The sequence below is a fragment of the Stegostoma tigrinum genome, chromosome 22 (assembly GCF_030684315.1).
Source record: "Stegostoma tigrinum isolate sSteTig4 chromosome 22, sSteTig4.hap1, whole genome shotgun sequence".
NCBI lineage: Eukaryota > Metazoa > Chordata > Chondrichthyes > Orectolobiformes > Stegostomatidae > Stegostoma > Stegostoma tigrinum.
The window spans coordinates 54,117,305-54,227,533 of NC_081375.1; the positions used below are offsets into that span (position 1 = coordinate 54,117,305).

The window sequence follows — 110,229 nt, forward strand, 5'->3', positions numbered from 1 at the left end:
TAATGGGATGTTGACCTTTATTTCAAAAGGACTGAATAGGGAAGTCTTATTGCAACTGTACAAACTGCTGGTGAGACCACATCTGGAGTACTGAGCGCAGTTTTGGTCCCCTTAAGGAAATATTTCAATGGAGGCAGTTTAGAAAAGGTTCAGGAAGATGATCCTTAATATGGAGGGGTTTTCTTAGGAGTAAGGGTTAAACAGGTTATGAGTTATTACAACATGAAGACAACCAAACCATTCAACCTTTCTAGCTCTATTCACAACACTAAAGTTGTCATTGAGAACAATTCCCAATGGTTCCTAATGAGACTTTTTAAATGACCAATTCCAGATTTAATGAATAATTAATTTCTCAACACCAGTTTTGTATCTGAAAAGACATGATTTATTGAACAGATGCTTCTGGGGAAAACAAATTAAAGGAGAAGATAGTCTGATTAATGAAATGAAGAATGTCGTCTTGAGGATCACGAGTCTTTGAAACTCCTTGCCACAGAGTGCTGGGGGTGGCGGAAGACCTTGTGCCTCATTAAGGCTGAGAAATCCTTGATCAGTAGGGGAATCGAGGGTTCTGGGAAAAGGGCAGCAAAGTAGGCAAGAATATCAGATCAGCTATTATCCATTTGAATGGTGGATCAAACTTGAGTGGCTGAATGGCCTAATGTTCCTATATCTTATGGTTTTAATAACATCTTTCAACCTTTACTGCACAAACCATACCCACAGCTGCTGCTGCACTGTTTTTAAGAGTTGTACCCTTTATATGGTGTCTCCATGTTCTTCCTAGTAAAATGTATCACCTCGTTACCTGCTATCCAACCAGTTAATCAACATGTCTATCCTTTTAATTTCTACACTGTGCTCAGTAAACAGTACTTCCAAGTACCATCTACATTTTTTAAAATTGTACCCTGTACACCAAGATCTTTAGATTTAATTTATAGCATGGAAAAAAAACACTTTCTTGCCACAGCCAATTTTGCATCCATGTTACTGCTGACCCTTTTATTCCATGAGCTTTACCTTTATATGTCTGTTGTGTAGTATCAATTGCCTTTTGGAGGTCCATGTACATGTTACACATTATTGCCATGACCAACCCCCATTACCTTCTCAAAAATCTCCCAAGTTACTCAAACATGATTTTCTTATGAGTCACTTGGAAAATTCTAATCTTGAGGTTGATCATGCTAACTTCTTGCCTAGCTCCCTGAATTCTGTCTGCTGGACTTGCCTGTCTTTTGTACCAAAATGACTGCTTCATCCTCTTCATCTTGAGGGTGGTCTGCAGCTGTGACATCCTTGACCTTGTTTCTAGGGAGGCAACACATCATCTTTGATTCAAGTCTGCAGCAGCAAAATCATCCATGTGTTCCCCCAACTCAAATCTTATCTTTATGGATTTTCTAGCTGCCTTTGTGAGGTCGTATAAAGTTATGCCTTGTTCTATAGGTTTGGCTCTGGCTGTGCTCCCGAGACAAACAATCAGTTTTCAGAACTGAATGCTGACTGGAAAGTCGGATACCTTCAGGGGATTACTGTAATACTTCTCTGACTGATGTACACCCTCGGGCAACTGAACATGTAGAGTTTGTACATTCTTCCATGTGTCTGTTTGGGATTCCTCTGGGTGCTTCAGTATCCTCCATGTTTGAAAGGTGTGCTGGTTCAGGGGATGAGGTAGGTGAGGTCGGGCTGCTCTTCAGTGGGTTGGTGTGGACTTGGACTGAATGGCCTGCTTCCATGCTGTTGGGATTCTATGATGGGTATGCATTCCCCCTCTCCTGGCATACATTTAAGCTGCCACATCTACAAAAGTGGTATGTTCTAAACCTCACAGATCCACTACTGTGACACCAGCTGCTACTTAGGTTTTGATACTGGAGCTCAAGCTGCTGCAAATGACAACTCTTTCAGCACAAACAGACATCTCAGGCACTCATGTAGAACATATTAGCAAGGATAGAGCAAGCTGGCTGTTCTATTTAAAATTAATAATCTCTTCATACTGCTAATTAAACTTACTGTTCCTAATGTTACCTATGCCAAAAAGTAGTCTGTACTACTATCAAGAAACCTTACTAATACTGATGGTTACCTTTTTGCAAATCACAAGACAAAGCAACTACTCTCTTTTCACAATTTATTACAGTTAATTTTTGCTTTTCAAACTCCCAGGAGTTTCACATCAATCCCTAAGCAGTGATATTCACTAAACGGTTTGAGTTAATTAACAATGTTCCTAAATTCATTAAGCATCTATTGTTAATTATTGCTTTACTTATAACTGCTGACTAATCTCCTTTCTCCATTCTATCTGGCACTACTTCCACATCATCCTTTTGTCCACTTTCCCAGTTGATGCTGACTGCATCCTTTTCACATGTTCTTCTGGCTTTGTTTAATTTAACATCTTGTAGCCTGGAATATGTTGCTTTTATACTTAAATTGTATTAAGGTTGCCTTTCCCCGATGATCCTTTACGATTACTAATTTATCCTGTAACATTGTGCAATTCTAGATCTAAATTAGCTTTATGCCTAGTTATTTGCACAATGTTCCAGGAAGATCTCTCAAACATTCTTCAAAATCATATTTGCTAATTGAATTGATCTAGTCAATAAAAAGATTTTAAAACTGCACAATTATTACATTTCATTTGCTGCAAGCTGCAAATCTTTTCTTGGCTAATGAAATGGTTAATAATGACTGGTAGGTGACTAAAGAATTATTCCCACAAACAAGTTCAGACTTATTCCGCAAGATTTCATGACTTTTCCTTCAAATCATTACTGATCTGAAACAGGTCATTGAAGAGAAAGGCTCTTGGCTGGATGACAGTCTGCCTGGGTTTCCTCCCACAATCGAAAGATGTGCTGGGTAGGTGGACTGGCTATGCTAAATTGCCCATATTGTCCAGGGATGTTTAGGTTGGGTGAGGTTCACAAGGAAGAGGTATTAGAAATCCTACAGAGTGTGAAGATAGACAAGTCCCCTGGGCCGGATGGGATTTATCCTAGGATCCTCTGGGAAGCCAGGGAGGAGATTGCCGAGCCTTTGGCATTGATCTTTAACTCGTCATTGTCTACAGGAATAGTGCCAGACCAGAGCATAGCAAATGTGGTTCCCCTGTTCAAGAAGGGGAGTAGAGACAACCCTGGTAACTATAGACCAGTGAGCCCTACCTCAGTTGTTGGAAAAGGTTGTAAGAGATAGGATTTATAATCATCTAGAAAAGAATAAATTGATTAGGGATAGTCAGCCTGGTTTTGTGAAGGGTAGGTCGTGCCTCACAAACCTTATTGAGTTCTTTGAGAAGGTGACCAAGCAGGTAGATGAGAGTAAACCAGTTGATGTGGTATATGTGGATTTCAGCAAGGCGTTCGATAAGGTTCCCCACAGTAGGTTATTGTACAAAATACCGAGGAATGGGACTGTGGGAGATATAGCAGTTTGGATCGGAAATTGGCTTTGCTGAAAGAAGAGGGTGGCAGTTGATGGGAAATGTTCATCCTGGAGACCAGTTACTAGTGGTGTACCGCAAGGGCCGGTGTTGGGTCCACTGCTGTTTGTCATTTTTATAAATGACCTGGCTGAGGGCGTAGAAGGATGGGTTAGTAAATTTGCAGACGACACTAAGGTCGGTGGAGCTGTGGATAGTGACGAAGGATGCTGGTAGTTGCAGAGCTGGGCTGAGAGGTGGCAAATGGAGTTTAATATGGACAAGTGTGAGGTGATGCACTTTGGTAAGAGTAACTGGAAGGCAAAGTACTGGGCTAATGGTAAGATTCTTGGTAGTGTAGATGAGCAGAGAGATCTCGGTGTCCATGTACACAGATCCTTGAGAGTTGCCACCCAGGTTGACAGGGCTGTTAAGAAGGCATACAGTGTTTTAGCTTCTATTAATAGACGGATCGAGTTCCAGAACCATGAGGTTATGCTGCAGCTGTACTAAACTCTGGTGCGGCCACACTTACTTGGAGTATTGCGTACAGTTCTGGTCACCGCATTGTAAGAAGGATGTGGAAGCTTTGGAAAGGGTGCAGAGGAGATTCACTAGGATGTTGCCTGGTATGGAGGGAAGGTCTTACGAGGAAAGGCTGAGGGACTTGAGGCTGTTTTCGTTAGAGAGAAGGTTGAGAGGTGACTTAATTGAGACATATAAAATAATCAGAGGGTTAGACAGGGTGGATAGGGAGAGGTTTTTTCCTAGGATGGTGACGGCGAGCACGAGGGGGCACAGCTTTAAATTGAGGGGTGAAAGATATAGGACAGATGTCAGAGGTAGTTTCTTTACTCAGTAGTAAGGGAATGGAACGCTTTGCCTGCAACGGTAGTAGATTCGCCAACTTTAAGTACATTTAAGTCATCATTGGACAAGCATATGGACGTGTATGGAATAGTGTAGGTTAGATGGGCTTCAGATCGGTATGACAGGTCGGCACAGCATCGAGGGCTGAAGGGCCTGTACTGTGCTGTAATGTTCTATGTTCTATAATCTTTATGTACCATCAGTTAAAGTTTTAAGAAATATAGAATATTTACTTTCTGGTTTTGCCCTGTGAAAATCCTTGTTTGGGTGCCTACCACGCTTAATCACATCACAATTCTTTCTAATCACAATGACAACTCTCATCACAAATGGACATCTAGGGCACTCACAGAACGTACTCCCAAGGATGGTGCAAGCTGGCTGTTTTATTTAAAATTAATAACCTTGATACTGCTAATCAAACTTACTGTTACTAATGTTACCTATGCTAACAAAGCTTTTCCAAAAACCACCGGTCTTACCACTATCAACAAACCTTACTAATACTGATGGTTACCTTTTTGCAAATCACAAGACAAAGCAACTACTCACTTTTCACAATTTATTAGTTAATTTTTGTTTTTCAAATTCCTAGCAGTTTCACATCAATCTCTGAGCAGTGATATTCACTAACAAATCACAGTTGCAGGATGCCTATGCCTGGAGATCTCCTTACTTGGCTCCAGACTCAAATTAATATCAGAGAAGATGAAATTCATGACATAGAGATTGCTTGACAGCTTTCTTCCAGGACAGCAGCAATTATCCCCTTCTCTCAGTGGAGTAATCCCAGGAAAATACAAGTCTCAATTATCATTGGTCTTGGTACTGCAGAGATGACTGGTTAATAACATGATCCACCATATCCTGTCATCCAGTACTTGTCAAACCTGCTTGAGCTTTCCTGTAATAATGCTGATTGCCATTTCAAATTCTCAAAAATCTGTTTGAACAACTTAAGTATCATGGCAGTTGTTTTGGCACATTTTTTAAAAATTGGGGTTATTTTTGTCATAATGGAAACATTTGATATTTCATTTAAAAAAATTCTGGAGTCAGAGATCTTGCATCAGTCATTAAAATATTTATCCATCACTAAAGCACATTATCTCCCTGTTTGTGGGAGAATTACTGTGGCACACTTTCTTGTGTTGAATGCAGTACGATTATAATGACTTTTTAAAAAGTATGTTAATGGCTGCAGTGTGAATTGCTGCTGAAGTTCTAAATGGTATCATAAGTTCAAGATATTATTAAATGCAAACACATTTTCCTTTTTCCATCCTTTATTGAAGATCATTTCGGCTAGCTGCCTACAATTACAACACAAAACTGTACATTGGGTGTTGCACAAAGTCTTCATACTTAGAATCACAGAATTGTTACAACAAAGAACCTCATTCAGCTTGTCTTGTGTGTTCAAACTCTTCCTAGCAGCATCTCATTTAGTCCCACCTTTCCCTCTAAACTTTCAAAGTTTTTTCTCTTCTGTTAATTACTTCATTCTTTTTTGAATTCTCTTTTACTTTCCCTTACCCAGAGACTTTTACTAACAGAAGCACACAAATAAACATATTTATTGCACAAAATGATCTTCGCCTCACCTCCCCTTCAGCCCTTAGAGACAAGTGAAATTTGTTCAGTGACATTCAGAAGAACTGCATTGCAAGTTATCATGGGTGAGTAACATGGCTCATTGTGTCAATTTTCTCCCCTTCATACCCAAATGTGCAAAAACTTAGCAGAAGATAGTCTGACAGACAACGGCTGCTGACTGCAATGACACCCAAACCCGTGTACTCTCACGAATAGAAACACACAGACTGAAAAGCACAGAAAACAGGAACATACTATTTGACCAAATAGCCTGATCATAAGACCATAGACCTACAGTGTGGAAGCAGGTCATTTGACCCATTGAGTCCACACAGACCCTCCAAACAGCTTCCTGCCCAGATCTACCCCCTACCTTAGGCACTATGGGCAATTTAGTACAGCCAATCCACCTAACCTGCACACTTTGGACTATGGGAGGGAACTGAAGAACCTTGAGAAAACTCCACATGGACAGTCACCCAAGGCTGGAATCTAGCATCATGAGGCAGCAGTGCTAGCCACTGAACTGCTGTGCCACCCCATGATCCTGTTACGATCATGCACAAACCCTAACCAGGAATAGAATATGCAGCCCTTTGTCCCTATTCCATCACATCAGCTCACAACAAATCTGTCCTGTAGTCTTAGAATCACAGAATAAAATTACAGAAACCCTACAGTGAGGAAGCATGCCATTCAGCCCACCAGCCCTCCAAAGGGCATCCCACACAGACCCACCCCGTAACCTATCCCTGTAACCCTGCATTTCCCATGGCTGATTTACCTTTCCTGCACATCTTTAGACTGTGAGAGGAAACCACAGCACCCAGACGAAACCCACAAAGACAACGGGGAGAATGTGTTTGTGTTGCTTCAAATTGGACTGTGTTTTCCAAACATGGACTGCCACTTCATGAGCATGCACAAACAACCTCGGTGATGGATCGAATCCTGCTTCTTTCAGACAAATACTGACATACAAAATACAACAATCACTGGTGGCCTTTTGTGATATTGTACAGTACTTTTTACAGCTGACACTTCAGACTGTTATTGTAACATACTGATGCCATAGGATTTGGTTACATTTGACATTTGTTATGTCTTACTCAAACTGTTTTATAATAAAAATCAAGTATTTTTTGTAATATTCCCAGTGTGTCAAATTTTCAATTTAGACACTCCATTAAGGCAAGTGAGATCGCTGGGAATATTCCAAATGAGGCCCTGCCAGCAGGAGCCTATTATACCAGCCACAGAAATACTGGAAGGTGACGTTGTGCTTGTAGTGTTCCATCTAGTGGTGACATTGGTCACAAACACAGTCTTTTGAAATAGCAATTGCTTGTTTTCACAAGACAGGAACCTCAAATGCATCCAAACTCCAGTTATTTGCCTTTGGTGTCAAAGCCCCTTGCCCAACAAAATCTATCAATCTCAGTTCTGACAATTTAAATCAATCCTCAGCCTCAGTAGCTTTTATGGAGGAGAGTTCCAGATTTCCATTTGCTTCCTGATATCAGCTCTGAACGACCTGGCTCTAATTTTAGATCATGTCCCCTTATTTTGAATTCCTTCACCACAGGGAGTAGTTTCTATCTACTTCATAAAATTCTTTAATCATGCTGAACATTTATTAAATTAAATCACCCTGGGATCTCCTGTACTCAAGCAAACTGTCCTGGTAAATTAACTCTAATGTCCCATGTCCTTCTGCTGAATCTGCACTGTAACCTCTCGAAGGTTAGTATATCTTTTCTGAACTATAGTGTCCACAACTGTCTGTAGTGGCATCTACCAGAGCTCTGTACAGATGACGCATAACCTCCATTCCTTCATATTCTGACCCCTTTAAGATAATGACCAATATCCCATTAGTTATTTTTTGTACTGGTTTTAAGAAAGACAAATGCTATACCTTAGTGAAAATCTGGAATTCAAAAAAATAGTTTCTCACACAGTGACCACTTAGCCACTGTTGTAAAAAATCCATCTGGTTCACTAATGTTTTTTAAGGAAATCTACCATCCTGACCTGGTGTGGCTTGCATGTGACCCCAGACCCACAACAATGCCCTCTGATATGGTCTGGATCCCCAAACAGTTCAAGGGCATTTAGGAATGGATAACAAGTGTTGATCTTGCCAGTGACACCTGCATCTAATGTGAGATTAAGGAAAAACATATAGAGATCATATAACTCATTACAAATGAGTGGCTGAGTCCGAGAAACCAGCAATTCCTTTATTCACTGTGCCCTCAGTCTGAGCTCAAATTGATTATTTATCTTGTTTAACCTATTTTTTCTAATCAACCTGTACAGAGATGTTATTACACACCCTGGAGCAGGCAGGACTTGAACCTGGGCTTCTAAGTCCAGGGGCAGGAACTCTACCTCAGTACACAAGAGGGCCCCCGATTACCTTTTTAAAAAAATTAACCTATTTTCCTAATCAGCCTGTTCAGAGATGTTGTAACACACCTCTGGAGGAGACGGGACTAGAACTCAGACCTCATAGTCCAGGGGTAGGGTGCTACCGCTGCACCCCAAGACCTTGATTACTTTCTATGTAATTTTTTGCCATGGGTTCAGCTGTTGCCACTTGGCCCCTCTGCACTGAAGAAAAGTGCAAGGGATGCAGGCTCCCTTTTCGCATTATCACCACATCCTCTTCACTTTGGAGAGGAGCCCACTCAGGTTTCAGTACAGGGGTGTGAAATACTGCTTTTCTCACAGCTCCCAGGGTGCCCCTGAGCATTGTTTTTCTATAACACTCCCACCCACTCAAACAGTGAAACATTATAATTACCCTCAAAAAAGTCCACCCAAACCAATGAAACATTACAACTAACTCCCACACCAAACATCAGAACTAGGCCCCACACCCTACCTGAAAATGAAACATTTTACAGTAGGTATGTGAAGTTTTCATACTGTGGCCAACTGAGATGTGACTAAAAACCAAACACCACAGACTTTGCCACAAGGGCGTCAAACGGTAGACTATATTATGTTACAATCAGAGACAATATTGACAGCTATTGAAACAGTCTTACTTGGTCAATGGACTGCAAGCTGAGGAGACAGGTTAAGGACATCATGTGAAGTTCTAATAGAGTAAGTAATCTTTACCGTAAGAGTGGACGTGGGAATACTGCAAATTGGTTTCCTAGCCACTGTCCTGAGGTAGAGCAAGAGAATGATGTTCTAGTAATTTCAATGCACATACTCCACTGGCTACAAGAAACAGTTTCGATAACCTTCTGCTTTGTATTTAAAACCTGCAGTTATTTCGCCTTACTCAGAGGATCCTGTCACATCAGCAGTGACGGCCCCATTGTATGTATGAAATATGTTGAGACACTAATGAGTCCTGCCCTTCTCTCTCTCATATTCACACTTGGTGTATGGCAATGGTTCTTCCGAGTCAGATGCAGCCTTTTTTGTTGGTGATGTTCGATGTTGATTTCGAGGAGTCCCTCTCTTACCACAGCATGTCCAGGCAGTCTTTGCAGCATAAATCAAATCAGATGAAGTAACCATACAACAAGGTGACAAACCCAGCTGGCCACTTCCATTAGTGTGTCACACAAACCACTCAGTGTGTCGGAATCCTGCAGCTGAAAGATCAGAAGGACATGGTTTCAGTCAAGAAAAGATCAATCGTTTTGACGTGCAGGGAACACGGCGAATTCACCTCTTTCCAGAAACCTCTTCAGGTGTAATTTCAAAAAGAGGAGCCATTGGATGCGGTTTTTATTCAAAAGGAGTGGAAACAGGCATGGAAAGAAACAAAGAAGCAAAAGATGTGCCTGCTGAACTGCTGACCATTTTAAAAATTCAAGGGAGAAAAAGCAACAATTTTGGGGTCAAAGTTTGTGATCTGGAATCGTTGAACTCAGTGTTGAGTGTGGAAGACTATAAAAGTACCCCATTGAAAGATGAGCTGCTACTGCTCCTCATGTATATATTGATTAACGACTGGAACAGTGCAGGAGGCCAAAGACAGAGATGTCAACGTCAGAACAAGACAAGAATTAAATGACAGGCCAATGGGATCTTTGGTTTGTGCTTGTAGTCTGAATGGAGGTGTTACCCAGTCTGTGTCTGGTCTCCTCAACGTAGAGGAGATTGCATTGCAAACAGTGTGCGAACAATGTGGTCTCCACACTTAGGAGACCAACCACAGATTAAGTGCGAAAACAAAGTTGCTGGAAAAGCTCAGCAGGTCTGGCAGCATCTGTGAAGGAAAAAACAAGAGTTAACGTTTCAGGTCTGGTGACCCTTCCTCAGAACCGATTAGGTGACTGTTTCAAGTGACTTACTTTCTAGATTTTGGTCCGAAGTGATTTTTTGCCTTTCATTGATTTCCATTTTTGCCTATTCAATTAATTTATTAATAGCTTTATAATTTTATGCTGCCATCACAAATTTGATCATGTGATTTCCTATTCCATCATCTAAACTGTTAGTAAATGCAGTGAATAATTGAGGCTGAAACACAGATCCTTGTAGGACACCATATCATATCCTGACTATTAGAAAACATGCCTCTTACCTCTATTCTCCAGTTTCTGTAACTCAGCCAATGTCTAAACCAGATCAGTCATTTAATTCCATGAGATTTAACTTTAACAATCTCTTATGAGACACACTATCAAATGCCTTCAGCAAGCTGAAAAAACCCCTGACTGGTACTTTAATCACCTCTTCAAAAGAATTCAATCAGATTCATCAGGCATGACCTCTTTTTTAACAAATTCATTCTGGCTTTCTCTGATCAGCTGTAAGTTAAGGTGATCAGCCAGTCTATCCTTAATGAAAGAATGACAGTGATTTCCAGGCACACATTCAGCTGACTGTTCCATTAGCCTCTTGTTTCACACTGCCAGAATTTAGAGAGTCACTTTCAATCAGGATATGGAGGTGCTGGCATTGTACTGGGTTGAACAAAGCCAGAAACCACACAATACCAGGTTATAGTTCAACAGGTTTATTTGAAAACACAAGCTTTTGGAGCCTCAGTCCTTCTTCAGGCATCAGTGAGAGAGGTAGTAGCAGACACAGAATTTATAAGTAAGGGATCAAAAGTTCACACCATTGATAAGGATATACTACTCCCTCATGGTATTTGCCTACATTGTGAATCTTCCGTTGTAGGTAGATATGATTATCCCCATGACTAGGTATGTGTAGCACTGCTCCTATGTAGTATCCCCCTTTATCATCATCCTGGGTACCCAGTACTCTACTAGCAAGAGTTAAACTCCTAAGGTGGTTTGGGGTGTCTTCTCCCCTACCCACTTCCTCAAGTGTTCACCCAATACCCAGGCTAGCACCTGGCGCATCTCTAGTTGTAACAAGCTTGTACTGATCATTGTCAATAACAAGCTTGTATAAGTTGTACCATCTCTGCCTTGTGCTGTTCCTGGGAATTGTTCAATAATCAAACCAGGTGTATCTTGAAGCGGTTTCAAAATCTCATTGGCATCTAGAATAGCCTGAGAGGAGTCACATCCCAACTGACTCGTTTTCATTTGCTCCTGATAACTGCTGCTTAAGACCTTGTGCATCTTCTGTTGTTAACTGGCACTTCCTCAAATGTCTGTGCCGTTTCAGTAAACATTTTAACTGCCTCGTCAGCATACTTGTTATCCCATTGTTGCGAGGTTTCTGCCTTCCGTGTGCTTTAATATTATTTACTGCTGCCTCACTTTAGCTGCTTCTACCAAATCTTTAACCTGCTCTTTGTGTTAATGTGGCTCCCCGACAAGGTGAATATCCTCACCAAGCCCAGGCTATTGTATTATTATGCGCTACCTCAAAAACATATCTACTATCTGTGTATATGCTGACTCTCTGACCCCTGGCTAACTTCAGTGCTGCTGACAGGGCTTTTAATTCTGCTATTTGGGCTGCTCTCTAGTCATCAAGTTTTCCTCTACATTTACCATTGACTTTGGCCAGAAAATGAAACACCAAACATGATAATTTAAACAGAAAGATACTGAAATTAAACTCTTACTCAAGTCTGTTTCCTCAAGCTAAGATACGACATTATTTTGAGGAAGGAGAAAATAAATTATGTCTTTTGACTTAATTTTTTCTTCATTAATTAACTTTAATCAACTGCAACCAATTCCAAGGGGCAAATTTTTACCATGCTTTAAGAAGCAAATTTTAAATCAAGATTTCATAGGTTTTTCTTTACATGACCACTACCAGTTCCTTAAAGTGACATCACCTTAACCAGATGGCAAGGTGTGGAGCTGGATGGGCACGGCGGGCCAAGCAGCATCTCAGGAGCACTGATGAAGAGTCTAGGCCCGAAATGTCAGCTCTTGTGCTCCTGGGATGCTGCTTGTCCTGCTGTGTTCGTCCAGCTCCACACTTTGTTATCTTAGATAAAAGCTTACCAGTTGTGGCTTTGACACTTATGAGAATTACACACTATCTATTTTACGAGTGAATAACCAGCTTTTTTTCCTGCAGTAAGTACTATCAGGACCAATTTACTTAGCCACACTGGCCAGTTATTATCACAAAGGGTGAAAACAACATCATCTACTGGGACATAACATTGCCATAAGCAACATAACTGTGACATTATTGATAATGAACAAACCTTACCCACGCCAGAGAAAGACTTCAGGATGATATTGAGGTCCACCATGCAGACACAGCCCAAGAGATATTACTGTATAATGTTGAGAGTTGCTAAGATCTAGAGTGCACTCTTGAGTGTGGTGAAGGCAGATTCAATCAAGACTTTTAAGAAAGAATTTAAAAAGGAAGAACATGCAGGGTTACGGGAATGTAGGGTAAGGCGGACAAGAGGCACGGGGTAAATTGCTCCCGTGGAGAACCAGTGCAGACATGACAGGCCAAATGGCTTCCTTCTGTATTGGACAATTCTGTGATTCTATCTAAATGGTTTCTGTCTGTGATGACCTCTACAAGGGTCATGGGGAATCGCTAATTAATTTCCTCGTGAAGCTTGTTGATTATGAGCTCCCTTGGTAACAGACAGTCCGGCAAGAACTCATCACCTGAGCCAGTGGTAGCTAATAATTGAAAACAAAAGTCACAGTGAGATAGTAAGAACAGCAGATGCTGGAGTCAGAAATTAAACAGAATGGAGCTGAAAGAACACAGCAGGTCAGGCCTGGGCTTGCATTAGCTGACGTAAACCACGAGTAATGGCTCTATTTTGGTTTTCAACAACAAGCGATATTCCTTTTCAGTGATAATGGGAACTGCAGATGCTGGAGAATCCAAGATAACGGGGTGTGGAGCTGGATGAACACAGCAGCCAAGCAGCATCTCAGGAGCACAAAAGCTGATGTTTCGGGCCTAGACCTTCATCCAGCTCCACACTTTGTTATCCTGGATATTCCTTTCCACTCAGGTTTCCTCAATTGTTACACTCTCTATTTTCTCCATGGCTGCTCTTCATGATGGTGAACACTCCAATGTGACCTCAGCAATGTTTTTGATATTATGTGCTGCACACTGGCTACATCAGCTGTGGCTAGACTGGTTCCTGTTAAAACCTTGGTCATCTTTGAACTCATCCCTCAAGCTGGTCAGCATAACTCAGGTGAGTGAATACTTCTCAAATACTTTTTTGAGAGACTGTTAATGATTGTCAATTCATTAATGTATTTTTTGACCATCAAACAAAATATTGCAAGAAATTATTTCTATACATCACAGTCCATCAGATAGTCTTTGGTGATTTCTTACCAATGTTAGTGTAAAATTGGCAAAGAATTGAATGTATGCATACAGCGTATATAATGCACAACCTCTGCTACACCAGGTTCACTTCCCTCAGGCGGGATCGAAGCAGATATTCACCTCAAGATATACGGTGATTATTCCATAATTTAAATTTATCTTTAAGGCTCCATCGGTAGGAGTAAGTTGACTGAAATAATACTTCATCATTACACTTTTTAAAAGTGCCCTAAAAATACACCAGAAATATGTTCCAATCAATTAAAAGGCTTCATTTGGAAATTTACTTCCTCTGTTGGGGAAAGAGGAACATCCAGAGATGTGCAGATTAGGTGGATTGGCCTTGCTAAATTGTGCCAGGGATGTGTAGGTTAGGGCGGATTAGACAGGGGAAAAGCAGGATGACAGGAATGGAGGGGCGGGGTGAGTCTGGGTGGGATGTTCTTCGGATTGTCGATGTGGATTTGTTAGATTGAATGGTCTGTTTCCACACTGTAGGGATTCTGTGAAAAACCTAAGATGCTGTTAAATTTTTAATCAGTTGGAAGGTTTTAATTGATTAATATGTACATGTATCTCCCCAAATTCCTTTCAAGTCAGGGTCCTGAGAGAACTAAAGATTTTATCACTGTGAAGAAGAGGTGACATTTTAGGTCAGACAATGTATGTTAAGGGTCAGGCCTTGCTTAGAATCTGTTCGGGTTTTAGTTTGGTTTGGAGTGTAAAGTAGGAATTTATAAAACACCACACTGATTAATTATCTATAAATTGTGTGCTTTTTGAACAAAATAAAATATGTCTGAAAATACAAATTCACCCCATAGATTTGTGTTTTGTTCCCCACTGAGAGGGAACACTCCTGTCTGGTGAATATTGCATGGTCTCTATTCATCCGTTGTCGTAGCGGCTGCATGGTTTCACCAATATACCATGCCTCGGGGCATCCTTGCTGGCAGCGTACGAGATAGACAACATTGGCCGAGTCACATGAGTATCTGTCGTGCCCCACGTGTGATGTAGTGTCCACATCGATGATCGGACATGTCTTGCAGAGGTTGCCAATGGCAGGATTGTATCGTGTTGTGGTTGATGTTGTCCTGAAGACAGGGTAGTTTGCTGTGAACAATATTCTGTTTATGGTTTGAGATCGTTTGAAGGTGAGAAGTGGAGGCATGGGGAAGATCACAGGACAGGGCACAGGACAGGGATTTGAAAGGAATTTGGGGATTTATATATACACATATTAATCAATTAAAACCTTCTAACTGATTAAAGATTTAACAGCATCTTAGGTTTGTTTACTACATCCTCATCATTGGTGTCACGCTTTGATCTTTTACTTTTAAATTCTGTGTCTGATACGACCTCTCTCACTAACACTTGAAGGAGGACTGACTCTCAGAAAGTTTGTGTTTTCAAGTAAACCTGTTGGACCATAACCTGGTGTTGTGTGCTTTCAATCAGGCAAGATGAAGCACTGGTTGAAAGGGCAATTAGGTAAGGACAATAAATGCTGGACAACATTCCATAAACAGAATAAATTGAAAGCAATACAATATTTACCTTTACTCATGCAAAATCTTCAAATTATTCTGTACATTTGAATAAAATTGAAATGATACATATTGCAAAGTCAAATTTAACAAGGGAACCACCAACATCAACAAAATGCTTGCAATGAACAACACACTGCTTTTACTGATACGCTGTAGTCCAGCTCCCACATAATGTTGGTGAATGATGTTGAATTGTGGAAGCTCCCACCACAAGTTACACGTGAAACATTAAATGATGTTTACCTTGACCCTAATAAATTTTTTTCAGATGTAGTTATGTTTATTTCTATTAATGAAAAGCAGATAACTGACTTATTCATAAATAACCAAAATCCCCTGCTTGACCCCATCAAACTCAGGCTAACATTTGCTGCTCATGCTCAATTTATTAATGAAATTCAAACCCTACACATTGCTTCGCAGCTGTCCAAAACCCCAGCCAACTGATGTCCTAGCTTTTTTCCTCGGGGCTAAGGAGATTTAATTTGATTTGGCACGCTTCCCTGGATGTAGTGACAGTGGCTCATTTTGGTGGGAGCTTCTTCCCTCTTGGATGTGTTGATGATGATTTATGGAATGATTTGTTTAAAATGCAGGGTTTCAGTACAAACTTTCTCAAAAAGGCTTCATTTTTTTGTCCCCTCCTCCACATCTTACTGCTCTAGACAGCAGCATAGTGGTCAGTCATGGATAGAAACCATCTGGGGATGTGTTGCTCTTTAGTGCCAGTAATTCCTCCAGTACCATAATCAAGCTTCTGTTCATCTTGTTTCATGAGATCATTAAAATCAGCAGCAGGAACTGGCCATTCAGCCCCTCAAGCCTGCTCAGTATTCCAAAAGATCATGGCCAATCCAATTGTCGCTTTGACCAAGACTTTCCTTCCTGTCCCCATGTTTCTCAACTCTCTCGTAGACCAATAAGCTGTGTAACTCACGATTGAATATATTTGTTGAGTCAGCCTCCACTCCTCTCTGAAGAAGCAAATCCCAAAGATTAACAAATCTCTGAGCGAGAAACAAAATCCTACTCATCTCAATCTTATATGGGAGACAGTTTGTTTTAAACTATGTCCTCACCAAGGGGGGAAACATCCTCTCAGCATTCACCCTGTCACATTCCCTCAGGATTTGATACATTTCAATGACATTCAACCCATTGCTCTAAGCTCCAATATCTATAGACCCAAAAATACAAGGTGTAGAGCAGGATGAACACAGCAGGAGGAGCAGGAAAGCTGATGTTTCGGGCCTAGACCCTTCTTCAGACCTGCTTAAACTTTCCTCACAAGATTACACCTTTGACACAGGCGTCAGTCGAGTGAACCTTCTTCAAACTGTTTACAATGCCGTTATATTCTTCTATAAATATGGAAAACAGAACTGTACACAGTACACCAGGTATAATCTCATTAAGTCTCTGTGGACTTGGAGCCACAATTCCTTACTTTAATACTTCATTATCCTTACAGTAAAGATCAACACATCATTTACTTTCCTAATTACTTGCTGTACCAGCACATTAACTTGATGTTACCCATGCATAGGATATCCAGATCCCTCAGTACTGCAAATGTCTGCAGTCTCCCTTAATAAAAATATATTATGTTTTTATATTCTTCCTCCCTAAGAGGACAAGCTCATATTTCCAATATTATACTCCTTCTGCCAAGTATTTGCTCACTCACTTCACCTAACTATATCCCTTTACAGGCTCTTAGAGCGCCTACAAAACTTGCTTTCCTGCCTAACTTTGTGAATTTGATTCAACATTCATTTCCTTGGTATAACTGACACATTGACTGTTAACTACCCTGTAAATATGGACACAAAGTAATCGTTCATCATGACTGCCATTATTTTATCATTTACAATCTCGCCGTATCAATTTTCAAGGGCTCACTTCTTCTCATCACCATTTTTTCTGATTTAATTGTAATAATTTTGTTGATTCTGATATTTTTGTAAGTTTCTTTGATACTCCCTTTCCTGTTTTTGCATTTTCACATGTTATTTTAGTCTTATCTTGTCACTTACTACTTAATTGTCCATGGCCATACTTCTGGCCAGTAGAATGCTCATCTTTTCAGAGTATCCATGGTTCTGTTATGACAAATACATTTCTGAACACACCTCTGATTGCCCATTAAGAGTTCCCCAGTTTACTGTGGACAATTTTTGTCTTGTTCCAATGAAGATGGCCTTATTAAAATTTAGCATCTTAATAACGGTTCTGTATTTCTGTCTTTCATACACAACATTGAACTCAATCATATTATGACTGTTATTAAACAGATATTTATGTCCCATTAGGCTGTTAGCAAAAGCTGGCTCATTACTAAATCTAAAGGGTTCAAAGGATATGGAGGAAAGACAGGAACAGGCTACTGAACTGGATGATCAGTCATGATCATAATGATGGCGAAACAGGCTCAAATGGACTAAATGGCCTCCTCCTGCTCCCATTTTCCATGTCTTTGTGTTTTCTGAAACAATCATCTAAACCATCTTTTCCCCCATTCGGTCATCATCGCCACCCACTAGTTCAAACTCCTTGTCAACACCCTATTCTGCAATAGGTCAGAAACCTGTTCCAGGAAAGAACCACCATAATGATTCATTCTGCTAGGACCCAGATCCCTGATGGAGGCCATCACAGTGAGAAACTCCCTCGCAGATCAATAAGCTGCTCCAGTACTGGTTCCAGTGTCCTTGAAATGGAACCTCTCTTCCACTTCAACCCTCTCCCTACTCTGATTATCCCTGTGCTGATTTGCACAAGGCTTGGGTAACGATCTAGAGTTAGAATTCCTGAGGTCCTGTTCTGTCATTTAGCTCAGTGTTACTGTACTATCCAAACAAGACCCCCTTGTTTACTGTTGCCTACTTGCTGATCTCACAATAGCTCACAACGAGTGGATTTCCCTCTCCTCTCTCCAATAACTTTTCAAACCATTTGACAAGTGTCTTAAACTGGCATTAGGTAGCATACAAACTGTTTGGGATTCACAACCTTGCCAAGAAAACATACTAACCACACACCTAATTATTTAATTTCTTATATACACACCATATTGTGCTTCTGGTGTCTTCCTCCTTTTCCCCCTCTCCATTTCGAACAGCTTCCTGCATCCTGTTCCAAGGAGCCACAGATGAATTTCTGGCTGTCTTTCTGATGGTTTTACATTTTATCCCAACTGCTCCCAAGTACATTATGTTTACTGGAATGGGATTAGTTTCAACATTCCTCATTTCATCTGAGTTCCACTTACTCTGTACACTGTAGTCACACCAATTCCACTCAGAACCACAAGATGGACTGAAGTCTACAGCAAACTGTCTGGGCATTTCTCTCCATCTCTCATGTGTCTGACTGTCTTCATCTCATACTCTAATCAAAGACTTCTGAGCCAGAGAAATTCAAGATGGGAAACATCGACTGCAGTTGTGTTTACTCAAGACAGTCTCACTGTCCAAAAACTCTCATGAACTGCTCTCAGTCTAATTAATATTTATAGGTTTTACTTTGTTTTCTTCTCTTTCAACTCAACTTGCAGCAGGAAACAAACATGTTAAGTACTGTCAACCATCTGCTACAAGTATTCAAGGTAAAAACCCACTTAGACCATATTCGTAACTTTAGCATTCTGTAAGCATGCACTCTTTAGCAATGTTCTGGGTAACTGACTCTACTAAGACCAAATGCTGTTTTCTGCATCTGTGAAGAATGAAGACGATTTGTTTTTGCTGTATGTGCACGAATTCCCAAAACACTTACCTATCCTCAGGATAATTTCATTGGCCTCCTCAACAATGTTAGACTCATACACCAAGCAATCGAAAGATGTTGTCTGAGGTGTTTCTGGGGAGTTCCTGAAATGAAGGAATCCTCTCTTAACAACAAGAAGCTCACACAAGGATTTCCAATACTGTAGTGAGTTAAAAACATTAAATCAGGTTTCCCATTATTTGGTATTAAGAAATGTTCCTGGGTTCCACATGTATTTTTTTTAAATTTACACTGGTGTAGCTGGATGGACTGCTCAAAATAGCAGCATTGGATAATAAAGCATGCTGGGAGATTGAGCCAAGCATTAGCTAAAATATCCAGACAAAAGGTAGTGAAATAAACAAGCTGCAGACCCAGACAGAAAAGCTGCAGTTGCAGACAGCACAATGTACAATTGACTAAGCCTATTTACCAGGACAATAGGAAACATCGAGCTGTTTCTGGAACAAAGGGACACCTCACACTCTTACCGAGGAAATGCCATCTCCAGCACATCCCTCACCTTCCTGGACCTCTCAGTCTCCATCTCAGGCAACCAGCTTGTAACTGATGTCCATTTCAAGCCCACTGACTCCCACAGCTACCTAGAATACACCTCCTCCCACCCACCCTCCTGCAAAAATTCCATCCCCTATTTCCAATTCCTCCGCCTCCGCTGCATCTGCTCCCACGATAAGACATTCCACTCCCGCACATCCCAGATGTCCAAGTTCTTTAAGGACCGCAACTTTCCCCCCACAGTGATCGAGAACGCCCTTGACCGCGTCTCCCGTATTTCCCGCAACACATCCCTCACACCCCGCCCCCGCCACAACCGCCCCAAGAGGATCCCCCTCGTTCTCACACACCACCCTACCAACCTCCGGATACAACGCATTATCCTCCGACACTTCCGCCATTTACAATCCGACCCCACCACCCAAGACATTTTTCCATCCCCTCCCCTGTCAGCTTTCCGGAGAGACCATTCTCTCCGTGACTCCCTTGTTCGCTCCACACTGCCCTCCAACCCCACCACACCCGGCACCTTCCCCTGCAACCGCAGGAAATGCTACACCTGTCCCCACACCTCCTCCCTCACCCCCATCCCAGGCCCCAAGATGACATTCCACATTAAGCAGAGGTTCACCTGCACATCTGCCAATGTGGTATACTGCATCCACTGTACCCGGTGCGGCTTCCTCTACATTGGGGAAACCAAGCAGAGGCTTGGGGACCGCTTTGCAGAACACCTCCGCTCAGTTCGCAACAAACAACTGCACCTCCCAGTCGCAAACCATTTCCACTCCCCCTCCCATTCTCTAGATGACATGTCCATCATGGGCCTCCTGCAGTGCCACAATGATGCCACCCGAAGGTTGCAGGAACAGCAACTCATATTCCGCCTGGGAACCCTGCAGCCATATGGTATCAATGTGGACTTCACCAGTTTCAAAATCTCCCCTTCTCCTACCGCATCCCTAAACAAGCCCAGTTCGTCCCCTCCCCCCACTGCACCACACAACCAGCCCAGCTTTTCCCCCCCACCCACTGCATCCCAAAACCAGTCCAACCTGTCTCTGCCTCCCTAACCGGTTCTTCCTCTCACCCATCCCTTCCTCCCACCCCAAGCCGCACCCCCAGCTACCTACTAACCTCATCCCACCTCCTTGACCTGTCCGTCTTCCCTGGACTGACCTATCCCCTCCCTACCTCCCCACCTACACTCTCTCCACCTATCTTCTTTACTCTCCATCTTCGGTCCGCCTTCCCCTCTCTCCCTATTTATTCCAGTTCCCTCTCCCCATCCCCCTCTCTGATGAAGGGTCTAGGCCCGAAACGTCAGCTTTTGTGCTCCTGAGATGCTGCTTGGCCTGCTGTGTTCATCCAGCCTCACATTTTATTATCTTGGAATTCTCCAGCATCTGCAGTTCCCATTATCTCTTACCGAGGAAGCCTGGCTAATGTGCATTTTCAGAAATGGAGGACCAAAGGCCAGCCCACCATCCATATGGCACTGCCTGATTGGGTTCAGTCAACTGGAGGGGGGGTGGTTCGATTCCTGATTGATCCATTAGTGGGAATTGAAGATCCTCCTAAAGGTGTGTTGAGGCTTCCAAGGATAGGAATCGTTGCAACAGCACCCACTGTAAGAAGAGGCGCCACTGGGAGAGGAAGACCAGACGATCATCACCACATGGATCAAGGCCAAGGTGTCATGTGGTGAGGGTTGATCATTGCACGTTAAGTTAATGTACAAGATACTGACTGAGATTTACAGTATTGATTATCAGAGTTGTAGTATTAATTGTTAGTTTGTAGCATAATCGTTATTATAGTATTAATGGTGTTATAATCAATAAAGAACATTTCCCACTACCATTAAGAGTCGACTCTCAGTCTTTTGCGGGATATATGAGCTAAACACACTGTGTGGTTATGTGCAACAAATCAGTGACTCTTATGGGACTCGATGAGAAGTGACTTTGTCATTCCAAGATTGAATGCCACAGAACCTGATATTCCCAGAAATTTTGCCTGAGCCTGATTTAGGAGAACAAAGTCCCATGTGACAGCCAGGAATTCAATTAGATCAAGGGAATAGAAAGGTCTACATTAGACTGTTCTTTAAAGAATAAAGCCAACATGTGTTTAACTACTAATCAAGCAAATGTGTGCACGCGCACATCCATGGGCTCCTTACTAGGATAGATAGGGTAAAACACTGAACGTTGGTACTGAGCCACTGGGATTAGGACCGGAACATAGCGAAAGCCATGCCCTAGTCTGATCCACCCTATATACCCCTTAGTTTAATCAGAACTGGCAGGAAAAGGCGCCAGACTTGGAGGTTGTTCAGTATGGGAAAAGAACCTAAGACAATACATCAGTAAGAAAAAGTGGTCAACATGGACAGAATTTTGCTGTAATGATAAAACTGGGCCAGGATCCCTAGGACAATAATACTGGAAGGATTTGAGGAAAATTCAAGGGTGGCTCAGTGGTTAGCAGGGGCCTAGGTTCAATTCCTCCTGAGGCAATGTCTGTGTGGAGTTTGCACATTCTCCCTGTGTCTGTGTGGCTTTCCTCCGGATTCTCCAGTTCCCTCCCATAATCCAAAAATGTGCAGGCTAGGTGGGTTGGCCAGCCTAAACTACCCATAATGTTCAGGGATGTGTAGATTAGGTGGGTTTGGGGAATGGGTCTGGGTGAGACCCTCTGAGGGAGGGTGTGGACTTGTGGGGCTGAGGGGCCTGTTTCTACACTAGGGATTCTATGAAATAATCACTGGAATCGGGCTTTCAGCTTGACAAACCCACAGCAATAATATGCTGAGTGGGATAATTGTTAGGAATTGAATGGGAATTGAAAAAGGTTCGTAAAGAATTAGAGGACGTGAAGAAAGAAAGAGAGTTACAACGGAAAAGTGCAGCGCAGGACCAAAGAAATCAGGCCAATCTGTTACAGATGGGGCAATTCCTAAACCCAATGTGAGAAAGGATACCAAGATGACCAGCGCGCAGTATCAATTAAAGAGGCTGCTGACTGTAAAGTATGCCAGCTAAAAACTAAATGTGTAGATCTACAAGCAGCAGTAAGGGGAATGTGCCATCTGATAAGGAAAAGAAACAGGCAGCCACAGACCACACTAAGTGCCTGCAGGAGATCGAGAAGTTAAAATCCTAACTGAAAATCCACAACACAATAACATGTGCATATGGGGATGTTATAAGGAAAGAAGAACAGGAAGTAGACTGGGATGAGCTCAGGGAATAAGCACAGGGGTACGACATGTGCACGGAGGATTGGGATCTGCCACCACCCTTCCCAGAGGGATCAGCCCCTTCAGCACCTCCCGCAAACACCCTATGCTGTGATGAACCCGATTACCATTGACAGACGGGTGGCGGGGATGGCGCTGATGCCCCAGCAGTAACATACACTACACCGTTTACAGGAGCTCAATTAGTAGAAATTGCCAAAAAGAGCCCAGATTTTCAGCCAGCAACAGACCCATATGTATTCTTCTATAGGATCAGACAACTAAAGGTTTTGCATGGGTTCGATGAGAGACAGGAGGTAAAGCTCACTGTGACAGGCTCAAACATACAGTACAGTCTGCAATCCCAGCCCCTCTAAATATAGGGGAAGACGCCTTAGCCGATAGGCAATCCCAACACCAGTTGGGTACAATGAGGAGAGCTCATAGGCGGGCTTAACGAATGTAGGCAAAAGAAGGGATAACTGCCAACTGTAGGTTTGTGGGTACATTGACAGGAGTCTATGGGGATTTAGACAGAGGTCAGTTATCTGAGGCTGACACAGCTAAGTGGGCTAGGAATTTAGTTTCATATACCACTGAAGAGAGTAGGAAGACATGTGAGAACTTCAATCCTGCAGAGCTAACTCGCAATGAGGCACGAGTTCTGTGGAAAATGTCCTGGGCATGGGAAGAAGAAGACCGTGAACTAAACATACATAAAACAGAGAAAGGAGGGAAAATGCTTCCTTTCCAAGCCTCCAACCAGGGTTCAGGATGCAGGAATGAAGGAACAGAAGGTAATCCTTATCAAAGGAACCAAACTCCACCTCACACAGCTACAGAGAGAGATAGAGGGGTACAGCAGAGGAACACATGGCAGCCAGCATGGTGCCACCACTGTGGGTGCCCAGGACACTATGTGTGACAATGTAGAGCCCCTGCACAGTCGCACCTGCAACCACAGAGACCACCGAACATGATAGGAACAAGGAATCGTAGAGGGAGGCACCAACTCCCATCTGAAGATTCAATTCTGCAAGCTCTGCTCCATGCCAGGGACACTAGCCAATCCCCATGCCCAAATTACAAGGCATCTGCATGACGATGTCAGACCCCTGCCTCCCCAACATGGGTCTGCGACACAAAGTGGGACACAGTGGGTAGACCACTAGTCAATGACAAGGTAGGAGGCTGTCCTGTAGTATTTCTTTGAGATACCGGAAGTTCCCGCACAACCATAAACACCTCAAAATTTAATGAACTGCCCTGGCAGACAACAGGAACTACCATTTTAAGTCGACTTACTGGTCATACACGGGAGGGGTACAGTACTGAACCTATGAAAATTAAACTAGGCGCCATTACATGCCACCATCCTGTTAGCTGGCGTTTCAGGCCTAGACCCTTCATCAGAGGCATGCTGATGAAGGGTCTGAGCTCAACAGGAAATTATGTTATTTGGATCAGTACAATAGGAGAGTTTTGGTTCAATCCCCCAACAATGACCAAGGATCTGGCTATGCAAGAAGTGATTATGAAACACAAAGAGGTATTTGCTCAGCATAAACATGACTGTGGGCATATATAGGAAGAGGTGATAATTGAGGGACCAGACTCGAAACTGCAAAGACAACACGGTTTCCCCAGACAGGCAGAGGGGGAGGTAGCCAAGGTGATTGACAGTCTTTTACAACAAGGAGTGCTGCAACCTGTAGCCTCCACTAATAATGCTCTAAATTGGCCTGTCAGGATGCCAGATGGTTCGTGGGAACTGATTCTACGTGGAATGTTTAGAAGGTACAGTCGAAGGAGTCTTGGTGAATTTCTGAAGCGTAGCTTGCAGATAGTACATTCTTATGCTACTGAGTGTTGGTGATGGAGGTGGAGGGAATGGACGCTTGTGGATGTGGGACCAATCAAGTGGGCTGCTTTGTCGTAGAGTCACACAGCACAGAAACATGCCCTTTGGCACAACTCATCCATCATGATCAGCTTTCCTAAACTGCTCTAGCTCCAATTGTTCATTTGCTCACTGAGCCAGTTGTTCCATGGTGTGCAGACATTTTGTAACCATTTCAGGCAACATCATCAGTGCAACCTCTAATTGAAGTGTTGGCGTTCTGCTCTGTTCTGAATTTATATGATCCTCTGCTGCGTTGGATCTTGTCACTCTGGTTCTGTTATTTCAGCAACGGCCTGTATACGGGGTCTATTTCTATGTGTTTGTTAATGGAGTCCCCTTTTGAGAAGCAGGCTTCCAGGAATTCCCTGACATATCTGGCGTTCACTTGTCCCAGTCAAACTGATGGCACTCATTGTCTGTGTGTACTGAGACAAGTGAATATTGGTCATGTCTCTGTACTGCCAGCTGGTGTTTGTGTATCCTGGTCATTAGTTTCCTCCCTGTTTGTCCAATGTAATGTTTATTACACTCGCTGCATGGGATCCCATTGGACAAACGGGGAGGAAACTGAAAACCAGGATACATGCACACACCAGCAGGCGATAAAAAGACAAGACCAATATTCATTTGTCTCAATACACAGTGGCCATCAGTTTGACTGGGACAAAGTGAGCATACTGGGACAAGCGAACAACAAACATGCAAGGGAATTTCTGGAGGCCTAGTTCTCAAAACAGGACTCCATTAATAAACACATAGAAATAGACTGCTGCTATAAAAGTCAGAACCTGAAGTGACAGGGCCCACTACAACAGAGGATCATACAAATTCAGAATGGAGCGCAACAGCAATGCTTCAATTCGAGGTTGCTGATGTTGCCTAGAATGGTAACAAAACTTCTGCAGACCACAGAACAATCAGCTTTGTGAGCAAACGACCAACCACATCCACAACCAAAGTGATAAATTTTTCCTAAGAACATATGACCTAGTTTTGCTTGTCCTGGATGATGTCAAGCTTCTTGAGTGTTATTGAAGCTGCATTCATCCATACAAGTGGGGAATATTCCATCACACTCCTGACTTGTGCCTTGCAGAGGGTGGGCAGGCTTTGAGGAGTCAAGATGTGACTTCTCACTGGAGTACTCCTGGCCTCTGACCTGCTGTTACAGCCGCTGTATTTATATGACTAGTTCAGTTCAATTTCTGGATACTGGTAACCCTCAGGACATTGGCAATGGGGGGAATTCAGTGATGGTAATGGCGTCAAATGTCAGGGATGATGGCTAGATTGTCTCTCATTGCACATGGTTATTACCTGGCATTTATGGGACATGCATGTTACTTGGCACTTTTCAGTCAAAGCCTGGATATTGTGCAAGTCTTGCTGCATTTGGATATGACTGCTTCAGTATCTGAGGAGTTGCAAATAATGCTGAATATTATGCAATCTTCAGCAAACATCCCCACTTCTGATCTTATGATGGAACGTCATTGATGAAGTAGGTGAAGGTGTTTGGGCCTAGCACACTACGCTGAAGAATTCTTTCAAAGACGTCCTTGAGCTGAGGTGACTAACCACCAACAATCACAACCAACATCTTCTTGTCGAGTATCACTCCAACTAGCAGAGAGTTGTTCTCCATACCCCCAACCCATTCCCATGCACTTCAGTCTTACTACATCTCCTTGTTGATAGACTTAGTCAAATATGGCCTTGATGCCAAGGACCGTCTCTCTCACCTCACCTCTGGAATTCAGCTCTTTTTAGCATGTTTGAACCAAGACTGCAATGAGGTCAAGAGCTGCTTGATAGCACTGTTGATAACATATTCCATCACTTTACTGATAATCAAGAGTGGACTGATGGAGTATTATGTAGCTGTGTTAGATTTGACCTGCATTTTGTACACAGGACATACCTGGGCAATTTTCCATAGTCGGATAGATGCCAGTGTGGAGGTTGGACTGGAACAGCTTGGCTGGGCGAGTGGCAAGTTCTGAAACACAAGTCCTTAGTACTATTGCCAGAATGTTATCATGGCCCATAGCCTTCAAAGCATCCAGTGCCTCCAATCGTTTCTTGATATCACGTGAAATGAATTGAATTGGCTGAAGACTGGTGTTTGTGACACAGGAAACCACTGGAGGAGGTCTAATACTTAATACTTTGCTAATACTTCTTGAAATAATTGAATTATATATAAATTATTTGATATTTTCTACCAGAGTCTGAGCATGGATTATGTGCTTAAGACTTTGGCATGAGGTTTCAATCCACATGTAAAAGTGATACATCCACTGAGCCACAACTACCAGCAGCTTATTCTGTATTAGGCACTCAATGAAGGGGCAGGGACAGTGGAATAATATCAGATAATGGCACTCTTCATCTTTAAAGAGCTTTCCCTGATACGTTCTGTTCCAAAGTGAACCGCATTGTACACAGTCATGACAGCTACTTTACAGAGCAGTGACTAACTGGAGATCGTGATGAAAGATCCTGACCCAAAATGTCGACTCTCCTACTTCTCTGATGCTGCCTGACCTGCTGTGTTCCTCCAACTCCATGCTGTATTGATTGAAGATCGTAATGATCCACTAACTGGAGACCGTAATGATCTGAATGAATGCTTGTGCCCAGGCTCCACCCCTCAAACTCTCCATTTGGATTCTTCAGATGAGGTGCAGACCTCACACTTCATAATTTAGGAAGCAGCTGCCTGCTTCAGAGCATTTGTCTCAATGCCCAGGCCAAGGATCAAATCTACTTGTAGCCATATATTTGTGCGATTTGTTCCACTTACGCCACACAATAAGCAAAGAGGGTCCGCCTGTTTAATCGGTGTCCCACTGAAGAGATCTCAGGGAAGTGATGATGAAAGAGGACCTGAAAAAGAAACAATAAAACCATCAGGGTTCCTGGAATTGCTGTAATAGTCTGACTGGAATAAAACAAAGCAATAGTCAAATATTGCTTGCATTTGTACTGCTGCTTTAAAGTGCAACTTGACATGAAATTGGAATAGGTGGTATACAGCTTTTGGCAGCAGTGGCCTAATTAGTAGCCTGAGATTCTGCATGAACTCTGTGCATAAATGAGAGAGGGTATGTGTTTACAAGAGAGGAGAGTGTGTGTGAGAGATAGTGTGTGTATATTTGAGAGAGACCGTGTGCAAGAGTATGTGCAAATGTGACAGTGTGCAAGAGGAGGAAGTGAGACAAGAGTGAGAGTTTGAGAGAAAGCAAGTGTGAGAGAACAGTGTGTCTGTGTTTGTGTGAAAGAAAGAGTGCATGAGACAAATGTGTATGTGACAATAACAGGAAGAGACAAAGTGGGTGTGTGTGTGTGTTTTAACGGGTATTGTATATTCAATGTGATATTGCAGAGGAACTTACTCTGTATTTAACGTTTGTTGTACCCATCCTAGGAGTATGGGATGCTCAGTGCAATACCATCCCTCAATCTACTGTGTACCTAACTGATATTTTATCTTAAACAACCACAATTTTTGACTTAGGTAGACAAAGAAAGAGCAGCAATTACCTGTGTTGAGTTGTTCTTTAAGCAGACAACTTCGGTTTCTTTCACATCGAACAACACCTCCTAACAAAGATAAACAGGGAGGACAAAGTTAAACTTATTCAGTATTAATAAAACATGGTACAGAAGATTCTATTCATTCAGAAATTTCTAACAATTTCCAGATTTCTTTGAATAGAAAGGAAAGCTGCTGGTTCTTGTTCAAAGGATTCTTCCACTGTCTTCTGTAAGATTGGTTTGAATTGCTGCGAGTGCAGTTATCTGTGTAGAGAAGTGTAACTCATTATGTTTTTGATATCTAAAGGCAGCTGAAACCCTGCCAGTTTGACCTCTGAAGCTGTTGTTAGATTAAATAATAAACAGAATGCTGTTCATTTAATCTGTTAGAAGACGGTTGTCTTTACAGAACAGTTTAGGCTAGATTGGGTTGTTTTGAGTTGGCATGGGTTCAGTTGGATTGTTGGGCCAAGTTGAATGAGTTGGGCTGAGCTGAGTTGCAGACCACGAGGTCAGGTTGGTTTGGGAAAGGTAGATTTGGCTGGGTCAGAATATGTTTGTTATGTGGAATAAGGTTCCAACCGAGTCATTGCGTTTGGCTGGCACGGCTCCAAGAGGCTGGTTTGCACACAAGGTTCCTAGCATGGTAATGCGTAAACTTTTTAATCAACCTATTGAACATGCTATGGCACAATTCCCTGGCCATCATATCCTGACGTGGAACTTGAACCCGTGCCTTCTGGCCCAGAACAAAGGACATGACGACTGCAACACCAGACCCCATCAATTAAACAATCTTACACACACTGAACACGTCTGATTTGAGAAGTTTATTGAATTCGCCTGGTGCTTTAAATGAAGTAATTTTTAAAATTAATGGCCAACTTTGTCAAGACATCCTTTACTGTCCATCACCAATTGCCATGAAAAAGCAATGGGAGGCCATCTTTTTGAATCATTGCAATCTTGTGTTGGGTGTGCTCCCATTGTGGCTTTAGGGAAAGGATTCCGCGATATTGGTCTAGCAGTGATGAAAGGACATTGAGATAAATCCAGATGAATGCGATGTCTGATTTGGAGCAGATTGTATTCCAATGGCTGATAATTGAAAATGGAACGGGTATCCTCAAAATATTTGTTCACCAGATGTAGGTATCGCTGGCTAAGCCAGAACTTAGTGCCTATTGCTAATTATCAAGAAGGTGGTGGTGACGTGCTACCTTTTCAAACTACTGCAGTTCATGTGTCAGGACACCAACAGATCAGGTAGGGAGGGGCTTCCAGGATTTTGACCCAGCAACAGAGTTAAAAATGATAATTTAGTACCAGGTCAGGATGGTTTGTAGCTCGAAGGGGAGTTTTGTCAGTTTCTGTAATTCCCAGGAGGGGATTCAATGAATCTGAATGTCAAGGGGATATTGTTTTTTTTAATTTGATCATGAAATGTGAACATTGCTGACTAGGCCAATATTTCTCCTGAGTTGTCCTTGAGAAGGTGGTGGAGAGCTGCCTTCTTGAACTACTGCAGTCGACTTAGTGTAGGCACACCCATATATGATTAGATTCTCTCTTGTACTGAACATCAACAAAAATTCCCACTCTGACCTCGTGATGGAGGGAAGGTCATTGATGAAGCAGCTGAAAATGGTTGGGTCTAGAACACTACCCTGAGAAACTCCTGCAGAGATGTCCTGGAGCTGAGCTAACTGCTCTTCAAATTACACAACCATTTTCTTATATGCCAGAAATGACTCCAATCAATGGAGAGCTTTCCCTGATTCCCATTCACTCCAGTTTTGCAACAGTTCCTAAATGCATAGTTAAATGCAACCTGATGTCAAGTGCAATCATTCTCATCCAAGCTCTAGAATTCAGCTCTTTTTTTCCATGTTTGAACTAAGGCTGTAATGATACCTGGAGCTGCATGGCCCTGGCTGAACCCAAGCTGAATGTCAGGGAGTTGGTTATTGCTAATGGCAATTGAGATTAGAATAACAGGGTACAATTTGTTGGATTGGATTTGTACCACATTCTGAATATCCCTGAGCAACATTCCACATTGCTGTGTCAATGCCTCTGCCCTTAATGTTTAGTCATGGTAGTGTTTTATTTGGTGATACCCAGCAATGTGATCGTGAGAAACCTGGAGGTGGTAAGCTTACTTTTTCCCTTGTTCAAGATGGTCGTTGTCTGACACTGATGTGACATTAATGTTGTGCCTCTGCAGAGAACCTACCAAGCTTCACAACACAAACCCCTACCAGTCCAAAAATCCAGCTGTCCCATCTTTCTGTTGTTCTCCATAAATTTCTCCTCTTGTCTGCCTTACTTAAAACTCTCTATATGAACTGCTCTACCTAATTCCACAGCTATCACTCAAACAGCTGCACAATTCTGACCATCCAATCCATTAATCAGCAGCAGAACCATTTCAGCTCTCTGCTGACATCTTTCCCGGCTTTCAAAAACCTCTTCCACATCCACTTTCCTCCCAGCTTCAGTTACCTCCTCTAAAGCTGCTCACAGTCCACTGATAACTTACATTTTATCCCCCTTGCTGTGAAGCATCTTGGCCATTTAAAGAATTGCACCTTGCACATAATGTGGGTATCAACATTCTTGGTCACCCTCAAGAAAGTGCTGGTGATTGTTCTGGAACCACTGCAAGCCACACAATGTAGATGTGTTCACAGGGCTCAGCAGAGAGCTCCAGGATTTTAATGCAGCAACATGGATGGAGTGGTGATACATTTCCAGGCCAGGATCGTGTGCATTGGTAGTAAATTAGGTAGTGAAAATGTTTCCATGCATTTGCTACCCTTGTCCTTCCAATCCACTAAGATAGTATACAAATGATGCTATTACTGTTGCATCTAGCAGAATATGGGTATGATACCAATCCCACACCTTGTAATGATAAAAGCATGCATCCCTGTGTAATCTCACCTGTGGGGGAAGATTTTGCTGCAGGACTTTCTCAATGCCCACATCCAACACCTCCTTTCCACCATACTGTAAGATCAAATTAGTCAGTTATTTCTGCACTCTGTCCCTCACCCCCAGTCTCTTCTATACAGACAGAAAAAAACATTTAGAGTCATCGTACCCCAATCCACACAGCATTGGCATTTCTTTTAAAACAGAGAACTATTAAGCTGTAGGTAGACTAAGATTGTTAAAATTCAGAGACAACCAGAAATTGCTGGAAAAATTCGACAGGTCTGACAGCATCTGTGGAAAGAAAATAAAGTTAATGTTTTGAATCCAGTGACTTTTCTTCAGAGCTGAGTCTCTCCAGCAATTTCTGTCTTTGTTTGTTTCAGATGACCAGCATCAAGCTCCTTTGTTTAAAGTTTTGTTTTAATTTGTTAAACTTCAGACAACCAGCTACGCTACTATTGTGCAACACTTAACATGCTTTAAAGTGGGCTACACAGATAACCTAAACAATACTTAGCGTACAGTCATATGCTTAGCCCTCACAGTACGTTATACTTTACAGTAATACTGAGTCCATGTGGGTCTAAATTCCTGCGTGCCCAATTTGACCAAACTGCTTCATGCTTTGTGTTAAATTGCTGCCTGTGATATTGTACCTCAATCAGTGCAAGAAATGAGATAATGGGAACTGCAGATGCTGGAGATTCCAAGATAATAAAATGTGAGGCTGGATGAACACAGCAGGCCAAGCAGCATCTCAGGAGCACAAAAGCTGACGTTTCGGGCCTAGACCCTTCATCTGATGAAGGGTCTAGGCCCGAAACGTCAGCTTTTGTGCTCCTGAGATGCTGCTTGGCCTGCTGTGTTCATCCAGCCTCACATTTTATTAACAGTGCAAGAAATGAGTCTTTTTATTTTGGTACCTTTGAAAACTGTGGACTGCAAGGAGAAAAAAATGTTCTGTAAAAAACTGGGATTAACCAGGATGTTTGTATAACTTCACAGCAAGGAATTCAACTGTGAACCTATTTGTGAACTCGTTTTTCAAGACCATGGTTCCTGCAATATGCAAATGGTCAGGAGCATAGGCATTGTTCACAAGTGAAGCTAATTAGTTCTCAGCTAACTGAGCAGATTGGAACTGGAAACATGTTACAGAGACACAGTCACACACAGAGAGAGAGAGAGACAGAAAGACACCAAAACGTGTGCTATTGTCATCCCCAGCAAAAGCTGCCTGTTCTCTGCAGAACACTTGAAAAGAAAAGTTACCTTTCCTGCAGCAATTGCCATGAGCTGACTTTTGAATCGATAAATCAGAGACAGTTTCCAAATGAATCAGTCACTTTGTACCTTTAACAAACCAGAAGCTTCTACAGAAAGTTAACTGAACACCAAGGACCTGGCTAGCTAAATTTGGATCATCTCAATATCAAAATTGGGAACCAAAGATCTTTGATAACAAAGTGTGTGGCTGGATGAACACAACAGGCCAAGCAGCATCTCAGGAGCACAATAATTTTTTTTTTACCCTTCACCAGTATTTTTTTTTGTGCGAGTGTGTGTGTGTGCGTGCGTGTATGCAAATGCATGTGTGCGTGTGTAAGAGGGGGTGGAGGCTTTTAAAACAGGGTTAGAGCTTTTAGCAAATAGCATTATATGCCAAAGCTTTATATCTGTTTAGCAATAGCTGCTGTCTGATTATGTACAAGATATGATAATTTTTGTTTAGTGCAGAAACCGGATCCATGCTTTCTAGGAACCTTGGTCTGAACGCAAGGTAAATTGGGGCACGTATCATACCTTAAAACAAAAACAATTTAACTCCTTGCAATTAGGATGAACTTATACAGGACACTAGTTAGACCTCAGCTAGAGTACTGTGTACAGTTCTGAGTGACACGTTACAGAAAGAATTTGAATACATTGGATAGAGTGCAAAAGAGGTTTGCGAGAATTTTTGCGGAGATGAAGCACTCAAGTTATGAGGAAAGTTTGGAAAAGCTCTCTCTACTATCCTGCCATACATTGATGCAGCTGAAATAATAGGAACTGCAGATGCTGGAGAATCCAAGATAATAAAATGTGAGGCTGGATGAACACAGCAGGCCAAGCAGCATCTCAGGAGCACAAAAGCTGACGTTTCGGGCCTAGACCCTTCATCAGATACCTCTCTGATGAAGGGTCTAGACCCGAAACGTCAGCTTTTGTGCTCCTGAGATGCTGCTTGGCCTGCTGTGTTCATCCAGCCTCACATTTTATTACATTGATGCAGCTGAGATTTGTTGAGACAATCTTCATTCATTTGGTTCACAAAGCCAAGGTAAAAACTCTGTCTTTCTAAACTTGTGGATCATAGAAAGTTTGAATATGCATTCACTCTTCTTTGTTCAGCATCATGACCACAACATTACCAGGGTGGAGTCTGGAAAACTGTGTTTACCATTCCAATGTTCACCTTGCCCAAGAATCGGAGTGAATACAGCAGCCTGTTGGAGAAGAGAGATCCTTAGCATTGTATCATCAAACCTAAAAGCATTTAACTATCAATAAAATGTGGAGCTGGATGAGCACAGCAGGTCAGACAGCAACCAAGGAGCAGGAAAGTCAACATTTCAAATTGGGACTTTTCATCATTTAACTGTGTTTACTCATGTTAATGTTGAAAGTCTTGTTTCTGTATTAGGTAATTGCTGATCACTCTCTCATCATTCAGCAACTAAAACTAATAAACACATTCAAACTAGCAAACACAAGGCTGTGCTTCTTCCTGATTAAACAGATTTGTTTTGTAATTAACTTCAGGCCAGTGCTTATCCAAATTATTTACAGGGACCCTGTACAGGAGGTGGGGGGGCTAGTTTGGATAGTCAGGAAGTGAATGGAAGATTTCAATATCATAGAACATAGAACAATACAGCGCAGAACAGGCCCTTCGGCCCTTGATGTTGTGCCAACCTGTGAACTAATCTAAGCCCATCCCCCTACACTATCCCATCATTATCCATATGCTTATCCAAGGACTGTTTAAATGCCCCTAATGTGGCTGAGTTAACTACATTGGCAGGCAGGGCGTTCCACGCCCTTACCACTCTCGGAGTGAAGAACCTGCCTCTGACATCTGTCTTAAATCTATCACCCCTCAACGTGCAGCTATGCCTCCTTGTACAAGCTGCAGTCATCATCCTCGGAAAAAGACTCTCACTGTCCACCCTATCTAATCCCCTGATCATCTTGTATGTCTCTATTAAATCCCCGCTTAGCCTCCTTCTCTCCAATGAGAACAGACCCAAGTCCCTCAGCCTTTATTAATAGGGCCTTCGCTCCAGACCAGACAACATTCTGGTAAATCTCCTCTGCACCTTTTCCAATGCTTCCACATCCTTCCTGTAATGGGGTGACCAGAATTGCACGCAATATTCCAAAGGAGGCTGCACTAGCGTTTTGTACAGTTGCAGCATGACATCACGGCTCTGGAACGCAATCCCTCTACCAATAAAACTGAACACACCGTAAGCCTTTTGAACAGCACTATCAACCTGGTTGGCAGCTTTCAGGGAACTATGTACATGGACACCAAGATCCCTCTGCACATCCACACTACCAAGAATCTTTCCATTGACCCAGTGTTCTACCTTCCTACTACTCTTCCCAAAGTGAATCACCTCACATTTATCCGTATTAAATTCCATTTGCCACCGTTCAGCCTAATTCTGCAGTTTATCCAAGTCTCTCTCAACCTGCAACATTCGTCCACACTGTCCACCACTCCACCGACTTTAGTGTCATCTGCAAACTTACACTCCACCTATGCCTGCGTCCAAGTCATTTATAAAAATGACAAATAGCAATGGTCCCAAAACAGATCCTTGAGGCACACCACTAGTAACCGGACTCCAGGCTGAATAGTTTCCATCAACCACCACTCGTTGCCTTCTTACAGAAAGCCAGTTTCTCATCCAAACTGCGAAATCTCCCTCAATCCCTGTGCCTCTGTATTTTCTCCAATAGCCTACCATGTGGAACGTTATCAAAGGCTTTACTGAAGTCCATGTACACCACGTCAACTGCCCTTCCCTCATCCACATGCTTGGTCACCTTCTCAAAAAACTCAATGAGATTTGTGAGACACACCTGCCCTTGATGAATCCATGCTGACTATCTCCAATTAAATTGTTGCTTGCTAGATGATTATAAATCCTATCTCTTATAATCCTTTCCAAAACTTTTCCTACAACAGACGTAAGGCTCACAGGTCTATAATTACCTGGGTCATCCCTACTGCCCTTCTTGAACAAGGGCACAACATTTGCAATTCTCCAGTCCTCTGGTACTAAACCTGTAGACAACGAGGACTCAAAGATCAAGGCCAAAGGCTCTGCCACCTCCTCCCTAGCTTCCCAGAGAATCCTCGGATAAAACCCATCCAGCCCAGAGGATTTATCTACCTTCACACCTTCTAGAATTGATAACACCTCCTCCTTACTAACCTTAATCCTTTCAGTTCTAGTAGCCCACAACTCGGTCATCTCCTCTACAATATTCTCCTGTTCCTCAGTGAAAGCAGATGAGAAATAATCGTGTAGCACCTCTTTGATCTCCACAGGGTCCACACACAACTTCCCACTTCTGTCTTTGACTGGCCTTATTCCTACCCCTAGTCATCCTCTTATTCCTCACATACCTATAGATTTTCAAGGGGTAAAATGTAAACTGCTCACAGTTGGTGAAGATGGGGACAGCAATCTGCTGTTAAATGAAGCAGCTGGCCTTTTCCTTGCTCTCCGAGATGATTCTAGAATAGGAAGAGGTACTGGATGGGACAAGGGGATCAGTTTTTCTTATCAAATAAGTATCCTCTTGCAAAATATTTAAAAGTACATTTCAACTTGGACATTATGTAAAATGCAATAAAAGAAAACTTTTCTCTATTGAGCATGTTATACATGTGCCTCAATTCAAGTACAATAAATGTGACATTTACAATATACATTCAATGACAAGCATGTAGTCTAAGGGGTCTATTAGGTACCAGCTCACTGGTATACCATGACCCACAAGGTCTTAGACAGTGACCTTTCTCCAATGCACTTTTGTGGTGGCTGCCCCAAATTTCAGCACAACTCTCAGCCAATTGCTCTCAACGTTGAAGTGTGCCAGTCTGCAACAGTCTGTCTGTCATGGACAACATCTTTCACCAAAGAGTGTTTCTTCACCGAGGTGATGGTCCTCCAGGCACAGTTGATGTTTGCCTTGCTGTGCATCCCTGGGAAAAGCCTGTAGAGCACAGTCACAGAGTTGCTCAGAATGATCCCCTCCCACTGCCTCTACTTCAGATCTTCTCTATAAAGACACATTCCAGAAGGAGGTATGTGATAGTCTCTTCATCACCACAGCCAAATTGAGGGCAGCGTGTGGTGACACAGAAAGTCCAGGTGAGCATAAATGTTCCGACAGGGAGTGTCCTTCTCGCCATCAGTCCAGCTACGCCTCGGAGCTTGTTTGAAAGTGTTGGTCATGAGGGATTCTGCCAAATGATTTTGATATTTTACCCAGTGAACCACCTGGCAGGATCCACCATCTATGATAACAAAGTGTGAAGCTGGATGAACACAGCAGGCCAAGCAGCATCTCAGGAGCACAAAAGTTGATATTTCGGGCCTAGATCCTTCGTCAGAGAGGGGGACGGGGAGAGGGTTCTGGAATAAATAGGGAGAGAGCGGGAGGCGGACCAAAGATGGATAGAGGAGAAGATAGGTAGAGAGGAGAGTATAGGTGGGGAGGGGATAGGTCAGTCCGGGGAGGACGGACAGGTCAAGGAGGCGGGATGAGGTTGGTAGGTGGGAAATGGAGGTGCAGCTTGAGGTCGGAGGAGGGGATAGGTGCGAGGAAGCACAGGTTAGGGAGGCAGTGACAGGCTAGGCTGGTTTTGTGATGCAGTGGGGGGAGAGGACGAGCTGGGCTGGTTTTGGGATACAGTGGGGGAGGGGGGAGGGATTTTGAAGCTTGTGAAGTCCACATTGATACCATTGGGCTGCAGGGTTCCCAAGTGGAATATGAGTTGCTGTTCCTGCAACCTTCGGGTGGCATCATTGTGGCACTGCAGGAGGCCCATGATGGACACGTCGTCTAAGGAATGGGAGGGGGAGTTAAAATGGTTCGCGACTGGGAGGTGCAGTTGTTTATTGGTGGTGGGGTCGGATTGTAAATGGCGGAAGTGTCTGAGGATGATGCATTGTATCCGGAGTACCAGCCCAGCTCGTCCCCGCCTCCCTTTCCTGTTCTTCCTCTCACCTATCCCCTCCTCCCACCTCAAGCCGGACCTCCATTTCCCACCTACCAACCTCATCTCACCTCCTTGACCTGTCCGTCCTCCCTGGAATGACCTATCCCCTCTCCACCTCCCCACCTATACTCTCCTCTCTACCTATCTTCTCCGCTATCCATCTTTGGTCCGCCTCCCCCCTCTCCTTATTTATTTCAGAACCCTCTCCCCATCCCCCTCTCTGACAAAGGGTCTAGGCCCGAAATGTCAGCTTTTGTACTCCTGAGATGCTGCTTGGCCTGCTGTGTTCATCCAGCTTCACAATTTGTTATCTTGGATTCTCCAGCATCTGCAGTTCCCATTATCTCAGGATCCACCATCTTCTCTTCCCACACAGCTTCGAGAAAATTGCATGCAGACCACTGTCTGAGGGACTTGTGGTCAAAGACGTTTTTCTGTACAGGCCTTTCCCCAAAGGATAGATAATATGGTACAGTTCAACTACTTGAAGTATCCCATGGGAATATAACCACACCCATCCTTCATAATACCCGTACTGGTATTGAGGGTTCAACAAAACCTGATGCAGCTGCACACAAAGGTGGCCATCAGGATGAGGGTGATAAGAGGATATCAATTATATGTTAATAATGCATATTAATTCAGTTGATCAAACCAGATCAAGGTGGGATTAGAGAGTAATTAATCAGGCTGGGTGCACACCCAGGTATGACACAGCTTGCAACCAGGGATGCACATCATGGCTGGTAAGAAGGGCATGGGGTGTGATATTGTAACTTTCCACGCTTCTCACCTGTCTTCCCGCAAACCATCTTCTTTCATCTCTTCATTTGATTTGTTATCGTATCGGAGCTGAAAGTTAGGGATCTCTTTTTGCATCAGTTGCAGATGAGGCAGCATGGGTCCATACACTGTACCATCGTGCCACTTCCAGCGAATCATCTGAAAACTTAAAGGTTTTCCTCGAAGTTTCTGCAAAACTGTTTGTGCCTGGAGCCAAACACAAAAAGGAGGTGCAAAAGATGTGGTGAGAAAATGAGGATAATTTTCACTCACGTTTCATGTTTTCATTAAACAATCTACTAAACTGAAGAACGGTCACAGATTTTAAACATTAACTCTTTTCTTTCCACAGATGCTGCCAGACCTGTTGAATTTCTCCAATAATTTCTTTTTTGGGTCTTTTTTGAGTAAGAAGCAAGCTGTAACTAGTGAAGTGACATACAGATCACTGTTGAAACAAGCTATATCAATGACATGAATGGACAGGCTATATGTATAATAGGTCAATTTACTGATGACGACAGGTCAGGAAGTAAATTGGCAAGAGGAGCTAGAAAGTTTGCAAAGAGATATCAATAGATTGAGTGTAATATGGGAAAATCTGAACTTGTTCACTTTGGCAGCAGGAGTAGAAAAGCAGTATTGTATTTAAAAGGAGAGAGATTACACAAATGACATGCAAAGGATCACAGCGTGTTGGTACATGAATCAGCAGAAAGGTACATGCAGGTGAAGCACATTATGAGGAAGGCAAATAGTTTGTTGGCATATTTACAAAGGGAATGGAATATCAAAATAGAGAAGTTTTACTGAAACTCTGGTGAGGCCACATCTGGAGTATTATATACATTTTTGGTCTCCTGTTTTGAGAAAAGGATATAGCTGTACTCAAAGCTGTTCAGCAAAGATTCACATGACTTTATTCCAAGTTTGAGAGGATTATCATATGAAGAAATGTTAAACAGGTTGGTCACATAAGGCAGCACAGTGGCTCAGTGGTTAGTACAGCTGCCTCACAGCACCAGGTATCTGGGTTTGATTCCAGCCTCAGGTAACCATGTGTGTGGAGTGTGCACATTCTCCAAGAGTCTACATAGGTTTTTCTCTGGGTAGTCAGGTTTCCTCAGGTTAAGTGCACTGGCCATGCTAAATTGCCCATAGTGTCCAGCAATATTGCTGGTTGGGTGGATTAACCATGGGCCTGGGAAACAGTTTCCTCTTGCAGGGAAGACTGGAATTAGGGGCATAGTTTAAGATGGAGATGAGGATCAATTTCTTTTGTCAGAAGGTTGTTAGTTTGTGGATTGCACTTCTCTCGAAAGTAGTGGAGGCTATTTATTCAATAGAGGGTTAAATAAAAATACATGAGAGAGTCAAAGGTCATGAAGACAGTGGGGTTGAGGTCACAATCAAACCAATGATGACCCTACTGGCTGGCACAGCAGGTTGGAAAGGCCAAACGGCCTACTCCTGGTATGTTCAATGGCCATATCATCCACAAGTAAAGGCTGTGTTGAGTGCAAGATCTGACTATTTGTTGCCAGTGAGTACACTGGTACTTTACCTCTCCTCTTTGGGCATTTCGCAATGAAATCCCATTGATTCCATCAATAATGTCCCCAGCATGGACACATTCATCTGCTTCAGCTTGACTTCCTGCAATCACCTCTGTTACAAAAATACGCCTGTCAGTGTATCTGAAAGAAAACGGCCAACTGTCAGAAAGTCTAATTTTACAGCCTAGCATCTCATTACAGATCCCTTTCAAAATATCCAGATCACTATAGCGTTGATTGCTTGGAGGAACAGACATTTCCTCCAGCTATATATTAGTACTACTAAATGCAGAGCCATACTACTATTCTGACAGCTTGTTTGTAGTGCAGAACTGTCAGGCGAAGGCAACCATTGATTTATTTGCACAGCAGTCAGCTGCTAGATTCTAAAATTTAGCAATCTTGACAGCCATGTTGACAACTGCTGTTAAACCAGTAGTACATAAGGCAACTGTGTTGTTAGGGTACTGGGGAGGTGGGGGGCGAAAGTTGGTTTTGTTTCCAGCTGAGTAGAGGGGATAGGGTGCCAGATAAGTAGGATGCCAAATGGGTGAGATGTCAGCAGGGAAGAATGCCACGTGAATACTGATGTGATTGACGACTTGCACCGATGGACCCAAGGGTCTTTTTCACAACTGTAGAAAACTCTTATGAATTGGGAGTAGGGTGCCAGGTTAGTAGGGATCAGCTAGGGAGACAGTAGTGCAAGAGGGTAAGATACCAGAGCAGTAGGAGGTTTAGTACCAGACAAGTAGGGGGGGCAGATAGGTTGAACGATAAGTGGGAAAGGGATAAGATGCCAGGGTGTGAGGTAAACGATGCAGTTTTAAGAGTAGGTTGGGACGTGTGGGAGAATTTGGGTCTGGGGACACAGAATGTTAGGGGTTCTGGTATGGCAGTGAGTTGGGTTGGATCTAGCAGCAGGGATTGGGTGGGGTGGGGTTGCATCCACCGGGTCAGGGGGTGTGGGAAGAGGCTGGCTGAGTAGGGTTTGATGGTGTCAGGTTGGGCCTGGCAGAAGAAGGGGTGTTCAGTTCCAATCTAGTATGGTGGGATGTGAGAGCACGTGATTGGTCTCAGGGTGGGGGAAGGTATATCGAATCAAGGTCTGACGGGTGCAAGGGGATTGGGGTATCTGTAGTTAAGGGCGTGTGAGGCAAGTACGGGGTCTGATAAATAGCTACCGCTTAATTATGTGGATCTCTTATTCTGAGAGATTTCTTGTATCTTCCTATTGAAAACAGATGAAAAGTAATCACAGCTTTTGTCATTTCTCTATTTCTCATTATTTATTCTCTACATTCTGCTTAATAGACCCACATACACCCAAACCAAATGTTTCCTTTTTAAGTATCTGTAGAAGCTTTTACAAAATAACTTTATGTTTTGTTTTCTCTAGATCGCATTTGTATTCTGTTCTTCCCTGCCATTTTCAATTTCTTGGTCCTTCTTTGTTATATTCTAAAATCTTCCCATCCTCCGATTCATTACTATTTCTGGCTACTTTTTAAGCCTTTCCTTTTAATCTGATAGAATGCTTAACTTCCTCTATCATACATGGTTGACTGACCTTTTGTGAGTTTTGCACCTTGAAAGAATATATATTTGTTATGAGTCATGTAACAGTTCATCATAGAATCTCTACGGTTATGGAAGCAGGTTGTTCGGCCCATTAAGTCCACACTGACCCTCCAAAGAACATCCCATCCAGACTCATCCCCGACCCGATCTCTGTAACCTAGCATTTCCCATGGCAAATCCATCAAGCCTGCACATCTCTGGACTCTATGGGCAATTTAGCATGGCCAATCCACTGAACCTGCACATCTCTGGAGTGTCGGAGGAAACCAGAGCACCCATTCAGACAATTGCCCAAGGGTGGAATCAAACCTGGGTCCCTGGTGCTGTGAGGCATCAGTTCTAACTATTGAGCCATCGTGTTCTTTAAAGGCTGTCCATTGCCTATGTACAGTCATATCTTTTAATGTATTTTGCTAAACCACCTCAGCCAACTTGCACGTCATGTTTTCATAATTTCCTTTATTCAAATTTAACATATTTACTTCAGATTGAATCACCTCACTTTCAAACATAACGTAAAATTTTTATCATATTGTGGTTACTTATCCCTAAAGGTTCTTTTACAATGAAGATTATTAAATAGCCCTTTTTATTTCATATTATTTGATCTAAAACTGCCTATCCTCCAATTGGTTCTTTACCACACTGCCCGAGAAAACCATTTCCAAAACATTTCAGAAACCCGCCCTCCACAGCTTTAGAGCTCAATTGGATTACCAGTCTGTACGTAGGTAACATCACCAATGATTATCACTGTGTTGCCCATATTCCTTTATCTCTTGATTCTCTGATCTCCATGTCCAACGGTACCACTAGTATTTGGGCTATGAATAATTCCAGCCAATGTCTGCTGCCCCCTGCTCTTTCCTGTTTCCAACCAAAAAGATTTGACACAGTGTTCTTCTCATCTGAGAACCACCTTTACTAATGTAATCCTATCTCGTCTTACTTGTTTTACTTCTTGTCTGTCTTCTCAAATATTGAATATCCTTGCAATTTGAGTTGCAATATCCTTGCAACTCCCAGTCCTGGTCATCATGCAGCCATGTTTCTGCAAGGTAATTACATCATAACCATTTGCACCTTTTGACAATCGATCTTGGTGCGAATGCTGCATGTGTTCACACTTCACATAGCCTCCATAGAAAATATCCAAGCCAAGTACTGTACATCGGCAGCAGTTGTTTCTAACATGAGGCAGCTGGATCTTACCTGAGCACCATTCCCAGCTCCCGGCAGGGGACTGTGTCATATGTCTCACAGACCTGGTTTAAAAGAAGCAATTATTAGCTGTCTCACCATGGGAAGAGGATCTTCACTATGCCCAGCTACAGGTCAGGACGAGCTACCACAAAGTGAAAAAGAAACTGATCAGAAAGTGCATTCAGAACCATTTTAATGAACTAATATGAAAGACATGGAGTTATCCCAGGGCTGCCAGAGAAGAATTTCCCTTTCAGGGCACAACTAATATAAAAAGAAGTATATAGTGCAATCAAACCATACAAAACTGAACAAAGTTATAGAAAAGACAACAACATAAACATTTGAAGTAACAAGAAATGAAGGAGTACATGCAACAAACTTCCTTTCAGCTCATCTGCTTTTGAATTCCTTTATCAAATTGCCCTATATACTGTCTAGTCAGTAACACTAAAGCAAAGTATAGTTAAACATACACAAAACTGGGAAATGAAGGAGAAATGCACAGCAGGTACAGAAGAATGTAAACATTTTAGATGCTAGATTTTAAATTAAAATTCTATTCCAATTATCTAGCTGAGCTGTAGGAGGTGGAATTAATTTTCCCATGGCAAAGTTGTTTTTAAACTTTTTTTTACACCTCCCTAACATAGTCAGACTCTGCCTCAGTCTCAGTCTCTGTTCATCTGCTGCTGAAAACCTGTGCAAAGTTCTGAAGAAGTTATACCAATCTCAAAATGTTAACTCAGTTTCTCTCTCCACAGATGCTGCTAGAGCTGCTGAGTTTCTCCAACATTCTCTCTTTTTTTTTTGCTAAAAACCTTATTCTTGATTGTCTTACCTTTAGACTTGATAAGTCTGAAGCATGCTTCCTACATTTCCCAAGAATAATATGAGGTCATCCAAAATTCTACTGCCAATTTCTTAACTCACATCAAGTTTCATTCACCTATCATCCTGATTTTGCCAATCTATATCAACTCCTGTTTGAAAGATGTCTTGATTTTAAAATGATCTTTCCTTTTATTCTAATGGCTTTGTCACCCACCATATCAGTCAACATCTCCAGCTCTACAACCCTCACAGATATCTGCACTCTTCCAATTCTAGACACTTGCTCATTTACTGGTGTGCCACTACCAGTGGCTGTATGTTTATCTTTTGAATCAAGACCTCCAGCATCTGCAGTTCTTTATTTTGATATAGGCCCTAAACTTGTCTCATCTTTTTTAAAGATATTTCTTAAAGACAACATTATTGACCAATCATCTGCCGTCATGGATTCAACGTCAAAGCTGAAATGCAACATAGGTGTTAGAGGCCTTTAAAAATCAAAGTTCTTAATCAGTGCATAAGCACAGAGCGTAGAAAAATGATCAGCCCAGAGAATCATGGATTATGCTCAACCTCCTAGCATTCCAGCTAATGTACAACTGAACAATTGAGCTTGGTCTGTCTGTAAAGTAATAGTCACTACACATCTGTAATATTAAAGTATCAGGTTCAAGTCCTGCTCTGTACAATTAGTTAATCTTTGTAGTGATGTCACAACTGGCCTCGGACTCCAGGTCAATCAGCCAGCGATCTCAATTCTATCAATTGCTGCTAGAAACTGCATGCGTTTGAATATTGCTTTTGGACAGATCAGGCTTGGATTGGTTAAACTCCGTGGTTAAGTAGACTGCTGCTTTCACCGACGCAGCCTCCAGAAGTAAAGTAGCAACTTAGGCTGCACTAGTGATTGTGTTGTTGAAAACCCAGCAGGAGGCAGCAACTTCAGCAAAGAAGGGACGATTCGGAACTGCAAAACTACTACATAGGTACAATAAACAGCTCTGGTAACCACTGTTTTAAAAAGAAATTTACAAAGACGAAACCAGAGCTCAGATTTTATCAAGAGCAGGAGAGCAAGAAGACTGAAGTCATTGCCCCAGAAGAGTGACTTGATAGAATTTTTTAAATTTATGAAGAGGTTTGATACGGTAAATATAAAATACATGTTTCCACTGCAGTTAAACCAGAGGACATAAATACAAGATAGTCACCAGTGGTGAATTTAGGAGAAAAAACATTTGTAGTGTGCAAGTTTAATGTGAAAAGCACAGCTTAATTTACACTCAAGCTAGATAAACATGATGAAAAAGAAATAAAATGTGTTTGTTAATTAAGATGGGAAGAAGCATATACACAGCTTAAATGCTATTGTAAGCCTGTTAGGCTGAATGGCCTGTTTCTGTTCTGAACATTCTATATACTGTATATTCTATGTAAATAATCTCCTTCTGCCATGAAAGTATCAAATTACAGCCACACCCTCCAATTACATTTCAAAGACAAAAAATACTTACCGGAAGCAGCCAGCTCTCATCCAAGAAACTACTGTTCTGCGAAAGAACCCAAACAGAAATAAAATAGCGTGATGAATACATCTATGTGCACTGAAGCAAATATGCGTTAGGCCTTTAAATTGAAACAAGTTTGTCAGGCTTAGTTGGCAACAAGTAATACCAAGCCTGAGAACTCACTCAGAAAAAAATACCATTGTGGAGTTGGAGACAGCAGTGGGCAATTTGGAGACTGACAAATAGCAGTGAGGTAGAACAAATTGACTTACATCTAGAAAAGCTCAGCAGGTCTGGCAGCATCTGTGAAGAAAAAATTAATGGTTCGGGTTCAGTGACCCTTCTTCAGAACTGGATGCTGCCAGACGTGCTGAGCTTATCGAGCAACCTCTGCTCTTGTTCCTGATTTACAGCAGTTCTTACAGTTTTGACTTAAACTTATCCCGAGTCATATCAGACCCAAGATAATAAAATGTGAGGCTGGAAGAACACAGCAGGCCCAGCAGCATCGCAGGAGCACAAAAGCTGACGTTTCGGGCCTAGAAACTTCATCAGAGAGGGGGATGGGGTGAGGGTTCTGGAATAAATAGGAAGAGAGGGGGAGGCGGACCGAAGATGGAGAGAAAAGAAGATAGATGGAGAGGAGAGTATAGGTGGGGAGGTAGGGAGGGGATAGGTCAGTCCAGGGAAGACGGACAGGTCAAGGAGGTGGGATGAGGTTAGTAGGTAGGAGATGGAGGTGCGGCTTGGGGTGGGAGGAAGGGACGGGTGAGAGGAAGAACAGGTTAGGGAGGCAGAGGCAGGTTGGACTGGTTTTGGGATGCAGTGGGTGGAGAGGAAGAGCTGGGCTGGTTGTGTGGCGCAGTGGGGGGAGGGGACGAACTGGGCTGGTTTTGGGATGCGTTGGGGGAAGGGGAGATTTTGAAGCTGGTGAAGTCCACATTGATACCATTGGGCTGCAGGATTCCCAAGCGGAGTATGAGTTGCTGTTCCTGTAACCTTCGGGTGGCATCATTGTGGCACTGCAGGAGGCCCATGATGGACATGTCATCTAAAGAATGGGAGGGGGAGTGGAAATGGTTTGCGACTGGGAGGTGCAGTTGTTTATTGCGAACCGAGTGGAGGTGTTCTGCAAAGCGGTCCCCAAGCCTCCGCTTGGTTTCCCCAATGTAGAGGAAGCAACACCGGGTACAGTGGATGCAGCCCAATGGTATCAATGTGGACTTCACCAGCTTCAAAATCTCCCCTTCCCCCACCGCATCCCTAAACCAGCCCAGTTCGTCCCCTCCCCCTACTGCACCACACAACCAGCCCAGCTCTTCCCCCTCCACCCACTGCATCCCAAAACCAGTCCAACCTGTCTCTGCCTCCCTAACCTGTTCTTCCTCTCACCCATCCCTTCCTCCCACCCCAAGCCGCACCTCCATCTCCTACCTACTAACCTCATCCCACCTCCTTGACCTGTCCGTCTTCCCTGGACTGACCTATCCCCTCCCTACCTCCCCACCTATACTCTCCTCTCCACCTATCTTCTTTTCTCTCCATCTTCAGTCCGCCTCTCCCTCTCTCCCTATTTATTCCAGAACCCTCACCCCATCCCCCTCTCTGATGAAGGGTCTAGGCCCGAAACGTCAGCTTTTGTGCTCCTGAGATGCCGCTGGGCCTGCTGTGTTCATCCAGCCTCACATTTTATTATCTTGGATTCTCCAGCATCTGCAGTTCCCAATATCACTCATATCAGACCCAGGATTGTTTAATATTGATTATGAACGAGCACATTTTCACCATCAATGCAGGAAGCTTCTGTAGGAAAATATCCTGAACTGAATGCTGCATGCAAGATTTTTGCTCTAAGTAGCTTCAGCCTATTTGCACAAAAAGACTGCTAGGCTTTCATGCCTTCAGTTCCCCAGCCACGCTCCCCATATAATTTCTTTGCTGTTGCATTGATGCATATCCTCCCTATTCCACAGGGAACCTCGACAGTCACTCACCCAGTCTCCATTATGGGAACATCTCAGGAACCACGCAAAGATTTTTAAAAAATCAACTTCTAAAAATCTAAGAGAGTTCTTCCTCAGATACACCTAAAACTGAAAAATCTCTTTCATGAAATCCATTCAAAGCTTTTAAAAACCGTCAAGTGTATGAATTAGGACCTATCTGATCCCTCAAGCCTGCACCGCCATTCAATAAGATCATGGCTGATCTGTTTCTGTTCCTAATTCCACATTTCTATCTACCCCCAATAAACTTTGACTTCTTTGCCTTAAAAGTATCTATTTACTTCTGTCTTCAAAATGCTTAAAGAGGCGATGGCCTTGTGGTATTATCGCTGGTCTATTAATTAGCTACAGCTCAGAGTTCAAATCCTGCCAAGGCAGATGCTGGAATGTGAATTCAATAAAACGAATCTGGATTAAGAATCTATTGATGATCATGAAACCATTATCAATTGTTAGTGAACCAGATGGGTTTTTCCTAATGTACTTCAGGGAAGAAAATCTGCCATCCTCACCTCGTCTGGCCTACATATGACTTCAGACCAACAGCAATCTAGTTAACTCTCAACTGCTCTTTGAAATGGCCTAGTAAGCCACTCAATTGTATTAATCGCTATGAAGTCTCAGCAAAGAAATGAAACTAAGAACATCTGGCATTAATCTAGGCACTGGAAAAGACAACAGTAGAAATAGCCCTATTGACCATTCTAAGTCCTCCTTACTAACATCTGGGGTCTACTGCCAAAATTGGGAGAGCTGTCTTGCAGACTTGTCATGCAACAGACTAACGGTCATACTCACGGAATCATATCTGACAATGCCCCAACACCTCTATCAACATCTCTGCATATGTTCTATCCCACCAGCAGAACAGACCCAGCAGAGGTGGCAGCACAGTGATATACAGTCAAGATAGAGTTGCCTTGGGAGACCTCAGCTTTGACTCAGGACCTCAAGAGGTCTCATAGCTTTAGGTTAAACACGGGCAAGAAAATCTCCTGTTGATTACCATGTACTGTCCTCCTTTGGCTGATGAACAGGTGCTCTTCAATGTTGAGCAATACTTGGAAAAAGCACGGAGGGTGGCAAGAGTGCAAAATATACTCTGGATGGGGAATTTCAACGTCCTCAGTAGCAGCATTACTGATCAAGCTGGTTTAGTCCTTAATGTGGTAAGGGAACCAACAAGAGGAAGAAACATATTTTGCTTCAACTTTACCAAACTGCTTGCTGCAGATGCATCTGTCCATGATAGTATCAGTAAGATTGACCACCTCATATTCTGCCTGGAGACAAAGTCCCACCTTCACATTGCGAATACCGTCCATCAAGTTGTTTGACACTATCCATGTGCTAAATGGGACAGACTTCAAACAGATCTAACAATTCAAGACTCATTTATTAGGCACTCTGAGCCATCAACAACAGCAGAATTACACTCCAGCACAATCTGTAACCTCATCCCTCACTCAACCATTACCATCAAGCCAGGGAATCAACCCTGGTTCAACAGAGAGTGCAGGAGGACATGCTAGGAGCAGCACCAGGTATACCTAAAAATGAGGTGTCAACCTGGTGAAGCCACTAAGCAGGACTGCTTACATGCCATACAGAATAAGCAGTAAGTAACAGACAGGGGTAAGCGATCCCACAATGAAGAGATCAGATCTAAGCTCTGCAGTCCTGCCACGTCTAGTCGTGAATGGCTGTGCACAATTAAAGAACTCACCAGAGGAGAAGGCTCCACAAATATCCCCATCTTCCATAATGGAACAGCCCAGCATATCAGTGCAAGAGATAAGGCTAAAGCATTCACAGCAATCTTCAGTCATTAGTGCTGAGTGGATGGTCCATCTCAGCCTCTTCCAATGGCCACCAGCATCACTGATGTAGTCACAAGTCTTCAGCCGATTCAATTTACTCCATGAGATGTGAAGAAATGGTTGGAGATACTGGATACTGCAAAGGCTATGGGATATGATGACATTCTGGCAATAGCACTGAAGACTTGTGCTCCAGAACTTGCTGTTGCCCTAGCCAAGCCTTTCCAGTCCAGATACCACACTGGCATCTATCCGACAATATGGAAAATTGCTCAGTTATGTCCTGTGTACAAAATGCAGGACAAATCTAACCAGTCAATTAACACCACATCAGTCTACTCTTGATTATCAGTAAGGTGATGGAATGTGTCATCAACAGTACTATCGAGCAGCAACTGCTCAGCAATAACCTGCTCAGTGATGCCCAGGTTGGGTTCCACCAGGGCCAGTCAGCTACCTACGTCATTACAACCTTGGTTCAAACATGAACAAAAAGAGATGAATTCCAGAGGTGAGGTGACATCAAGGCTGCATTTGACCAAGTATGGCATCAAGGAGCCCTAACAAAACTGGAATAAATGGGTATCAGAGGCCAAGCTCTGTGCAGGTTGGAAGATGACTGTGGTTGTTGGAAATCAGTCATCTCAGCTCCAGGGCATCTCTGCAGGAGTTCCTCAGGGTACTGTCCTAGGCCCAACCACCTCCAGCTTCTTCATCAATGACCTCCCATCAATCAGAAATAGGGATGTTTGCCAATGACTGCACAATGTTCAGCATCATTCGTGACTCCTCAGATACTAAAAGTGTCCATGATCAAATGCAACAAGATCTGGATAATATCCAGGTCTGGGATGACAAATGGCAAGTAACAAATGTGCCACAGAAATGCCAGGCAATGACCATCTCCAACAAGAGACAATCCAACCATCGCCCTCTGATGTTATCCCTTTTATATTTAATTACTTTCAGAACAAAGGATAGCAATCCTGAAGCCTTCTTAATTACTTGCTGCACTCAGAGTCATTTGCACACTTATTTTTGTGATTCATGCAAGTGAACACGCAGATTCCTCCGCATTTCAGATTTATGCAATAGTTCTCTGTTTTGGCTAAACACGATTTTCCTTTGACGAAACCATGCTTCCTGATTAACTTAAATTTTTCGAAGTCCTCAGTTGTGACCAATCAATTGATCAATTCCACAACATTCCCCATGACAGATGTCAAGCTAACTGGCCTATAGTTTCTCGTTTTCTACTTCTCTCCCTTCTTGAATAGATGGATTATATTTCTAATCTGATGGTACCTTCCGGAGTTTAATGCATTTTGGGAAATTAATACCAACTCATCTACTACATCATGGGCAACCTCTTCCAAGACCCAATGACAAATGTGAGGTGATGTTCTCGGGAAGGAGAAACAAGTCAAGGGAATAAATGATGAACTGTGGGACCCTGGGCAGCACCAAGGGATCAAAGGGACCTTTGGTATGCATGTACACTGTTCTTTTAAAATGTCAGAACATGACGATAAAGTGATTAAGAAGGTATATGGCAGGCTTGCCTTTATTAGCCAAGGCGTAGCGTTTAAGAGCAGGGATGTTTTTGTGGAACTGTATAAAACATTAGTTAGGCCACAGCTAGAGTACTCTGTGCAGTTCTGGAATCCAAATTATAGAATGGATGTGACAGCACTGGAGAGGGCACAGAGGAGATTTACCAGAACGTTGTGTGGGCAGGAGACTTTCTGTTATGAAAACAGCTTGGATACACTCAGGTTGTTTTCCTTACAGCAGAGGAAATTGAGAGGGGCCATGATTCATATGTATAAAATTATGAGGGGCTTAGATAAGGAAGGCAGGAAGAAATATTTCCCCTTGATGGGGGGGGAATCAGTGGCATAGGTTTCAGGTAAAGAATGTTTAGAGGAGAAATGAGAGAAAATGTTTTCACCCAGAGGGTGCTGCCAATCTGGAACTCACTGCCTGTAGGGGTGGTAGAGGCAGAAACTCTCACAACATTTAAGAAATATTTGATGCACATGTGCAATGCCATGTCATACAAGGCTATAGGCCTAATGCTGAAAAATGAGATTAGAATTCTTAGGTGGTAGTTTTTGACCATCAGGAATGCGGAGGGCTAAAAGGCCTATTTCCATGCTGTAGATCTCTGAAACTCCAAGTCTACCAGTATCTGGGTCCTGGGCCATAAGTTTCCTTTCTACCATTTCTCTGATGATTGTAACTTCACGTTCCTCTTTTCATTCCACATTCTGATTTAGAATCATAGAGTTATAGCTGGGATGTTTTCTGTATCCTCTGGGTAAATTCAGGAGAAGCAAAAAGGTAGTGGTGGTTTGGTAACACTTTTAATGAAAGATTGAATCAATGCAGTAGTGAGAAAGGATACTGATGCTGGAACCAGTTTGGGTGGAGCCAAGAAGCAACAAGGACCAGAAACATTAGAAAGGGCTGATTATATACTGTCACCAATTTACAAATACTTGTACTTACAAAGGAGATCCCATATTAATAACAATTTTAAGCATCTGACATGCGAACAGTTGCTTGCATTTACAAACAACTATTTTATATTGTCCTGTGTTGCGTTCAGAATTGTATATATATTGACATATATATACTCAGAAATGAAACCCACTTATAAATCAGAACTGCTTGTATAAGACTCTAGACAGGAGTAGAGAGGTGAGAGATGGATTAAACAGGAAATTAGAGGTGAATGCAACAAGGGTGCTACAGTAATCATGGGGTGAGTTTAGTCTACATATAGATTGGGCAAGCAATAATACCGTGGTAAATCAATTCCTGGAGAGTGTATAAGATTTTTAACAATGAGGTTAGTTAATAATTTTGTTGCAAGGGATTTAGATTAGATTCCCTACAATGTAGAAACAGGCTCTTCGGCTCAACAAGTCAACACTGCTCCTTGGAGCATCCCACCCAGACCCACCTCCCTGTAACCCACGCACCCCTGAACACTACGGGCAATTTAGCACGGCCGATCCATCTAGCCTGCACATCTTTGGACTGTGGGAGGAAACCGGAGCACCTGGAGGAAACCCACGCAGACTCAGGGAGAATGTGCAAACTACACACAGACAGTCGCCCGAGGCTGGAATTGAACCTGGGTTCCTGGTGCTGTGAGGCTGCAGTGCTAACCACAGAGCCACTGTGCCGCCCCATTTAGGAAAAAGTGATCATAACATAACAGAATTCTTCCATGGAACAGAGAGTGAAGGAGTCCAATCTGAAACAATGAAGGTACAACGGTGATAACACAGTGTGGAGCTGGAGGAACACAGCAGGTCAGGCAGCACCAGAGGAACAGGAATACTGATGTTTCAGGTCGGGACCCTTCTTAGGGAACAACAACTTTCCTACTCCTTTGATGGTGCCTGACCTGCTGTGATCCTCCAGCTCCACACTGGGCTATCTCTAACTCCAGCATCAGCAGGTTTTACTTTCTCCAAGGTATGATGGTAAGTGAGTTGGCTGCAATAGACTTACTAATGTCATTAAAAGACATGATAATAAATATAAATAAGGAACTAATACAACAGTTACATGTCTCTTTGGGGTAAAAGAACACAACAAGAGAAGTGTCCAGTTGCGGCAAATAATAAAATAAGGATGGTATTAGATCCAAAGTGAAATTGCTAGAAAAAGTAGCAAGATTGACGACTGGTAGCAGTTTAGTGTTCAGGAATGGAAGGGCAGGAGATTGATTAAAAGGGGAAAAATAGAATATGGGAGTAAACTTGTAAGAAACATAAAAGCAACCTGCAACACCTTTGGTAAGTACATTAAGAGAGACTGCAGACAAATAGATCTGTTACAGTCTGAAATGGGAAAATTAATAAATGTAGAGAAAGGAAATGACAAAGCAATTAAACAACCACTTTAGTTCTGTCTTCTGTCAAGCAGACCTACCTCCTTGTCCTATCTGTGATGGAGGTCACGGTATGGTGGGTCAGATTTGCCTTTGAGCAGGTGAACTCAAGAAGGGAATGAAAACAGACACTAACCTGCAAGTCAAGAGTGAAATTCATCTGTGATAAGACCAGCAGCAGTGAAAGGAATGGTTCTGTGTGAAAAGAAACAGGAAGCAAGATGAAAATTGAGTTGTACTGGATCAGACCTAGTGCTGATATGCCTTTGACCCAGAACTGGAGATATTTAATATTTGCTAAACTTACACCTTGAGTGACCTCTTGGTAGGAAGTGTACAATGGAAACCCTTACATTCTTGAGTAAGGAATGTATAAATCATAGGGTAAGCTTGTACAATCATTACATACAGGGATGTTCATAAATAACTCCACCAGTGACGGCACAGACTTGACACACAGCTCATATCATCCATGCTTCTCACAAACCGTCAATCAATATTCTGGAGGGCAGCTTTTGAATAATCTTAATTATTTAAATTAACCCTTTCTTAAAGGGGTTCCTTGGACTCTCGTTGCCTTGGAAGGAAAATAAGAGTGTTGACTGTTCTTTCAAAACATGCTTTACCATCAACTCATGATCACCTTGACCATAAACTCCTCTCATCACCCATTCCTCAAACCCTTCACTACCTCCCATAAACCTCTCACTCCATCCATTAATCAGCCCTCCCCAAACCCCAGAAAATCTTGCTTCAAAAGAACGCCAAACAGCTAGATGACTTACCTGCAAAGCACTCTTTGGCAAGGATAGAGCTCTCAGGGTCATACCACTGGAACAAGAAAAGGGAGGGATTAGCTACAGAACAGATTTGAGAGGATTTTTTCCCTTGTGGGCAATCTAGAATGGAGTGACAGTTTTAGGTCAAGGAGTGACAGAGTTAAAACAGAGATAAGGAGGGGAATTACTTGTCTCAAACGGTCATGAATCTATGGAAATCACTACCTCAACTGTAGTGGATAACAACACTGCAAAAACTTAACAAGGAGGCAGATTTTTAATTAGTAATGAGTTAAAGAGCTTTGGGACTCTGACGGGAAAGCGGAGTTAAGGTTGAGATGAGATCAATTGTGAACATATTAGATTAGATTAGATTCCCTACAGTGTTGAAACAGGCCCTTTGGCCCCATATGTTCACACCACCCCTTGAAGCATCCCACCCAGACCCATCCCCCTATAACCCACACACCCCTGAACACTATGGGCAATTTAGCATGGCCGATCCACCTAGCCCATACATCTTTGTACTGTGGGTGGAAACTGGAGCACCCAAACGAAGCCCACGCAGACACGGGGAGAATGTGCAAACTCCACACAAGCAGTCGCCCAAGGCTAGAATTGAACCCGTGTCCCTGGCGCTGTGAGGCTGCAGTGCTAACCACTGAGCCGCCCTATTATATGGTGAAACATGTTTAAGGGGTTGAAGTGCCTACTTATGCTCGTAGTTCTTGTGTTCTTATGAACAATCACCTTCAGATAAATTCAAAATAGGCCAAGGGAAATTCTAAAAGATTAGCACAGACTCTTTTATTTATAAACTCAAGATCTGTATGGGACTTCCCCATAAACACATAATGTAGTCACCAAAAACTTGATTTTGTGATAGTTTTATTTCTCTCAGCACTATGGGAATTGTTGTCATGTTACTGGACTAGTCATCCAGAGGCCCAGAATAATGCTCTGCAGGCACAAGTTCAAGTCTCACCAGGGCAGCTGGGGAAATTCAAATTCGATTAGTTCAATGAATCCAGAATAAAATGCTAGTTTCAGTGATGGTGCCCATGACATTACCTGGTCTAGCCAAGTGTCTCCAGACCTAAGGCCCTCTGAAATGGCCCAGGAAGCTGCTCAGTTATATAAAACTATTCAGGAAAATTCAACTATTCAAAGAACAATAAAACAGGATGGTGTCTCATTGACTCTTCAGGGAATAGTCAGACATAGTTATCTTTACTAAATCTTGCCTTATAATATTCCAAATACCTTGTGAATCAATCTGGTTTTTGTGATGCTGGGGGTCCTCAGAATAATCATTCCATTCTCATGACCAGCTGAATCTGGCCTGTGAAGATCTCCTATCGTTAAGGATGAGGATGGACATGGAGCCTCTTCCCCTTCTTAGTTCTTCAATTGTCCACCACCACTCATGACTGGATGAGGTAGGTTAGCAGAGTTTTGACCTGATCTGTTGCTTAAGAAATTATTTATATTTGTATATATATATGCTGCTTCCACTGTTCAGCTTGTCAGCAACTCCGTGTTCAAATTTTACCAAAGCATTTTTGTTCTGCCTACAGTTGCTCCTGTCCTGCTCTTTTGGACTTTCGTTGAACCAGGGTTGCTGCGTTTACTTGATGGAAATGTGAGAGTAGGGGATGTGCTGTACTGTGAGATTACAGATTATAGCTTGAAGACAATTCTGCTGCTGTAGGTTACCATGTTAGGCTGTGGTTTGACTCATTTGCTGGACTGCTTTCTCCATTTTGGCACAAGCTCCCATGTGTTAGCAAGGACGTAACTGGACAAGTGGCGTCTTTATCATTTCTGGTGACTAGGTCAAGATAGTCCATCCTGCATGGGTATGGAGTCATGTGTGCGCCAGACAGGTTGGAAGTGGTAGACTTTTTTGCCTGGTGGACATTAGTAAATCCAATAAGTCGTTACAACAGTCCGATAATTTCATGATCAAGATAACTGACATGAGGTTTCAATAAAAAATTTTGAACTCATTAATTAAATTTAAATATCTCCAGGCTGCAACGGTGAGATCTGAACTCATGCCTTCAGAAGGTCAGTGCTGTCCTCTAAGTAAAAAATGACCACTTATATGACCACTGCGATAAAGTTCTCCTACCTGAAGATGGCACCTCTGACAGGAATGTACTCCCTCAGCACTGCACAGGAGCATTGGCTTTGATTTTTGTGCTTAAATCCTGGAGTTGAACGTGAACCCACAATCCTCTGATTCAGAAGTGAGAGGTACCCACTGAATGGCATCTAACACTAGAGGATTGGACGCAGAGGGTCATTTGTAAAGGCGGAATAAAGAGATATATGTGGAACAGGTGGAATATGAAGAAAGCACTAAAAATTTGTCAGAAGGGTATTTTACAGATTTTGTGAAGAAATGTGTAAGAAGGCATGTAGAAAAGAGTGAACAGGTGCAGTCACCTCTATGAATCTTGGCATGTGGCGAAGATGCTGTACTGTAATTGCCAGGATCTTCTGGTTCAGAGCCTGTCGGATATAATGCCGTCCCCGGCCTTGTGCTGTCAGCAGCTTTTTGCAGGCAATAGTTTTCTCCAAGGCCATTGACACCTGAATCAACCTGAGGGAACAGTAAAGGTACAGACAAATTTATACATTAAAACTATCACAACTATAGGCAAAGGCAGGTACGTGACTAAATCCAAATGTCTAAAAATTGTTTATATCATGTTGTTCCACTAATGCTTTGCAGAAATAGTATGTTACTGCCTGCTTTAAGTATGAAATTCACTGAAAAGCATAAAATTGTTGCACATAACATAGAAAGTTGAGGGTTATTAATTTAGTCTATCTATGCAATAAATGATTGTTATCGCTGGTGAACTTCTTTGGCACTGAAAATTAATTATTGCATAAATGCTTTATCTTTGGAGATTTTCAAATTTCAAGTGCAGTTTATTTAAAAAATGACTTTGTCTTTCTTCTCTCTTTTGATCTTTCTCCGATTTTTGCTAATGTTTTATAATAGTTTAATCTGATTGATTAAGGAGATACATAGGTTACTTGCTTAATTCAGATTAGTCTTACTGTTCTGTTTCCCAGCTCAGGCATTTTAAAAATCTGTTTAAGGGAGAATCTAACCTGCAGCAGAAATCGTTCAATGCCCTGCCACAGCCAATTATGTTCAAATAACAAGAAAAGTAATCCATTGGCTGTTACATGACTGTAACATGCTGAGATCACAATGAAATGGGAATTGCTTCCTTGTTTCCTGGAGGTGTAGAATAACCAAAATCACAGACAGACATCTACCAACCTTCAATCAAAACGTACAACCAACTCAGCATTACCTCTCTTTCTCAGTTGTAACTGTCATGTCTAATATCACTTACAAACAGCTCATGTCCCATTCGGCCATTGTCTGCCCTTTTCCAATTTTAGTCAAGACTGTAATTGCCAGGTTTGTGTTATTGGATCATCTGGCAAACCATGAGCCACATCCAACTTTCTCACTAAATTCTTTGATTGTGTATTCCATCCAAAGTAATGCACATGTACCAGAAAGGGTGGCAGAAATAGATTTAAGAGTAGCAGTGGAAAGGAATTGAATAAAGGGGGAAGAGCAGGGGAGGAAGGCTATTTGGTCTCTCTTTGAACCAGCTGAGGCATGATACGTTAAATTGTCTCCTGCTGCCTTGTAAAACTCCATTAAAATAGTAATTCAAATATTACCCGCTGCAGGGATCCAGCTGAGGAAGTTGCTCCAACCAGTGCCAGTAGTCTCTCTTTCTCAGGCCTAGGACTGGTTCTGTAATAAGACAACAGCGTCATCAGAAACAGGCATTGCAGTTCCTCCATTTTGTTCTCTCACTCCCTCTCCTCTACTTCAGCTTCAGGTCTACCTTACATAATATTTCACTCTTCCTATCCTATTCATCTACATCTAATCCCCTACATTGGTTACCTGTCCCTTGGTATATTTAGTTCAAAATCTTCCTCATCATCTTCATTTCACTCCACGACCTCACTCCAACCAATCTCTGCAAACCTCTTTGAGAGAAATGAGAAACACACAGTCAGACAGTAAGAAAAAAATATACATATATAGTTCTAGTTAAAAGAGATACAGTAGCAGGGAATATCAGAGAGCAATGTTCCCTCTAATATTTCTTTGTGAGCATAGCCCTCATACATCTTGTTGTTGGAATGCACACAAGTGTTAACTTAAAGGGTTAATTTGTATGCAGCCTGTGTGATGAATTTCATGTTGCTGAGAAGACACACAACTTAGAGGGAACATTATTTGAATGTCTGACATAGAACAGGAAAGAAGAGAAAGGTAGTGACGGGTGAGGGAGTGGCTTGGGGAGATAAGGAGAGAAGGAGACAGAGAAAGAAAGACAGAGAGCATGACAGTTAATAGACCTTCCTCAGAGGCATTCCCAGTTGTTGGTCCTTCCCAATGGCCCTCCTCCCACAGCCCTGCCTATTCTCACCTATCAGGCTCCACCCTGTCCTAAGTCAGATCTAATGCAGTGCATTCAAATCCTGACCTAGAGCCAGCGTTTAATATGGAAATAATGCATTAGTTGATACACATGTTACCTATGTCCTGACTGGGTGTTGTCATTTAAGGTATTGGTATCTGAAGGGGTTAACTGACATCACAACATAAGGTTTACTCATCAAAAGTTCCTGGAAAGAGCTAACCAGTGCTTCAATGACTCTTCTTACAGTTTAAAAAAAAGTAGCTAAAAGTACTTGTACTTACTCTTTAGCCAAGCCAAGATCATTTACCTCAGCTGTATTGTAATTAGTTATTAAGTACTATGTAATAAACCTACTTGCTGTTCATCAAGATTGACCTATCATCTGTCTAAGATGTCATGTGGGCATTCTTACCGACACGATATCGGTAGCTTTGACGAACATCAAAAAGAAGGATTAATGGATACAAATCTACCCAAGATATCCTTGATGGTTTTGGAAAAAACCAACATATACAAGTGTATACACAGACTGAGTATGCTGACTGTACACAGAATAAGTATGTTGATTGCACACTGGCAACATGTTGACTTTAAAATGACACTGTATGCTGCAAACTAACAATGCACACTGACATTGAACACCACAATGCTTCTCATGCTCACTAGACACCGACTGTAGGCAGGTAAGAGTGACAGCAGATTTATTGGCTGACAACTAGGAATTTGGAGGAAACAACCTACAGTAGGAACATGCCCTCTGATCCTGTCATTCTCCTATTATGCACCTCTCCCACAGTAAAACACATTTCCACAACCACTTCATTCTTTGCTCCCTGATGCTTAGGACTCCAATTTTTCCTGGCTTATTGTAGACTCTTAAATTCCACTGGGTCCGAGGGCCCCACATCCTCTCCACCTACTCCAACACACTAACATCTCCCTAGTCCTATTTTAACCGGCTAGGATATTCCCGTTCCCGACATGTTGCTGTGACTGTCTACCTAGTACAGAGGCACTTGATACTTAGCCCTTATGCTGATTAAACCTACAGCCTAACTCTGCAGTACTGTTATGCCTGGGAATCCTCTCGAAATACTCTCAAACCAAAGAATTGTCTCATAAACAAAATCACACTTCACCCCCGTATCGGTATTGCTAAACTAGAGAAATGCTCCAGAAACTCAAAAACATTCATAAATGCTGTCATACCTGACAATCGTCCACATTCATTACTGCTAAACACTGGAGACCTATTTCTCACTTATGACATGTTACCTCCGAGCTTGCTGTGCACCCCAGGCTTCAGAAACTTGACAGATTAAATAGCATACAGAGGTAAAAATATTTGCACAAATAATGAAAGCCACTCATTCACAACTTTTGTGGTCAAATGGACAGAGGTACAGAAACTGGAGTCCAAGATAGCAGTAAAAAAAATCCACAGTAGCATGTAACAAAATGGGATTTCGACATTTGTTTACCCACAGAGTAACAATGAGTACACTTCATTAATGTTGCTGTGTTTGGAAGCAATGTGGGATGGTCCAAGAATATAATGACATACATCATAAATATGTATATTTTCATTAAATTAGAGTAAACCCCACACAGACTGAATACCGCTAAAAGCTTTCCCTTGAACCGATGGGTGCAATCACACACTTGGATTTTCTAGGTCCTTTAGCTGACTACTGGTGGGATCCAGTTCCAAAGGCTTGAAAAGTCTCTGACAACACAATCCAGGAGGCTTTCCTGTATGTGAACGTAAATTTGCCATTCAATTGCAGAAGAACCATGACATAGACCAATCCAATCCTTACCCAATGACCACATGGATGCATTACTTTGACTACTGGTCAGCAATCGGGAAAAGGAATTTAGGGTAAACGCTTCTTGTAAGGAGTTTGCTGACAACACCACTGTAGTGGGATAGATATCTAATAACCACAAGTCAAACGACAGAAAGGAATAGAGGGCTTGGTGACGTAGTGCAATGAAAACAACGTCTCTCAATGTTGGTAAATCTAAAGAACTGATCATTGACTGCAGAAAGAAAGAAGGAGAACACATCCCCATTTACATTCATGGAACTGGGGTTGAGAGTGAAGAGCATCAAGATCCTTGGAGTGACAATAACTGACATCCTGTCCTGCACTTTTAAGGTTTCAGCAAAGATTTTTAGCTCGGGTTGTGGGTGAGGTTGTTGACTTGCTTGGTTTCGTTCAGAAATTTCATCACCATGCTAGGTAACATCATCAGTGAGACCTCCAATGAAGCAATTTTGTTCTATTCCACTCAGAATTTATACTGTCTGGTCCGTTATGGTGAGGAGTGTCATTTCTGGTTTTGATCCGTATGGGTTTGTATTTCTAAATTCTACGTGTTTGTTGGTTGCATTATGGGTTGAGAACCATGCCTCTGGGAATTCCCATGCATGTCCATACTTGGTTTGGGCTACTATGGTTACTTTGTCCCAGTTAAACTGATGGGCCTTCATTGTCCTAGCATACTGATATTAAGGAAGCTCACTGTGCTGTTTTGCTGCTAGCTGATGTTCATCCATTCAGTTTCCTTCCTGTCAGTCCCATGTAATATTTGTGGCAGTCATTGCATGGTATTTTGTAAACCACGTTGGTTCTGCATGTTGTGAGAATGGGGTCTTTAATCCCTGCGAATGTTTGTCATAGCATGGCTGTGGGCTTGTGCACAAACATCAGCTAGGAGCAAAATGACATGACGTACTTTCCCTAATTTCAGTACACTCAGACAATGAAGGCCATCAGTTTAACTGGGACAAGGTAACCATAGTAGTCCAAGCCAAACACAGACACACACGGGAATTCCCAGAGATGTGGTTCTCAAACCGTAGGCAATCAACAAACATACAGAATTGGACCCCAAATACAAACCCATACGGAACAAAACCAGAAATGGTACAACTCACCATTACAGACCAGACAGTATAAATTCCAAGCAGAGTTGAACAACATCACTTCATCGGAGGTCTCACTGATGATGTTACCTAACATGGTGATGAAATGTCTGAACAAAAACAAGCCAGCTCAGTCAGCATGTCAACAACCTCAATCTGTCCCAGACTTCCCACGTAAATGCAACAGTCAGCAAGGCACGGCAATGCCTCTTCTTCCTCAGGTGGCTCAGGAAATTTGGCATGTCCATAAGGTCCCTCACCAACTTCTACAGATGCACCACTGAAATCATACTGTCCGGGTGCAATATTCTGGTATGGCAACTGCTCTGTCCAGGACCTACTGAAGGTGGCGTGCACAGTCCAGACCATCACGGAACCAACTCCCCATCCACAGACTCCATTTACACACTTGTTACCATGGAAAGGCTGCCAACATCATCAAAAACCTATTACACTCCGGTAATGACCAACTATAACCTCTTCCATCAGGCAGAACATACAGAAAGCTGAACACACACATGAGCAGCTTCTTCCTGGCCAATATCAGACTGATGAATGGATTCTCTAATCTCAAATAACACTGAGCTTGCTGTGATTGATCTGGCCTAGCACACACCCTGTGCAACGTAACCTGTATGCCTCTAAGTCTTTTTGATCTGTACATCCTTTGCTATGATCTGCCTGTAGCACTTGTAAACAAAGCTTTTCACTGTATTTTAATACACGTCAATAAATAAATAAATCAACCAATCAGAGGATGGGTGGGGATTGTGGTCTGGGATGATGAGAGATGGAAGCATGCTGAAATTATAGCAGCTCCACCACCATGAAATGAGCTAACCTAGCACAGATCTGTGATCACCCATAGGATCTCTTGTTTGTCAGTTGGAGGTAGTGCACGTTGTATGGACATTAAAGTCTAACTGACCTCTCAGCTGAATACACAAATTCCGTGACATTATTCAAAGAGAAGGGGAATTGTTACTACTGTGCTGGCTAATATATGTCCTTCAACCAGGTCACCAAAAAGTTATAATTTGGACATGTAGCTGTTTATGGGAACTTGCTTATGCTGCTGTCAGGTTTCATAAGGTCAACAACTATGATTACATCTTAATAATTCAGGGTTTGAGTGAAGATTTGTAGCTCGGGTCTAATTCAGGTCTAATTCAACATGTTTGTTGATGGAGTCCGCAGATGAATGCCAAGCCTCCAAGGATTTTCTGGCTGTGTTTGTTGATACAAGCCAAACAGAGGACAGCCAGAAAATTCTTGGAGGCTTGGCATTCATCTGCAGACTCCAAAAACAAACACATTGAATTAGACCCGATATACTGTCAATGCACAACTGGAACCGGCATTAACCAGAAGCAGCAAAACCCAGGCCATGCAAATTAAAACCGGCATAAGACAACAGTGCTTCACAGGAGGCTCCACAGCACTGAGGATGTCACCTAGGAAGGGGACGAAACGTCTGTTATCAAACCTCTCAACTCAGCGAACACACCAACACCTACAACATCTTAATAATATTTCATTGGATGTAAAGCATTTTGGGACATCTTAAGACTATGAAAGTCACTACAAAAGTGAAAGCCTCTTTTCTTCACACCATTCAACTAACCCACTGGGGATGAAGAAAAGATAAATCTGGTGAAGAAATGAAGCATTCTGAAATACAAATTGCCATATCAGAGTTTGCTGTTACTCACGCCTGATTCCCTTCCGTAGGATAATCTCCAGAATATCACACAAGGAGGTGAGATGAAGGTTACGATCTGTGATAGGATCCTTGTCTGCTTGGAGGCTCAGAATGCATGCTGTTAAAGGAACAGAATGACTCCTATTATATTAGCAAAGATGGTTACAGTGGACAAGAAAATCAACCCATGCCTGACAGCAAAATGCACCACATAAATGATTCCGAGTGTAGCTACCAGTCAGAGATGAGTTAGCAAATTACTACATGTCTGAGGAGCTTCTGTGAACCAGAACACGTGAAACCCTACTCCCCCATGCTAACTTGCACCATCACCCCTATGTCTACTGGCATGCTTTGTCTCCTGACACAGTAATCCTCAATTTTCAAATGTTCAACATTGTTTTCAAGTCCCTTTATGGATGGACTATCTGTGCTGCCACCTTCAGTGATCTGTGGACCTGCACAACCAGATCCCTCTACATATCAATGCTCTTAAGGGTGCTACCATTCACTATATAACTTCCACCTGTACTTGACCTTCCAAAATGCATCCAAATTTTTGGAATCTGTGATCCACTAACTCTGGCCTCTTGTGCACCTCAATTTCCATTTCTTTACCATAGGATGTACATTTTACATTAATTGTTAATTTATATACAGGTAATTTATATAACTGGGAATTCCCTTCTGCCCACATAATAGAGACTGGAATTATAGTTGCTAGTTAATATGCAAATGATTGAATAAACAAAGAACAATACAGCACAGGAACAGGCCTTTCGGCCTTCCAAGCCTGCACCGACATATTTTGCCCTTCCATACTAAAATTGTCTTCACTTACAGGATTTGTACCCCTCTATTCCCTTCTTATTCATGTATATGTCCAGATACTTAATGTTGCTATAGTGTCTGCTTCCACCACCTCCTCTGGCAGTGTGTTCCAGATACTCACCACCCTTTGTGTGAAAATCTTGCCTTGCACATCTTGCTTAAATTTCCTCCCTCGCTCTTCGAACCTGTGTCCCCTGGTAATTGACCCCTCCACCCTGTGAAAAAGCCTAATACTTTCCACTCTATCCATGCCATTCACAATCTTATAAACTTCTAATAGGTCACCCTTTAACCTCCTGCGTTCCAGTGAAAACAAACCAAGTCTATCCAACCTTTCTTCATAGCTAAAATCCCCCATACCAGGCAACATCCTGGTAAACTTTTCATGTATCCTCTCCAAAGCATCCACATCCTTCTGGTAATGCGGTGACAAGACTTGTATGCAACATTCCAAGTGTGGCCTAACTAAAGTTCTATAAAGCTGCAGCATAACTTGTCTATCCTTACACTCAATGTTTCTTTCAAGAGGCCTTTTTAACTACCTTGTCTATCTGTGCTGCCAGTTTCAGTGACTGTGGACCTGCACAACCAGATCCCTCTGCATATCAATGTTCCTAAGGGTTCTGCCATTCATGACCTTCCAAAATGCATCACCTCACATTTTTCTGCCCATGGCTCCAAATAGTCTATATCCTGCTGTATCTCTGACATCTGCCTCACTATCTGCAACTCCACCAACCTTTGTATCTTCTGCAAACTTACGATTTAGGCCAGCTAATATTCCTCCAACTCATTTATGTAGATCACAAATATCAGAAACACTGATCCCTGTGGAACACCATTAGCCACAGCCCTCCATTCTGAAAAGCATCTCCTTCCATTGCTAACCTCTGTCTCCTATGACTAAGTCAGTTTTGCATTCATCTTGCCAGCTCACCCCTGATATCAGTGACTTCACCTTCTGTACCAGTCTGCTATGTGGGAACTTGTTAAAGGCTTTACTGAAGGCCATGTAGACAATGTCAATCACTTTTCCCTCATCAGTCATTTTCATCACCTCCTCAAACAACTCGATCAAGTTAGTAAGGTATGACCGCTCCCGCATAAAACCATGCTGTCTATTGCTAATAGACTCTAAATGCACATAGATCTTGTCCCTGAGAATCTTTTCCAACAGTTTCTGCAACACTGATGTGAGGCTCACAGGCCTGTAATTTCCTGGAGTATCCCTTCTGCCCTTATTAAACAATGGGACAACACTGACTATTATCCAGTGCTCTGGGACCTCACCTGTGGCCAAAGAGGATACAAAGATATCTGTCAAAGCTCCAGCAATTTGTTGTGTTGTCTCCCTCAATATTCTGGGCTAGCACCCCTCAGGACCCAGGGACTTATCTACCTTCATACTTTTTAAGACACATAACACTTCTTCCTTTTCAATAGCAACTTAGCTTAGAAACTCGATACTCCCTTCTTTAAGATCATCTTCCATAAATTCCTTCCCTTTGGTGAATGCCAACACCAAGTATTCATTTAGGAACAAAAACAAAGTTGCTAGAAAAGCTCAGGTCTAGCAGCATCTGTGAAGGAGAAAACAGAGTTAAAGTTTCGGGTCTGGTGACCCTTCCTCAGTTCTGAGGAAGGGTCATCAGACTCAAAACATTAACTCTGTTTTCTCCTTCACAAATGCTGCTAGACCTGAGCTTTTCCAGCAACTTTGTTTTTGTTCCTGCTTTACAGCATCCGCTGTTCTTTTGGTTTTTATTCATTTAGGACCTCACTTATGCCTTCTGGCTCCACATTTAGATTCCCTCCTTTGTCTTTGAGTAGGCAAACCCTTTGCTACCCTCTTGCTTTTTATATATATGTATAAAATGCTTGGGATTCTCCTTAATCCAGTTTGCTTCTAAAAGTGAGCATAATCATGTTTCTATTTTTAACCTTCATCAACCTGCTTTCTGGAATATGGCACAGTGGCAGAGAAAAGTGCCTCAAGATGTTGACTGGAAGATAAGAGCAAATTTCAGGCAGAAAACTATGTTCCCAGTGGCCATTGTGAAAAAAATGACACAAAGCATTGTAAACTGTTGGGGTATTATTATGCTCCAAAGTTTTGGAAGCATGAAACAAAGGACCCGTAGAAGAATGAAATGAATACATGATGACAGGTTACATCCCTCTGAAAAGGTATGGATTCATTACTTCCTACAAGTCAAATCAATAGTGAAGCACTTTGTTGGATGAAGTTTGCAGCATAATGAAGAAGATTCGGACTTTTCACTAGCGCACTTGAATAACTTTCTTTCATGGGATGTGCGTGTTGTGCTAATTGATTTTGAGCTGAGATTTTTTTTTTGTTCATTAATGGGATGTGGATGTCACTGACTAGGCCAGCATTTATTTCCCACCCCTAGTTGGCTTTGAGGAGGTGGTGGTGAACTGTCCTCTTGACTACAGCAGCCCATTTGGCCTAGGGATACCAACAATGCTGTGAGGAAGGGAGTGAGTTCCAAGATTTTGACCCAGCAACACCGAAGTAATGGCGATATATTTTGAGCTCTGGATAGTGATTGATTTGGAGAGGAATCTTAGAATTATACAGTCCAGGAGGGTCTCTGGTCAATCAAGTATGTATCACCGAGAACATACTACGATCTACACTTGCCCACTTTCCCAAACTAGACCCATAGGCTTGAAAGTTATCACACTTCAAGGACTCATCCAAGTATTTTGAAGGACTGTGAGGGTTCCCACCTCAACTACCCTCCCAGGAAGTGCATTTCAGACTCCCACTACTCTCTGGATGAAAGAGGTTTTCCTCAACTGTCCTCTACACCTCCTGCCTTTCAGTTTGAAATTATGGCTCTTTGTTATTACTTGCAAGTGGTGGTGTTCCAAAATTCTGCTTCCCTGAAAAGTGCTGTGCAAAGAGTATTGGTGAATTATTGCAGCGCATCTTGTATACATTGCATACTGCTGCTACTGAGCATCACTGGTGGAGGGAGCGAATATTTATGGATTGGTGCTTTATTGTTCTTTGCTGGACGGTTTCAGGCTTCTTAAGTGCTGTTGGAGCTGCATCCATTCAGGCAAGTGCAGAGTATTTCATCACACTCCTGGCTTGGGCCTTGTCGGTAATAGACAGACTTTGGGGAGTCAGGAGGTGAGTTTCTCGTTCCAGAGTTCACAGCCTTAGGCCTGCTCTTATTTCCAGTGTTTACATGGCTAGTCCAGTTCTTGCTGGGTCATTTCAGAAAGAGTCAACCACGTTGTTGTGGGTCAAGAGTCACATTTAATCCAGATCTGCTAACGTTGGCAGTTTTCATTCCCTAAATGATACTGGTGAATAGGTGGGTGTTTAAAACAATCGAACATTGGGATTAGTTTTCAATTCCAGAGTTATTACTTGAATTTAAGTGTCACTTGCTGTTTCGCTGCAATTTGAACCCATGTGACACATAGTATTTTATGGGCCTTTGAATTATTAACCCAGTGACATTATCACTTCACCACCAGTTTGACAGAGAACTGGGGTCAATTTAAAAGACATGGAGAGGAGGGAAAGTTTAAAAGGCATGGAGAGCAGAGGCCACTTTGAAAGACATGGAAAGCTGAAGCCAGTTTAAAATGCATAATAAGGAAGGGACCAGTTTAAAAAGGTAGAAAGAGCAGGAGCCAGTTTAAATGGAGAGAAAAGCAGGGCCCAGTTTAAAAGGGTAGATTCCGGAGTTTGTGGACAGACCAAATTCTGAGAAAAATCAAAATTTGACATTACAGGAAAGCATGTAAATAGTTGGTTGGTGATGAACATACTCCTTTGTCTCTCAAAACTCAGATAACATTAGTATTTGTAAGGTTTATTAGCATTAGTATGGTTTCTAGTAGTCATAAAGCTTGGTTAGAGACAAATAAACTGCAGATGCTGGAATCTAAGGTAGACAAATAGGCGGCTGGAAGAACACAGTAAGCCAGTTAGCATCTGGAGGAAAGGAGAAGTCAACGCTAAGGGTATTACCCTTCTTCAGGACTCTTACTGGCATTAATAGGTTTTTTTTAAATTTTATAATTAATAAATCATATCACATAATAAAGATGGCAGGGCAGATGATGTGCTGCAACTGCAGAATATAGAAGCTTCCGAACACTAGTGTGATGAGGGCAAACAAATAATTGTAAGAGGTTTGAGGTGCTTTTCACAGTCATTGAACTGGAGGCTGAACGGCAGACACTCTGACACAGTGCATGGCAAAGGTTACCTGGACACTTTGTTTCAAGATGCAGTCATACCTCTTAGGTTAGCAGAACCTTTTTGAGATGTCAGTGGTTAGGATTAGGAGTGTCCCTGACAGTCAGAACCTTATATGGAGGAACGAGCATATAGTGATGGAGAAACCTTAGCTGTGACACTGCCAAGCGCCCCGAAGGTGTTTGTATACATGTTTGGATGAACAGGACTGTAAAAGGTCCAGGAGTGGATTGACCACGGCACCATGACGTAGGATGCCATTCATGGAGTGAGCAAAAAGGAATGTGTAGTGATAGGGCAAGGTATTGTCAGGGATAAAAACTGTATCCTTCAGTCATGACCAGGAGTTGTCAAGGTTGTGCTGCCCACCTGGTGCAGGGTTAAGGATACCTTCTCATAATTGGAGAGGAACTTGGAGTGGGATCACATGGGAACCAACAATAGAGGAAGAACTAAGAATGATGATCTGCTAAGAAAACTTTAGGATTTGGAGTCCAAATTAAGATGCAGAACAAAGAGAGTCTAGGGTGTTACTTGAGCCATGCACCAATCAGTACTGGAACAAACAGAATTAAATTCAAGGCTTAAACAGTGAGGTGTAATGAAAGGGTTTTGATCCATGAGGCAATAACATCAGTATGCAAGGAAAAGTAAGTTATTCCAATAAGATGGATCTCATCTTAATCAGGCTATGATCAGTATCCTGGCCAATCATGTCAGGCTTTGGGGCAGACTTCACGCTAACAGGTGTGAAGGGACGGGGCAGGGTTCACGAAGAGAGATTCAGAAATCTAAATAAAATAATTGAGGCACTGGAACAGCGTAGAGTTGTGGATAAAAGGTCAAACAGAAAAAGATACACAGCACAGAGAAAATAACAAAAACCGTACATCAAGGTACACGGTCATTGCAATGAGTTGAAACTTTTGAAAAAACAGAATTAAACTAAAGTTCTTTACTTAAATGGATAAAGCAACTGTAATAAGATAGATTAATTAATAGCACAAATAGAGATAAATTATTTGGTCCATTTGGTATTACAGAAATATGTTCAATAAATGATCAAAGCTGGAATATAAATCAAGGATATTTTGGAAAGACAGACAGAATGGAAAAGGAGGAGGGGTAGTCTAGATAGTAAAGGATGACAAAAGGACATTAGAGTGAAAGGGTCTGGTCTCAGACAAGCAAAATTGTAAAATCCTGCAGGTGGAAAAATAAATACCAGAGACAGAAAACCTGGTGGGTGTAGTTTACAGGTTCCTATTAGTGCTACCGTGTATCCATCTCTGATGTATTCAGCAAGTTTGTATTAGATTTAAAGAACAGGCTTAGAATATCACAAAGAACAATAGCAGGTGTGAAGACTAACAGTGATTTAGAAACCAGCCAAGATCAATGATGGAAAAAATAAAAAAAAAAGAGACTGAGCTAGGTAGATACATAAAACAGATAACAGCTTTTATAAGTATATGCAAAGAAAGCGAGTAGCTGAAGTAAGATGGTCCCTTCGAAGCAGAAGTTGGAGAAATTGTTGTGGGGAATGAGGAAATGGCAGAGACGTCGAACAAATGTTTTGCATCTGTCTGTCTTCATATTGGAAGGCACAAGGTTCATAGAAGAAATTAAGAAAACTGATATTAGAGAAAAAGCACTGGAGAAACTTAGGAAACTAAGATCTGACAAGATTTCTAAAACAAATAGTAGAGATATCAGCTACAATTTCACAAAATTTCTCAGATTCAAGAACAGATTGGAAATTACTAAAATGTTACACTGCTTTTCAAGAAAGATAGAAGAAGATACAGTGAATTACAGGCCAATTAGCCTAACACCACTATTGGGAAAATTGTGGAATCTGTTATTAAGGAGGTCTTAACAATGCCCTTGGAAAATCAAAACACGATTAGAACAAGTCAGTGTGGTTCTATTCAGGGGAAATCCTGTTTGACACATGTAGTAGGGTTCTTTGGTAGATTATTTTCCCTGGTCAGGGAATTTAAAACACAAGTGACAAGTTTCAGGCTGAGGGACTGATCATTTAGGATCTACATGAGGATAAATTACTTAACCCAAAAGGATCTGAATCTGTGAATTTCTCTATCCCAGAAGGTTGTGAATGTTCCATCGTAAATGTATTTATAGCAGAGAGAAACAGATTTTAGGCTTTCAGAGAATCAAGAGAAATTTCGAGTGGGCAGAAAAGTGGAGTTGAAGCCTAAGATCAGCCACAATCAGATCAATGCTGGGGCTGGCTCAACTCCTGCTCCTATTTCTTGTATTCCTCTACGGTGGTATCACCTTAAGAAAATCAGAGGTATCAGGAGATAAGAATCAGAGAGGAAAAGGGCAAGATGTCTTGTCCCTCTCAAAGTCAAAGTCAATTTGCTCATCCTACCTACAAAAGTTAAAAATTCTGCTATAAAGTACCACCACATATATTGCAAACCTTCTATTGGTACATGACTTTAATGAGATATTTGCGATCAATCTAAAGGTATGAGATAATGGAAAGAAATTTGTCAATAGCCATAACATGCTGTAGCACAAATTGGCAATTTGGCTCTGAGTATTATCTGACATTCAATGAGATCATGGCTAATCCGATAATTCTTAAATCCACTTTCCTGCATTTTCCCCTGTACTCTTTGATTCCCTTACTGATTAAAAAGTCTATATCAGCCTGATTGTACCTAATGACCCAGTTTGTCATCCGCAAACTTGGAGATAGCATATTCACTTCCATCATTCAAGTCATTTATATATATTGTAAATAATTGTGGACCCACACTATAATTATAAAAGACTCTAACACTTTCCAAATGACATATGTTAACCTAATTCACCTATAGTTACCCGTTTAGTTTTGTCTCCTGCCCTTTTTGAATGCAGGAGGCATTGGGAGTGGCAGTTTTCTAACCCTCTAGGACTTTTCCTGAATTTAAATAATTTTTTGGCAATACAACCAGCACATTCACTGGTAGTTCCTTTAATATCCTAGGATGCAACACATTAGATCCTGAGTCTTACCGGGCTTCATTCCCCGAGGCACCTATGTTCACTTTAGCTTCTCCTTCACAGAACATAGAACAGTACAGCACAGAACAGGCCCTTCAGCCCACAATGTTGTGCCGACCATTGATCCTCATGTATGCACCCTCAAATTTCTGTGACCATATACATGTCCAGCAGTCTCTTAAATGACCCCAATGACCTTGCTTCCACAACTGCTGCTGGCAACGCATTCCAAGCTCTCACAACTCTCTGCGTAAAGAACCTGCCTCTGACATCCCCTCGATACTTTCCACCAACCAGCTTAAAACTATGACCCCTCGTGCTAGCCATTTCTGCCCTGGGAAATAGTCTCTGGCTATCAACTCTATCTATGCCTCTCATTATCTTGTATGCCTCAATTAGGTCCCCTCTCCTCCTCCTTTCCTCCAATGAAAAGAGACCGAGCTCAGTCAACCTCTCTTCATAAGATAAGCCCTCCAGTCCAGGCAGCATCCTGGTAAACCTCCTCTGAACCCTCTCCAAAGCATCCACATCTTTCCTATAATAGGGCGCCCAGAACTGGACGCAGTATTCCAAGTGCGGTCTAACCAAAGTTTTATAGAGCTGCAACAAGATCTCACGACTCTTAAACTCAATCCCCCAGTTAATGAAAGCCATTTTTAAAGAAGCTCTAACTAGTTCATCTATAAAGTTTATTTCTTCCTCTTTAAAAATTTTGGTAATCTTTTGTTGGTTTTAAAAACTTTCCCAAACCTTTAGTTTATTGTACGTTTGCTTTTTGCTTTCAATTTGATACTATTCTTAACTTCCTCAGTTGACCACAGTTGCTTTATCCTCTTGATAGGATCCTTTCTCCTACAGAGATATTTCTTTCTTGGGAGTCATGAACTATCTTCTTAAACATCTGCTTTTGTTCAGCAACCACTCTTACTGTTAAACACCTTCCCCTGTCCACTCAGCTAACTCGGTTCTCATACTTTTGTAAATACCCTTATTTTGATTGAGCACAGTTGTTTTCAACTCGTTTCTTCCTCTCAAATGGAGTGCTAAATTCTACCATATTAGTCAATGATCACAAGGGGATCTTTGGCTCCAAGATCAAGGCTTCATATCACATTACCAGTTCCAAAACAACCTCAGTGTTTAGACCTACATCACATTATTCCAGGAAATTGTCCTAAACTCATTCTATGAATTCTTCTTCCCAATCTACACGAAGATTAAAGTCATCCTCAATAAACATACTTTTTTTAAAAAAATGCCATCATTATCTCCTGATTGTCTATCTTACACTATAGCTGCAGTTAGGGGGTCCACATACTACTTTGACCAGTGTCTTCCTCAACCTGTTATTTCTTACCTTTACCCATTTGGATTCCATTTCTTCCAATCAAAGATCATTTCTTGTTATCCCATTTATTCCATTGTACCCTAACAAAAATTCACATACTTCTGAATATTTAGTTGCCCAGCTCTGATGTCCTTGTAAACATGTCTATGTAATGGCCAGAAGATCATACTCATTGTTCTGAATGCTACATGCATTTAAATAAAGAGCCATTAATTTTTCCATTTTACCAATGTTCCCCCTTTGACTTTATTTGCTGCTGTTTTTCTGCTAGTGGAGTCTGTATCCTTCCTGTCCCTCTACGGATATCGTTACCAAAATAGCTTCCCTGAAAAGCTGCCATAACCTTTTGGTTTGTAAGCCTACATTTCCCTCTCCCGAACACTCCATTCCACCCACTGCCACCCCATTTAGTTTAAAGTCTTATGAAAAGATGTGTAAACATCATATTCATGATTGGCACAGACAAAGGTCCTTTCACTGGTGGACTCTTTAAAAGCAACTGTGTGGTGATCATTGAAACGCTGCATAAAATTTCAGCAGGTCAACCAGACTGTATACTGATAATCAACCAAAGATGGGCATTTCATGCAAATAGTTCACTTGAGATGTTTGATAAATAAAGCTCTTAACCAATTTAGTGCCAAAAATGAATGATTAGAGATAGTCAGCATAGTTTTGTGTGAGGGAAATCATGTCTCATGAAATTTGGTTGAGTTTTTTGAGGAAGTAGCCAAGATCAAGGAGAACAGTAGTCAGTGGTAGACATTGTTTACTTGGACTGTAGCAAAACTTTTGAAAAGGTTCTGCATATAAGACTAACTAATAAAGTTAGATCACATGGCATTCAGAATAAGTTTGCCAATGGATACAAAATTGGCTTAATGGTAGGAGACAGGGTGTGATGGTGGAGGGCTGTTTTCCAGACTGGAGGCCTGTTACCAGCAGTGTTCCACAGGGATTGGTGCTGGGTCCACTGTTGTTTGTCATTTATATAAATAATTTAGATGGAATGTAGATGGCATGGTAAGTGAGTTTGCAGATGACACCAAAATTTGTGGCATAGTAGACGGTGAAGAAGCTTATCTAAGATTACAAAGAGATCTTGATCAATTAAACAAACAAGGGCAGAACTTATACAATTAAAAGTAAGGCTTGGGTAGGTTTGTAGAACAGAGAAAACTAGACATTCAGATATATAAATTATTTGAAGTTTGCATCACATGTAAACGAGCGGTTAAGACAACATTCAGCATGCTTGCCTTCACTGCTCAAATCTTTGAGTGTAGAAGTTGGGATGTTATATTAAGGTTGTACAAGACTTTGGGGAGGCCTCTTCCAGAGTAAGGGTCATCCTGTTACAGGAAGCATATTATTAAGCTGTAAACTGTTCAGAACAGATGTACCAGGAATTTGCCAGGGAGGGTTTATGTTATAAATAGGCACTGGCACTTTCTTCATTGGAGTATAAGAGGTTGAGGGGTGACTTAATAGAGGTTTTAACATCATGGGGGTATAGATAAAGGTGAAAAGCAGGTGTCTGTTCCCTACGGTGTGGGATTTCTGACTAAGGACATATTTAAAGAAGACATGGGGACAATTTTTTTTTAAACAAAAAGAGAGCGCTACATGTGTGGAATGAATTTCCAGAGGAAGTGATGGATGTGGGTCCAGTTACAACATTTAAAAGACATTTGGGTATATGCACGAATAAGAAATGTCTGGAGAGATATGGCCACATGCAGGCAGTTGGAACTGGTTTGGGGTTTGGTCAGCATGGCCTAGTTGGACCAAAGGATCTGTTCCCATGCTGTGATTCTAAAATCCCAAATTACCCTCCTTGCTGTAATGCAGATTTCCTGCTCCAGGAGGTATGACAAATTTCTGTTTTTGGCACTTTTGTAGATATTTTCCAATCAACCTGCTCAGTGACATTATTATACATCTCAGGACCAGGTGCAACTTGGTCTAGGCCTTCTGGTCCAGAGCTATTTACATTCGGGGATATGGGCTTCAATTATGGTTAAAGGTCCTGCAAAGAAAATGTGAAAGGCTTTCAGGCGTTGCATTCTACCATCTGAGACAAATTAATTCAGGTGACTTTGCATTTTATAAAAATACGTAGTCAAAGGCAATGGAAAGGCCATGGTAAGGCAATAAATAGCTTGTGATGTTTTTAAAAAAAAAAAGTGATCAAACATGGAAAACTGCGTTATGATTTTTTGAAACTGCTTAAGATCTCAGATTCTGAAGAGAAAAGGAAACAAGGCAGTTGCTCAAGACATTTTGTCATGAAGGTCCTGTGGAACATAACACAATAGATCCAAGACTGAACTGTTGTATTGAGTGATAATAATGCATAGGACTAAGGTATCATGACCACTGGCCAACTATCAAGAGTGGACAGTAGGGTAATATATATTCCAGCAGTTAAGTCAATGCAGGGATGTGATAAATGAGAGGCATTTAAAAACCACATTTAGGAGATGCTTTCATTTTTGATTGAATTTTGACAGCATGCCATCCAATTTTCTTTTCCATTGTGTTAGCATTTTGATGCTTCAAAATTGCTTGGGCTCAGAACTATGAGATTAATGAAGAAAAGGCCTGTGAGACTGAGGCAGGGCAACAAGATTGGAGATCAAACAGAGCCAGGGACTGGCAGGGGAGAAATAAACCCATGAGAGTGGGAGGGACCCGAGACAGTAAGAGGGAAGACTTCTGAGAGTGGACATTGTCTGTATGGGCTGCAGCATTTTAAAGTAAAAATAGCCTTTCATTCCAGTGAACTTTTCAAAAAGGAATTAGGCCTCAAAGAACAGCTAATTGACTTTTTTTTGAATGGAAAGCATGAATTAAAGGGGGAACATAGCTGTACACTTAGTCAGATCTCCACATTAGCCTTTGCTTGGAGCTTGTGACTCCAAATGTTTGAATTGAGTGTTTGGGAGTCACTCTTATTCAGGATGATGGCCAGGAAATGAGTTCCATGGATTGGTAGAATGAGGTGAAAGAGCTGAGAAAGAAGGCACAATGCAAGAAGTAGAAGTGGGTGCAAATTGTTTGCTGAAGTAAGTCATTCATGTACTGGAGAAAGGCTCTCCCATTGAGCGAGAGGGCACTCTCACAGTACTAACCCCAAACAGAAGAATGCATGGGCAGGCTGGAGCTGGAATAGATTAGATAATGAACCCGAAATAGGAGCAGAATTCCCATCATAAAGTTTTCCAGCTAGCAATTGATAAATTTAAGGGTAAATTGATAAGACAGACAAAACAAAATGAACTGTTGAAGAGAGTTTATTCTGAAGTAACCATCTTTGTTACAAAAGGTAGCTTTACAGAGAAAAAGTACTTCCAGCTGGGAATTTTAAGTTAAAGCAGGGCTGGTTGTTCCGGATTCTGAAAAGGTAACGGGTGATAAAGATATTGGTGTGAACTTCATAGAACAGAAAAGTAATCGTAAAAATCTTTCAATTCTTTTTGGACGCAGTCAACAGTGAACATTAATTGACAGAGAAGACACTTTCCTGCAGAGTCAGTATTACTTTTCAGGGGGAAAACATTTTTGAAACTGTGGCATTTCTAAAGCTACTAAAGAAAGAAATAAAACAAACGCATCAAGTATTTATTCTTTCATGGAACATCAGCATTTTTAGTTATACCAGCAAGTGATGCCCATCTCTAGTTGTCCTTGAGGTGGTAATAAGCCGCCTTCGTGAACCACTGCAGTCAGTCAATGTGGCGAAGGCACACCCACAGAGCTGAGGGAGGGAGCTGCAGTATTTTGATACAGTGAAAACGAAAGAATACAGTTCCAAGTAAGGAAAGTGCATGACTTGGCGGTGAATGTGTAGGCAATGGTGCACCCACGCATCTGCTGCCTTTGTCTTTCCAGGTCGCAGTACTCAATTTAAAAATACATTCTGAAATGTTTTACTGGTAGTGTAAAGGAAAATGTTTAAGATATTTCTGAAATACATGTTGATTTATCAGTACTACTAAAATTAAAGCACAATTTAAAATTGGGAGTCTCATTTGAAGGGATTTTAAATATATGGTTTGTACACAAACCAAGTAAATGTGGAGTAACTTTAAATCAATAATTTTATTAGGAGAATATGTTTCTATCCTAGATACCTATACCAGCAGCTCATTACCACCTCAAGGGCAACTAGAGATGGACATCTATTGCTGGTATAACTAAAAAATTTCTGGTTGCAGCAGCAGCGCGCGCGGGAGCTTGGAGCAGGAGCCTGTCGGGAAGCTGGTGAGTCACTGTTTTTGAATCGTTAAAAAGCTTACCTCGTGAATAGGCGGAGGGACGCTGAGCAGGAGCCAACACGGGACTGGCGAGTGAGGTAATATATTTGTGTGGTTGCTTTACCCGAAACACTACCCAGGTAGTGTCTCCCACCCATCCTCCTCCTCCTCTAACCAAAAAAAAGGTTCTGTGTGCCTGATTGGTAAGGTAACAAGTTTATTTTTTATTCTTTATTTTTAAACAGTCTCTTTGGGAATTTAGAATAATGGGAACAGAGATCAAAGCAGTTGAATGCTCCTCCTGCAGAACGTGGGAGGTAAGGGTCACCACTAGTGTCCCTGCTGACTACCTCTGCGGGAAGTGCACCCAACTCCAGCTCCTTGAAAACCGCGTTAGGGAACTGGAGCTGGAGCTGGATGAACTTCGGATCATTCGGGAGGCAGAGGGGGTTATTGAGAGGTGTTACAGGGAGGTAGTCACTCCTCAAGTACAGGAAAAAGGCAGATGGGTTACGGTCAGGGGACGGAAAGGGAACCGGCAGGCAGTGCAGGGATCCCCTGTGGCCATTCCCCTCAACAATAAGTATACCGTTTTGGATACTGTTGGGGGCGATGACTTACCAGGGGAAAGCAGTGGGGCACAGGTCTCTGGCACAGAGTCTGTCCCTGCTGGTCAGAAGGGAAGGGGGAAGAGGAGCAGAGCATTAGTCATTGGGGACTCCATAGCTGGGGGGACAGATAGGAGGTTCTACGGGGACAAGAGAGACTCACGGTTGGTGTGTTGCCTCCCAGATGCCAGGGTGCGTGATGTCTCTGATCGTGGTTTTGGGATCCTTAAGGGGGAGGGGGAGCAGCCCCAAGTCATGGTCCACGTTGGCACCAACGACATAGGTAGGAAGAGAGACGGGGATTTAAGGCAGAAATTCAGGGAGCTAGATGGAAGCTGAGAGCTAGGACGAACAGAGTTGTTGTCTCTGGTTTGCTGCCCGTGCCACGTGCTAGTGAGGCGAGGAATAGGGAGGGAGAGGAGTTGAACACATGGCTACAGGGATGGTGCAGGGGGGAGGGTTTTGGATTCTTGGATAATTGGGGATCTTTCTGGGGTAGATGGGACCTCGACAAGCAAGATGGTCTTCACCTGAACCAGAGGGGTACCGATATCCTGGGGGGGAATTTTGCTAAGGCTGTTCGGGTGGGTTTAAACCAATTCAGCAGGGGGGTTGGGCACCAAAATTGTAGTTCGACTATAGAAAAGGTTGAGAGTAGGGTGGTCCGAAATAAAGTTTCAGGGAAGCAAGATGGCACCGGCAAGCAAGAAGTTGGATTGAAGTGTGTCTACTTCAATGCCAGGAGCGTCTGGAATAAAGGTGGGTGAACTTGCAGCATGGGTTAGTACCTGGGACTTCGATGTTGTGGCCATTTCGGAGACATGGATAGAGCAGGGAGGGATTTAGATGTTTCAATAAGAACAGAGAAGATGGTAAAAGGTGGGGGAGGTGTGGCATTGTTGGTCAAGGATGGTAGTACAGTTGCAGAAAGGACGTTTGATGAGGACTCGTCAACTGAGGTAGTATGGGCTGAGGTTAGAAACAGGAAAGGAGACGTCACCCTGTTGGGAGTTTTCTATAGGCCTCCGAATAGTTCCAGAGATGTAGAGGAAAGTATAGCAAAGATGATTCTCAATAGGAGTGAGAGAGACAGGGTAGTGGTCATGGGGACTTCAACTTTCCAGATATTGACTGGGAACACTATAGTTCGAGTACTATAGATGGGTCAGTTTTTGTCCAGAGCGTGCAGGAGGGCTTCCTGACACAGTATGTAGATCGGCCAACAAGGGGCGAAGCCACATTAGATTTGGTACTGGGTAATGAGCCTGGCCAGGTGTTAGATTTGGAAGTAGGTGAGCACTTTGGTGATAGCGATCACAATTCTGTTATGTTTACTTTAGTGATGGAAAGGCATAGGTGTATACCACTGGGCCAGAGTTATAGCTGGGGAAAAGGCAATTACGATGAGATTAGGCAAGATTTAGGGAGCATAGAATGGGCACATTAGAAATGTGGAGCTTATTCAAGGAAAAGCTCCTGTGTGTCCTAGATAAATATGTACCCGTCAGGCAGGGAGGAAGTTGTAGAGTGCGGGAGCCATGGTTTACGAAGGAGGTGGAATCTCTGGTCAAGAGGAAGAAGGCAGCTTATGTTAGGATGAAATGTGAAGGCTCAGTTAGGGCACTTGAGGGCTATGAGGTAGCCAGGAAAGACCTAAAGAGAGAGCTGAGAAGAGCCAGGAGGAGACATGAGAAGTTGTTGGCGGATAGGATCAGGGTAAACCCTAAGGCTTTCTATAGATATTTAAGGAATAAAAGAATGACGAAAGTAAGATTAGGCCCAATCAAGGATAGTAGTGGTAAGTTGTGTGCGGAGTCAGATGAGATAGGGGAAGCGGTAAATGAATATTTTTCAACAGTATTCACTCTAGAAAACGACAATGTTGTCGAGGAGAATACAGAGATACAGGCTACTAGTCTAGGTGGGATTGAGGTTCACACGGAAGAGGTATTATCTATCTTCACCTTCTGAAGGATTTCTAAGTCCCTGGGCCGGATGGGATTTATCCTCGGATCATCTGGGAAGCCAGGGAGGAGATTGCCGAGCCTTTGGCATTGATCTTTAACTTGTCATTGTCTACAGAAATAGTGCCAGATGACTGGAGGATAGCAAATGTGGTTCCCCTGTTCAAGAAGGGGAGTAGAGACAACCCTGGTAATTATAGACAGAGGGTGGTAGTTGATGAGAAATGTTCATCCTGGAGACCAGTTACTAGTGGTGTACCGCAAGGGTCAGTGTTGGGTCCACTTCTGTTTGTCATTTTGATAAATGACCTGGATGAGGGTGTAGAAGGATGGGTTAGTAAATTTGCAGACAACACTAAGGTCGGTGGAGTTGTGGATAGTGATGAAGAATGCTGTAGGTTACAGAGAGACATAGATAAGTTGCAGAGCTGGGCTGAGAGGTGGCAAATGGAGTTTAATGCAGACAAGTGTGAGGTGATGCACTTTGGTAGGAGTAACCAGAAGGCAAAGCACAGGGCTAATGGTAAGATTCTTAGCAGTGTAGATGAGCAGAGAGATCTCAGTGTCCATGTACACAGATCCTTGAAAGTTGCCACCCAGGTTGACAGGGCTGTTAAGAAGGCATACAGTGTTTTAGCTTTTATTAATGGAGGGATCAAGTTCCCGAACCAAGAGGTTATGGTGAAGCTGTACAAAACTCTGGTGCGGCCGCACTTGGAGTATTGTGTACAGTTCTGGTCACTGCATTATAAGAAGGATGTGGAAGCTTTGGAAAGGGCGCAGAGGAGATTTACTGGGATAATAAAATGTGAGGCTGGATGAACACAGCAGGCCAAGCAGCATCTCAGGAGCACAAAAGCTGACGTTTCGGGCCTAGACCCTTCATAAGGGTCTAGGCCCGAAACGTCAGCTTTTGTGCTCCTGAGATGCTGCTTGGCCTGCTGTGTTCATCCAGCCTCACATTTTATTATCCCAGTAAATCTCCAGCATCTGCAGTTCCCATTATCTCTGATACTAGATTTACTGGGATGTTGCCTAGGCTGAGGGACTTGAGGCTGTTTTCATTCGAGAGAAGGTTGAGAGGCGACTTAATTGAAACATAAAATATTCAGAGGGTTAGATAGGGAGAGCCTTTTTCCTAGGATGGTGACGGCGAGCACGAGGGGGCATAGCTTTAAATTGAGGGGTGAAAGATATAGGACAGATGTCAGAGGTAGTTTCTTTACTCAGAGTAGTAAGGGAATGGAACGCTTTGCCTGCAAACAGTAGTAGATTCACCAACTTTAGGTACATTTAAGTCGTCATTGGACAAGCATATGGACGTACATGGAATAGAGTAGGTTAGATGGGCTTAAGATCGGTATGACAGGTCGGCACAACATTGAGGGCCGAAGGGCCTGTGCTGTAATGTTCTATGTTCTAGAAAGACAATTTTATATTTAAAGAACAGATTATTGTGAAGCTTGAATTGCAGCTCCAGTGTACAGGAGGTTGAGAGCAGTGACGTCATGAACAAGGTTTCATGCAGGAGTGTACCGGCAGGAAGGTGGTTTGAAGTGTGTCTACTTTAACGCCAGGAGCATCCTGAATAAGATGGGTGAACTTGCAGCATGGGTTGGTACCTGGGACTTCGGTGTTGTAGCCATTTTGGAGACAAGGATAGAGGAGGGTCAGGAATGGTTGTTGCACGTTCTGGGGTTTAGATGTTTCAGTAAGATCAGCAAAGGTGGCAAAAGAGGGGGTGGTGTGGCACTGTTAGTCAAGGACAGTATTACGGTGGCAGAAAGGACGTTTGATGAGGACTTGTCTACTGAGGTAGTATGGGCTGAGGTTAGAAACAGGAAAAGGAGAGGTCACCCTGTTGGGAAAACTCTTATAGGCCTCTGAAAAGTTCCAGAGATGTAGAGGAAAGGATTGCATAGATGATGTTGGATAGGAGTGAAAGTAATGGGGTAGTTGTTATGGGGGAACTTTAACTTTCCAAATATTGACTGGAAAAGCTATAGTTCAAGTACTTTAGATGGGTCAGTTTTTGTCCAACGTGTGCAGGAGGGTTTCCTGACACAGTATGTAGATAGGCCAACAAGAGGCAGGGCCACAGTGGATTTGGTACTGGGTAATGAACCAGGCCAGGTGTTAGCTTGAAGTAGGTAAGCACTTTGGTGATAGTGACCACAATTCGGTTACGTTTACTTTAGCGATGGAAAGGGATAGATGCATGCCGCAGGGCAAGAGTTATAGCTGGGGAAAGGCAATTATGAGGTGATTAGGCAAGATTTAGGATACACAGGATGGGGAAGGAAACTGCAGGGGCTGGGCACAATTGAAACGTGGAGCTTGTTCAAGGAACAGCTACTGCGTGTCCTTGATAAGTATGTACCTGTCAGGCAGGGAGGAAGTGGTCGAGCGAGGGATTCATAGTTTACCAAGAAGTTGAATCTCTTATCAAGAGGAAGAAGGAGGTTTATGTAAAGATGAGCTGTGAAGGCTCAGTCGGGGCACTTGAGAGTTACAAGTTAGCGAGGAAGGATCTAAAGAGAGGGCTCAGAAGAGCCAGGAGGGGACATGTGAAATCTTCGGCAGGTAGGATCAAGGAAAACACTAAAAACTTTCTACAGGTATGTCAGGAATAAAAGAATGACTAGAGTAAGATTAAGGCCAGTCAAGGGCAGTAGTGGGAAGTTGTGCATGGAGTGCAAAGAGATAGGAGGCGCTAAATGGATATTTTTCATCAGTATTCACACAGGAAAAAGACAAAGGCAATGCTGTCGAGGAGAATACTGAGATACAGGCTATTAGACCAGATGGGATTGGGGTTCATAAGGAGGAGGTGTTAGCAACTCTGGAAAGTGTGAAAATAGATAAGTCCCCTGGGCCGGATGGGTTTTATCCTAGGATTCTCTGGGACGCTAGGGAGAAGATTGCAAAGGCTTTAGCTTTGATCTTTATGTCAGTCTACAGAAGTGGTGCCAGAAACCTGGAGGATAGCAAATGTTGTACCCTTGTTCAAGAAGGGGAGTACAGACAAACCTGGTAATTACAGACCAGTGAGCCTTACTTCGGTTGTGGGTAGTATGTTGGAGAGGGTTATAAGAGGCAGGATTTATAATCATCTACAAAGGAATAATTTGATTAGGGATAGTCAACACGGTTTTGTGAAGGGTAGGTTGTGCTTTACAAACCTCAGAGTTCTTTGAGAAGGTGACCAAACAGGTGGATGAGGGTAAAAGCAGTTGATGTGGTGTATATGGATTTCAGTAAAGCATTTGATAAGGTTGCCCACGGTAGGCTATTGCAGAAAATACGGAGGCATGGGATTGAGGGTGATTTAGCGGTTTGGATCAGAAGTTGGCTATCTGTAAGAAGACAGAGGGTGGTGGTTGATGGGAAATGTTCATCCTGGAGTTCAGTTACAAGGTGTACCAGAAGGATCTGTTTTGGGGCCATTGCTGTTTGTCATTTTCATAAATGACCTGGATGAGGGTGTAGATGAATGGGTTAGTATATTTGTGGATGACATTAAAGTTGGTGGAGTTGTGGACAGCATGGAAGGATGTTGCAGGTTACAGAGGGACATAGGTAAGCTGCAGAGTTGGGCTGAGATGTAGCAAATGGAGTTTAATGCAGATAAGTAAGAGGCGATTCACTTTGGAAGGAGTAACAGGAATAGAGAGTACTGAGCTAATGGTAAGATTCTTGGTAATGTGGACGAGCAGAGATCTTGGTGACCATGTGCATAGATCCCTGAAAGTATCCACACAGGTTGACAGAGTTGTTAAGGCGGCGCACGGTGTGTTAGGTTTTATTGGTAGAGGAATTGAGTTGAGTTTCAGAGCCATAAGGTCATATTGCAGCTGTACAAGACTCTGGCGAGGCCGCATTTGCAATATTGCATACAGTTCTGGTCGCTGCATTATAGGAAGGATGTGGAAGCATTGGAAAGGGTGCAGAGATTTACCACGATGTTGCCTGGTATGGAGAGAAGGTCTTACGAGGAAAGGCTGTTTTCATTAGAGAGAAGGTGCTTAAGAGGTGACTTAATTAGAGACAAACAAGATGATCAGAGGACTATATTGGGTGGACAGCGAGAGCCTTTTTCCTCAGATGGTGATGGCTAGCACGAGGGGACATATTTAAATTGAGAGGTGATAGCTATAGGACAAAAGGTGGAGTTAAGTTCTTTACTCAGAGTAGTAAGGGTGTAGAATGCATTGCCTGCAACAGTAGTAGACTCACTAACTTTAAGGGCATTTAAATGGTCATTGGATAAACGTATGGATGATAATGGAATAGTGTAGGTTAGATGGGCTTCAGATTGGTTTCACAGGTTGGCGCAACATCAAGGACCGAAAGGCCTGTACCGCGCTGTTATGTTCTATGTTCAAACTATCAATGACATGAATGGACAGGCTATATGTATAAAAGGTCAATTTACTGATGATGACAGGTCAGAAAGTAAATTGTCAAGGGGAGCTAGAAAGTTTGCAAAGAGATATCAATAGATTAAGTGTGATATGGGAAAATGTGAACTTGTTTACTTTGGCAGGAGTAGAAAAGCAGCATTTAAAAGGACAGAGATTACACAAATGACTTTGAAAGGATCAGAGCGTGTTGGTACATGAATCAGCAAAAAAAGGTACGTGCAGGTACAGCATATTATATGGAAGGCAAATAGTTTGTTGGATAATAATGGAATAGCGTAGGTTAGATGGGCTTCAGTTTGGCTTCACAGGTCAGCGCAACATCGAGGGCTGAAGGGCCTGTATTGCACTGTAATGTTCCATGTTCTATGCTCTAGCTGAGCCAGTTTAATCATTCAGATTGCGTCAGATGCTAGTTTCCACATATTGAAGTCAACTACTATGATGAACAATGCTGGATGTTTTAAGGACAATTAAAATAATTTACAAATAAAATCCAGAAATATGCTCACTGAAGTTTAAGTCACAGTCAATCCAAACAACTTGAAAACTAGCAATGTTAAAAAAGTGTAAATCCTTCTAAAAAGGATATTCTGGTACAGCTGGTTTCACATTATCTTTGTGTGGAAATGCTATCCATTAAGCTGTTAAAAATCATGTGCAGTTGAAACACTGGCTATGGTCATGACAGCAGATCTTAGATTCTGTCAAAAAATGGCAAGAGACATGGGTGAGATGAGGGGAGAGTGACAGCTCCTTGACATCGAGACCTCATACAACTGACGATGATATCAAGGAGCCCGTGTAAAACTGGAGCCAATAAGAATCGGGGGCAAACTTTCTGCTACTTGGAGTCATACCTGGCACTTAGGAAGATGGTTGTGGTTGTTCAGGGTCAGTCATCTCAGCTCTAGGATCCCTCCGCAGGAGCTCCTCAGAGTGTCCGGGACCCAACCATCTTCAGGTGCTTCACCAACGATCTTTCCTCCATCACAAGATTAAAAATGGGGATGTTCACCAATAATTGCACAATGTTCAGCACCATTTGCGATTCCTCAGACACTAAAGCAGTCCATGTTCAAATGCAACAAGATTTGGACAATATCCAGGCTTCGGCTTACAAGTGGCAAAATAAAATTCTTGCCACACAAATGGTCAACAACGAACATCTCCAATAAGAGACACAATCATATCACTGCCCCTTGACATTCAATAGTGTTACCATCACAAACCCCCATGACCAACATTCTTGGAGTTACTATTGACCAGAAACTCAACTGGACTCATCTCAAAGTGATTACAACAGCAAATCAGAGGTTAGCTTTACTGCAGTAAAAAAATTCACCTCCTGACTCCCCGAAGCCTGTTCACTTGGCACAAGTCAGGAGTGCAATGGACTCCTCCTCATTTGCCTGGATAGGTGCAGCTTCAACAACAAAAGAAGCTTGACACCATTCAAGTCAAAGAGCCCGCTTGACTAACACAACATCCACAAGCATCCACTCCCTCCACCACTGATGCTCAGTACACACTGCTACTACTACCACTACCGCTACTATCTACAAGATACACTGCAGAAATTCAAAGATCCTTAGACAGCCATGACCGCTACCATCTAGAAGGACAAGGGCAGCAGATACATGGGAACACTACCATCTGCAAGTTTAGCTTGAAACCACTCAACCCTGACTTGTAAATGTACCATTGTTCCTTCACTGTCAGTGGATCAAAATCCTGAAATTCTTTCCCCAAAGGCATTTGGTCAACCTACAGTAATTGGGCTGCTATGGTTCAAGAAAGCAGGTCCCTAGGACATACAGTGCAATAAAATGCTGGGCAGTCAGTGATGATCATAGCCCACGACTGAATTTGGAAAAAAAAAACAAACATTCTATACAATGCATGTACCAAAACTAGTAACTAGTGAAAAAGCTCTCTGGGGGATAAAAACGTGTGAAAAAAATTGTTCTTGTACTGCAACAAATACTAGAGAGAAGGGAAATCTGAATGTGTCAACGAAACACCCACTCTTCTGTCAAAAATCCCAATTGCTTTCTTCCGCTATAAAAAAAGCATTCTATCACAGATGTTTCTGATGGATTTTGGATCATTCCCTGAAGCGGACTAGCATCAATTTGCTTTCACATTTGAAAATCAAAGTTACACTAGGACATGTTTGCTACAAAGGATTCCATGCTTGAATGAACATTTATTTCTATTAGCGGAGTTAGTTCAGGCAGGTTTGAAAGTCAATCCACAGGCAGCTCAATTCTTCAAAAGTGACCAAGTTTGGAATTGTAACTTCACCAGAAGGAAAAATCCAGACTTTCACAGATAAAAAACTATTCTCAGACTAATCCCTTCATCCAAAACTAACCTCTAGTCAGCTCCCAAGAAATTTTATCCTTAAGTAAGTTTTATTAACTATATTCAGATATACAGGGAGACAAGGAGATGTTTATGGAAGGAATTCTAGAGTTATGAGCTTAGCCAGCTTAAGGCATGGACACTAACGGGGAAGCAATGAAAATTAGGGATGCACAAGAGGCTGGAATTGAATGAATGCAGAGGTCTCAAAGGATTAGGCAGCTGGAAGCAATTAAAGATAGGAAGGGGACCAACTACGAAGGGATTTGAATGTTAGTTAAAGCTTTGAAATCAAAGTGTGGCCAGATCTGAATCACAGATGAACAAGTCCTTGATGAGCAAACATAAATCCTATTTAGGGGCAGTTATGAAAGGAGAACTTGGGGATCCACTTCTTATCACAAGGAGAATGTGGTTTGATGCCAGGCTCTAGAGAATGAACACAAAAGCAGAATGAAATAGAACCAATGACAAGTCAACAACTTGAAACATTAGCCGTGATTCTCTCTGTACAAATGTTGCCATACCTGCTGTTTATTTCCTGTATTTTGTTTTTATTCTGGAGAATCCACAATAAGAAAGCAAGAACAATCCTGGTTTGTCTTTGATTTATTTTCTCTTCTTCTTTGGCAGGTGCTCAAACAAAAGATGTCTCGCTTTTGCAGAAGGAATAAGTTCTCAGTGACTAAGAAATTCAATGTATGACCCCCCTGTCTCTGTGACAGGAGGAGCAGATGACGGTTGGGAGAAAATGGGAGATTGGGATGCCTGGATTGCCATACACACTTTTTTTCTGTCAAAGGATGACTTTAGCTCTCAGAGACCCAGATGAGACTCTAGGTGTACAGCAGCTTTCCCTCCATTTCTGACAGTCTTGGGCCAGAGTTCCCCAGATGTCAATGTAAATATTGCAAATTTTCAAGGAATTTTAGAGGTTGTTTAGAAGTATTTCCTTTCTCCTCCTGGGGCCTGCTTGCTGTATGAAAGCTTCAGGTAAAGCACTTGTTTTGGGAGTCTTGTGTCAGACACACAAACGGTATGGACTGGCTAACAGAGCAAGTCTGTGGTCAATACTTTGATGCTAGGGATGTTGGCCTGAGCCAGGTGACATTGGTATGCTTATTGCAGGATCTTGCAGAAGAAGTCTCCAGCATTTTGAGGTGCTTACTGTACACAGTCCATCTCTCTGAACCACTTAGGAGAGCGAGTTTATTTTACTGAGACAATGTAGTGACAAATTTGCTCAACCTTGGCATTCTAATGGCCTATCAGGTAGGGTCTCTGCCACGTCACTGTTGTTGTAAACTCATACTGGTTAGTTTGGCACCAACTGTTTGGAGACCACACAGAAGTAAAATCTTAGCTGTCTGATTTACTCTGTTATGAAGGTAGTCTGTCACAACTTTTCTAACCTGTGTGCATGCTCCATCTTAATGGCCTAACAGATTATTTTGACTGGAAGTTCAATTTTAAGTATTTCTTTAATAATCTTGAAAATTTAAACTAAAAAAAGTTACCCTGATTTTCATTTCAGAAGACATCCCCAACTCCACTTCACCTTGCCTCCCAACATTGATGCTGAATTATACTCATTGCTCATCTCAAGGGATGCAGATTATCAACACTGTGGATGTGCACAATCTGAAGGAAATTCAATTGAAAGATTCAACACAAGTGGATAGGGCTGAATAATGATCAAATTATGACTTTTTTTCCTTGTTATTCAAATCAGAAACCGAGTTCCATCAATATTGAATAATGCTAGGATTGATGACAAGAATGATGAAGAGGCAAGAAAGAACAATGCCAAAGATAATGGCACACCAGTCACAGGGTGAACCACAATACAATGAGGTTACAGAAAAAATGCAGTAGTAACAAGCCAAGCGTTAATGAGAAGTTGTAAGATGTTGATGCAGCACCAAATGTAAAAAGGAGTGGTCAATGAACAAAGCAAATAATTTACTAGGGTGTTCCAGTGTTAAAGTCAGAGATAAAATGAAAATCACCAATAACAACTAGTCAGCTGCTAGAATGACTGTGCCCTAGCTGCTTGTGTGCCATCAAATGACTGAGCCACATGCATTTGACAGACTGTCTCCACGATAGCTTCTCACCAAATGTTCATATTTTGGGATTGACCAACAACACTATTACTATTAACAAAGCAACTGACCAATCTTTCAGTACTCAGAAAAAGCAGTCATTTTTATGTAAGCAACATTTACTGTTAATATCGTGTGACCAACATCAATGTCAACATTAGGATTTAAATAAAAAAGCAATGGTAAAACATGAAATTTCACATCAAATCTAGTTGAGCCACAGAAACATCATGAGACACCCAGTCATTTCAAATTAAGACTGAACTTATTCTTCCCATCTTGACTCGATTTTGTCACCCTTGTCCAATCTTTTGCAAGTTACATTGATGATTCTTCTGATGCTCTGTCAGTTCCATAATTTCCAAGTTTTGCGGTCCCAATCACCTCTGTTTTTAAAACCATGGATGTGAAATCCCTCTACAACTGATTACAACTCTTGTCCAGAATTAGAAAAATTAATTGGCTTTGTTTCCAATTTCCATACTTCTCTCAGCATCATCTGATTCCATCTCTGACTCTTCCCTTCCTTGACTTCACTGTTGCCATTTTGGAGGATACCAATTCCCACTACAAACTCACTGACTCCCACACTTGCCTGACTACTTTTCTTCACACCCTGTTGCCTGCAAGATGTCTGTTCCATCTCATCTGTTCTGATGAAAGCATCTGCCACTGGGCTCCAATATGAACACCTTTTCCCTCAACTGAGGATTCACATCCATGTGGCCGTCAAGGCTCTCAAGTGTGTTCAACCCATCTCCAGCACTTCTACCCTCACTCCTTTCCCAAACAACATTGGGTTTTCTTCGTCCTTACTTTCTCCCAAATAGTTTCTGCATTGAAAAGATCCTCTCCCAGTACTTATGTCACCTCAAGCTGGTTACCACCACTGAATACATCTCCCATCCATTCCCCTCTGCTGTCAGCATTCCGCAGGGATCGTTCTCTTTGTGACACCTCAGTCCGCTCCTCATCATTCTCCCCCACCTGATGGCATCTTCCATATAAATCATAAAAGTCGTAATACTTGTCCTTTTGTCTCCTCCTTAGTCATTGTCCAAGATCCTAGACGCATCACTTGCACTTCTTTCAATCGCGTTTCCTGCATTTGCTGCTCAAAACAGTCTACTTTTCAATGGAGAGATCAAATGCACACTGGATGACCGTTTTGAATTGCATCCCCACTCTGTCTCTAGGAATGATCCTGACACCGCACACCCCCCCAGCTGTTTGATATTTCAGAAAACTACCTTGATCTCATGCTAACATTTCTGACCTGGGCCTGCTACAACGTTCCAACAAAGCACAATGTAAGCACGAGGGCACAAGGAGAAACACCTCATTTTCTGCTTAGGTATTTTATAGACTCCATATTTCAATACTGAATTTAATAATTTCAGAAACTGACTGCATTCGATCTATTTGCCATTTCTTTTACTTCGTTACCCCTCACCCTAGAAGTGTTTCGTGTCTGCGTCTTATTATTTTGCCCTTAGCCTTTTACAACTCAATTTACACAAATTTTACATTATTTTCTTCTTTCTACACTATTAATTATCCTTTGTCTTTTGATCTGGGCCTCTATACCATCTGCCTCTTTCAGAGGTATTAAGAAAGCCTATTTTTCAGTTTTGAGGAAGTCATACTAGACAAAATATTAACTACTTCTTTCCACATATGCTGCCAGATCTGCCAAGTTAGACCAGCATTCCATAAATTAAATCCAAATTAAGCATTGTGTCTAGAAAGCATTTTGAGCTGTAAAACAATGGGGTGAATGGCAGGGAGTCTTTTTTGTCACAATATACAATTATAATGAATATGATGGATTTTTTTCTCAAACTAACATTACCAAAATACTAAATATTCCTGGTTACAGCAGATAGTGCAAGAGGTACTGAGAATAGCCACCTTTCAGGTAAGACATTTAACAGATGCTGTAAACCTCTGGTCTGGATGAATCATACTACATCAGACTTTTATCCATTATGCCATCCAGGGAACAGCTGGAACTAAGTGGCATCATGTGAACAATAACATATTCAGATAATGCCTTTAACTTTGTGAAACAAGTTCTGCATGCAAATGTTGAGGATTGATTACAAACAAGAGTCCTTTCTGGCTGCATACTGTTTCAGTATTGTAGGAATATCTACACCACATGCCCTGAAATGGTCCAAAGAGAAAGCTAACTATCACATGAAGGATAATTACAAATAGGGAACAAATGATAGTCTTGCCAGCAAGACCTACATCAGAAAAACAAAATAAGACTACTGTGGATAGTCCCTTCTTCATGAAAACAAGATACATGGATCTCAAAATGTATTCTAGTCACCTCAAACATTTTATTCATAAAACGATGTCACTGACAGCCTTGTAAGGCCAAAGAATGTGGCTGCACTAGTGAGGCTTGGAGCAGTTTAAAGTGCCATCTTTAATAGGCACAAAATTTTGAATCTACTAGTATTTTAGTTTTCTCTCCAAGTTTTTAAAGTCGCTGAAGATGTTGACATTTAATCACCTGTTCTAAATAAGCTTGAGTAAGTGGCAATTGTGAGCCACCTTCTTGATCCACTGTAAGTGAAGCAGTTTGATACATAGTCTCAGAACCCACTAAATTGTAAGATGGAAGAACATATGTTCTGGATCTGGAATCACAGATAGACCAGATTGTGGAAGGATGGTAGATTTCCTCCACTAAAAGACATGAGTGAGCCAGTTGGGTTTTTTTATTAAGACCTTCAAAGCACTTCTTAATTTCCAGATTTTACTGACACTGAATTCACAGTGGGATTTAAACTCTTGTTCTCTGAATTAGTGGTCTAGGCTTCTGGGTTTCAATTGCAGCAATGTAGTCATGTTATTTTACCACCTCTAATTGTGAGCCCAGGTAGAAAAATGCGATTTTAGCAGCCTAGTTTTCAAAGACATCAGTAAGATAAGAGTTAATGTATGTTCCCTATTTGTTTAAAGCACTGGCTGTTTTGGTAACCTCACCCTTCTCGACTTCGACTGGACTATCAGGTTGTTAAGAACAGAACTTGACTTGTAACCTGCTTCCTTTGGTTTGTTTGTCTAGTGGTAATGCGTGGATTTTATTTAATGATTACAGCAAATTAAGATAAGACTGGGAAGAGGTCATTTAATCCCTCTATCCTATTTCATCATTAAATCAAAAGATTCTGGTCGATCTATACCTCAAACTCAAAAGATGTAGGAGCAGAATTAGGCCATTCGGCCCATAGAGTCTACACTGCCATTCAATTGTGGCTGAAATGTTTAAATTAACCTCATTCTCCTACATTGTCACCATAACTCTTGATCCCCCTATTAATCAAGAACCTATCTCTGTCTTAAAGACACTCAATGTCTTGGCCTCCACAGCCTTTTGTAGCAATGAGTTCCACAACCACCCCGTGGCTGAAGAATTTCCTCCTCATCCCAGTTCTAAGGGGTTATCCCTTCACCCTGAGACTGTGGCTTGTGTTCCTCGTCTCTGACTATTGGAAACTTCCTCTCCATGTCCACTCTCTCTCAGTATTTTGTAGTTTCAACAAAGTCTTGCTCTGCAATCCATCAAGTATTTTGGAAAAGCAAATCATGGCAGGACTTATACACTTAAACGTAAGGGTCCTGAGGAGTGCTGCTGAACACAGGAACCTTGGAGTATAGGTTCATAATTCCTTGAAAGTGGAGTCACAGGGAAACAAGATAATGAAGAAGACATTTGGTATGCTGGCCTTTATTGGTGAATGCATTGAGTATATGAGTTGGAGGTAATGTTGTGGCTGGACAGGACATTGGTTAGGCCATTTTTGGAATATTGCATTCAATTCTGGGTCTCCCTGCTATAGGAAAGATGTTGTGAAACTAGAAAGAGTTCAGAAAAGATCTACAAGGCTGTTTCCAGGGTTGGACAGTTTGAGCTATAGCGAAGAGACTGAATAGGTTGGGGCTATTTTCCTGCAGCATCAGAGGCTGAGAGATGACCACTTATAAATTTATAAAATCATCAGGGAGATAGGTAGGGTAAGTAATCAAGGTTTTTTCCTCATGATAGAGGAGTCCAAAACTAGAGGGCACAGGTTTAAGGTGAGATTTAAGAGGGACCCAAGGGGCAACTATTTCACGCAGAGGGTGGTGGATGTACAGAATGAGCTGCCAGAGGATGTGATGGAGGATGGTACAATTACAACATTTAAAAAGGTATCTGGATGGATATATGAATAGGAAAGGCTTAGAGTGTGTATAGGATGGGCCGAAGAACTAAAAGTTCATGATGATATTCAACAGCTGCATGACCTTGTTTGTGTCCTGTGAACATTCCTTTACAGGCCAAAGACAGCACCAGCAGTTTGTCTTTCTGTTGCTGCGTCTTTTATACTAGACACCGGTTTTGTCTGTTGTATCTATTTTCTTTGTGCTGGCTGTTTGATACACTGTACGTGAAAGAGACAGAGTTTCGTTCCGTGTTGCTCGATTTCGCCTTGGCTCAGAATGGTAAACGGTGCCAGGAACAAATCTCCAGATCAGCCATCAATTGACGGTCACCAATTAGCAGAAGGGTATCAGACTTGTTGCTTCTTCTCTTTTATTTCCATTTATTATTACCATTATAATCATTATTATTACTACTTAATAAACATCTATATTCAAGCAAATTGCCGTTGTTGCATCTTCTCTTAATTATTCCACACTGTAGACAATCTAATCTAATGTTTAACCAGATCCAAAAGAACTATTTGGATAGACGCTGTGATACAAGACATAGGGATATAGGCCAAATGGGACTAATTTCAGATATCTGGTCAGCTTGAACAAGTTGGATCAGATGTTCTGTTTCCATGCTGTACAGCTCAGAGTACAAACTCAGAGTCCTCAACTGCTTCTGATACAACAAGCCCTTTATTTCCAGGATCATTCTTGTTAACCTCCTCTGGACACCAACTCCACTACATTCTTTCTTGGATAAGGAGCCTAACACTGCTCACAATATTCCAATTGCAATCTGACCAAAGCCTTATACAATGCCATTATGTTTGCTTTCCTGTCTACACCTCTTCTTCCTACTCCGAGGCTGTACGGCCCAAGGGCACAGCCTCAGAGTAGGAAGAAGAGGTGTAGACAGGAAAGCAAACATAATGGTATTGTATAATGGAGAAGCAGCAACAGGTCTGATACCCGTCTGCCAATTGGTGACCCTCAATTGATGGCTGATCTGGAGATTTACTGGTGGAAACATCTTCTCCATGTCCAAAATGCATAACCTCACATATTCCCACGTGTTCCATCTGCCACTTCTTTGCCCACTCTCCTAGTCTGTCCAAGTACTTCTGCAGCATCCACACTTCCTCACCATGATATCCCTCCACCTTCTTCCCCCCCACCCCCTGCCATTTTCCTGCCTTTGGTCAATGCCACTTGGCACCCTTACCAAACAAAAATCATTTTCAGATCTAGAAAATCATAATTATTCCCCAATGTCTATGTCTCACAGAAGAAAGTTTTGGATTTCCACTATGCATTACTGAAAAGATGATTCCCAACTTCAGTCCAAAATGGCCTAACTCCGACATTATACTGTCCTGTTCTGGATTCTCTCAGGAGGGGACAATTTCTGGATCATGTCAGGAAAAAACCCATCTAGTTCACTAATGTCCTTCATGAAAAGGCAGCTGCTGTCCTTAACTGGACTGGCCTACATGCGTACTCCAGCTACAGCAAAATTGTTGACTCTTAACTGCCCTCTGGATAATTAGGGATGGGTAATAAATGCTGGCCTAACCAGTGACGTTCACAGGATACTCAAAAAGCTGTATAGTTTATTGCTCTGGCAATATATATTCTCACTGAAGAAGGATAGGATTCTTGGCAGCGTGGAGGAACAGAGGGATCTTGGTGTGCAGATACATAGATCCCTTAAAATGGCCACCCAAGTGGACAGGGTTGTTAAGAAAGCATATGGTGTTTTGGCTTTCATTAACAGGGGGATTGAGTTTAAGAGTCGTGAGATCTTGTTGCAGCTCTATAAAACTTTGGTTAGACCGCACTTGGAATACTGCGTCCAGTTCTGGGCGCCCTATTATAGGAAAGATGTGGATGCTTTGGAGAGGGTTCAGAGGAGGTTTACCAGGATGCTGCCTGGACTGGAGGGCTTATCTTATGAAGAGAGGTTGACTGAGCTCGGTCTCTTTTCATTGGAGAAAAGGAGGAGGAGAGGGGACCTAATTGAGGTATACAAGATAATGAGAGGCATAGATAGAGTCGATAGCCAGAGACTATTTCCCAGGGCAGAAATGGCTAGCACGAGGGGTCATAGTTTTAAGCTGGTTGGTGGAAAGTATAGAGGGGATGTCAGAGGCAGGTTCTTTACGCAGAGAGTTGAGAGAGCATGGAATGCGTTGCCAGCAGCAGTTGTGGAAGCAAGGTCATTGGGGTCATTTAAGAGACTGCTGGACATGCATATGGTCACAGAAATTTGAGGGTGCATCCATGAGGATCAATGGTCGGCACAACATTGTGGGCTGAAGGGCCTGTTCTGTGCTGTACTGTTCTATGTTCTATGTTCTAATCTTGACATATTAAACAATTGCATGCTGAATCTACTAACATCCACAAATCATAAATTTTACCCGTCTGTATTTTTTAAAAAATTGCTTTTTGGGTAATAAAATGAAACAAGAGCTTAATTAGGATTTTCTTTAAACAGCACCGTAGCACCGAGTGTCATTATATCCTGGGGACTGCAGTGGTTAAAAAAGCAGCTCATCACGACCTTCTCCATGGCAATTAAGTTTGGACAATAATTGTCACCTTAAATCAGAGATGCACACATCCCATGATTGAATTTTTAAAAAAAATTTAAAAACTGGCAAATACAAATAAGGGAGATGTTTATGACTCATGGTCTGGACATACAGTACAGCAGTCCCTCAGTACAATATCATGCTTTCCGCAACCAATGAGTTTGAAAGACAAGGAAATATTAAAAGGAAGTTCCATTTTCCTGTTCTGGTGGATATAAAAGATTCCATGGCACTATTTCAAAAGAAATAGGGTAGACATCCTCAGTGTCCTGGCCAATATTTATCCCTGAATCAATATCTTAAAATCTCATGTTGCTTTTCATGGGAGTTTGCTGAAACCAAGTTGTCTGTTTCCAAACATTACAACTGTACATTTGAGGAGTTCAGTGATTGTGGACACCACAATACAAATGTGATTCAATCTTTTTCCTCTCCTTTCCAACCACCTTGCCTGGATAACCGTTGCAGCTTGTGGATATAGAAATATCTGTTGGACCCTGTCATAAAATTACCTGACACCAGATTATAGTTCAACAGGGGACCCTGCGTGAAAACCTATCTTGAAACCCACGGTACAAAAAACTCCCAGCTTCTGACGTGACACTACAGATTTCCAACAGAAACGCAGCATCCACTGACCAGTTGAACCAAAAATACCCCTTGTTACAATGGATGTTTCGGCACTCTACACTAGCATCCTTCAAACAGCATCAGTACTCAATACCAACAACTGCCAATTTCCAGACGCTATCCTGCAACTTATTCATCCTTGACCATATCTTCACTTTTGACAACGAGTTCTTCATTCAGGCAAACAGAACAGCCATGGAGGTCAAATCTGCACCCTAATATGCCAACATTTTCATGCAGAAATTCAAATGAAACTTCTTTGCTAGGAGGGCGTCCAACTAATGTTATGCACCAGACAGATTGACGACATTTTCTTCCTTTGGTTTCACTAGCAAGGAGTTACTGAAACATCTGCGACACACACTCCCTCACGAGGACACAGAGACACAGAGACACAGAGACACAGAGACACAGAGACACAGAGACACAGAGACACAGAGACACAGAGACACAGAGACACAGAGACACAGAGACACAGAGACACAGAGACACAGAGACACAGAGACACAGAGACACAGAGACACTCAAGATGTTTGTGTATATGTAGATACATTCTGTTTTGCTCAAAACAAAACCAGACCCCAGTTTAAAAACAGATTCTAAGCAAGAGCTCACATCTAAAATGTGGACTCACTTATCAGCTCCTCACTCCCCACTAGTCCCACCACCCATGGCACCTTTCTCTGCAACCGCAAGAGGTGCTACACCTGCCCCTAGACCTCCATCCCTGGCTCCAAGAAAACCTTCCACATTAACAGGTGGTGTTCACCTGCACATCCACTGATGCAGTCTATTGTGTCCGCTGCTCCCGAGGTGGCCTCCTCTACATCAGGGAGACTAAGTGGAGGCTCAGAAACCGCACTGTAGAGTGCCTACATTCAGTTTGCCACAAACGACAATACCTCCCAGTCATGAACCACTTCAACTCCTCCTCGCACTCCCTGGACAATATGTCCATCCTGGGCCTCCTCCAGCATCACAATAATGCCACCTGAAAACTGGAGGAACAGCACCTCATATTCCACCCTGGAACCCTACAACCCAATGGTCTCAACGTAGACTTTATGAGCTTCAAAATCTCCCCACCCACAACCTCATCCCAAGACCAGCATTCCCCCCCCACCTTGTCACCACCTCCTTCACCTGTTGGTCTTGTCTCCTACCTATCCACCCCTCCCTCTTCACTGACCAACCCTCATCCCAGCTCCCTACCTACTCCTCACCTTTACTAGCTTCATCCCCACCTCCTAGGCCTGTCCATCTTCTCTCCACCTATCTGCTCCACTATCCACCATCTATAACCACCTCCCCACCTCTCAATTTATTTTGGAGCCCCCTTCCCTACCCCCATTTCTGAGCAAGGGTCCAAACCCAAAACATTAGCTTTCCTGCTCTGTTGATGCTACGTGGCCTGCTGTGTTCATCCAGTTCTACACCTTGTTATCTCAGACTCCAGCATCGGCAGTTCCTACTAATCACTGAAATAACTATGTGTGAATATCACCAAGTTTCATCCCACCAGACTTACCATAGACGACACTTTAGAATCAAATCAGTCTCATTCTTAGACACATGCATTATCAAGGACAGACAGCATCAGTACCTCACTCTACTACAAGACCATTGATAACCTCAAGATGCTGCACTTCTCTACCTTCCACCTTAAACATATTAAAAAAGCCATCCCCTAAGGACAAGTCCTACGCATACACAGGATCTGCTCAGATGAGTAGTGACAGGATTAGATGCTCAACTCATTAACTGCAAATTCCACTGTGCCACAGCAAAAAGCCATAATGACTGCCTCAGAACACAGACATGGGATCTGACGGATAGGGTATCCTTCATTGTCCAGTACTTCCAGGGAGTGGAGAAACTATACCATGATCTTCGCAGCCTTCAGCAAATTATTGACAACAATTAGTACCTCACCACAATCTTCCCCACACCTCTACTTCCTGCCTTCAAAAAAAAACTAAACCTTATACAAACCATTATTCGCAGCAAACCACCCCACTAAACCTTATACAAACCATTATTCGCAGCAAACCACCCCACCTTCAGGACAACATCGACCCACAACACCACACAACTCTCTTATGGCAACTTCTGCAAGACATGTCAGATCATCAACATGGGTGCTACCATCACACGTGGGAACATCACTCACCACGTACACAGCAGATATCTTGTGTGACTCAGCCGATGCCGTCTATCTTAAACAACGTAGGCAAGGATGCCCCAAGGCATGGTATGTTAGCGAGACCATGCAACAGATGAATAGATGCTGCAGCTATCACTGGACAAGGGTGTTCCCTCTAATAGGGGGAACACTTCAGGGGTCAAGGACATTCAGCCTTTGAATTTCAGGTAAGCATACTCCCAGATGGACTTGAGATACACAATAACGCAAAATTTCTGAGGAGAGGCTGATAGCCAAAGTTCCATTCCATGAGGGCATGAGGATATAGGCTTCATGTCATACTAAGGTGATCCTCTCACTCTATATACACCCACACACGCTCTACATTTACACACACACACACATTACTTCATCCAAGATGTCTGTGCAGTTACAGATGCATTCTGTTTTGCTAAAAAAAACCCCAGTTCAAAACATTGACAGACTCTAAGCAGGATTTCATATCTAAAATGCACTGTCTGACCTGAGAGGTCACTTTTTTTAAATACATCAATAAAACTTTAAACATCTCAGGACAAACACCTGAAGGGAATCTGGATTCTGCATTTTAATCAATAGTCTCCTTCCAAACTGATTAAAGATTCAGCAAGAGGCAGTTAGTTTTAGGGTTGTTACCTTTCTGCTTATAAAGGTCTGTGTCTTATGCCCTCTCCCTTACACTACATTTGAGAAAGGAGCTGAGCTCCAAAAGCTTACATTTTACAGTAAGCCTGTTGGACTATAACCTGGTGTCATGTAATTTTTGACCTTGTCCACCCCAGTCCAATACAGGCACTTCCGTATTATCTCCCTATTCCGTTTTGACAGCAACAGTAATTGTATAATTATTCTCTACATAGTCAGGCATCACACTGCAAATATAAATTTTGTGAGGTAGACGGAGATCCCTCCAAGACATGCGATTTCTAAAGAAACCTATATACTCCTCTACCAGTCAAACACCCAAATTCCACTGCCTTAACATATATGCATCAAGCCCTTTTGTCCCTTCCCCGACTCCTGGTCCTTCACCCAGTCACTCTGCCCAGGCCTTACTGACCCTCACCTGAATCCTAACCGCTCCCACTACTCCCTTGCCACCCAACACTCCATCATTAGGACACTCACCCTTCAAGGCGCCGAGCAGCGGCTCCTTTCTGGACATTTTCCTCTCCCGAGAATGGCACGATTCACCGGAAGCTCCCACTCCACCCTCTCCCTCCCAGGCTTGCCTGGCCTGCACCTCCCTGCCGCTCCCTCACCCTCAAACACCAGCCAAGCCTGTCAGGCACGGAGACGAGTTAACCCATGCTGACCGTCAATCAGCGGCACGGGGGCGGGGCTAGCAACCAACTGTCTATCAGCGGACCGAGGGCGGGGCTACCAGTCACCTGTCTATCAGCGGGCGCAGGTGGTGCTGACGTTCAACTGTCAATTATCGGGGTGGGGCGGGGCTAACTGGAGCGCCTTCCAGCGGCTGTTAGCGGAGTTAACACAACTTCACAGCGGACTGGAGGCTGGTGCGGCATGCCCTGTTAATCAGAGGGACAGGAGCGGGGATAACACATCCCCCAGTATCTGAGGGGATCGGGGTGGGACTAACACCTCAAAAAATTGAAAGAACTACAGATGCTGGAAATCAGACATAAAAACAGAAATTGCTGGAAAAGCTCTGCAGCGGAGAGAAATCAGAGTAATGTTTCAGGTCCAGTGAACCTTCCACAGAACTGTTCCTAGCTACCATCAGTTCTGAGGAAGGGTCACTGAACCTGAAACTTGGGTTGCCTTGTTAGTTAAGAATGAAATTAAATCTTTGGCACTGAATGACACAGGGTCAGATGATGTGGAGTCTGTGTGGGTTGAGTGGAGGAACCACAAAGGCAAGAAAACCATAATGGGTGTTACGTACAGACCTCCTAACAGTGGTCAGGACCAGGGGCGCAAGATTCACCGGGAAATAGATAGGGCATGTTAGAAAGGCAAGGTCACGGTGATCATGCGGACATCAATATACAGGTGGACTGGGTGAATAATGTTGCCGGTGGATCCAAAGAAAGGGAATTCATGGAATACTTACAGGATGGCTTTTTGGAACAGCTTGTGATGGAGCCCACAAGGGAGCAGGCTATTCTGGACTTAGTGCTCTGTAATGAGCCAGACTTTATAAAAGATCTTAAAGTAAGGGAACACAGAGGAAACAGCGATCATAATATGGTAGAGTTCAGTCTGCAGTTTGAAAGAGAGAAGGCAAAATCAGATGTAACACATGGGCCCTCAACTTACTCAGCAGTAAGGTGTTATAGTTAAATAAAAGTAATTACAGTGGCATGAGAGAGAAACTGATGAAAATCGACTGGAAGCAGAGCCTAGCGGGGAAGGCAGTACAGCAACAATGGCAGGAGTTTCTGGGTGTAATTGAGGACACAGTACAGAGGTTCATCCCAAAGAAAAGAAAGATTAATCGTTGGTGGGGGGCGGGGGGTGGGGGTTAGACAACCATGGCTGACAAAGGACATCAGGAAATGTATCGAAGAGAAAGAGGCAGCCTATAAAGTGGCCAAGAGCACAGGAAAATCAGATTGGGAAGGCTACAAAAACAAGCAGAGGATAACAAAGAGAGAAATAAGGAAGGAGAGGATCAAATATGAAGGTAGGCTAGCCAGTAATATTAGAAATGATAGTAAAAGTATCTTTCAAGGCATAAGAAACAAACGAGATGCAAAAGTAGACATTGGGCCACTCCAAATTGATGCTGGAAGACTAGTGATGGGAGATAAGGAAATAGCTGAAGAACTTAGTAAGTACTTTGCGTCAGTCTTCACAGTGGAAGACACGAGTAATATCCCAATAATTAAGGAGAGTCAGGGGGCAGAGTTGAATATGGTAGGCATTACAAAAGAGAAAGTGCTAGAAAAGCTAAAAGATCTAAAAATGGATAAATCTCCTGGCCCCGTTGGGCTATATCCTAGAGTTCTGATGGAGGTGGCTGAGGAAATAGCGGAGGGGTTGGTTGTGATCTTTCAAAAGTCACTGGAGTCAGGGAAAGTCCCAGATGATTGGAAAATTGCTGTTGTAACCCCCTTGTTTAAGAAAGGATCAAGACAAAAGATGGAAAATTATAGGCCAATTAGCCTAACCTCGGTTGGTGGTAAAATTCTAGAATCCATCGTTAATGATGAGATTTCTAAATTCTTGGAAGTGCAGGGTTGGATTAGAACAAGTCAGCATGGATTTATTAAGGGAAGGTCATGCCTGACAAACCTGTTAGAGTTCTTTGAAGAGATAAGAAGTAGGTTAGACCAGGGAAATCCGGTGGATGTTATCTATCTAGACTTCCAAAAGGCCTCTGATAAGGCGCCTCACGGGAGGCTGCTGAGTAAGGTGACGGCCCATGGTGTTCGAGGTGAGCTACTGGCATTGATTGAGGATTGGCTGTCTGACAGAAGGCAGAGAGTTGGGATAAAAGGCTCTTTTTTGGAATGGCAAGCGGTGACAAGTGGTGTTCCACAGAGATCAGTGTTGGGGCCGCAGTTGTTCACTTTATATATTAATCATCTGGATGAAGGGATGGGGGGCATTCTGGCGATGTTTGCTGATGATACAAAGTTAGGTGGAAGGCAGGTAGTACTGAGGAGGTGGGGAGGCTGCAGAAAGATTTAGACAGTTTAGGAGAGTTGCACAGGAAATGGCTGATGAAATTCACTGTGTGCAAATGCGAGGTCTTGCACTGTGGAAAAAGAATACAGGCATGGACTATTTTCTAAATAGTGAGAAAATTCTTAAAGCTGAAGTACAAAGGGATCTGGGAGTTCTAGTCCAGGATCCTCTAAAGGTTAACTTGCAGGTAGAGTCCGTGATTAAGAAAGCGAATGTAATGTTGTCATTTACCTCAAAGGAGTTGGAATATAAAAGCAGCGATGTGCTTCTGAGACTTTATAAGGCTCTAGTTAGGCCCCATTCAGAATACTGTGTTCAATGTTGGGCCCCACACCTCAGGAAGGACATACTGGCACTGGAGTGTGTCCAGCGGAGATTCACATGGATAATCCCTGGAATGGTAGGCCTAACATATGATTAACGGCTGAGAATCCTGGGATTGTATTCATTAGAGAAACTCACAAGATAATGCACAAATACTCTATCCAACTTCACAACAGTGCTCAGCCCCTAAAATTGTTAAACTCAATATCAAGTCCAGAAGGCTGTAGCTTTCCCAAGCAGAAAATGAGGTGCAGTTCTTCCAGCTTGCACTGAGCTTCACTGGAGCTCTGCAGCAAGCCTGAGACAGAGATGTTGATCAGGGAGCATGGTGGTGTGTTGAAATGACAAGCAACTGGAAGCTCAGGGCTTTTTTTGTGGACAGAACATAGATGTTCTGCAAAGCAGTTGCCCAGTCTGCACTTTGTTTCCCCGATGCAGGGGCGACAACATTGTGAGCAGCGAATGCAGTAGACTAGATTGAGCGAAGTGAAGGTAAATTACTGCTTCACCTGGAAAGTATATTTGGGCACTTGAATGGTGAGGAGGAAGGAAGTAAACAGGAAGGTATTACACCTTCTGCAGTTGCAGTGGAAGGTGCTGAGGGGATGTGGAGATGTGTTGGGAATGAAGGAGGATGGACCCAGGCACCCCAGAGGCAATAGTTCCTGCAGAAGGCTGACAAAGGAGAGGAGGGAAATACATGCCTGGTGGTGGCATCTTTCTGGAGGTGGCAGAAATAGTAGTTAATAATCCTCTAGATATGGATGCTGGTGGGATGGCACATATAAATGAAGGGGACTGTATCACCACTGTAGGAGGAAGAGAGGGGGTGCGGGTGAAGTGTGGGAGATGGATCAGACTTGGTCGAGGGCCCTGTCAACCAGGGTGCTGGGGAATTCTCAGTTGAGGAAGAAGGTAAACATTTTGGAGGCCTCATTGACAAAGTTGGCATCATCAGAACAGATGCGATAGAGATGGAGAAACTGAGACTGGAATGGTGTCTTCACAGGGAGCAGAGTGTGATGATGTACAGTCAAGGGAACTTGTGGGAGTCAGTGGATTTGTCGTGGATGTTGGTGGCCAGCCTATCCTCAAAAATGGAAATAAAGGTGTCGAGGAAGGGAAAGGACAAGTCAGGGATGGACCAGGTGAAGTTGAGAGAGGGGTGGAAATTGGAAGCAAAATAAATAAACTTATCCAGCTCCAGGCAGAAGGGGAAGTGGCACCAATAATGTCATCACTGTAACAAAGTAAGATTTGAGGATGGGGACCGGTATAGGAATGGAAGGAATCTTCCATACACTACACAAAGAGACAGACATAACTTGGGCCCATGCAGGTACCCATGAACACCCCTTTGACCAGAAGAAAGTGAGAGGAGTTTAAAGAGAGGCTGTTTATCATGAGAGCAAGCTTGGCCAGGCGAAGTTCAGGCTTTTTTTCCAGGAAGAAGCAGAGATCCCTGTGACAATCCTGATGAGGATGGAAGTGTAAAGGGATTGCACATCCATGGTAAAGAGTAGGTGGCGGATCCCGCGAACTAGAAATTCTGAAACTGATGTAAAGCATCAGAGAAATCATGGATGTAAGTGGGAAGGGACTGGACAAGTGGAGAAAAAAAAATCAAATCAAGGTAGGAGGGATGAGTTCTGTGGGGTAGGTGCAGGCAGAAACAATTGTTCTGACCAAGTAACTCTCTTTGTTGATTTTGGGGAGGAGGTAGAAGGAAACCGTGCGGGACTAGGGGACTATCAGCTTGAAGGCAGTGGGGGACAGAAGGAGATCACCAGGTAAAATAAAGTTGGTGACCATTGAGGGCCCACTATCTTGATGTTCTGGGATGGGGTCATGGTCCAGGGGGAGATAGAGGGAAGTATCTTAGAGGTGGCACTCAGCCTCTGTAAAGAGTACAGTCATTTCAGAAGGGGTAGACTGGAATGTGTAAGGTGGGGGGAGGGCAGAGAAATTGTAGCAACAATTCTTGAAGAACAGGTTGAGTGAGGCAGCTCTGAGCCAGCGTGAGGCTGTGCTGATGGTGGGAAAGGTTGAGGCTGTGCTTATGGCTATGCATGGCTTTGAGTGTGGATCTCAGGATGTGGCAAGAGCAACTCTCTGTGCCAACCCACTCTCTGAGCTAATTCAATCCTATCAGTCAGCAGATGGGGTGGGGCCACAACACTTTCAGGGTTGGGGCTAGCTGAACCAGCAGGTAACAGTGAGTTGTCAATTAAGAGGAATTTTTGCTTGGTTAGATCTTTATTAATACCACAACTTACCAACCAAGCTGGGCATTGAGAACTCTTGATATGGCAGTCAGAATGGGTAACTGGTGACATTAGCTGTGAGGAGACTCTGTCTTCCTCAACACCAAACATCCTCTCAGGGCCCGATCCATCGGTGCTCCTCGATCACCTCTTTCAGTCACACAAGGATTCCAAGGGCCAGCGGCAGTGGAATGATACAGTTGTATGAAAAACACACCACTAACCTCTTTCTGACGAAGGTATATGAGTGGATCACCATAAAAAGACGAGGCAAAGGACCTAGAGGAGGGAGGAGATGAGACCACCCTAACCTGGAAATGCTGGGCATGGTGAGGGGACAGTGAAAACCCACCTCCTGACATTGGGAACTATAAGGTATCTAGCACAGCACAGGTCCAGGAAGATGGAGGCTGCAACACTCTGAACCAGCAACGGAACTCAACAACAGCTCAGTCCAATTCGGAGCACAATATGAAACTGGACATTCTTGTCTTTGTCCCACACCCATGACCCCTGATCTGGGCAATGCGCCCCCCACCCCCCACCCACCCACCCACCAAGGGATCAGGATGGCTTCCTCAGGCCTGATTGAGGGGCAGTGGGCAGTGTCCCCGCCCCAGGGAAGAACAGGATGGCTCCCTCAGCTCTGCCAAGGGGCAGTGTTAACATACCCTCCAGGGAGGAACAGGATGGCTCCCTCAGCCCTGCAACGGTGTAATAGTTCACCCAACAGGAGATACAGGACATTGCCCAACAACAGGATGAGTTTAAAATCTTAATAAACAGTATGGTGACCTAGAAAAAAGAAATCTTAATACTGATTTCAAAATTGGCAGCATAAGTGTACGCTACTACCTCATATTTCTCTACATTGCCTTACCTGGCCAACATCAAAGTGGCCTTCCTGTTTAGGCAGGAGTATGAGATACTGCACCTCAGAAGCTGCAGGAAATCGTTGATCTCGTGCACCGATGGGCCTTGGGTTTGGCCAGAGGGAACCGACTGCTGTTCCTCTGTCCTGGGTACTCTGCTGCAAGGAAGTAATTTCATCATCTCCGAAGTTAAGGTGGTGGTGGGCTCCTCCGGTAGCAGACATTATGTACAGAAATGCTGTCCTGAAGCTAATTAATGTGTGTGTTCTGGTGGTAAAGAGTGAGTAGCTGACTGTCCTGCAGCAGCTCCAAATGCTGCTGGCAATGTGCAGGCCAGTCATTCTGCTCAGAGACTTCAACTGCATCACTGGAGAGGTTGACAGCAAAGTGGATACAACATCCAGATTCCTGATGGAACCGATTAAAGACACCAAGCTGCGCAATGTCTCCAGATTTCCAGCAGATGGAATGCAGCATAGGTATACCTGATCAGGGCCAGACAGGTTTATCCTCTCAAGGATAGATTGCCTGCTAATTTCCCGAGCATTCTCTGTCAGATTCACATATATCAAGCCAGTGTTCTTCTCTGACCATTGCCTCCTGGGACCTGATTGTCACCTACAGGACAACTAGTGGGCAGGCATGGGAATGTGAAACCTGAATGTGCAACTGTTAAACCTAGAAAACATATCCGACTGCCCTACACCAACATCGTTAGTACAGTCTCAAGCAATGGGTAGGAATTAGAAAGCTTCCTGATCAGGCAAGGCTGCACCCTCTCTCCTGCCCCTTCTTTATGTGCTGTATAGAACGTTTTACTGGTTCTATCAGGAAGAATGCAGACACGAGAGAGGTGGACAGACAGTGTGCTATGTCAGAGCCTCCCTGGACTTAGAAGATGTCTCTGTTTTCTGCTAGTTTCCACAGTCAGTACACAGACCCATGAGCATATGTGACCAGTTCGAACTGGTCTTGGGAGGCATGGTAAATCATGACAAGAGCAAGGCCAAGTTCTTTGGGAACTGGGCCAACTGATCCTTTGTCTCCTTCACCATCAAGACAGATTACCTGAAAGTGCTGGGAACATGGTTTGGAGGGACTAGGATGTATGCAAAAACCTGGGAGGAGTGTATCATCAAAGTGAAGCAGGAACTGAACAGATGGGTGCACTGCTCCTTCTTCATTGCAGATAAAAACATTGTCATTAGGTGTGATGTGCTCTTGGTGTCGCTGCATGTGGCACTGGTCTGGACAATTCCCTAAACCTGCACTAATGTACTCACTTGAACAATCTTCCACTTCATCTCAAGGTCTAAGATGGGTCGTGTTCGCAGGTTCATCACGTACAAAGCTTTGGATAACAGGGGCAAAGGACATACCCAATGCTGCTCCCATCCTGATGGCCACCTTTGTGTGTGGCTGCAAGAAGCTATGCATAGATCCTCGGTACACAAACACCAAGTGTCACTACATACTGACGTTCTAACTATACCCGGTGTTGGGAAGAATGGGACTGGCCTTGTTGCTGCAGAATGCACCAAGTAGAGGGACCTGCCCCTCCTGGAGAAATTGGCAAAGAAAAACACATTTGACCACCAGTCTCTCAGGAAGTGGTCAGAATGCAGCATTCCTGAGATCCTGTGGGAATAGGAGATGGTTAATCCTGTCAGAAGGTTCCCTGAGCAGACTGTCAAAGTCATTTAGCAGAATGCCTCATCACCTGAACCTTCCAACAAGCGCCGAGACTTGGCTGGTGGTGAGGAGGGCACTATCTGTGAGATCCTTCATGTACACCCAGTCTCTCTGTGCCGCTGCACGCTGCCCTCGAAGTGGCTGTGCTGCTTAGGGAACACAGACCTGCAGTGCAAGTGCATCAGCAACTAGCACTGAAAGGTTAGTGAAAGGATACTTTGGAGGATAGGAACCCCACTCGCAGTGATGGGTTATTGGCCTCTGTAGAGTTATTTCACATACTTAAAGTGCATGTGCTGGAACAGTTTTCTTCTACACAAAAGACCACCCAGGGCAGGTATCAAGGAGAGGGATCAGTGATGGTTGGAGAGGGTAAATCAGACCGGTGAGGGATTGCAAGGACTTCTGTTATCCTCCCCCCAACCCCATGACCCTGTTCTCCTGATCCATTCTCTTTCCCAGTCTTCACCCTACCACCTCCCACAATCTTCCTATTCCTGGACTGTTACTTTCACTGGGTCCCGATCCTACCCACTCCATCTCATCCTGAGCACCAATTTTCCTGTGTCCCAATCTCAGCTCCATCCTCCCAGGACACCGTTCCATCACAGCCCATCTCCAGAGAAGCCACGCATGCACAGAAAATAGTTGCAGGTTTGAAACACTTCACCAAATTTTCATTTGTTAGTGCAGTGCAAGTATCTCCCAAGAGCATACCATACTGCTCATGCTCCTCACAGTCAGCAGGCGCAACTATTTTCCACCCCAGCAGAGGGAGTTTTATACTTCGCAGGCTGGCTTTCAGTACGAAGGTTGTGTTTGAAGTGTAAAGATCTGTCTACTGGGTAACAAAATAACTTCATCTTTACACAGATCAGTACAATGTAATATTTTACATTATCTGCCTTTTCCCACAGTCTTTACAGACATTGTCTGTATCTCCCCCAAGGCTTGCTCTAGCTGCAGATTGTGCAGCTCCTTTCTTTTTGACAAAAACAGAAATTACTGGCAAAACTCAACATGTCCGGTGGCACCTTTGGGGAGAACGCAGAGTTAACGTTTTGAGGCTGTTGACTCTTCATCAGAGCTGATAGCAGCCAGGTAAAAGTGATTAACTCCTGTCTCTTTCCACACATTCAACATTATTCTTATATACATGTGTTAAACCACTGAGCTAGGAGCTGGTGCTCCCTCTGCTGTGATAAATTAAAATAGTATGTATTAGTTATGCACACGGGCATCTCACCCTTATGGAATTTATTTAATGTTTCATCTTGTCTGCTCAATTATCTATGATCCATAGGTACTGCAAAATCATTTCTTGTCACAAGAAACAGTAAGCTGAAGGAGCAGAAGTAGTCCATTCAGCCCACCAAGCTTTGTCATTCAATGAGTTCATAGCTGGTCTAAATAATCCTTAAACCCACTTTCCTGGCTTAACCCAATGACCCTTGATCCCCTTACTGATTAAAAATCTGTCGATCTCAGCCTGGAATGTACTTAATGACCTGGCTTCAATAGCACTCTGTGAGAAAGAATTCCAAAGATGCATACATTCCAGAAGAAGAAATTCCTCCTGATCGCTATCTTAAATGTGCGATTCTTCATTCTGAGATTTTGATTTCTGGCCCTAGATTCCCTACAGCAGGAAACTACCACTCTGCATCTATGCTGTCAAGCTCTCTAAGAAACTTGTGTGATTCAATATGGCTGCCTCATATTCTTCTAAACTCCAGTGAGTATAGGCCCAACCTACTCATCTCACCTCTCATGAGAACTCCCAAATCCCTCTGTTCTGGAGGTTTATGTAGTCTTTACCCAGTCAATTAATTCTCAGCCCTTCTATTCTTCCTGCCAAAGTATACAGTATAATTTCACATTTTCCCACTGTTATATTCTATTTGCCAAGTTTTTTGCCCACTCACTAAAACTGTCTACATCCCTCTGCAGATTCCTCACTACTTTCCTTTCCATCTATTTTTGTATTATCTGCAAATTTGGCTACAGCACATTCACTTTCCTCATGCAAGTCATTAATATATATTTTAGATAACCGTGGCCCCTGCACTGATCATTGTGGCACTCCACTAGACACAGGTAGCTATCCTGAAAATGCTCCCCTTATCCCAACTCTCTGTCCTCTATTAGTTAGCCAAACCTCCAGCTATGTTAATATGTTACCTCAAACATCACAGCTCTTTCACTTTTTTACCTGCCTTTGTACATCTGTGGTTCCCATTTACTTTTTCAATGTAACTGTAAAATTAACCCTGAACTAACTAAAACTGATTCAACCACTTTCACTTTCTTGACATTCACTTGGTTAGTGCCTGTCTGCATGCTCCTGGTATCTCTGCCTTGCCTTGTCTTGCATTACTGTATCAACTAGCACTGTCACGCAACTAGGCAGTGCAGGCTTTTGGCCAGCAGTCCTTAGTCAATAGAGTGGATGCCTTACTGTACAGCAGTGTGCTGCACCAGTCTCACATCAAGACCATGAACCAGGAGCTGACACAATAAACACATTGCAATTGCTGCAAGGAAACACCTTTGTCTAACGTGTCAGGTGAGCAGTCTTCACCAAAATCCAGAAAGGCACCTATCACTGAGAAGATCTTGGCACAGTAAAACAGGGTCAGCCTTCTGTACCTGTCTGTGGGATTGGACACAATTAATCATCCAATTGGCTTGATCTTAGTTGGGATCCCATGCCTCATCAGTATGGGCAGTGGGTTACGGCCTGTAGGAGCGTTTTTCTTGACCCAGGACAAAGACTTAGGAGGCAGGCAGGTTTTGGGCAAGTGGAAGATGTTTATTCAAGCAGAATCCGGCTTATACAGGGAGTGGGCCAAAGGATCTTCCCTCAATCTGGCTTCAGAAGATAGATCAACGACACACCCATTGCTTTTACAAAGAAATACAGCAATTTTATACATTTCATTTTACAGTAATCAAATATAATGTGGTCATCATGCTTCCCCTTAATCCAAACGCCCAATCCTATGAGACACCTAAGCAGTGAGGGGCATTTCCACGGACAGCCCCAGGTTTCCATGATCTTATGGTATTAGCTAGACATTGTAATCACTAAGCCTTGGGATCTTCCCATGCACATATTCATTTGCATTCCAGAAGTTTAATGGCTATACTCCTTTGGGTCTTTCTCAGGCTTGTTTACCTGTAAGGACAGCTCAAACTCTTTACCCATTGTATTTTTACGCTATCTTTTATCACATTCAGTTGCTCCTTTTATTTTCCCACTGTCCCAATTACATAATGTAAAAATAAAAAGTCAGTTAGTTATATTGCTTTAAGTTTAACTTCTGTTATAAAGTTATCTATGAGTGTAACATTATACAACTACTTCTACTGTCGGCATTTTGTAATTTATAGGTTGTGATCAATCTATCTTGATCAGGGTTTAAGAGGTGTCTGCTATGGCTAATTAATCTTTACATCTAAACTTCAATGTTTTTTGAGGCATATATTATATCCTGGTTATGTATTGAAACCAACTTTGGTGATTAGAGTTTTTTTGGCTAGAAACTATTTAATATTGCTGGTAACTTCAAAAAGGCAACTATTTTCTACAAAATAACTTCAGCTGCCCATCTTTGATCTCTACCCCGTCTCCCTATTTATTTCATCCCCCATTTCTGATGAAGAGTCTAGGCCCGAAGCATCAGCTTTTGTTCTCCTAAGGTGCTGCTTTGCCTGCTGTGTTCATCCAACTTCACACTTTGTTAGCTTCAGCTGTTATCCTTGCAGCTGCTTGAATACCTAATCTAGGGACAATCGCCCTTTCATTAGTAAAGCTGGAACTGATCATCTATCTGTCCCAAGGCATCATTTTATCAGAACAATCTCAGATGGGAACATACAGCGTTCCTTTACTGACCTACTAGCAATTCTGTTCAAAGGCACCATTGTATTTCACTGTGTGCGCAGACTGTTTAATTTTGCTTAGCTTCTGCGTGTCATCTTGTAAGCAGGCATAGGCCTCTTAGTGTGTTCATGTACAAGCCACCTTATGTAGCCAGGTACAGGTCACCCCTACAGATCCCCCTCTGGCCCTAAGCCAAATTATGTCAGCAGGGCCATAATTAATTCAAGAAATCCAAATTAGAGTTCAAAAG

The 110,229-nt window shown here is 42.7% G+C and overlaps 1 protein-coding gene across 4 annotated transcripts; it reads right to left on the reverse strand.

Annotated features, from left to right (window-relative positions):
* Nucleotides 1-365: 365 nt before the first annotated feature.
* On the reverse strand, nucleotides 366-98,589 carry si:ch211-250n8.1 (uncharacterized). 4 transcript variants are annotated; one of them, XM_048555352.2, is made up of 16 exons: nucleotides 98,413-98,589; nucleotides 62,507-62,614; nucleotides 57,105-57,180; nucleotides 55,836-55,992; nucleotides 53,391-53,436; nucleotides 52,742-52,800; nucleotides 44,879-44,914; nucleotides 42,540-42,592; nucleotides 39,755-39,887; nucleotides 38,201-38,397; nucleotides 33,565-33,610; nucleotides 31,128-31,193; nucleotides 28,188-28,247; nucleotides 27,448-27,530; nucleotides 18,985-19,079; nucleotides 366-574 (listed from the first exon to the last, which is right to left on the reverse strand). In XM_048555352.2, the coding sequence occupies exons 1-16, from the start codon at nucleotides 98,447-98,449 to the stop codon at nucleotides 471-473; spliced, it is 1,356 nt and encodes a 451-aa protein (XP_048411309.1). In that variant the 5' UTR covers nucleotides 98,450-98,589; the 3' UTR covers nucleotides 366-470. The 4 variants fall into 4 exon arrangements, with proteins under 4 accessions (XP_048411309.1, XP_048411312.1, XP_048411311.1 ...); XM_048555355.1 differs by lacking the exon at nucleotides 98,413-98,589 and adding an exon at nucleotides 57,337-57,422 and having other exon boundaries at nucleotides 62,507-62,615; XM_048555353.2 differs by lacking the exon at nucleotides 366-574 and adding an exon at nucleotides 5,678-9,531.
* Nucleotides 98,590-110,229: the final 11,640 nt, after the last annotated feature.

Excerpts from the sequence above, each read along its gene's own strand:
- si:ch211-250n8.1 (XM_048555352.2), bottom strand. The coding sequence starts at position 98,449 with ATGTCCAGAAAGGAGCCGCTGCTCGGCGCCTTGAAGG. Across the intron at positions 53,437-55,835 it reads ACATGCCAAGATTCATAGAG|TGGTATGACCCTGAGAGCTC; the intron begins GTGACTGCACCT and ends TTCTTGTTCCAG. Across the intron at positions 52,801-53,390 it reads TGCCAAAGAGTGCTTTGCAG|AACCATTCCTTTCACTGCTG; the intron begins GTAAGTCATCTA and ends CTTTTCACACAG.